Here is a 138,411-nt window from a genome sequence, read left to right on the forward strand (position 1 = left end):
GAACTGTAGGGAAAGGTGAGGTCTGGTGGAGACTCCCCTTTTGCTCAGGAAGGATGAGGAGCCTGGGTATGCGGAGGCTGCACATTCACATACCAAAACAGAGCTTTTCACTCTGTGCAATCAAGGCACTTAAGTTGCTTTCCGAAGCAGCAGCATCCGCCTGCGTGTGGAGGGGAGTCAGGGCTATGGAGGAGAATTTCTCTCACTAACACTGAGACCCCCACACAGGGAGTCAGGCCTGAACTGTTGGGCAAAATCCTTTCGCGTGAGGGGACTGCCGGGATGTCTTGCAGTTGCCCCTCTGCCCCCGGAAGAAGGAGCCCCAGCCACTCTTGATAGCCTCGGACCTGGCCAGCTGTCTGGCACTTTCCCCCGGCGCCATGTTGGGAGCAGGCTGGCAGGCGAGACTACATTTCCCAGCATGCTCGCGCGAGCCGCGCCATCTTGCCTGGCTGGGCGCCGGGGCCTCCTTGAGAAGCAAGAGGGACGGAAGCGGTGGTTCGGCCTATGGCTCTTTTCCCAGCCTTTGCCGGCGCCGCCGAGCCCGGGGAGACGCCCGCTAGCGGTAGCGAGGGCTCCAGGAGAGGTAACGTCCTGCTGAGGGGTGGCCTAGTGCCTCGGCAGCCTCCCTCCCTGTAGTGAGACCTCAGCTCCGCGGCCAGCACCGGCCCCTCTGCTCACAGCCCCTCCGCTTAGAAACTCCGCCGGGCCTCCTGCTCCCCGTGCAGACTCCGCCTTCCCAGCACCCTCCTTTCCCGCACGGCTCCCTCCCGAGGGGTGGCCTCGCTTCTGCTGCCTCCTGCGTGGAGGCGCGTGCCGGGCCCGGCCCTCTCAGGAGAAGGAGGCATCCGATGCACGCAGGTCTCTGCTGCCCACGTGTGGAGATGCAAGTCATGGCCGGCGGTGAAAGTGAACCCGATTTATGCCCTGCCTTTGGTGCCCGGGAGCGCAGTTACTGAGCTGTAATACGCGGGTTTGTGGCCACGGCACTGCTGCGTGAGAGAAGGCGATCAGTCCTCTGACACGCCTCCCCCTTCCTTGTGGCTACGCCGGGGTGCAAGGCCATGTCATTGAATACCATGAACTTTGCTAGTTTTCAAGTCCTCCTCTCCTGGTGGCATACCATATTTTCCAGCGTATAAGACGACTTTTTATGCTAAAAAACATCCCCAAAAAATCGGGGGTCGTCTTATACGCCGGGTATACAGGCAGTCCCCGACTTCCAGGTACTAACGGGGCTTTTCTCGCCCTGGAGGACACGGACTGCGGGACCTCGCGGTCCCGCCGCTGGTGTACTCTGGGGCGAGAAAAGCTGCTCCGCGTCTCCCTGGTCTGCAGACCAGGAAGACGCGGAGCAAAGCCGCAGAGGGGCTCCGGCAGCGGAGCAGCCCAGGCGCTCATGGGCTGCCCTGCTGCCGGCTTTTCCGAGGCTTTGCAAAGCCGCGGGGGGGGGGGGGCTCGGGCAGCGAGGCTGCCCAGGCGCGCCTGGGCTGCCCCGCTGCCGGCATCCTCGGAGGCTTTGCTCCCGGTGTCCCTGGTCTGCTGGAGATGGTCCCCAGCAGACCAGAGGCACCGGGCGGCGGCGGGGTGCCGTGCTTCTGAGGCTTTGCTCTGGCAAAGCCTCAGAGGCGTGGGACCCCGCCACGGCTGCAGCTTTTCTCCCAGTGCCCCGGTCTGCTGGGGACCGTCTCCAGCAGACCAGGGACACCGGGAGCAAAGCTGGGGAGGCGCTGGGGTGCTGCTGGTTGGCCTCTTAAGGGGGGGGGTAGTCTTATAAGGCGAGTATAAGATGAAAACCTATTTTTTAACTAGAAAATTAGGGGGTCGTCTTATACGCCCAGTCGCCTTATACGCCGGAAAATACGGTATGTGTTCCCTTGTATTCTTTGTGCAGGTTCTGTTAGCTATGGACAGAGTTGGTCTTTGTGCCTTTTACCCAAGTCCACGATAGGGATGTACAATCCCAGTTGAAAAGTTAACAGATTAAACATTCCCTTTAACTGTCTCAGAGGAGTAGCCCTGGTAGTTTGTAATTAAAAAAAAAAAAGCAGTGAGTGGTCCTGTAGCACCTTAGAGTCTAACATTTTATTTATATAGCTATATAGTTTCATGAGACTCATCTGAAGAAGTGGGTTGTGCCCATGCAAATTCATTATACTAATATATACAAATAAAATGTTAGTCTCTTAAAATGCTACAAGATAACTTTTTTTTTTTAATTCTGTTGAACTGGTTAACTGGGATTTTGTGGGTGAGGGACAGGGACTGCTTGGGTTGGACCAGTCTGAAGTGCCCCCTGCCTGTGGTTTAGCAGGCCTAGTAAAACAGTTGCCCCTCAACATCCCTAGTCCACAACACAAATAGGGTTTCTATAAATAAACTATGATTTATGTGTGATAAGGTAATATGATTGCAGAGAACTTAAAATAGTGATCACCTACAAGTTTTTCAGCTCTCCACTTCCCTGGTTAACTATATTTGGTGTATATTTTAGCTATGTAAGCAACAAGTTGACTATCCGATAAGCAGTCCCCTGTTGATCCTGTGCTCCCCGCAGTGCTTCTGCCTTTGAAATGTAGCAAAACCTGGCAGGGCTCTTTCTACATTTCAAAGGTGGGGGTGCCCTTATTGACTAATTGAATAGTTTATTAATCTAAATTTAACATCCTTAGTATATATCCTCTGAGAGAGACTCCATCAGGCACTAAAGGGTTTTCTCTGTTGGGTGCTGAAATCATAGGTTATCATAAATGGTTTACTTATGCTTTATTTTCTGTGATTTATTGTTAATGGTGTACAATTTTTCATACTTTTTTTTGTCTACACTCCTGTGGTTCTCAGTGTTTTTCTTTCTAAGGCCCACCCAACATGCTATAAAAGCTCCAGGACCCACTTCTGCCACAACTGCTTTTTTTGCTTATCCAGTAGATTAAAAGCTAAGGTGCACGAAGGGATAGTAAGCAGGGTAATTGTTGGGGCACTATGAATCTAAGTTGCTCAGGAGTCAGCCCTTGTTGTTTGGGCTCCCATTTCTGCCCTGGGGTTCCAGCAACTTCAGCCTGCATTTTTTTTATTTTGGTGGACCCCCCAGAAACCTGCTTACTGCTCCCAATTGGGCCTTAGACCCTTGACTAATAGCCATTGTTGTACATCAAGGCTGCACTCCAACCTTTGGTATAGCCTTCATAATGAAGGGACTTTTTAGCCATGTTGGGTAAAGAAACGTGGTTGGCATGGATGGTACTGAATTAAGTCCCAATGCTGCAAATTACATTGGGTGGGAAGATTAGGTTGGGTATTTGTTGGTGCAGGTCTCTGCCCAAACATTGTAAATTGCAAGATTTTGACCGTAACCAAAATTTACTGTGTACGGATCTCATGACCCCACTACAATCCTTCATCTTGGTAGAGTTGAAGATGTATGGAACAAGAGGTTGAAACTAAAGTTTAGATTTGGGTTCTGGATTTAGCGCTATTTCTAGATGGTGATTTGGTCCATAAGTAATTTTTTAAAGAAATCTTTCATTTTAGACCTATTGATACTGCAAGAGGAAATCATTCAATTATATTGCATTTTCTGCTATATTTTGTTCTGGTTTTAACTTCTCTAATTCTGAAATTGAGTACAAATATTTTAAGTATATTTCAACCTAAGAGGCTCTGTACTAATTCACTTTTTGTGCCTGAGCTTGGAGAAGTAGAGATAGGAAGTCAGTTAGCAAATTAACACATCATTACTTGTCTAGAATTTGTGGAAATATCTTGTATAAATTATCAATTTCCACTAATTAACAGATTGAATATATCTGTCTATATAGAAAACATTTTTTCCTATGGGATGGCAGAATTACTAATCATGTCCCTCTGCATTGCCCCACCTCCCAGCCTCTGCAGAGTCAGAAGGGAAAGCGGTGGCCATGGCTCGGGGTTTGCCCCCAACCCCTCCTTGGGGGGCACCCTGGGCTCCCTGCAGGCCCCCGGCTCTCCTGCAGGATGGACAGAGGGCTGCAGTGGCAGCTGCCTCTGGTTCCACTTCTACCCCTGGTCTGGGGCCCAGCAGGGAACCGCTGCCTGACTTGGACCGCTGCCTGCCTGGCGCTCCAGTGTCTGTTCCCTCCTCCTCCTGAAAGATTACATGCTAGATTCAGCATGGGGAACTGGCTTAAAAGCCACCTGCCTACTCTGCTTAAAAGCTGGCTCCCAGTACTCAGCAGCTCCTGCCTGGACCTTTCCCTTCTTTCCTGCTCCTGCCTCTGATACAGAGGCACTGGCAAGGAGATGGGAGCAAAACTGCATGTAATCATTTGGACGTTTACACTAACACATCCCTAGTTCACATTTTAAATATTTTAGATCAGAAGTATTTGGAAGGTTTGTTAATGTCTCACAGTGATAGTGCTACCTTGTTTTATTTTTTCCCTAATTTTTGGACAAGCATCTTGTGATTTTAGTGTGTGTGTGTGTGTGTGTGTGTGTGTGTGTGTGTGTGTGTGTGTGGACAAGCATCTTGTGATTTTAGTGTGTGTGTGTGTGTGTGTGTGTGTGTGTGTAATATAAAAATAAATTTCTGCAGGACAACAGAGTGATGTCATCACGTCACTCTACGTCCTGCCTCCACCCTCAGCCACATGGCTTCCTTTTCCCCCGCTCCTTAGTACTCTGGGAAGGCAGAAACTGTGTGGCCTCCTCCCTTCCTGGTACTCTGGGAAGGCAGGAGTTGTGAGATGTCTGGCCTCCCCCTTTCCTGGTGCTCGGGCACTTGGTTCAAGTTCTGGGCTGGAGGAGACGCGCGTGAAGTGGCCGCTGCTGGCTGCACACTGGCACCTGCAGCCCACTCCTCAGCCTGAGTGGCCTGGCTGGCTCTAGCTGTACCTTGGTTTGGGGGATAGGAATGGCAGGCAACTATTGTTCCCATGTGATGTGTGGAGTGGAAGTGGAGGGAGACAGCAGAAGCAGTCTGGGCCCTGGCTCAGCAGCAGGTGTTCCATGGGACAGGGCAGACAGGAGAAGGGGCTGCCTGAACACAGGAGCAGTTTTAGCAACACCGGTTGCAGGACCCAAAGGGAAACCCAGGTAGGTTGTTTCTTTGCTGGTTGGGATGGGTGGTGTGGTAAGGGGGCTGGGAGATGGGCAGTGTGGGGGTGTGGAGGGGAAGGGGTTAGGGAAGGATAGGGGTGTAGGAATGGAAGAAAGAGATGGGGGTAGGGATGGAAGGAGGGGGAATGGGTAGTGTGGGTGGGGAGTGGGAGGGGTTAGGGAGGATGATGGATGTAGGAATGGAGGCAACAGAATGGGGGTGTAGGAATAGAGGATAGGGAGGTGGGGTAGGGATGGAAAGAGGGGGTGGGCTGTGGGCCATCGAGCTCCGGGATAAGGACTAGCAACCCAGATTACCCCACCAGGCTTTCTTCCCACGTGATCTAAATCTGGTTCTCAGTAGGGCATGGGTACGTAAAGCTGGAGGCTCCCGCATGGTTTCATGTGTCTCCATTGTGTCCTGTACACACTGAGCATGTCCCAGCCCTGCGGCGGAAGCTCACTTGCCAGCTTGAAGGGCACATCTGGAGCGCTTCTGCCTTGCAAAGATGGGCAGTAATCACATGCGGAGAGTGGGGAATTCTCTCCCTACCTGGCCACTCGCACGTAACCCAGTCCTTGCCCATTGCTAGTGAACCAGGTGCCTCAGGAGCACCTGGAACAAAGGAGATTCATTTTGAATTGGGCCCCGTTTCCTGGTTTTTGTTTATTTTTCGTTTATACATGAGGCTCATAAACCTGAAGAGCACATCCCTTCCTGACTGGTCACTACTCCATAGCCCCATACTAAATTCCAGGAGAGGCGCCGAACTCTGCACATGAACAAACTGTATTCCTATTATTCTTATTCCTATTCCTATTATAGTCGCAGACTACAACATAAAGTAAAATAAATTGCAAAGTAAAACAAATTTGATGATATTAGTGGAAATTTGTGTGTTGTTGTGTGCTGTCCTTTTTTGGTTTCTATCCTCTGCTGCCTTTTTTTAGTACTCCATGTACTGGAATCAAGATTGATTTAGGCAATAATGTACATAGTTCAAGGAACAGTGTTTGTAATTAACTAATTCAGAGGTAAAGAGACCATAATCTGGAGGTATCCCGGAAAAGCTCTGCCGCGTCCAAGGAACAAGTCTGCTTTAGCAGATGCTATTTTCATCATCCCTGTAAACCTTGTTCTACGAGGAAGAAGGGATGTTCCGAAAGAGGGTTTTTTCTGACATTTGGCCCCGTGTAGACTGACTAAATGTCAGAAAAGCCTCTTTTGGAAGAAAAGCAGAAAAAGATGCACAAATTGCGGTTTGCAATTTGTGTATCTTTTTCTGACTTTTCTTTGTAGTGTAGACTTTTCTTTGTAGTGAAGTTACAAGGAGCAGCAGGCCCTAAAAATTAGATCTTGTATAACAGAGTGGAGAACGGAGGAATATTATCCCTAGCCTCTGTTTGCCAGAAGGTGTGAATAGGTGATAGGGGATGGATTACTTAATGATTTACCTGTTCCATTCATTCCCTCATGGGCACCTCACATTGATCACTGTTGGAAGAAAGGACACTGGGCTAGATGGATCTTTGGTCTGACCAAATATGCCTGTTCTTATGATTAGTAATGCAAAAACATTTCCCCCTTATTTAGAGTAGGAGTACGAAAGGTTAACTGGTAAGCATTACCCTAAATGGGTAATGCTTACCGATTCCAGTTAGCTGGTAACTGGTGGGTGCTGCACCAGCGCCGCAGGGGGTCCACCGTGGACAGTTGCTGCTCTTATCTGGAGCATCCTCTGTCATCTGCTCTTGTTTGGAGCAGCCTCTGTCCGTGGGGAGCCCAGGTGCCCTCAAGGCATGGGTTGTGCTGGCATCTGGGGCAGTCTCTGTCCACAGGGAGCCTGGGCATTCCTTAAGCAGGGGATGTGCCAGTGTCCAGAGCAGCCTCTGTCTGCAGGGAGCCTGGGCTCACCGTGGACAGGAGGTGCTGTGGTGGGGACTGGGAACCTAGAAGCTGGCGGCAGTTCTGGGGCTGGGTGGGGGACTGCTCCAGCTGGGCTGATTAGTCAGTTAATTTTACATCCCTAATTTAGGGCACTTTTACCATTCTATATCTCAAATGGTCTTAGCCAACAAACACTTAGCAACCTATTTTGAAAGGATCTGATTTTATATTTATTCTAGTCAGACACACAGATTTCCTTCACTTTAGTGGTAGAAGATACCTTATTTGTTTAAGAAGAATTTCTGAGGCACAGTTATTTAATAGATTGGGAATTAGAACACCTGGGTTCTGAACATTGTACCAACAGTCTGTGTGACTTTGGATAAATCAGCGTCACTTTGCCATTTGTAAAATTGAACTGCTTTAAGGCAAATGATCAGAACACTTTCTGCTATTAGTGCAAAGTATCTGTCAATATTTAAAATTAAAATCGAACATGAAACATGAAAGTATTTAATGTGAAATAATTGCTTTTTATATAGACTTATGAAAAGTATTTCAGCCAAAATAAATTATTCAATGATGAGTTATTACCTATTTTATTATGTAGCTAAGCAATAATTTATTAATAAGGGAAGCTGTGTGGTTATACAGACTGTCTTCAATTTTCAGGTACATTGTCAGGCACATAATCAAAAATATAAATGTGTACAATAGACCCTCTGTGATAGGTGTAATGGTTTTAAAGTGGGGATGTGAACGAGTAACTGATTACCTGGTAAACATCACCCTTACTGAGTGATGCTTACTGGGTTCCAGTTAACCGGTACCTGGGAGCAGCTCTGTGCTGGGATTAGCAGTGAGCGGCCTGCTGCCAGCCTTCCTGCTTTGCTGGGAGAAGGAGTGTTGGGACTCATCAGTGGCAGCCCCCACTGGGTTGGGAATTGCTGGAATCCCGGCTTAATCAGTTAATTGGTTTAAACCTAGCATTTAACCAGTAAACTAATAAACTAGGATTTTACATCCCTATTTTAAAGAGATCTTACTGATTGATTTCCAATCTTGTGCTGTTGCCAAATATCTGAGCAGTTACAATCATTGCCAGTCAGTCAGTTTTCTCTTTCATTATGTTCAGTGGGTAATGTGTAAATCCAGTTTCTTTTTTGGCTTATGTCAGGAGCTTTACAGATTCTACTGTGTGTGTAAACAGATAAATAATGTATAGGTCATATACACAAAGGACCATCTTTTTCTAAATGAAGAAGCTTTCTCATTGGTTGCCAGAACCATTCAAACATGTTGATTTATAACTAAATAGATTCTTAACGCTAAGTTTGGTGCATTTTTTGCTGCCTAGGAAGGTATGCTTTAAATATATGTATTTATTTAAGCAGTTATATAAAGCTTAGTATTTTCAAGTTCTTATTGCTTTTACATTTTTAATGTGTTAGAAAATGGTTAATGAGATATTGCTTATTGACTAGATAATTAACTTTTTGCGCATGATTAAGGATTGTCACAGAAGGCACATAATCTGTGGCTTTCAGAGACCTCCCTGACATTTTCCAGTTCAGCCCTGGTGGTGCTGTAGGGACCTGGAGTTCGAGCTGATGGGGATAGTGTGGGGACCTAAAGCTCCTCCCCTTCCTGCAGGAGGGCTTGGACTTTCTAATCCCTGTATGACTTGGTCCTTCACTTGTCCTCGGTCAGCCTCTCTCCTCATTATTTGTAGTAAAAGTCACAGACAGGCCCTTGGCTTCCATGAATTTTTGTTTATTGCCTGCAACTTCTTTGTGACTTTACTAAAATAACTGACAAAATCTTAATCATGATATGTTTCAGTGTTAGGATGGTTACTGGAATTTAATTACACACACCCAATAGCATATAAAATGAATTTTTATTACCAAACATTTTAAAGAGAAGTTTGTGTCCAATGCATGTTTAACATTTACAACTAAATGATATATTAGCAGGGATAACTCAGTGTAAGCCAAATTTTCCCATGGGAAAATTTTCATGTGTGCCTGTGTGAAAGTGATTGGAATTTAAATTCCTAGTCTTGCCTAAAGTCTAAAAATGAGATTGTTCCCCAAATTATTTAGGCTGGCACGTGCCATATTCATAAAAGTTGATCTCAAAAGCTAGATATTTTCCCTCTCTCTATATAGAGCAGCGTCATTTAACTCAGTTTTTGATAGGGATTCATGGATTTAGCATACAGGCAGTCCCCGGGTTACGTACAAGATAGGGACTTAGGTTTGTTCTTAAGTTGAATCTGTATGTAAGTCGGAACTGGCTCCAGATTCAGACACTGCTGAAACTGACCGCCAGTTCTGACTTACATACAGAATCAACTTAAGAACCCCAGGCGTCCCCAAGTCAGCTGCTGCTGAAACTGATCAGCAGCTGATTCCAGGAAGCCCGGGGCAGAGCAACTCTGCCTGGGGCTTCCTGTAGTCAGCGCTGGTCAGTTTCAGCAGAAGCTGACTTGGGGACGCCTGGGGCAGAGCAGCTGGGGTGCTGCTGGGTTGCTCCAGTAGCGCCGCTCCTGGGTGCTACTGGACCAACCTAGCAGCACCCCATCTGCTCTGCCCCAGGCGTCCTCATTCAGCCGCTGCTGAAACTGACCAGCAGCGGCTGAATCAGGACCTGGGGCAGAGCAGCTGGGGTGCTGCCGGGTTGGTCCAGTAGTGCCCAGAGCGGGCGCTGCAGGACCAATCGGCAGCGCCCCAGCTGCTCTGCCCCAGAGTCCAAAACAAAAGCCTGGTCTGCTGGGGGGGGGGGGGGAAGCACACTAGCTGCCCCCCCCCTCCCCAGCAGACCAGGGACACGGGGAGCAGAGCCTCTGAGGCTTTGCTCTGGCAAAGCCTCAGAGGCGAGGGACCCCCCCGCGGCTGCGGCTTCAGTCCGGGAGCCTGTGGTCTGCTGGGGACGGTCCCCAGCAGACCACAGGCTCACGGACTGAAGCCGCAGCCGCGGGGGGGTCCCGCGCCCATGGGGAACCGCCGCTGCTGCCGCTTCAATCTGGGTGCCTGTGGTCTGCTGGGGACCGTCCCCAGCAGACCACAGGCTCCCGGACTGAAGCCGCAGCCGCGGGGGGGTCCCGCGCCTCTGAGGCTTTGCCAGAGCAAAGCCTCAGAGGCGCGGGGAACCGCCGCTGCTGCCGCTTCAATCTGGGTGCCTGTGGTCTGCTGGGGACCGTCCCCAGCAGACCACAGGCTCCCGGACTGAAGCTGCAGCCGCGGGGGGGTCCCGCGCCTCTGAGGCTTTGCTCTTTGCTCTGGACGGTCCCCAGCAGACCACAGGCACCCAGATTGAAGCGGCAGCAGCGGCGGTTCCCCGCGCCTCTGAGGCTTTGCTCTAGCAAAGCCTCAGAAGCGCGGGAACCCGCCCGGTGCCCCTGGTCTGCTGGAGACGGTCTCCAGCAGACCAGGGGCACCGGAGCAGCTTACGAATGGGGCTTTCTCGCCCCGACTTCCGGGGCGAGAAAGCCCCGTTCGTAAGTGCGGATCCGACGTAAGTGTGGATCCGCGTAAGTCGGGGACTGCCTGTATTAAACTTTTATTAAAATGTTTCAATAGATTATAATAACATGATTTACAGGATATTTTGTACTAGAAGATTGTCCTGGCATTCCTCGTGTTTTTAACTCAATTTTTATTTTTTGGAAAATAAAATGAAAATGTATATGCTTCATTTAAATCATTGCTCTGGGGTGGGCTCAGGGAGAGAGGACTACCCGCAGCTTCTCCATGACTGGGTTAGAGGTGTATGTCCCTTGGCTGGTGTGGGTCCAGGTTTGTCTTCCTCCTCCATTCCCCAGCCAGAGTGAAGAATGCAGCAAACTGAGAACTTTCCCCTGGCTCCCTGATGAAGGGGAACAGCCAGCAATGTTCCCATATGAATTGAGGGGGGAGGAGCTTCCACCTTGCACCCTCCAAAAGGGTGCCGGGGGGATTGGAGGCTCAGTCTAGAGTAGTCCCGGATTGGATTGGGGGTGTGTGTGTCCTCAGCAAGTCCCTTTTACCTGCCTTGTGATTCTGTCTCTCTTCTGTATAGTTTTATGAGAGCGAGTCCCATTTTCTTGGCACAACCAAACCCTTACCTTGCTCTATGTTATGATAAGAGGAAGCGCTAAACAGAATTTGGTGGTCCTAGCTCTTACCATTTAGAAGGAGTTCTTGAACAGACAGACTGACAGATGAACATACATATATATATATATATATATAAAAATAATAGATTAAATTCAAATTTCATTTTCAACAGGTTTATTATAAAAGAAAATTTATCGAAATCAAAGAAATCTGATTTTTAATAACAATCTAATTTTGTTCTTTTTAAATAATTAATTTTTATCCATTCTGAGTCCCACACGTTGGATATAGGAATAATAGTATGTAAGTATTTAGTGGAGAGGGAATTTAGGCTTTGGGTCTAATCCTGAATGTGAACCTGGACAAATAACAAACTTGCCGAGTGTCCCTGTCTGTAAAATGGGTTTAAAATATTTTTAACATAGACAGTATTCTGATGCATAATTAATTTATGTACATGAAGTCCTTTGACCTATTATAGTGAAGGAAATAAAAGCAAAGTGGTTTTTTTAATTTTTTTTTTTACTTGTACAATCTAGCTGTTTGTCAGAATTTTTAAAATAAAAATAATTTCTGTATAGGAATAATGGTTGAGAGTTTTGGATTGAAATATCTAAGGCAGGGGTGGGGAACTTAAGGCCCAGGGGCTGCATGCGCCTCCTCCTCTCCTCCTCTCCCCCCCCCCCCCCTCCTGCTGCTACACCATGGGGATGGAGCACACAAACTATACTAGGCTGGGCCCCCCTAGACTCTGGTGTGTGAGGGAAGTGTGGGGAGTGTCTTTCTCCTTCTCAGTCACATCAGTGAGGGTTTGTGTGGTGGTCGTTTCGGTGGGGTTTTTTTTGCTTCTCGGGTGGGTGGGTGGGGAGTCAGCAGCCCCTGACTCCAAAAAGGTTCCCCACCCTGATCTAGGAAAAGTTGTGTCTGAATAATACAGGCATTAATGCATTATAATAAACATTGTTAACATCAGTAGTGAGGATGTTAGCGTATAGTTATTTAAATTATTAACCGATAAACTGAGGCTTGTTGGTTAATCCAAATGACTAAATGCACCCCCTCGCCCTTGCTGTTTCTGTATCAGAGGCAGCAAGGGCGGGCGGAGGCAGTAGCTGCTGCCCGTGAAGAGCAGCTTTTTTTAGTCACCTGCCCACAAGAACCAGATCCCATGGAATTGCCTGCGCCCCCTTGCTATCTCCCACAGAGGCGGGATGGGGAATTGGGTTCACAGAGCCATCCTCTCCCTGGCACTGCTGCCTCTCGAGCAGAGGCAGCAGCATGGGTGGGTCAGGGGGAGGGCCGCAGAGTAGCCTCTATCTGCAGCAGGCCCAGGCTCGCCATGGACGGAGGCTGTTCTGTGGGATGCTGGCCCCAATCTCTATCTGCTGAGAGCTCGGGCTCGCTGTGGACAGAGGCTGCTGCCGCGGAGCCAGTTTCTAAACTGGCTCCCGTCATGGACCTGCTTCTGCTTGCCACCCTGTGCTGCTGCTTTTGATACAGAGACAGCAGCATGAGGTGGCAGGGGGTTCCCTGGGAGTTGAGCCGGGAGCACATTGGTTGCCAGCCTCTCCCTTGGGGACCATTGAATAATCGTGTAACTGCTAAGATTTTGTGCAGTTACACGATTATTGACTTAACCAATATCTAACATCCTTAATTGAGAGTGATGAATTCCTTTTGATGTCCCGTGGCGTATTTTTATTTTAGTAACTACGTGTCTGTTGTTTGGGGTATTAAAACGTACAATCACGTTGGTTTTGACATTCACCATATAGGGAATTCTAAAGTATGTGAAACTCTTTTCTTTTCAGTTTAGATTTTTAAATATTCTTTTGTAGCATTTTACTTAAAACTTAGGTTGGTGTCATGGGAGGTTTCCAGTTCCTAAAAATATTTTACACTGTACTAAAACCCCATGCTCTACTAAGTGAAAATTTGATGGATTGTTTTCTGCTATCCTTCCCTCTTATAAATTTGTTTTGTGACATTTGCTGTGAATTAGGCTGTCTGCTGACTGGTTGAATCTGCATCATTAAAGAGCACAGCAGACTAATTTTTGTAACTCTCACATTGTTTTCTACCTGCAGAATTGAACTGGCTTAGCAATCCGAGCTTCTGCACAGAAGATGCACTAAAACTGCACCAGCATTCTACAAAGACTGTAGATCTTACTGCTGAGAGATCAGAACTTACAAGGTATCAGGTTCTTTGCAACTTTTTAAATAGCGTTTTTTCTAATGTCCTCCTTTTTTTTTTTAATTGTTGTTGCAAGTGTTACCAAACTCAGGAACTTCCAGAGCTTTTCATTGCATAGTTTACTGTTTATATCCCCAATAGAAATTATTCCAGTGAAAGATGCCTCTCATCCACCTTGTTGCTCAGTTCACTGGTTAAAAAGTCAGAATTATCATTTGTAAATATTGTATATGAATAATTACTGCATTTCCTTTCAGTTAAAACAATGACTTTAAAAATGACTTTTCCTTGAGTTTTTTCTCTCTGTTGCATTCATATCATTACTAATTTTGATGATAGGAGGGAGCTGAGTGATCATGATTTTGTGTTAGCCTTTAAATATTATAAGAGATCCTGGAAGGAATACTAAGGCTTAAGTATCTTTGATTTTTTTCCCCCCACCTTTACGAAAATCAGTTCAAGTTGCCACTTTCCCTACCGTAGCGCAATATAGAACATTGTCTGTTATAAGGTATACAGAACTGTGAATTAATAAAATACTCTGTGTGTGGAGTTTTAGAGTTGCAGTGCAATGCAATAGCTCACTTAAATGGCTAATTAAAGCTCATTTTGATTAAAAAATTTGATCCAATTTTATAGAATAAAGAGTTAAAATTAAACATTTTGCTCAAGACGTGGGCAAAAGTTAGATGCATTCTGCAGTAGTTCATGGAGTGCCTGGGTGAGGTTATGTAGCCTGCCATCTGCAGGAGGTCAGACTAGATCAGTGGTCCCCAACCTTTTTGTGGTCAATAGCACATTCATGTTTTCAGAAGAATGTGGCGGGCGCCAACAATTTTTCAAGGCTTATTTTGTATTTGTACATTAAATTATATGAAAAACATCATATTTAATATTACATAATATATGAATCCATAATATAAAAAAGGTAATTTTACATGTAAAAGGTATTAATTAAATTATTCGGCCCCCTCTGGAGAAAAAAATAGAAAAAGGTGTCAAATGCGCAAATTGGAGGCTATTTTCATATTAAATGTAAATTGGGTAAATTTGATAGAAACTTAATTTAGTTGGATAATTTTTATTTTAATTATATTGTAATTCATTTTTAAACAAAATTCTGCATTATAAAAAGGGGGGCATGTCCAAATGGTGGTGGGGGGGGGAAAGCACCTCCTCCCCCCCCAAAAATCATGGCACCTTTAAATCTCACACTCCCTATGTCCCACCATCTGCTTCCATGTCTCTTCCCCTTCCTCCATCAGCTACCCTGGTGCCTGCTGCCCCCCAACCTCTCACCCTCCTCTGCTGTCCTGACCCCTGCCCTTCTCACTGCCCTCCTGAGACCTGTCCCCCTCCACCAGCTCTTCTCTCCCCCCTGTGCCCACTAGTCCAGTAGCTCTACTCTGAACATGTGAGTTACCCCCTCTCATAACACCTCCCTCTACACACCTGTCCTGTCTCTCTCCTCTGGTCTGGTCCCTCCCCTGCAGGTGTCTGCTTCACCCCCAGAATTTCCTGGCACCTGCACCTTCCCTTACCCCTGCATGCTCCTGGTGCCTCTCCCTTCCCTCACTGCCCCTGCCTCCTTTGCCCTCTTTTTTCCTGATGCCCACCCCTTCACCACCCTCATGCCCCTGTGCCCTCACAGATGTCTTGCTCCATCCCGGCCTTCCTCATGCCCACCCCTTCTTTCAAGCCTTCTCCCAACACCTCCCTCTCACCCCTCTAGCCCCCAATGCCCTAACCGTCTCCTCTCCCAGCATCACCCTGTTCCCCCTCTCACTGACGCCTCCCCTCCTGCCCTTTTCCTCAGTCTCCACTTGGCCCCCTGGCATTTGTCTCTCCTCCACGCTGTCCCTTGGTGCCTTCCTCTTTCTTCTCCTTACCTGCCCCCCTCCCCTCAGCACAAGCCCCTTCCTCTCCCACCCCTTCCCCCTATTTTTCCCGTGCCCCTACCTTCTGACTTCCAGTTTGAGTCTGTGATTGGGCCCGGCCCCAGATACTTCTGTGACCCCAGACCACATACCAGGCCTGGAGCTGGGCAGTGTGGTTTTAAAATTTAATGTCCCGGGCTGTGACATCACGGCATGCTAGGCATCTCCCCTCTCAGCTGTTGTGCGGGCGTTTGAACACGCTGCGCATGCGTTCCCTTGGATGTATTGCAAACCTGGCGTCTCCCCCTCTCAGCTGTTGCATGGAGGGAGTGCATGCCACCACGCAACAGCAGAGAGGGTAGATGCCCGGTTCGCAAGACTTCCGAGGGAGCTCATGTGCGGCGTATTCGCTCCCTCGGATGTCTTGCGAACCAGTGTCTCCCCTCTCAGCTGTTGCACGGTGGCATGCGCTCCCTCTGATAGTTGGCACGGGCACACATAAATGCCCCGGCGGGTGCCATGGCGCCCGTGGGCACCATGTTGGGGATCCCTAAATGATCATGATGGTCCCTTCTGACCTTAATGTCTTTGAAGCAGCAAAGTTCTGAACTTTAGCAATGTTTAATTTGGGGCAAGGTTCTCTGGTGTGTTGGCTGCTCTTTGTAATGACAAAATGTGTTCATTACAGAAATCGATGCTGAACCTATCTTTGTTCACCAACTTATGTGTGAATTGGGTATTAAAATATAATGTTTGCAGCTAAAATTGCCAAAACTTTGTGTATTTGTCATTTTTTTCTGTCTTTATCGACTTATAATGTGATAAAGCAAAACAAATTCTTAAAATAACCTTGCAGATAAGGTTATGTAAATAGCATATTTTAAATAGAATGTAATGTTCATTAAATCATCAGTGAAAATATACAGAGGAATTATTTTATTAATTTGATTACTTATTTTTTGGTATATTTCTAGGACTTTCCCCCAATAATTGGCAGTAGGCCTTCATAGATTTTTTTTAAAAAACATGTTTGTTTTTCTGAAAAGTAATTTTTAGATAATTTTTAAAAAGTGGAGTTTGAGAAATTTTTTTGCACCCCATCAAAAAAAAAAACAACCCCAAAAAACCGTATATGAAGAAGAGTACAAAAACAGAAGGGACCATTATGATGATCTAATTTGACTTCCTGTATAAAACAGGCCAAAGCTGAACCAAAATAATTCCTATGGCGTATCTTTTAGGAAAATATCTAATCTAGTTTTAAAAATTGTCAGCGATGGAAAATCGTCATTCCCTGTAACATGGGGGAATGAGGAAAAATCTTATGAACTTTCTCACCGGTGAGATTTCTCTAAAATTGATTTAACTATGTAAGTAATTATTTCTTAGCAGGAGTCCTTCAAGAGCAGAGCTTTCAGGAGGAAGTGATACCGATGAAGGTCTAAAAAAATCAATTAAGAAAAGTAAATGGAAAAAGAAAAAGCATCACCACCACAAGAAAAGAAAAAAGAAAACTAGAGATGAATCAAGTAACAGTGAGTCAGACTTGGATACTGAGTGTGTGAAGGGTAAACCTCGAGGAAGTAACACAAACCCTGAAAGAGAAGTAGCAGCATTAAAGTATGTACATTTTACTAACATGCATAGATATAAATGTAATCCCATTCTAGTATGTGTTGTTTGAACTGGTTAGTTGAGAGTACTTTCACCAGTGGATCAATTCTGACTCTTGTTCTCTTGTTTAGATTAGATTAAATTTCCATTTTAACTGTTTTTGAAGAGAACAAAGAACACATACATATTTTTATTGTTGCATCTGAAAAATGATGAGGAATGTTTTATGAAGTATTTTTCTCCAGAGCTGAACAGAATAGCAGAGCAGTGAAAATATGGTACTTTTAAAATCTTTGTTCCCTGTGAATTATTTTAAATCTTTGTTTCTTTGTTAATCCTTGAGTAACTTATTGTGCTTTGTGAGGAATTGTACATGCTTAGACACTGAAGAAAATTGAAGTTGTTGAATAATGAAGCAAAAATGTGTTTTTCCTAAGGGGGAGTGTTCCATTATACTGTGGTTTCATAATTTCCCCTCTCAGAAGTGGGCAATCATTAAAAGATATATATTGATGTTTATATTAATTTAATATTTTTAGTTTTATTTATGACTGTTAGCCATTTATTAGTGTTTTTGTTATATGCTAATCAAGTTTTAAATGAAAATTGATGTTCCATTAGATCACTGGTTCTCAACCAGGGGTACACGTGCATCTGGGGGTACACAGAAGTCTTCCAGGGAGAACATCAGCACATCTAGATGTTTGTCTAGTTTTACACCAGGATACACTAAAATCACTAGCAAAGTCATAGAATCATAGAATATTACAGTTGTAAGAGATCTCAGGAAGTCATCTAGTCTAACCCCCCACTCAAAGCAGAACTGATTAATGACCTGTGAAGCTGTGCTGCCATGCAGCTCAAAGGGAACACTGGGCCTTCCCAGTGCTGAATAGAGGGAAATAATTACTTCCTTCTTATCTGCTGGCAATGCTCCTACTAATGCAGACCGATACTAATGCAGTCCATTAGCTTTTTTGGCAACAGCGGCACATTGTTGATTCCTATCCAGTTTCTTATCTACTATAATCCCCAGGTTTTTTTTCTGAAGAGCTGCCGCTTATCCAGTCAGTCCCCAGCCTGTAACAGTGCATGGGATGCATTTGTCCTAAGTGAAGGACTCTGTACTTCTCCTTGTTGAACCTCATCAGATGTCTTTTAGCTTAATCCTCCAATTTATCTAAATCACTCTGGACCCTAGTCTTACCATTCAGTATGTCTAGTTTTCACCCCAGTTTAGTGTCATCCATGCGTTTGCTGAGAGTGCAATCCGTCCTATCATTCAGATCATGAATGTTGAACAAAAACAGCCCCAGGCCTGACTCCTGGGGCACCATATTCCCCATATCCACAGAGCCAATTAGCTCATCATATAAGGCAATTAGATTGGTGAGGCATGACTTACCCTTGGCGAATCCATGTTGACTGTTTCTGATCGCCTTCCTCTTCTCCGAGTGTTTCAAAATGTATTCCATGAGGACCTGCTCCATGATTTTCTAGTTAGTAGAAACTAAAATTTCATACAGACAATGATTTGTTTATATTGCTCTATATTCTGTGCGCTGAAATGTAAGTACAATATTTATATTTCAATTGATTAATTTAGAATTATATGAGAAAGTAATAGTGTGCTGTGACATTTTTATGTCTAATTTTGTAGGCAAATAGTTTTTAAGTGAGTTGAAACTTGATATGCAAGATAGATCAGACTCCTCAAAGGGATACAGTAATTTGGAAAGGTTGAGTGCTTTCTTTACTGTATCACTTGTTTCAGAGACACTGACATAATGACTAATGTATGTGGCAAGAAAAACTTTTTTAAAGTGAGCTTGTGGTTTGAATAGGAAAAAGATGTGGTGGTTTGAATAGGAAAAAGACTTGCCTGGCACATTGCCATAGTCAAAAAGTGGGCCTTTCATTTTACACTGACCACACTCATTGGTTTTTGATCACCTAAATGTAATTCAGGTGCCCAAATAAAAAGATTGATGTCATAGATAGTAGGTAAAGCTGCTGCTTGGGGAGGCAATCTTCCCAGTTCTGTGGCTCTGCCCATACTCCACCCCAGCTTTGCTCAAGCCATCCTCCCACTCTGCTCCCCCTCGCTGTCTCCCTCTTCTCTACTTCCTGCTCACCCCTTCCAGCCAAATCCCTGAATCCAAATATAGCACATACAGTAAAACTCCATTAGTCCGGAATCCAATGCTCCAGGACTCCTGATGGTCCGGCACCATCAGGAACCCGGAAGTGCTGGGGCAGCTCAACAGGCTTCCCCCATTCAGCTGCTGCTGAAACTGACCAGCAGCTGAATCGGGGAAGCCGGGAGCAGAGCAGCTGGGGTGCTGCCGGCTTGTCCCGTAGCGCCGCCCCTCGGCGCTGCGGGACCAACCTGGCAGCACCCCAGCTGCTCTGCCCCAGAGATCCCCGATTCAGCTGCTGTTGAAACAGAACAGCGGCTGACCCCTGGGGCAGAGCAGCTGGGGTCCTGCCGGGTTGGTCCCGCAGCGCCGTCCTTTGGCGCTGCGGGACCAACCCGGCAGCACTCCAGCTGCTCTGCCCCAGGCGTCCCCAAGAGCATCTGGGGTGCTGCCGGGTTGGTCCCGCAGCCCCGAGGGGCAGCACTACAGGACCAACCGGGCAGTACCCCAGCTGCTCTGTCCCAGGTGTCCCCAAGAGCAGCTGGGGCGCTGCTGGGTTGGTGCCATAGCGCCGCTCCTCAGCGCTGCGGGACCAACCTGGCAGCACCCCAGCTGCTCTATTGCAGGCATCCCTGATTCAGCTGCTGCTGAAACTGACCAGCAGCGGCTGAATCAGGGACGCCTGGGGCAGAGCCGGACTATCGTAAGGGGGGGCTATGAGGGGCCTGGGGTGGCATCCTCTCCCACCCCACTCCAGACCCCTCATATCCCCCCCCTTCTGATATTTGATAATCCGGCACCCCCTGGGTCCTAAAGGTGCCGGATTATCGGAAGTTTACTGTATTTGGAAAAAAACACTCTTATAAAATTTCTTCCTAAAGAAATGGAACATGTTTTTCACAGCATCTAATTAAAAGCATCAAATTTGGGAATTAAAAAATGTCAGTCACAGGTGTTTTGGTATACCCTGAGGTTTGTTAGAGGTTTATTTGCAAAAACTTTGTGATAAGGGCAAGTCAGGTGTCCCACTGAATACAGCATTAAATATTCTGAAATACATAATGCAGTTTTTAGTGTTTTACATTTTTTTAATCAGTATTTCTAAGTTGATTTTATATTTTAAATGTACTTTCAAGTCTTCATAAAGTAATCATTTCAGATTACTACATATTTAACACACTGAAATAAAGGCAGAGTGGTTTAGTGTGCTCGTGACAAAGTTCATTGCTTTTAGTAAAAGGGAATAGTAATTTGTTGTGTGTGATCTCCATAATAACAGATATGTGTATGAAATTTTACCATATGTTTGTTAAAAATATGTTTCCAAAGATTTTAGTCTTAACAAACATTTTACGAAAAGTTTGAGAGTGGCAGGTGTGTGAGTCTGTCTACAGAAATTACAAGGAGTCCTGTGGCACCTTAGAGCAGGGAGGGGGAGCTCTGAGCCCATGACCCACCAGCAAGATGGTTGCAGATCACACTTTGAGAACCACTGTTGTAGAGTATCTGTATTGTTCACATAAGTTGATCTCGTAGTTTCCTTCTGAGAATATTTAAAACACTCTAATTATAAAGTCCGTGTTAAAGTTCATGTTTAAAACTCTCACTCATGGTAACTTGGGACCATGTGTAGAATTATTCCTGTTAGCATTCTTATCTGAAATGTAAACTGAGAAACCCTCTTGAGTTGTCATGATGTTGAAAACCTTTTCAGGACTCTGAGGCTTCTTTTTTAAGATTCATATTTGTAAAACAGATGTGAAATCAGAATTCACCGTATCTGGCAGATTTCAGAAAAGCAACTTGTATAACTAATTCATAAAACCTTTATATTTTACTGAATTGCATTGATATTGTTACAGCAAATCAGAACAAAATATTAACAGATTGTCCCCTTTTTACTTTACTTTTTCTTATAGAGGAATTTATAGTTAAAAACAATATTTTTTTTTCTTGTAGGCTTTAGACTTCATCAGAAGCCCATTTATTAAATCCTGTTGAGTACTTTCTGTGCACCTGAAAGTTCATTTTGGAAATGCAGTCAATGATTTTTCTCTTGAAAGTTTACTTTACTGGTGGCTGCAATGCTTAATTCCTTCTTACACTTTCACATCTCTTTCACCAGTGTGTGCCTTTTTTTTTGTTAAATGGTACATGGCCTTTTGAATGTATATAATTTATTATGGGATCTAGAAATTTTAAGTTTCATAGTTTTGTAAATGTTTTAATGTTTAACTCAGCTGTACAGAAAATGCTGCTTCCCCTTTTCTTCAGTCTAGAAGATATAACATCAAATGTTGCCACCAATCGCTTTGTTTGGCTTGAGGATATTCAGGCTTTGACAGCAGAAACCTTCAGAACAGACAAGAAACCAGACCCTGCAAACTGGGAATACAAGTCACTATATCGTGGCGACATAGCAAGGTACAATGCGCTGTTTTGTTTTGATAATTAAAATGTATCAAGACATGTTAGTGGTGAGATATTAAAAGTTTGACACTAAAAATATTTATTTATAATATAATATGTAAAACTACTCTAAAATGTCCTTAGCCTCTGTTTGCCAGAAGCAGGTAATGGGCAACAGGTGATGGATTATTTGATTACCTGTTCTGTTCATTCCCTTCGAAGCACCTAGCTTTGGCTACTGTTGGAAGACAGGATACTATATTGTTCTGTATTGAAACTCAGCTTTAGGGTATGTGGAAATGGGTTTTTGCATCACAAAAGTTGTCCTGGAATAATCAGAGTAAGTGATGTCATGTTTGCTCATGATAGTCTTAATATTATAATGCACAATCACACCTCAGTGCACATGTAGAACTGCCATTAAAGGTTGGCAGTGTAATCTAACAGTGCATGGAGACTGGAAGGCAGGAATCGTGGGTTCTCTTCTAGCTTCTCTCTGACCTGTTATGATTTTGGTTAAGTCTTAACATCTCTGTCCTGATCTGTAAAATGGGGATAATACTTAGGGCATGTGCACTACAAGCTTTTGCCAATGCAAGTCACATCATCATAAAGGCACTACATTTATTATATTTTTTATGCACGTGCATAATTGATTCCATGCATTAGTGCCCTTACGTACCAGGAGTGATTGTTTCAGTGTAGAATACAGTACACCACGAGTACGTATCCCAATGTGCAATTTGCCATTGCCCAGTGCACTTTTTTGGGAGGTGCTGTCAATGCTTGATGGGACAGAAATGAGTAGTGCACAGTGATTGGGACTGCTGATTTAAGTTCCTATCATGTCATTTTCTCTACCCTATAATGGTTTCCATCCTATAATTTTCACTGCTATTTTGAAAGCTGTGTGAACTAGCATGAGACTGTTCAACTCTATCTGTGACAGAAGTATAGAGCCTTGCTCAGTTCTGCATGCTTGTCGTGAGTGTTGTAACTATAGGACTCGTGATCCTTTAGTATTTGCAGAGCTACAGGAAGGGCTACGAGGAGCATGATGATTTTCTGGAGAACAGATTGAAAGTATCTGTTCTAAATTATTTGTGGTGATCATAGAGCAGCTGCATACAATAGCACACCACTTTTGTGCCTGAGAAATGGAGCACTTACTAGACTGAGGAATGCATCATGTAGGCTCAGGGTGCTGAGTAGTGGCTGCAGACTTTTTGGATGCACAAGGCCACATTCCTGAGTCTGTGTGCCAAGTTCACTTGGGATATCTCTCCTCCTTTCTTAGAGTTCCTTTTCCTCTTTGTAAGTCATCTCCATCTAAGATTCAGGAGACAAAGTCTGTGGACTTGAACCCCAAAGTGTTTCTTTCTCAAGATGTAGATTTTTCACCCATACCCTTTTTCCTCCTAAAGAATGGTCATTTAACTAGTCAGTGGCCTATTTGATCTCGTTGACACCTGGCTGAGGTGTTGGCTAGCCTTTTGTCTCTGGATAAATGGTTTGTGAATGTTCTCCAGGTTTGGAATGTCTTCATAACATTGTACAATAGTATCTTATTTTACATGCAGTGTCACTACACACATTTTACCAGAACAATAATGAATAACGAATTACGAGTTTTCAGACGATACCTCACAAGGCGTACTTTGTACAAAATTTATCCTCTTTTGAAAGGGGTGAACAGAGGTTAAGACTGGCACAGGTGCTTCTACTCTAAATGATTCCTGGGCAGTTGAGTTAACAATTGTTACCAGACTGATCAGTATCTGGCATTATGGGACAGCGACTGGAGGATAGTAAGGGTCATAGGTATTAGGGACATTAGATAATGGGTAATAGAATAGTTGACTATTCTGTAGTCCCCAGGGGCAGGGCTGGCAGCCAGTGTGCTCTGGCCCCACTCACAGGAAGCCCCCTGCCACTCCACATTGCTTCTTCTGTATCGGGGCAGCAGCGTGGAGTGCCAGGCGGGAGTCAGTCTGCGAGGGGGCTATTTAAAAAAAACAGTTTCCCTTGTGGACTGGCTGCCTGCTACCCTGCGCTGCTGCTTCTCTATCTGAGGCAGCTGCCTCTGTATCAGAGGTCATACCCCCGCATCCATGGGCTATTGCCAGGGATCAGCCTCTGTCCACAGCAAGACAAGGGCTGCTCCCGGAATGTTAAAGCGTTGCTCTGAGCTGTAGCACCAGTGCTGTGAGAGAGCTCTCCCAGTGCTGTAAAAAACTCACCCTAATGAGGGGAGTAGCCAACAACACTGGGAGTGCATGGCTATCTACACTGATACAGCACTATCTACACTGATACATTACAGCACAGAAACTTACTGCACTCGGGCCTGAGTGAGAGAGTTTTAGTGCAGTAAAGTGGCAGTATAGACATAGCCTTACTTTCTGACATTCTTTAGGCCAGTGGTCCCCAACGTGGTGCCCACGGACGCCATGGTGCCTGCTGGGGCATTTATGTGTACCTGCGGAAACATTTGTGCTGGCCCCACCCACAGCACGCAGCACATGCGTGGTGCTGGCCCCGGGCGCATGGCGCATGGGCGGCCTCTGCCCCGGGCGCGCGGCACATGCGCGGTGCCAGCCCTGGGCTCAGGGCCTGTGGGCGGCCCCCACCCCCAGAAGCATGGTGCATGCATTGCCCCACCCCCGGAAGCGCGGCGCGTGAGCGGCCCTGCCCTTGGGCGCCCGGCAGCCACGAAAGGTTGGGGACCACTGAAGTTTAGGCAGTATAATACTTTTTTCCAATATCTTTTTCTTTTTTTTTTAATTGGCTTTATGCTAGCTACATACAACTCCTTGAGATCAGGAAGTCATCTTACAACACATTCCTGTTTCCTGCCATCTCAGGGAGTAGAGTTATAGCACCTCCATAATTTTTATTATAGGACTCATTCTTGGCATTGCAGATCACTGGAAGACATTGTCACTATAGTGACAAGGTTTTTGTAATGTTTTAAAAGATAATGCTGTTATGTAAGGATCCTTGGAATGCCCTGATGTTACTAAATTGGAAGAATGCATGACCTAAGTTTTTAAAATAAAAACAAATACAATCTTTATTGCATTTAACATCATTTAAAATAGTTTGGTGTCTCAGTATTCTGAGGCAAGTCTTTTTATGTAGAAACTGAGGTACAGGAAAAGTCACGCAGCAAGTGAGTGGAAGAGTCAAAAATAAAAATCAGTGCTTGAATCTTAGTCAAGTGTATGACACCTTAGAAACACTCCTTCGTAATGTTAAAAATCTAACGTTTGGTACTTTGTATGCTAAACTATAGAAACATGTGCATAATTTGTTATACAACTCTGCTGTCAAAAGTATTTAAAACTCCACATGTGTACACCCTTTTCCTGGCACATATCTTGTATACCTTGTATTACCTTTCTGTAGGTATTTGTCATGTTTTCATGTACCTCTGATTTCTGTGATCTTGTCCATCCAAATTCCTTGGATGGAATTTGGTTTATCCCTGCTTGTGAAATTGTTTAATAAATTATAAAAAAAATGGAAGAGACCTAGGGTATGTCTACACTACCACCCTGGTTCGAACTAGGGTGGTTAATGTAGGCAACCGGAGTTGCAAATGAAGCCCGGGATTTGAATTTCCTGGGCTTCGTTTGCATATTGCCGAGCACCGCCATTTTTAAATGTCCGCTAGTTCGGACTCCGTGCCCGCAGCTAGATTAGGCTTCCTATTCCGAGCTACCGGTACACCTCGTTCCTTCTAACTAACCGAAGGAAAAGGAAAGTTTATCTTTCACTGAGTACTACAAATCTTGCTTAGAAAGTATTAGTTAAGTGGCAGTTTTATCTGTACTTCAGTTGTCTCTCATATAATAGAAGTTCTGGTGGGGAAAAAAATTGAACTGGAATAAGAGGTAAAAAGTAGTAATAAGCACTTTGTACCTTTTTAAAGCTTTGTACAAATATCTAATTCAGTTAGGAAATACTGAAAAGCAAGCTTCTAACATACTAAAGTTATAAATACATACTTATGTATATTTTAATGGGCACATTATTTTAAAAAATGTATTGTATTTTTCCTTTAAGATACAAGAGGAAGGGTGACTCCTGCCTTGGTATTGACCTAAAGAAACAACGTATAACTTGGGAAGGTCCCATGGTAGAAAAGAAACAGTCCCACAAGCGACCTGAACGCTACTTCACAAAAAACAGTGTGCAGTTACTGCGTGCAGGTGGAATTCCAGTTTACAGTAAAAGCCAAACTTATTCATCTGACCCAAGCACCTTTATATTAGTTTCACAAGTGGACAGCGATGCTCCTCCTGCAACAACCAGGGTGAATCCTCTGGGGATTTATGATCCATTGACTACTCTGTGGTTGCAAGGAAAAGGTCCCCCAGAGTATGAGACTTCAAAGCAACAGGCATCCCAAGAAACCAGTGAAAATGTTAACTCTTTTCTAATGGCAAAAGTGGAAGACTATAATAAGAGGGTCAGAGAAAACCCAAGAGATGTCCACACTTGGATGGAATTTGTTTCTTTTCAGGTACGCATTCTTGTACTTCTGGTTGCAGTACTTTGATATATTAATTTTACTTGTATCTGAGTAATAATTTTCTGCTTAACATCTTGTTTCTGACTTAAATTATATATACAATGTGTTTATGTTGTAATACATGAAATGTTATGTGATTTTTATTTATTTTTTTTAAACTTGCTCTAATGGAGAGAGATGCAATTATTCATTGTCACTTAAGCCAGCCTTCTCCTTAGTATGCCTACAGAGCTTGAGACCAGAAGTTCCCCGTAAACTGTGTGGCTGCACAGCCTCACAGCTATCTTTTAAGCTCCACATAGGTGTTCAGGGAACATAGTACAGGCAGATCACCTGGGGCATTAGCACTTCTCACACAACCTGAACTCAGCCGTGGCCTACATCTGCCATGGGTGTGGAACAGGGTCCCCTCCCTCGGCCCGAACCTGGCCTGGCCCCTTGCCTGCTACAGCCAGGAGACGGGTGACCTGGTCTCAACCCAGCCTGTCTTTCCCCCCAGCACAGGTGCTGCTGTATGGAGAGTCAGCTGGGGAGAGTCCTTTTCCCCACCATAGCCCCACGGTAGCATGCACCTGAAATCTCTCCTATGGCCCCACTCCAGAGCCTGCAAACCCAGGGGGAGCTCTTTGTCCATCATCCCCAGCTCCACCTCAGAGCCTTCATCCCCAGCTGGAGCCCTCACTCCCCTATACTCTCTCCCATGTGCTAAACCCCTTGGCCTCACCTCAATCATATGAATTTTGTTATGTGCGCTGACATGGAGGTGATGTGTAATACATCACCTCCATATTGGCGCAAATAACAAAATTTACTCTGCACATGCATGGGAAAATTAGAGGGAACCTTGCCTTGAGGGCTAAGATCTTTCTGCATTTATAATTTTGAATTGATTTCCTTTCCTTTTAAGGATGAACTAATGAGAGGACCCAGCCTTTATGCCTTCAAGGAGGGAGAGCAGGAAATAAGGAGAAAATCATTCAAGCTAATACTAGAAAAGAAACTGTCAATTTTAGAGAGAGCTATTGAAAGCAACCCAAATGAGGTTGATCTGAAGCTTGCCAAGCTGAACCTTTGTACAGAATTCTGGGAACCATCAACTTTGATCAAAGAATGGCAGAAACTGGTTTTTTTGCATCCCAATAATCCAGTTTTATGGCAGAAATATCTCTTATTTTGTCAAAGTCAGTTCAGTACCTTTTCAGTTTCAAAAGTCAATAGTTTATATGGAAAATGTTTGAGCACTTTGGCAGCTATAGAGGACGGCAGTATGGTATCACATCCTGTACTACCTGGCACAGAAGAAGCTATGTTAGGTAAGAAAATTATCTTTTCATATCTCATTTTATGGCCATTAAGATTTTTACACAGGCTGAATACATTTCTTTTGCAAAGCGCCTACTGAAAATATCTGGCAGTTTGCTTCTTTATGTAATAGTAAAAGCAAATATTCAAGCCTAGTATGGATACAGCAGATGCTTCCCTTCCTCAAGAGGGTTGGTGATATCAAATCTATTAAAGCCCTGATGCTCTGAAGAGTTTAAAGTACAAATTTCAAAGCAAGGAAATTGTAGGCAACAGCAAATAGGTGTGGTGTTTACTTTCACAAAGTAAATTCTTTGGTTTATGCATTAAATAGCAATTATATCATTTATTGGAGATGACACTTCAGAAATACTCCTAATTATTGGAAAAAGGTACGAGGATAATGGAAAGTCTGCATATTTTATCCTGAGAATTTGAGTTCAACACACAATATGTGATTAAAATAATAAATGATAGTCATGTGGCTGACGCACAGAACTGTTGGCAGGAGTTCAGTTCTCAGCTTTGACCCAGGCTTCCTTTGGAGCGATCTCATTCTTTCAGCTTCCTCATCTGTAGAAAGGAGGATGTAATACTTCCCTACCTCCAGAAGTGAAAGTAGATGTGCTGAAGATTTATATGCCCTTCGTATTTCAGCTGCCATTCCAGTAGACGATGACATGTTCTGCTTGATAGTGATCCAAAGCAGAGAGGACCGACACATGTTCATTTTAATCATCTGAGTCAGATGCCACCAGCAGAAGGTTGATTTTCTTTTTTGATAGTTCAGGTTCTATAGTTTCTGCTTCAGTGTGTTCTGCTTTCAAAGTCTTAAAAGAACATTTTTTGAAAGCATTTTAGATTCTTAAACCTTGGATCAAGTGTTACTTAGAACACATTGGTACCTTTGCATTTTGTCAAATCTGCTGTGAAAGTGTTCTTAAAAACTCTACTATAACATTAAATATATAGTAGAACGCAGGTAAAAATGAACAGGTGACATAGACTTATCTCTCAAGGAGTTAAATCACAAATTTAATTAATGTATTATTGTTTTAATGGGTATCATCAGCTTGGAAACACATTCTCTGGAATAGTGGCCAAAGCATGAAGGGGCATATGAATATTTAGCATATCTGGCACGTAAATACCTTGCAATGCCAACTGCAAAAGTGCAGTGTGAACATCTGTTCTCACTTTCAGGTGGTACTGTATGTAGGAAGCAGCATTGGTATCTCTCATAAATGTAAACAAACTTGTTTGTCTTAGCAATTGGCTGAACAAAAAGTAAGACTGAGTGGACTTACAGGCTCTAAAGTTTTACATTGTTTTGGTTTGACTACAGTTATGTAATAAAAAACCTCCTACATTTGTAAGTTATATTTTTATGATAGAAATTACGCTACTGTGCTTGTATGATGTGAGTTGAAAAATACTATTTTTTTACAAATTTTTCCACTGTAAAATGATAATCAAAATATTAATATAAAGTGAGTACACTATGTATTCTGTGTTGTAATGGAAACGAATATAGTTGAAAATATAGGGAAACATCCATGATTATTTAATCAAATTTAATTGGTATTCTGTTGTTCAACAGTGTGATAATCACAATTATTTTTAATCAGTTGTGAGTTAACTGCGATTAATCAACAGCCCTAATTTATGATCATATTGTCTGACCTATATAACATATGTAACATATTCTTACCTAGTAATTTCTGCATCTAACCTCTAATATTTGGTTGAGTTATTTATAGTACACCTCTTAGAAAGATACCCTGTCTTTATTTAAGGGCTTAAGGTGCAATATTACCAATTAGTTTAGAGTGCACCTTTATTGCTTGTTCATTTAAACTGGCCTGCACAAAACACTGAGGAATATATTATGGGAACAAATCTGGAATTGGCAGAGAGATGTTGGCCACTTCTTACATCTCCAATTTTTGACATTTTTAACCACATGTTAACAGCCATCATAATGAGGGAAGTTTCACTGGGTATATGTATCCTTATTAATCCTTATTTCTTAATCTGAAAATTCTTTTTCTGATCAAATACCTTTAACCTATTTTCAGTGTTTTGACATTTCCTTTGGAGAAAAAAGTTTGGAAATACGTTGTGTTAAAATTAGATCTTGGGTTAAATTTGACCTGGCAGCATCTCTTTATTTATTAGGAAATTGGCAAATTATCAGTCATGATAAATGCACCGATTTTTTTTTTTTTTAAAAGAAACCAACTGTTTTTTTCTTTCTTGATGACATTTCTCTGGTTGAAAAGAAAATATACTCAATTTCACTTTTGTTTCTGATCATTTTCACATTCTGGTTCTCATGCACTACCATGATGTTATTATGGTCAAGTTGCAAACATGCTACGGGAATGGTTTTGACATCAAAATTAAAATACTACTGGTAACATTTCTGTGAGTTTCAGGTTTTGAGAGTGCTTCTTGTAACCAAATCTATATCTTTGGTTAAATTTGATCTGATAGTGTCTCTTTACTTATTAGGAAAATTGGCTAATTATCAGTCATGATAAATGCACCAAGTTTTTTACAGATGACATTATACTATTATGAAGATAATGGAAAGTAGAGATGTGTGCCAGTCTCCTTTCTTCAGCCTTTGACAAGTAGGAGTATGTGAATGGATTAAATACAGGTGAATTGTGCCATCTAGTGTTTAATCTAATGTATTGCTTAACTTCATGTAAATGAAGCTTCAGAGAGGTAACTGAGTTAGACTGTAACAGGAAAAACTTAAAAAACAACAAATAGTCTAGTAGCACCTTAAAGACTAACAAAACACTTAGATGATATCATGAGCTTTCATGGGCAAAACCCACTTCTTCAGATGACAGGAGTATTAGAAGTCCAGATCCAAGAATAAATAAGGGAAGAGGAGAGGGGGGAGAAGGGAGGGGTGGAAAAAGAGTGGAGGAAAAGAGAAACATTGAGTAGATAATTCAAATAGTTACAAGAAGCTAATAAGAACAATTAGCACCTCCATTGTTAGGTTGGTTGGTTAAGTCATTAGGATGTGGAAGATAGTGTGCGTGCCAGCAGATATCCCAGTTCATACCATTTGTATAAGAACTTCATTTGCAGGTTTAATTAAGTTTCAACCCTTCTCTGTGTATTTGGCTTGTGGAATTGTCCTAAAACAAAACGGTGTCTTGGAGATCCATTAATGGCAGATTAAAGCGTTCTCCAACAGGTTTTTGTGTATTGCCTTTTTGAATATCTGATTTTGTGTCCATTAATTCCTTCCCATAGAGACTGTCCAGTTTGGCCAATATACATTGTTTTGGGGTATTGCTGACATTTGATGGCATAGATCACATTAGTGGATATGCAGTTAAATGAGCTTCTGATTTAGTGGCTGATGTGATTGGGTCCAGTGATGAAATGGCTGGTGTAGATGTATGGGCAGAGTTGGCACCGGGGCTGATTGCAGGGGTCGGTTCCTGGATGATTATGATGGAAGTTAATTGCATGGTTACTTTAAAGAATTTGTTTGAGGTTAGGGGGTTGTCTGTAGGTGAGAATTGGCCTTTCCCTTAAGGCCTCTGAGAGTGAGTGGTCATTTTCCAGGATATGTTGTAGATTGTTGATAATGTGTTAGAGGGGTTTAAGTTGTGGACTGTAGGTGGTGACAAGTGGAATTCTGTTGTTTTCTCTTTTGGGCCTGTCTTGAAGTAGTTCATGTCTGGGTACTCTTCTTACTCTGTCGCTCTGTTTTTTCACTTCTCTGGGTGGGTATTTCAGTTTTAAAAATGCTCTATATAGATCTTGTGGGTGTTTGTCTCTGTCTGTGGGATTGGAGCAAATTGTGGGATTGGAGCAAATTGATCTCAGGGCTTGGCTGTGTACAATAGATTGAGAAATGTGTCCAGGATGGAAGCTAGAGACATGAAGGTAAGTGTAGCAGTTGATAGACAGGTTTCCAGTATAGGGTGATGGAAATTTATCATTTAATTGTACTATAGTGTCAAGGAAGTGGATTTCTCATGTGGACTGATCCAGATTCAGGTTGATGGTGGTGAAAGTTGTTGAAATCCCTGTGAATTTCTTCAAGGGTCTCTTTCCCGTGGGTCCATATGTTGATGATGTCATCAATGTAGCACAAGTAGAGTAACGGTGTTGGGGTGTTTATTTTGTAAATAAACCGGTATTGTAAAACATAAAGGCTTGTGTTTAAAACATAAAATACTCCAAACTTATGTCATTATAACTGTGTTGCTCAGTTAAACTTATGTCAGTATAGCTGAGTGATGAAGTTACACTGACCTAACTCCCAGCATAGGCAGCACTGAATTGACAGAAGGGCTTCTCCCACCTATGTATAGCTATCACCTCTTTGGGAGGTGGCATACCTGTGCTGACAGGAGAGGGTTTTCTGTCAAAGTAGGTAGCATCTTCACTAAGCTGCACTACTACAGCTGCACTAGTGCAGCTGTGCCAGGGCACCAACGAAATTGTAAACAAGCCCTAATTTTGATTTTCTAAAAATTTTCATTTATTTACAATATTAATGGTGGCTATATTTGTATTTCTGCAGCACCTTCCATCTAAAGAACTTTACAAAGATTTATGAAGTGAGCTTCAACTCTCACTGAGGAGGAAGTAAGAGTTAACTCCATTTTATAAATTGGGGCCAGAGGCACAGAATGTTTACGTCCCTTGCTGATAATTATTCAAGGAAATCTGCAGAAGAACCTGAAATTAGAATCTCTTCACTCCTAGTTCATAATTTAAGCCTTGTCAGTTAACCCCTGGCATCAAGGCTCTGGACTGTGACATTCAAGTGGTGGGGCTGACAGACTGTCTTTGCAGACACTGCCTTGCCCTAACTCATCCTAAGCATTACGCCTCTCACCAAAGTAGAGTTAAGTCATTGTAGTGAGTGACTTATAATGGTGCTCCCATCAATGTAGTGAAGATACAGTTTCCCTTCCTAAGTCTGTAATGTAGTCCAGGCCTTAGCCACAAGACTAATCTTTTCTTAATCTACTTTTCTAGGCTACTTTTACATTTATTTTTATTTACCAATTTGCAAAGAAGAGTGCCTCTTAGTTTGATAGTACATCAGTTTATCTGTGTTATGAAAAGAAATCTGAGACCAGCAACATATTCTTATTTATTATTTGTCCTGTAGAAGTATCAGCAGATCTCAAACATGGATGAGGGACCTGTTATCTTTGTTACTGTACTAACACATAACAAAATGGGACCTGCCTTGAATTTATAATTTTAAGTATAAGTTGAGTCAGCTGGTGGATACAAGATAGATATGGGGAGCACAAGGAAATTTGTCTCCATTGTATTTTTAGATCAGGATATTTGAGCATAACTAAATCCATAAATCTTGGATATGCTAGTAACACTTTGGGTTTTTTGGAAGGTTGTTATTTTGTTCCAGCATAATGAGTCTCCACAGCACTGGGTAGAGGAGGAGATAATGCTTTATAGTTATGTTGCAATCTAGTATTCAAGAACTAACTCTTACTTTGAAGAATTATGATTTTTGTCCCCTTTGCTTTCCAGCTATCTTTCTTCAGCAGTGCCATTTTCTTAGACAGACGGGCCATTCTGAGAAAGCTGTGTCTTTGTTCCAAGCCCTGGTTGATTTCACCTTCTTTAAACCTGACAATGTAAAAGATCTGCCAACAAGAGGACAGGTAGCTATTTCTATTTAGAGCGGTTTTTCAGTCTGTCTCATTGCATGACCTGTTTATATAGGAACTTCAGAAGCAGCGACGCGGGATGGTAGTGGGGCTTCCCAGCCAGTGGGACTGGGAGTGCACTGGCTGTCAGCTCCAGCCCTGACTATTCAAATATCTGCTATCTAGCATCCCTACTGACTAACATCTGCGTTTTTACATCAAAAGCTGAGAACAAGACATTTCCAGCACACTTAATTAGCCTCATTAGCACCGATCCTATAATTGACAGGTACTTTTTTCCCCCTCTTATATAATATTTTGGTTTCTGTTACTTCCATTCCAGCTCTTCTGATGAATTAGGATTTGCCCACTAATGCTCATACTATTATGTGTTTTTATTAGTCTCTAAGGCAGTGGTCTCCAATCATTTTACACCCAAGATCACTTTTTAAATGACAGAACAAGATCTACTGCCCCGCCTTTTCCTTGAAGCCCCACCTTTTCCTTGAAGCCCCACCTTTTCCTTGAAGCCCCGCCATCTCTATTCTCTTCCTCTCCATCACTTGCTATCCCCAGCCCTTATACTGCTGCTTTTTTCCCCCAGTTCTTCTGTCTAGACTTGACTAAATGTCAGAAAAAAACCCTTCTTTTGGAAGCCGCCTTATTCCTCGTGGAAAGAGAAATATAGGGGTGACCGAAAGATCATGTTTGCTCTTCCACTAAAAGAAGCAGAAGAACAAATGCATCCCTGGACGCAGAAGTGTTTTTCTGGGATATCTCTGGAATCCTGAAAAACTCCTGCAGTCTAGCCATAACCTCGCTTGGTTGAGACAGGATGTGTAGGCTCTGGGGTGAGAATGAGGGATTTGGGTGTGGGAAGGGGTGAGAGGTGCAAGCTCTGGGAGGAAATCTGGATGCAGGAGAAGGTGGATAAGGGGACGCTGGCTCGGGGAGGAGGCTCCAGGTTGGGCAGTGTTGGGGTCAGATGTAGGGTTAGGGTACTAAGCAAGCCACAGACTTCTGGATGTGAGGGTTCAGGAGTTTGGGTTGGGGTATGTGCAGCGCTCAGGGCAGGGGGTCCCAGTGTATGATAGGCTCAGATGTAGGGTCTGGAAGAAAGGGGAGTGCAGGAGTGTTATGATGCTGCGGCCAGATGGGGGCTTGGACCCAATTTAGGGTTTGTTGGTCAGGCTTCATTTTTAAATAAAATACTATGTCAAACCAAAAGTTTCTGCATTGTCTTTATTTTTGAGAAGGGCAGGGAACCTGTTGAGAGTCAGGGGTCACTGACTCAAGAAAAGTCAGTTGGGGCCACACAAGTGAGATGCAAAAAAACCCTCCTCCAACCCCTCCCTCCAAGCTTCACTAATGTGGCCCCAACTGTGTGGGTGGAAACAGGGGACATAGAACTGGAGAAGGGTGCTAGTGGGTGTTTTGACAGGGGACAGAGTGCCAGTGGGGACAGTGTTCTGTGGCTCGGGACAGGGGAATGGGGACAGAGTTCTGAGAGTGGGGCTAGAGTTCTGTGGCTGGGGAGAGGGAAGTGGGGAGTGGGAACGGGCCAGGGGCCAGGGTGCCAGTGGAGGCAGTGTCCCCTGCATCTGCCTCCTCCCAGGATTCCTCCCCCCTTCCCCACCGGAAGCCGGCACATGCCTCCTCCAGGCCTGACTCCCTCCACCTGCCCCCCCCCCCCCCCCTCCCGCAGAGCAGGGAAACCCCACACGTGCCTGCCCCAGGGAGGAAGCGCATGCGCGCGCACACACACCGGCGCGTAGGAAAACCCCACACATGCCTGCCCTGGTGCCTACACCCCCCCACCCCACCCCCCGCGGTGCAGGAAAACCCCGTGCGTGCCTGCCCCAGGGCCGAAACACTCCCTCCACCCCCCACCATGGCGCAGGGAAACCCCGTGCACGCCTGCCCCAGGGCCGGCTCACCCCTCCTGCGCCGGTGCCGGGAAGTAGCCATGCTCCTCCTCCAGGGTCGACGACCCCTCCCGCAGCACGCCCAACAGAGTAGCCAGTGCACTTCCAGAATCCCCGGAAGTGGCGCTAAGCTGCAGGACTTCTGTCCTCCCACAGGAAGCCGGCACTACCTCCATTTTCATTGGAGGTAGGTAGTGGGGCCTGTCGACCTGTTGGTGACCACAGTTTTAAGGTCCCACAAGATTACTCGTTATTCTTCTTCGAGTGATTTCTCATGTCCATTCAACATAGGTGCATCCTGCATCTGCATGTGCAATGAGTTAATGGGAGCCTGGCCACTGGAGTTGATTAGGGCTCACTCCACTAGGGCTCTAGATCCTAGCAAGCTTACCTTGTGCATGTTCCAATCCAGGATACCTGTAGGGTGGCAACATAGTCATCGATATATATGTTCACTTCTCATTATGTCATCACACAGCAGGCTAGGGGAGATGCAGGGCTGTATTGCAGTCTGCATTTACATAGCTCTTACCCACCTCTGCAGATACTGCTTACAGTCACCTATGTTGAATGGATCTGAGCAATCACTTGAAGAAGAAAAGACAGTTACCTGTTCTATAACTGGTGTTCTTCAAGATGTGTTGCTCATGTCCATTCAGTTTCCCAATCTCGTCTCCTCTGTTGGAGTTTCAGCAAGAAGGAACTGAGGAGGGAGGGGTTAAGGGGCACTCTATATAACGTAGTGTGTGTGTGCGCCACTCCAGGGGGCACTGGGGACTACGGCCCCTATGAGTACTGTTTAGGGGAAAAATTCCAGCACTGATGCATATGGCAAGCCCGCACACCTATGTTGAATGGAAATGAGCAACACATCTCAAAGAACACCAGTTACACAACAGGTAACTTGTCTTTTTTAAAGTTACAGACTAACACGGTTATCCTACTGAGACTCTTAATTAAATCATTCATCGGTTTCTGGGCTATGTAGTTAAGAAAAGAGACATCTATTGAGTTGTGAAATCATAAACTTATTTTTTTATTCATAAAATCTTCCCAGTTACACATTCCTGTGTGTAAAATACAAAAATACCCAATGAAGCTGTAAAACAAAACAAACTAACAACTTACATACAACACTGCATACTGAAAGCCTGGGAAAGGATAGACTCAATTCTAAAGTTTTGTCTTTATTTAAATTTTCCACACTTTGCTAATATCAATTAGCTCATAATGTGTTAGCACCTGGGGAGCTCTGATTTAGGTAGGCTGCTTCTACTATTTTAAGCACTGCCCTCTAATATTTCCAGCTAACATAGTTATTAAAACATCAACAGCTTATTTACACATGAGTTTATATCTTTACTAATACATGTAGAACTTTACTGTGTTAGCAATGGTGGGAATTTTTTGTAAAATGTTTCCTAATGTACATTAAGGTCTAACTGGCCATTTTAATACCTTACTTCAGTTTCTTCATCTTACTATGCCATATATTGTAGAACATATTAATCTACTATATATATTTCTGCTATAAGTTTAGCTACATGATGTTCTAGTGCCCGTAACTATTTCTGTACTTATTGATTTAGTACCACAGTAAGAACTTTGAGATGTGACTCAGAATTATTTCCGATTAGAAGCACTATTTCAGATGAGTTTTCAGCATCCCATTCAACAATGTACTGAAATAGCTCAATGGTCCATTTAATATTTATTTCTAGAGCTGTTGTTACCGCACAAAGGTCTCACAAGTGTTCTCATGGCTGGAGGTGAATGAGTAGCTACTGTCCTGCTTCCACTATTGATGTGATTTTTAGAAGCCTCATTGCCTGTGTTGTGTGCAGCAGCCAGCCTGCTTATCTGTGTTAAAAGTTTAGCTTCAAAACTTTTTGAACTTACCTTGATGTCTGTGTTCCTTTCATGTGTGTCCTGTCCTGATTTAGTTATTCCTTTTTTATTAGTGATATCTTGACAGAATGGACTGCTAAGTCATTTTAAAATGAGACTAAAATGTTGAAAATATGTAGTATATTTCTTGTTCTCAACGATAGGTGGAGTTCTTTGAACCATTTTGGGACAGTGGAGAGCCTCGGTTTGGAGAAAAAGGAGCAAAAGGCTGGAAATCATGGATGCATCAACAAGAAAAGGGAGGCTGGATTGTTATCAATAAACCTGGTAAGCCTGTGCCCTTTCATACATTTGTTTTTGACAGTTTTTATTTATTTTATATCAGAATAATCTAAAACTAGAAACTCCTAGTTCATATTCCATTTCCAGCCTTCATAGAATTCTTGCATCCTAATCTACTGTCCATGATCTACCAGTTACTGGAGACCCATACCAGTTACTACACTCAAAATTATCTTGGTGCACCTATGAATTCCAGCAGCTTGCTCTTCAGTCTTGAACTGTGTATCAGATAAAGATTTTGTCAGTTATTTTTAGTAAAAATCATGGACAAGTCCCAGGCAATGAACAAAAATTAATGGGAGCAGTGACCTGTGTGAGATTTTTTTACTACAAATGATGTGGAGGAAGGATTGTGGAAGGAGACAGAAAGGAATGACAGCTGGAGCCCTGGCTGAAGTCCTGAGACAGAGGCACACAGCAGCTGTCCTAGCTCTGGCCAAAAATGCAGGTAAAGGGTGCAGAACTGCAGCTCCCATACTGATGGTAGCAGCAGGGCACAAAGCCCTGCTCACAGCTGCATTGGTGGGGACACAGTTTCAGCTCCTGCTCCAGGTGCAAGGGAAAGCACAGCCCTGGCTGTGGGTTAGAGGTGCATGGCTGTGGCCAAAGTTGCCAGTTGGAGGTGCACAGCCCTAGTTCCATCTCCACTGTTGCTAGCCGAAGCAAAGTTACAGAGATCTGGTAAAGTCACAGAATCGATAACTTCCGTGACCTCTGGCTGAATCATAATATTGCCACCACCATTCAACTAAGTGCTGTGGTGACCATAAATCCCAAATTACCCATCTTGTGTGTTCTATAGGGAGGTGCATTTGTTATGTTACTTGTGGAATAATGGGTTCCATGACTGCATCATCTTCTGCTCTACTCTGTGCTGATCAGGCCCAGTTGGAGTATTGTGTCAAGTTCTGGGCACCACAATTCAAGAAAGATGTGGAGAAACTGGAGAAGGTCCAGAGAAGAGTAACAAGAATGATTAAAGGTCTAGAGAACATGACCTGTGAAGGAAGACTGAAAGAATTGGGCTTGTTTAGTTTGGAAAGGAAAAGACCGAGAGGGGACATGATAGCAATTTTCAGGTATCTAAAAGGGTGTTATAAGGAGCAGGGAGAAAAATTGTTCTCTTTGGCCTCTGAGGATAGAACAAGAATCAATGGGCTTAAACTGCAGCAAGGGAGGATTAGGCTGGACATTAGGAAAAACTTCCTACCTGTCAGGGTGGTTAAACACTGGAATAAATTGCCTAGGGAGGTTGTGAAATCTTCATTTCTTGAGATATTTAAGAGGTTAGACATCTATCAGGGATGGTCTAGACAATACTGGGTCCTGCTGTGAGAGCAGGTGACTAGACTCCATGACCTCTTGAGGTCTCTTCCAGTTCTAGTGTTCTATGAGTCTATGGTTCTATTATCTTTCCTTGAAAACTGTCTCAACCCCACTTTTCCAGCCCATTGTTCAAGGGGAATATGGATTCAGTTGACACCCACTTTAGCATGGGATAAAAGATACTATCTTTTATGAGTCCTTTTGAATATATGTGAATGAAATTTTCTTCTGGAGCAGAATGGTCGCAGCATTACATTCCTAGTGCTGCTTACTGGTTAAACTTTACAGTTCTATAGGCTTTCCTCTGCCTCGTGAGGTGACATTGTGTATGATGCTACTTCTGGGCAGAGGCAGCCTCCAAAGTCAAATGTCTCTGACAGAGCAGCATAGTAGAGACTTGTCTCCCTCTCCAGGTGGGGCAGAAAGAATGGAGCATTTTGCAATGGGATATGTGTACATGCAGTCCCCGAGTTACGCAGATCCTCCGGGACGAGAAAAGCTGCTGGCCTCCTCCCCCCCCCCCCAGCAGACCAGGGAGACGCGGAGCAAAGCCGCAGAGGACACGGGCTAGTGCGCCCCCTCCTCCCCCAGCAGACCAGGCTTTTCTCGCGGACGCCTGTGGTAGAGCAGCTGGGGCGCTGCCGGTTGGTCCCGCAGTGCCGTTCCTCGGCACTACTGGACCAACCCGGCAGCACCCCAACTGCTCTGCCCCAGGCGTCCTGATTCTGCCGCTGCTGGTCAGTTTCAGCAGTGGCTGAATCAGGACGCCTGGAGAAGAGCAGCTGGGGTGCTGCTGGGTTGGTCCAGTAGCGTCCCCAAGTCAGTTCTTAATCTTGTGCCCATTCCACTGTGTTTATATTTTAATGTATTTTCCATATTCAGTTTTTGGATGGGTGACTCAAAATTTTGGTATGTGGGATCTGTTTCTTTATTTTGTAGATGAAGATGAGGAAGATGTAGATGAAGATCCAGAAATAAAGGATAAAACTCTACCCAAATGGCAAATTTGGCTTGACGTTGAATGTTCCCGTGAAACAAGGCATTGGATGCCTTGGCGACCTGACAAAACTAAAAAACAGAGTGAAGAAGATTGTGAAGACCCAGAGAGACAGGTCATTGTGATGTATAAGATGATGATGTGTGTGGTGCGGGGGACGATGATTTATTTACGTTTATCTTAATCTGTCAAGAACTCCGTGTATAACTGTGTTAAACAAAAAATACTTTGGAAGAGCTCTGATATCTTTAGGGTGATTGTTCTGAACATTTTTTTCACTTGGGTGGGACTGAAAATTCACCAGGGATTTCTTGCTGAGATCCATGCAAATCTCACCTCCCCCAACCCCATTGGTAGGCTTGTTTTTCTAGGGAGTGAGGAGGCTGATGAGGCTCATGGAGATCAAATATGTTGTAGGGAGGGAATTTCCTGCTATAGGAAGTGAAAGGCTAGTGGCTAGAGCCCTGCTAATCTACAGATATCCACAGACAGTTTTTGCAGATAGTGAAGCAGATGCAGACACAACTCCTGCAGGGCTCAATTCACCAGCAGTGCCTGGCCTGCAGCATATGTCTAAGGCAGCCCGGAGGGCACGGCACATTCAAAACTGAGAGCCAACAACCAGTGGTGGAGCTGGACAGCAGGGTAGCAGGTTGAGGAGTCACATCCAGTGGCTTTGGCCCTTCGGCCAGTGCTAGCATCCCAACCGTGGCCTTGCCTGTCAGAGCCCTGGGGACAGTGTTCCCTTAAGCTTTGATTTTTTTAAATGTGTCCCCCTATGGGTGCACCACAATACTCCCTTTCCCCCTCTACTGTGGTGATCTCTCTATGGTTCTGTGGTAGAGAAGGAAGTAAGGTGGATTTGTTTCTGCAGTGCTAGATAGTCTCAAGTCACAGTGAGCACATGTGTGGGCTCAATAGACTCTATAAAAAATAGCTGATTAGAAGCACAGAGGTGCACGTATACTGGCAGTGGAGCACCATAGGAATATACATCTCAAAAAATCATTATTACTTCACAAGTTAAGTAACTTTCTCTTCTGACAAGGAGCTGAAGTGCCTAGACTCTCACAGTCACAAAAGCTTTTCTTCAGCTGCTCAACTTGGTGTTGCCGTGAATGGATCCCTCCACTCAAAGATTCCGGGGTGACACACCTGTGACAAGAATTAATACAGCAAGATGCAGCTAGCTCAGTAGTCTTACCACATTCTCTACAAGAATTCCATAAAACCAAACAAACCAACCTGAAAAAGACCCAGATTTCCAAAGAAAGGACCAACCTGTGTGGTAACATTGCACTTGGTAACTGCTTCTAAACTCAAGTATCAGAGGGGTAGCCGTGTTAGTCTGAATCTGCAGAAGCGATGAGGAGTCCTGTGGCACCTTATAGACTAACTGAAGTGTAGGAGCATAAGTTTTCGTGGGCAAAGACCCACTTGTCAGATGCATCTGACGAAGTGGGTCTTTGCCCACGAAAGCTTATGCTCCTACACTTCAGTTAGTCTATAAGGTGCCACAGGACTCCTCATCGCTTCTGCTTCTAAACTGTTTGTTTGCTGGTCAAGGGTGACAAATCTCCTTCCCAGATTATATTCTGCACCAACTCATCCTCTATTATCCCTAGGTTAGGGGTTCTTAAACTTCATTGCATCTTGACTTCCTTCTGGAACAAAAATTACTACATGACCCCAGGAAGGGAGACCAAAACCTAAGCTCACCCAAGCCCCGTTTTTCCATCTGGGGCAGAGGAGGCAAAGCCTGAGTTGCACCAGTCTAGGCAGGGACTGCAAGGAAGTGGATCAAAGTCCAAGGAGTTCAGCCCCAAGAATGGGGCTGTAATATGAGCTCCACTGCTCTGTGGCGAAGCCCTGCGGCTTCATTTTCTGAGCCCCACCATATGGAGTTGACTTCAGTCCTGGGCCCCAGCAAGTCTAAGTCATCCCTGATGACCTTATTAAAACTGGATCATGACCTACTTTGGGATCCTAATGTTCATAACAGTTGGCAGTTCTCTCTAGGCGCTGTGCACCTCTGGTAGGGCAGGGGTCAAAGGGTTTGCACATTCCCACACCCCCAAGCCAATCAGGGTCTGTGGGTGGAGGAGCACGCCAAGTCTCCTGGCCCTGCCCCTTACAGGGCAGCCTGCAACCATTTCCAAAATTTGTGAAGTAGCCACCCTTCAATAATTATTGCCCACCCCTGCCTTAGAACAAACTCATCAATGATCTGTAGTGAATTCACCTCCTCAGCATCCTCCTCCTCAGTTGGGAGACTGTTCTGGAATCTTCTGATATAGAGTACCTATAGGGACAATAATAGGAAGGAGATATTACTTACCTCATGCAGTAAGTGGAATGCTTTGAGATGTCTTATCCGAATGGGTGCTCCACTACCAGCACGCCTTCCCATTTGTTTTGAACTTTGAGGTTGAAAAGGAACTGGAGCGATGGTGGGTCCACCCCTTCTTGTACTCTTATACAGGAGCTTGAAAAAGTATATAAGGTAAGTGTGGTCCTATTGTTTGATAAAAAAATCTCTTGTCAAGAGTAAAGAAGCACATATAAATTCTCATTATTCTCAAATGGAGGACTCAAAGGGTGTGTCTAGAATACAGGGTTTTGTCAACAAAAGTGGACTTTTGTCGACAAAACTATACCTGCGTCTACACTACTACCGAGTTCTGTCAACATAATGTCGACAGAACTCAGCAGTTTTGTTGACGGCGGTAAACGTCATTCTACGAGGAATAACACCTTTTGTCGACAGAGTTCTGTCGACAGAAGGCATTATTGCATCTACTCTGTCCTTTGTGTCTACACTCTCATGTTGACAATGCTTCTGTTGACAAAAGCCTGTAGTCTAGATATACCCATAGGGACAAAACACCTTGAAGAATTCAAGTTACTGTACAAGGTAAGTAATTTTTCTGTCTCTTTTCTCTTTTCCTGACCTTCCTAACTGCTGTAAGAAGTGGGGAGGGTCTGTTACTCTCCCTCTCCCATAGCATCTTTACTATTCTTCCAGGTCTGTATTTTCATTCTTTGTGACTAGCTGAGTGTCTGCCCTTTTACCATACATTGCTTTTACAAAAAGCATGAAACTGATGTGATTTGAGTTTTACTACTGTCCAAAGGGTTCTGAATAGATGGTGAACTTGTCCATTTTCTTGTTAATGCCATTCTGCTGTTTCAGGATGTGTAAATATGCAGAAACAAAGCATTAAGCAATAGTGGCAGGAGACCCTCTGCCTGCCTAGGGAAAAAGGCATAATAGCTCCATGAATGCAGGAAGGAGTTTGTTCACTAGCAGCAATCATTATTCATTTTTCTTTAAAGGCTACAGCAGGCACCTCCCTCAGCATTTACCTCCAGGTAGGGATGCCAGGTGTCCGGTTCCTTGAAAAATGTCTGGCATTTTATGTTTTTCTCGGAAAGAAGACTGGCGGGGACATTTCCCCCCTGCCGCATCAGGCGGGGGAATTTAAAGGTGCAGCATTCTTTCTCCCCTCGCCACCCCAAATAAGTTCACCCCCCTCCCCAATCCCAAATTTGGTCTCTTTCCCCCCCCCCCCCCCCCCCGGCCATGTTCGGATTTTTTGTAAAGGCATTTTGCAACCCTACCTCCACGTCTAACAACACACCATGTGCATATGCTGTGGCGTAGTGGGGGTGCTGTCTACTCTGTGACCCGGGGTCCCCCTGCGCTGTGATGTGGGATTCTCACTGACTCTCCCAAATGTGTATTAACCCAGACACCCAGGCTCAGCCTCCCAGGGAGAGAGACAAAGGGAGGAGGGCAGAGACCAACACCTGGCTGGGGGGCAGGGCTGGAAGAAAGTTTTAGTTTCTGTCTGGTATCATGGAGGAAGCAGCCTAAGCAAGGGGCTGGGATTTAGGGGCCCAGTCTCCCCCATCTCAAGGGGGGCTAAGCCATCTTAGGCCTGCCCTGTAACCAGATTACATCTATGCTATGCAGTATCCTGGAGAAGCAATAAACTCCCTATATTCTACTGGCTGGTGGAGCTGGTTTGTGCCATTACGGGGGTGCAGGAATCGGGGGAACCCCAACGCGTCGTCACATATGCTGAGTTGTATAGAGCTGCTATCATTGCTAGTCAGCCCCTGTTCAGAAGGAAAGTTGGCTATAGCACTGTGGTTGCCTTTGGAAGTCTATGGGGGAGGGGGAAAGGGGCTCAGTTGTTTGTGGTATCTATTTCTCTCCCCCCTCCATACACATACCTCACCCTTAGTTCCTCACACATCCTAACTCATTGCCTGCCTTTGCATTTCTACAGAGGAACAGACACATTGAGTTAATGTCTTATCAGTTGTGTTTCAAGGACGTTCAAGTGTGGGATTGATTCTGTTGTATTGCATATCTACTCTAGGCTTTTTTGTCTGACTTTTCCTTCTCTGTAAAATGGAAGTGTTAGGAGATTTTGGCTAGGTCTACACTAGATCTAGCAGTCATCTTAAGGTATGGAACTCCAGCTGTTGTAGAATATGGAGCTGGAGGCGGCTTACCTTAAGCTGAGTTTGGTGGCATCTCCACAGTGGGAGGCTGATGGGAGCACCAGAGGCTGAAGCTTCCTTTATCTTCCCTTACTCCTCGCAAAAAGAGGAGTATCGGATGCTGGTGGAGCACTTTCTGAGTTCAATTTAGCGAGTCTTAACTAGACTCGCTAAATTGAACTTGAAAGAGTATTGCGAGTGACACAAGAAGTAATTATTCTGCTCTACTCTGTGCTGATTAGATCTTAATTGGAGTATTGTGTCTGGTTGTGGGCGCCACGTTTCAGGAAAGATGTGGAGAAATTGGTGTGGGTGGAGAGAAGAGCAACAGAACAATAAAAGGTCTAGAAAATATAATCTGAGGGAAAACTGAAAGAATTGGGTTTGTTTAGTTTGGAAAAAAGAATGACAGAGAGGGGACATGAATGATAGCACTTTTCAAGTACCTATAGAAGTGTTACAAGAAGGAAGGAGAAAAATTGTTCTTCTTGACATCTGCTGATAGGACAGGAAAGTTTAGGTTGGATATTAGGAAAATCTTCCTAACTGTCAGGGTGTTTAAACACTGAAATAAATTGCTTAAGGAAGTTGTAAAATCTCCAACACTGGAGATATTTAAGAGCAGGTTAGATAGACATCTGGCAGGGATGATCTAGATGGTCCTGCAGTGAGGGCAGGAGACTGGACGTGACCTCTCAAGGTCTCTTACAGTTCTAGAATTCTGATTCTTCTTTTGAAAATCTTGATTTAACTTAGATAAATTATAGACTTATTTAGTTGAAGTATACGTTTTGTTGAAGTATAAATTAACTATTTTATTCCTTTTTTTAGGTATTATTTGATGATCTTGGGCCATCTTTAATCAGACTTTCTAGTCCAGATCTTCAGTTTCAGCTGCTATATTCATTTCTACAATTTTTGGGAGTCCCATGTGAGCGTAATCTCTTTCCTTCAAATCTCTATATCGCTATGGATGAGAATAGCATCTTTGATGCTGGGCATTCTGAAGGGCCACTGACTTCTTTTGACTCACTGCTTTCTGGAGTCAATAGTATTGGCCATATGGATACAATGATCAGAGAGAGACAGCGCATAGGACACTGTAAGGAAGGAGAGGAGTTCCTACAGAATGTCTTTCATTTCATACTGCCAATGTTTTCAGGAAAGGAAAAGTCAAACCTGTCTGTCTGTTGGCTACAATATGAAATCTCAAAGGTAATTAAGTGTTTGTTCATTGTCTCTCAATGTGGCGCATAGTTATATTGTGTACATTTTTATGCCATTAAAATAAGCAACATTAAGATAAAATGATGGTTGAGGACTCAAATGTTGAGAAAAGCGAGAGTTAAGGTGGTGTACTCAGTTTTAACTTTGTTCACTTATGCATATGTATCAGAGTAGTTTCTAATTACACAAAGTTTTATTTTTTGAAAAATAGTATAATTTTTCTACAGTCTTAGATGCATGTTACATTGTGTGCTACTGTTAGGGAGGCAAGAGTTCCTATAAAATCTGATGTACCAAGGCAGTTTGTCTAATGCTTAGTTGTGTCCCTGAGTGATATGGTACTTGAGTACAGGCAGTCCCCGAGTTACGCAGATTCAACTTACGTCGGATCCGCACTTATGATCGGGGCTTTCTCGCCCCGGAGCTCGCAGGCAGCGGGACCGCCCAGAGTGCAGCGGTCCCGCCACCTCGACCTCCGGGGCGAGAAAAGCTGCTCCGGGTGTCCCTGGTCTGCTGGGGACCGTCTCCAGCAGACCAGGGACACCTGGAGCAAAGCCGCAGCGGCGGCGGGGTCCCGTGCCTCTGAAGCTTTGCCAGAGTAAAGCCTCAGAGGCGCGGCACGCTGCCGCTTTGCTCCCGGTGCCTCTGGTCTGCTGGGGACTGTCTCCAGCAGACCAGGGACACGGGGAGCAAACCCGCAGCGGCGGCGGAGTCCCGCGCCTCTGAGGCTTTGCCAGAGCAAAGCCTCAGAGGCGCGGCACCCCGCCGCCGCTGCGGCTTTGCTCCCCGTGTCCCTGGTCTGCTGGGGGGGGGGGGGGCGGCCGCAGCTAGTGCGCCCCCCCCTCCCCCAGCAGACCAGGCTTTTGTTGTGGACCCTGGGGTAGAGCAGTTGGGGTGCTGCCGGGTTGGTCCTGCAGGGACCTACCTGGCAGCCCAGCTGTTCTGTCCCAGGCTTGAGATTCAGCCGCTGTTGAAACTGATCAGTGGCTGATTCCAGGAAGCTGGGGGCAGAGCAATTCTGCCTCCAGCTTCCTGTAGTAAGCCCCTGGTCAGTTTCAGCAGCAGCGGCTGAATCTGGAGCCAGTTCCGACTTGCATACAAATTCAACTTAAGAACAAACGTGTAGTCCCTATCTTGTACGTAACCCGGGGACTGCCTGGACTTCACAAGGAACCTTGCTTTCACCTTACATTCTTGGAAAAAATGGTATAGATCATTTTTAAAAAATGTAATCACGTAATTCAGTTTTAATTAGACTAGCCATCTTTGTGTCTGACTGTATAGAGCAATTTTTCTCAATCATTTGGTGACCCCTTTATTCAAAGTAAAAAAAAATTTACAGCCTCCATTACATTATTGTCATAATAAAAAATGTCAGTAAGATGATGAACATATGTAAATTGAGTATAGTTTTGAGAGGTTGACAAAGAATACTAGGGCAGAGGAAAGTGAGTTTCTTTTCTTTAAATTGTAATACATTCTTAGAACGTTTGGAAAGTCTCCCCAAATTGCCTGTCATAAAACTCTAGCATGGATGGAATGCCCTTGAAGGCAGCTTGGTAGGGAGTGATAGTCACCTGCAGTAAACAGATTTGATGCTTGGCAAAAGATTGGGTCTTTTTAGGCCTATTCAGAGGTTTGTAGCCTTTGGTGTAGTTTCACCAGTGGAGGCACTAGTGCAGACTCCTAGTTGTAGGATAAGATGCTTTGGTGCATCTTATCCCAGTTTTAAACTATAATAAAGCATATTGGTAAGTCATGAGTTTATACTCATTCTCTAAGCCTACCACAGAGGCTTGCAACAGTGCAACTAAATCAGTGTAGTTACATTAGTGGCTAAAAATCCTAGTGTGGAGAAGGTCTCAGTTTTTCTTTATCTATTCCATACAACCATTCCCTCCAGTCAAAGTGACACACGATATGAGGTGGCAGGTAACCAAGGATGGGAAGGGAAGCATCTTTATTTCTTTGGGACAAGAGTGAAGTTAAGGTGGCTAAGGACATTTTTCACCCTGTCCTTCCACTGATTGGGAAATGCAATTGACTCAGTAATCTTTAATGGGCTATTAGTGTGAAGAATACAGAAATAGACAGAATAATGAACCCAAACACAACTGGATGATTTTGTGTGTTTATTCTGTCCAACATATGCAGGTTGTTCAGTGTCTCCAAGTGAAAAACAAGAAGAAACTGAAGTCACAGGGGAAGAAGAGCAAAAAACTAGCCAAGAATCTCCTTAAGGAATCTGAAAACCGAAACAGCCTTTCCCTCTGGAAACTGTATGCTTACTTGGAGTGGTTACTTGGCAACACAGAAGATTCTAGAAAAGTGTTTGATACAGCTCTTTGTTTGGCGGGAACTGACGGGATGAGAAGTACCCAACTCTGTAATCTGAGCTTGTTTTATGCTTCACTGGAAGTGGAGCTGTTAGAGAGTCTGGAGGAAACTGTTATGTCACGTGCTGTACATATATTGACCAAAGTGACTGAAAGTGGACCATATGTGCCTTATACTGGGCAGGTGTTATCTGTGAATATCTTGAAAGCTCGGAAAGCATATGAGCATGCATTGAAAGATTATTTAAATGAAAGCCCTGTCACTAACTGGGATCAGGCCAGTGGTTCTAGCCAAATGGTTAGTTTAGTTGGTTGTTATGCGCTTTTCCAGTATTTGACTGTTGGGATTGATGCTGCTGTATTCATATATAGAAATATTTCTGAAAAGCTTAAAGATTTTGCTTCACAGAAGTTTGAAAGTATTGGAGAAAATCTTGGCGTTCAGAATTTTCCCACTGCCCTTGAAGCTGTCACACTCATGCACACAAATTTACTCAGGTACCATATGAAAGTTAGCATTTATCCTTTAAATCCACTGCGAGAGGCACTAATGGAAGCTTTGAAGCTGTATCCTAGCAACCAGTCTCTTTGGAGATCATATATCCAGATCCAAAGCAAGTCTCACAACGCTAGCAAAGCACGAAGATTTTTTGATAGCGTCGCAAGGTCTACCAAGTTCCTAGAGCCATGGCTGTTTGCAATCCAAGCCGAGATGATGAGAAAGAAGCTTGTTGAGAGTGTCCAAAGGTAATAGAACTCCAGGCAATAAAAATATTGTCCACTTCACTCTTCATCTATAACTATTAAATCACTTTACCAAGAAGGATGTGTAGGATGTGAATGGTTAACCGGATAACCAGTATGAACTTAAGCAGTTCCCTGCCCACTGCAGGCAGGTGGCTGCTCCAGCCCCACAGGTCCCACCACATGCAGGGACTGCTCCCTGTCCATGGAAGGTCTGCCCCCACCTTAGGCAGGGGCTGTGCCTGTGGGCTGGAGTGCCCTCCACCCACCCATCTGGCTCCCCTTTTAATCAGTTAACCAGTTAAACATAATGTTTAACTGGTTAACCAATTAAACAGGTTACATCCCTACTTTACAAATGAGGAAACTGAAGTTTGGAGTGGGTATTTGTTCAAGATCTCAGTGAATCAGTGGCAGAATCATGAATGGAATGTAAATATCCTGAGATTTGTCCCATATTCTTTCTGCTAGATCACATTGCCTTCAAACGTTTCTCAAACCACACTAGTGACAATCTTGTTCTTGAGCTGTCAGTCTAATAGTCATAAATTGTAACATTTTATGATAAAATGTAAAGGCAGCATGTTGCTATTTAAAACTTGCTGTTTATGGTAGTCTGGACACTGTATTTTGACAGTCACTGGAAGTCTATTTACATTTTCAGATGACTAATTATCGTAAATACCAGATTCATCTTTGTTCAGTGGTGGACATTTGAGAATAGCCTATGCCTTTTTTTCCTTCAGATATTAAAAGATGGAAGCAAGTCTCAGGTCTTTGATAGTATGCGAAGAATTGCCTAGTAGACTAGATGAAATGGTTTAATTAACAAAAAGCTCACAATGCTCATTTTTCATCATCTACGTGATTAAGTGCATTAATCTCTATCACTGCCTCTTAGATGGAAATGAAGGAGACCTAATCCTGTAATGGAGAAGAAATCAAAATATTATGAGCTTTCAAAAATGTGCTATACATGTTTGCCTTTTGTGATGCTATTTTTCCCTGCAACATTTTATTCTTTCCTGGAAGAAGCCAAATGCCTTTTTGTAGATGGCATTATCCATTTCTATAAATTCCAATTGACTATAACAAGAGAAAGTGACAACTGGTGAATTAATTATGCACAAAATATGTTTAATGCCCCACTAATAAGGGATAAAGAGGTATTCAGTAAATTCAATTTCTGCTCTTTTTTTTTAGCCTCTACAAACTTTATTTTCTCTTTCAGGTGTATTTTAAATAAAGATGTATTTTGGGAAATTTCTAGAGAATAAAGAAGGAGCTTGCACAATCGAAGACAATTCACTTTTTAAAATAGGTTATAGTTTATGTGGTAATTGCACCACCCACCCCAGCCTTGTTGAATGCAAACCTATGCTTCATTTTTCAATTTGGCCTTTTAATTCACTCCCAGACTCCATTGTGGGAGCTTGACCCTACAGTCAGAGGTGAAATTAAGGCAGCACAACCTGGTATACTGCTCTGATAAGATCCAGCTAGGGCACTCCACTGCTGGAGCAGAGGCAGCTGCACTCCCAGCCAGTCTGCTGGGGCTCTCCTGTAGTCTGCCACACTAAGTAGCCAGGCAGGTACAAGGGGCTGGCTGAGGGTGTCTCCCCCAACCTTCTCTGGGACTGCCCCAGCCCTGATCACTATCAGTGTGCCTTTTAGGGAGGATGGGAAGGGGGGGGCTAAAGGCCTCCCATTCCTGCAGACGCTGCATGTTGCTTGCTGTTCCTCTTCCATCACTGTGAGCAAGCGATAGGAAAGTACACGGCATGGGAAGGATGCTGAGGAATGAGTGACCTACACTGTGTGCTTTCCTCTCCCTTCCTGAGAGAGACAGAAAGGAAAGAGCAAGCAACAAGCGGAGTCAGTAGAAATCAAGGGGAAAGGGGAATGAAGCCACTCCACCCTCCCTAAAGAGTGCCCTTGCTTCCCCTCATACTGCCTCCCACTTCCCTGATTCCTGAATTCCCCACACCAACCATTTGCCCGAAACCCCTCTTCACAAACCCCAGCCAGTTTCTTCACCGCCCTCAGTCTACTGCCCTAAGCTGCTCCTCACATCGCCAACTGGCTTCTGCAACCCCTACATTCCCACCCACCTGCTCTGAGCCCCCTGCACTCCATCCCACACTTAAATTTCTTATAGGTACTGTCATAATGCATCCCCCTTGCCCTGAGTCCCCCTGGGGGACAATACAACAGCATCTGTAAGAAATATGTTACTTTCACCCCTGCCTACAGATAATTGAGGCTAACTACAATGTTGCTTCTTAAATGATATTTGAAATAAATGATGTTTTTGTGCTGTTTTCAGCATTGTGTTAATTACAACTATTTTTCCCATGAATATTCATAACTATTGTTATTCATTCTTCAGTATGTTTCTCAGTGCAGAACAGAATGTGTAGAACATAGACAATTTAAACGTTGCATAATCTTCAGAGCATATGTTAATTTTTAAGTGTTACCATTTTTGTTGCTAAAAGACAGTCTGTATGCTAGAATAAAATAAAATGTCTGAAGTATAACAATAATATGTCATGCTGGGTGAAGACTAGAATTTATAGTTGCCCTTAAATTACATTGAATTAGGATATTATAACCTAGGGTATGTCTACACTACCACCCTAGTTCGAACTAGGGTGGTAATGTAGGCAACCGGAGTTGCAAATGAAGCCCGGGATTTGAATTTCCCGGGCTTCATTTGCATAAAGCCGGGCGCCGCCATTTTTAAATGTCCGCTAGTGCGGACTCTGTGCCGCGCGGCTACACGCGGCACGGACTAGGTAGTTTGGACTAGGTTTCCTAGTCCGAACTACCGTTACTCCACGAGGAAGCCTAGTCCGAACTACCTAGTCCGTGCAGCGTGTAGCTGCGTGGCACAGAGTCCGCACTAGCGCGGACATTTAAAAATGGCGGCGCCCGGCTTTATGCAAATGAAGCCCGGGAAATTCAAATCCCAGGCTTCATTTGCAACTCCGGTTGCCTACATTACCACCCTAGTTCGAACTAGGGTGGTAGTGCAGACATACCCCTAGATATTATGATTCTTCTGAACTTTGAGTTGAGAGATATTTACCATGCTATGCCAGACAATACCTGATTTTTAAAATGAATTTTATATATTAAAAACTATCAGCTGGACCAGCATATTTTCCAAATCAGTTTCATCTGATAGAAGTTAATGTTGACAGAGAAAGTAGAATGAAGTTCCTAATATATGTGTGCAATTTTCTGTGGAATGGAAAAAGTAAAATTTCTTTTGCCTTTTCTGTAAGGACATAATCGTTTACCTCATTTATATCTTGTTTGCTTTTCTGTTTCAGAGTAGATGTTGGAGAAATATATTCAACAATTCCTGAAACCGGATTAACGAATCGGATCAAAGCTTTATTTGAACATGCAATTCAGAGTGAAAATGGTGCCCATTGTCCGTTGCTGTGGAGAATGTATTTGAATTTTCTGGTGAGATTAGAACAATGATTGGGCTTAATTTTATTATATTTACCATGTTTGGAATTTTTGACTTAACACTGGGCACAGTATGGTAAGGCTAGGTTAAAAAATGCTTACATTTATCATCTTGAAGTTTGGTGCACATGTTGATCGTATCAGTTCCTACAGCAGGGACTATTTGAAGAAATGCAGTTCAGGTTCTCTTATCTTTTTTTTTTCTCTCTGAGGTCCCCCCAATATACTATTAAAAAAATCCCTGGCCCAACTGTGTCAAATCTGTTCCTCTGCATATATAAGATGGATCCTGTTGCACAGTGGTCACCAACCAATAGCTCAGGATCTACTGGTAGATCCTGGAGCCTCTGACAGGTGATCCTGACTGGTTTGGCTGGCAGGCTATCAAGTGCAGGCACTTCAGTTGTCCCTCCCACCACTTTCATTGCTTACCTGCCCTCTGCCTTGGAGCTGTCCCTCAGGAGCTTCTGCTTGCTCTGCCGGGGGGAGGGAGGGGGAAGGATGGCAAAGGATGGGGTACTGATGTTAGGGTGTCCCCTTCCCACCACCCTTTTATCCCATCTACACAGTGTGAACAGGGGCCAGACCTCAGAGAAGGTGCAGGGAAGGAGGTGGGGCAAGAGTATTTGGGTCTGAGGTAGATCCTGGATTGACTTAAATTCAGAAAGTGACCTTGTGCTTTAAAAGATTGGAAGACCACTGCTATAGCAAATGAGGCAGTTGCTCAGTTTTTATGTGCAGAAAAAACATTTTCTGCAACTTCAGTGTTCTTCAACGTCAGCCCCAGGCAGTGGAACTTTGGGCTTTAGCTCCAGGTGGCGGAGCTTGGGGCTCTGGCCCCAGTGTGGCCTTTGGTCTTGGTAGACCCCTGAAACCTGTTTGCTTTCACTGAGTTGAGAATCGCTGATATAAATTATGATGGGTTGGTGAAGAGTTGTGATATCTTTGTAGCAAATAAGAGCAACACAGTATTTTACCATTAGCTTATGGCATTGATCATAATGCGGTAGTAATTTTTCAGATGTTCAGGAATAGACTTTCCCTTTTATGAGGAGCTTGTAGTATAAAAATAGACAGGTAGACAGAAGTTAAGGAACAGGGAAGAACAAACAGGGAAATTATAGAAGTCAAGTCAATTTATTATAGATGGCTGAGCTGATAAGAATCTTTAATGTCTTAAAGATTAAGCTATAGGTGCTTTACTAACTATGCAATAATTATTGTTATGTCTCTAGGAGAGTTTACATTTTTATTGGTAAAGTCAAAATGGAAATGTCTGCTGAAGTGGCCATAGTGGGCCGGTCACTTCTTTAAAAAAGTTTCATCCTCTTTTTTATTTTGAAAGTGATCTGATTGTTGAGCCCTTCTCATATAATTTCTCTAAATGTTGCATTGCCTAACTTTTTGGATCAAGCTTTCCAGAAAAGGAAGATAAAAGGGGACTTCTTTATTTTATGCTTAACCCACAGTTTTCCACAGTATTCAGTGAGGCCTAAGCCTTAGTAAAAGCTGGCACCTTGTCACATCCCCAATGACTAAACAAGAGTTGGATCATGTATGTCTGAATAAGATGCTACCTATGATGAAATGTGATCCTTACATTTTCATGTGTGGAAGATTTATTGGTGTCAGATGAAAATAACACTCAATAATTCTTCCTATCATTGATGGCCACCAAAAGCTTCTTGAAGGGTAAAACCAATGATTTAGTAATGTTCAGCTCTGTGGACATTATCACTTAATACTAAATGTTATGTCTGTCCATTATCACCAGAAAGTTCTGTAGAGCTTGCCAGATCTTGTGATATGTTTAGGCAATCCCATTTATCCTTTAAGAAAGGATTAGAGGCAGAATGATCTTGAGTGGTTTGCAGAACAACACAAGTTGTAAATGTTAGTGTGTTGAGTTATGACAACTAAATTAAGTATCAGAGGGGTAACCATGTTAGTCTATATCTACGAAAACAATAAGGAGTCCTGTGGCACGTTAAAGCCTATCAGATTTATATGGGCATAATAAATTCTCATGAGTTAAAACCTCTTCATCAGCTTATGCCCAAATAAAGGCTAAGAGATTTAAGGTGCTATAGCAACACACTTATTTTAACAAAGAGTTGTATCTAGCATTTGTAAATCTCACCACATGGTATAACAGTTGAGTGACTCAAAAGAACCCAGTTGGTATCTACAAATAATATTTCGTCTATGTGAAGTAGAAATCCTACATTTCAGCATGAAACTTGTTGACCATAATAGCATAATTAATGTAGTGAGATCAAGTGAAAATGATAAATCATTTACAGTTGAAGAATCTGATGCTAGTTGAAGACCACAAGAAACGTTGTCATTTGTTGGTGTAGGAAGGCATTGTTTAGATCTAGGTTTGCCATCGCATTCCTTTTATTTTCAAACGTGGCCAATTCAAAAATTATTCCCTTCACAAGAAATTATTAAAATCTTTACATACACATGATTGAATGAGACTAGCCAACCAATGCATTCAGAATTGTAGCCATTTATTCTTTTGTTTTAAATCTCTGTGCTGATGATGTGTTCTGTACTTACCTCATCGCATATCCAAGCTGGCATTTCTAGGAGGAGGATTTAAATTTCTTTAGCTAGATGCCATCACAGATTCTGATGAGCATTCCCTTCTTGGCCATTCACCAGGTTGCAGTGAGGGAATTCAGCTGCTAGATCGTGTGTGTTTTAAGCCTTCATAGTTTGAACAGAACCCAGGCATAGTGAACCGGGGATAGTCTTACAGCCTCTCAGCATGCTCTCTGGGTATAGATCTTCTGTCATCCCCATTGAGATCACACAGCCCACTGTTGGAACCAGTGCTTAGCTCCTAATCATCCCTTGTAGTTTGAAAATACCCTCTCCCAGAATGTCACTCAAAAGTGTGAGCCTTCTAGTTTACCTCTTCGGGGGACCTTATGGTATGTGTAACAGTTAAATTTTCAGATGCTGCAGAGAATTCTAAAGTACTCTTTATTAAAGCACAAAAAATACAGAGTATTTGGGGGGAAAAAAAACCAGCCTGGGCACAATTCTTCTCACTTTAGTTCGCCTTTCCTTTGGGAGTTCTTGGGGATCATCTTTGTTTGGATAGGCAGGGCTTTCCCTAGCTCATGAGGTTCCTGTAGCAGCTTCTGATATCTTGTGTTGGGGGTGGTTGTTGTAATTGTATTTACATAGACATTCGAATGAAGCAAATTATTATAAGTGTTAACCATTTAATAACTGAGGGAAGGGCACTCTTCATGTCCAGGAGGAAACCAGGCAGGCTTTCCCAGTGGATACAACCTGCAAGTACATTGTACATCATCTTGGCTGCAGTGACAGTGGAAGAAGTCATGAAGGTTCCGCATATAATCACTAGCAGGGCATCTTATCATTATAACTGAAGCAATTGAGCTTTGCCCAAGATGACATGGAGAGTCAAAAATTTGGGGCTGGACTGTTGGGTTTGTTATGAGAGACGCACTGGCTGTGTTTCAAGCTTGTTTTTCCCACTTAGTATGCTGCCTGGAAATGATATTGAGGTTCCTTAAAGGAATTGTGCAAATTGGGTGTCTTGAACTAAGTGACCACTGTAAACAGGGATAAACCCAGATTCTGTAAGGTGACTTGTCAACTGATGTCAGAAGGAACACAATTTATTTGAAACATTGATTTTTTTTTCTTCTCATAGTTTTCTCTCGGAAATAAAGAAAGGAGCAAAGGACTATTTTACAAAGCTCTTCAGAACTGTCCCTGGGCAAAGGTAAATGTGTGTGTTGTGTTTTTATTTATTTATTTATTTATTTAACTTTGTCATCAAGAAATGAAGATTTTTGGAAAAGTTTAGCATGTCATAATACATATCTGGAAAAAGAATGAAAAGTGAGCGAACATTTATGTCAAAAGCTACCAAAGTTTGATTATAAGAGAGAGAGGAATTTGCAGGGAAAACAAATAACACATAAATATAGTGGCTGATTAACTTAACTTGTAAACAGTTTTGTTTATCCTGTAAGTCTAAGCAGTGGTTAGTTCTAGGAAATCATGTGACCATATCACCTGGTACTGAATTCCATTTTAACCTTCCTATTTTTCCATGGAACGGGGGAGGGGTGATGAAAAACAAACGGTTCCTGCCCTAGGGAAAGGTCTGTTTAAGCAGTGGAAGCTATCAGCTCTCTGGGTACGTCTAAACTACATCCTTCTTTCGAAAGAGGGATGTAAATTAGACATATCAAAATTGCAAATGAAGATGGGATTTGAATTTCCCACGCTTCATTTGCATAATTGCGTCACGGCGTTCTTTCGAAAAATGCTATTTTGAAAGTGAAACCCCGGTCTAGACGTGGTTCTTTTGAAAAGAAAAGCCTTTTTCGAAAGATCCTGTAAACCTCATTTTTGATGAGGACAGGAGCTTTCAAAAAAGGCTTTTCTTTTTGAAAGAACCGTGTCGAGACCACGGTTTCACTTTCGAAATAGTGTTTTTGAAAAAACACCGTGACATGATTAGGCAAATGAAGCATGGGAAATTCAAATCCCGGCTTCATTTGCAATTTTGATATGTCTAATTTACATCCATCCATCTTTCGAAAGAGGGATGTAGTCTAGACATAGCCTCTGTCTTTCGCTGACCTGGTCTACTCCAAAAAGCTTCAAAGGCCTGTAGACCGTTTATTTTCTATCAGGCCCAGTGTAAATAATTATCTGGGGTGGGAAGGGAACAACCAGTTTGCATATCTCTTTCATTGATAAAGAGGGTGAAAGTCCTCATGAGCTTTTCCTGTGTAAAACTTTTACTAGGGATGCTAAAAGTTGTTTAATAAGGTAATTGTGTAGCCACTATAATCTTAGTAGTTACTCGGTTACAAACACTGTGGGCTCTGCAGCATAACGCTTAAGTAATCTTCAGGCTGCAGAACCCGCAGCAAAGCCTCCCCAGGAGCAAGGCTGCTTCACTACTGCATCAAAGCTGCCTCCCCAGGATCGGGGCAGAGTTTAACCAATAACATTAACCAATAAACATTAGCTTATTGGTTAATTGGTTAAAATCAAACATCCCTAATTTTTAAAACAGAGAGGTTGTTTTATTTGAGGGGTTTTGGTCCATTTTGGGGGTTGGTTTCCTGAGTGTTGTGCTATAGAATTGCATCCTCCAGAGCTGAAGTGGTCATATCTGCATTGCTCTACAGGGAGGTGGTTACCCCAACTCTGTGCCTTGTCTGGCTAGATAACAGGATCTGGTCCAATAGGACAGGGTGCTTAGAAGCCCTAGAGAGCAAGAAGGCAGATGTGAGTAGCATGATCATATGAGGGAACAATCCCAATGGGATTTATGGGATTGTAACATTGATGAGTGATTTTTATTAGGTACAAAAAGTTGGATTTAAGTGAAAACAGTCCGATCAGAATAAGTTACTAAATGAAAATGAACAGAAAACACATAGCTAATTCTAAGCCACTAAGAAACTTGTTATATGCAAATTCTTACCCCAAACAGCTGTTCTTATTTCAGGTATATAAGCTTCAAATCAGAGTGGATCTTTTACTCTGACTTGGATCTACTACAGCCTTCTTCAAAGTTCTTTTGTATCATCTTAGGATGTGCCAGATAGTATTCAAGCCAGCTTAAGACAAAAGCTGATTGGTTCCCATTGTTTAAATAGACTTTCCTACAGGGCGGGAATCCTTTGTTTTGCATCTCCCATTCCCATTTATATTGCCGGGTCCAAGATGTGTTCTAGTACCAGGTGGCATGATCACATGTCTTTCTAGGACCAGCCACTGTCTGGGCTTACAGGACAAACAATCACAGGTTATTGAGTTGATCAGTGAGTCATTAAGCTTCTGGGGCACCAGTAATGGCCTTCTTTGGCACGTTTAGAACAATAAACAAATCCACACTTCATATTTCTAACTTCTCATACAAAAATGATACATGCATAAAAATAGGATATACAGATCCAGTAGATTGTAATTATAAAATTGGTATGTTATGTGACTTGTTTTGCATAAAGCATCTTTAAGTTGCATATTTATATTCATAAATCAATTTTCACACAACATGGAGAGGCCCATCGCAGTGGCCAGCGCAGTTTTCAGTTTTGTAAGTTGAGGAATTATATTGTATAAAGCATGGAAATGATAATACCCCTTCTTATGACCCAGGAGAAATGGTGTTTTGAGTACCGTGTTTGATTCTGAGCACTTCAGTAGCAGAGATATGTAGAAGACAAATTAGAAGGAATTCAGAGAATTTGCAGAAAATAAATTGGTAGCACTTAATGACTCCCATTGAAATTAAAAGGAGCTTCACATACTTGAGCACCTTTCAAGCCCTACATTTGGTTGCTGACTCAGAAAACTGTAGTTTGAGATAGAAGAGACTAAGTTATTTATAGTACAGGATTGCAACCCCCATCTTGATTCTTTCTTATGTGTATGCTGAAATGTCAGTTGCATTTGCTAGTTGTATATAATCTAGTCCCTCTTTCTTTAACAGAATGGTGGAATAGTAAACATTTGTTTGTTTTTTAAACTGTATTCATAGGTGCTGTATATGGATGCAATAGAATATTTTCCAGATCAGCTGCAAGAGATCCTAGATCTAATGACTGAAAAAGAATTGAGAATAAGAGTACCTATAGAAGAACTGGAACTGCTACTGGAAGATTAAAAGAAGATGGTGCAAGAACAAAAACCAAAACAATACACAAAGATAAGATAAGGGGGGAAGAAAGAAAGTTGATATTCAAAAGACCAACTATAATGGTCTGTCTTCAACAATTATCTTTTATTAGAACTTCAATGGACCATGCACGTATTTTTCTTACTAAGAATAATTTGTTAAAAACGTAGCTATTAATATTCCACACAGCTAGCTGTAAATGTGTAAATTTGTTCCACATCTTGTAGTGGGGTGCTTTTATACATGTAAATACATCTATTTTTCTGGAAAATACAGCAGAATCCACAAAATTATACCTACCAATAATTAATTTGCCATTGAGCCACACCTGCAACTCGTATGCTCCTATTTAATACAGCCATTCCCTTTAATTCAGTGGAATGTCAAGGAAGCACAGGAAGTACACCTCTGTCAAATGTATGCTTTACAATCTTCTGTTGTCAACAGGCTAAATATGTCCTGCTTGGTGTGGATGTGTATCTAAATATCCACATATTTCAGTTCTAGTGTCTTGCTGTCTATACAAAACAAGAAGATTAGTAAAACTCTTGAGGAAAATATCCAGTCAGACAATTAGCTCAATTGATAAACTATTGTTAAAAGTCAAAACCTTTTTTGGCAAGATATAGGGTTGACTTTGCATATGTATATGATGTGACAATTCTAATGTAAATATTTATAAAAATACTTATTTTAATTTAGTTGGTTCTTGAATTTTTTATTTTTTTTTAAATGTTAATTTTGGTGAGGAAAATGTTTACACCTTTATTCTAATATCTCTTTTCTAGCAGCAAATTTTTTTTGTTTTAAATATGCAAACTATTATAATTAACTTCCCTTTTCCTCAGCATACATTGGGGAATTGTCATGAGACAAATTCCTACCTACTATCTCTAGGTATCATGAGGTATTCTGAGATGCTCTTTCCTAATGTGGTTTCTCGGGTTATTAGCTTATTTATAGCAGTGTTTTACAGGCTACTCACTACTGCTATAAAATAGAATATGGCTCCTGTCCAGTCCAGTGCTCATCAGCTGATGAGATCTGTTAGAATTTCAACACAGGCTCTTAAGACCATTTTAGATTGCATTGTAACTCATTTATCCATCTTTGTGAACTTATTTTGAAAATAGAGGATGTGCTAATGTTTAACCATGTTCTTAAATTTTATAAAAATTCTGTGGCAGCTTTTACTGAAGATCCTACATTGCATTACTAAGTACATTTAGCCACATATTGTTGCTCTGGTTAACTGTAAGTCTGACCACATTTTGTTTCAAAAATAATGAATTCATTGATCTTTTTCTTTAAAAAAAAATCCATTACTTCTAAAACCCCAGTTTCATGTAAATATGAGAGATCTATTTATTAGTTCCCATAATAGAAGAACTAGAGGACACCAAATGAAATTAATGGGTAGCAGGTTTAAAACTAATAAAGAAAGCTCTTCTTCACACAGCGTGTAGTCAACCTGTGGAACTCCTTGCCAGAGGAGGCTGTGAAGGCTAGGACTATAACAGAGTTTAAAGAGAAGCTAGATAATTTCATGGAGGTTAGGTCCATAAAAGGCTATTAGTTGGGGATAGAATTGGTGTCCCATGCCTCTGTTTGTCAGAGGCTGGAGAGGGATTGCAGGAGACAAATCGCTTGATCGTTGTCTTCGGTCTACCCTCTCTGGGGCACCTGGTGCTGGCTACTGTCGGCAGACAGGATACTGGGCTAGATGGACATTTGATCTGACCGTATGGCTGTTCTTATGTTCTTATGGCGGGAATACTCAAATAGAGTTGATCACTTATTACTGGATGGTGGATGAAGAAAGAGAGGTCAGACTTTAATTTCTGTTTCTTTGGTTGTTTTCTGTTTAATTTTCTGTTTACTTTCTACATGCATCTGACGAAGTGGGTCTTAGCCCACGAAAGCTTATGCTCCAACACTTCGGTTAGTCTATAAGGTGCCACAGGACTCCTCGCCGCTTTTGCAGATTCAGACTAACACGGCTACCCCTCTGATACTTGTTTCTTTGGTGTGATATATCAGTGGTTCTCAAACTTTTTTTGTTCACGATTCAGTTGAAGAAATGGTATATGCCTGTGACTCACAGTAATGAACTTTTGACTAGAGTGCAGGCTCCAGGATGGGGCCGTGGAGGATGAAGACTTTGGGATGCAGGAGGGGATTCTAGGTTTGGCAGAGGAGTTCAGTATGTGGGAGGGGACTGGGCTGGTGCGTGGGGGTGGGGCTGAGGATGGGGTATTTTGGTTGCAGAAGGAATTTCTGGGCTTGGGCGGGTTGCTCAGGGCTGAGACAGGATTGTTGGGGCACAGGCTTACATCCAGCAGCTCCTGGTCAGTGATCAATGGGATGGTAAGGTAGGCTTCTTGCTGTTGTACCTTGGTATCATACTTCAGTACCGTTAGTGGTCTGAACTGTCAGTATCAGTGTCATCTGGTCAGTTTTGTCCTGGCGTGCTCCTGACAGGGCCTCTACTCTGGTGGTGGTGATAAACTTTTGGCTGTGTGCGTAACAATTGGTGCTCCCTTTATCTAAAGTGTTGGACCCCGTGCACTTGGGTCAACACAGAAGATCTCTGAGAGGCAAGATTTGAAATCAATCAAGCAGGTTTATTGTCAAATGCAAAGCTCTAACAGTTGGTAACAGAGATCCTACAGTGTTACTCCACTGTGCATTATGGCCCACGTTGACAAGGTTCCAACTCTAGGCAGGCCTATTGCCGTATAACAGATATTAACAGCGGTCAATCAGAGTACTCCTTTTTAAAGCCACTGTGTATTCTGTAAGTTTAGACGATGACACCTGCTGTTCAGGCGCCTAGTGCGGGACCCCCCCCCCCAGGTTAGCCGGAGAGCACCCTTTGCGGTGTCCTTTTATAGACGGGTACAAACAACTTACATCACTTCTTTACATACCAGGTTGCTACCCTCTGTTGCCTAGTTACCACCCCTCATCTTATGCAAGGGAGGCTTACCTTCTATTCGTCATCCTGTCAGTTCCGATCTGGTCCTGAACCTAGGTTGGTATGTGCACAACTCCTAGGGAGTCCTTGTACCAGGACATTCCTTAAGATGTTCTGTTACTCCCTTTTGGCTTACAGTCTCTACTTGGAGTATCCCTGTGCCTTCTCATGCCTGTGTTACTGAACCAAAGTCTTGCTCACTAGATTTCAGGCCTGTTGCTGTTTTCATGTTACAGGCCTCTATTCAGCCTGCTGACTCCCATGTTACTGACCCTAAACTTACTACACTTGCCTGTCCTGGTACAGTGGACCATCAGCAGACATGGAGCAGTGGTAAAAGTTGTCCTGACAGGAGAGGGACCCCAGCTGGGAAAAGCAGGAGCATGGTGAGGAAACTTTTGTCCCACGTCCATGGCTAAAGAATGAGAGCAGCAGTAATGGCAGCAGGCTGGACTCCCTCATGCAGGTACTGACCCCATCCCTGTAGGGAAGGAATTTGGCAGGGAGTGGGTGGCCTGGGCAGGCAGCCTTCTTTCTTTACAGCCTCACAGCTGTTGCACCTGGTTCCTCTTTGGTTTCTCTCTTTTCTGGAATAGAGGTGCCAGGTGCAGGCAGCAGGTTAGATTCTTGTGCATTCTTCTTTGAGTGCTTGCTCATTTCCATTCCAGTTAGGTGTGCATGCACTGTGTGCATTGATTCTGGAGCTTTTTGTCTTAGCGTATCCCTCAGGCCACCCAGGGAGCCACTTGGAATGGTGCCAGTATATCAGTGCATATATACCCCTACTGGCCCTTCCACTCCCTCAGTGCCTTCTTACCACCCCTAACAAGTAGCTGGAGTGCTTGACAACACAGTAAGTCTTTCCCTTAGCTTGTAAATACAGTTTGAGTCATTCTAGTTTAGTTAAGTAGTGGGAGTAGTTTGAAGTTGACTGTCATTAGGGGAGTTTCCCCTTTTTCTCTCTCCACTCCTGGGGAGGGGATGCCTGAACTGTGTGGTTTTATATTGTGTGTGAATTGCTGTAAGCCCATGCCCTGTGGGGATCTGCGTGACTCCTGTCCAAAGTGCTTAGGAGAGGGCCATCACTCCGTCAGCTGTCAGATCTGCAAGAGCTTCAAACTGAGAACAAAGCGGGAACATGATTCCCTCCTGAAGCTCATATTAATGGAATCTTCTCTTCAGCCAGTGGCACCAGAGGCAGCACCAGGCATGCACAGCACATGGGTCTCTGTGAGAGAGCCTTCCTTGGCACTGAGGCATATGGCACTGGCAAAGCCTTTCACATCAAGGCAAAGGTCGCAGTCTCCAGCACTGAGCGGAAAAAGACATAGGAGAAGGTCCCCTACGAAGCATGTCATAAAAGTGCACCATGGAGATGGGCATGCGACCACGACCACATGCCAAGAAGCTTCCGTGCCACACTAGCACTGGGTGAGCCTGACGCACAGAAAAAGTCCAGCACCGGATGGAGAGATCGAAGAGGACTGGCAGCCATTGACTCCAGAGACGTTTGATGTGGCCCACAAGCTCATAGAGCTCACATCCTCATCAGTTACTGTGACCAGTCCTTGTGATGAACACCTGGCACCTCCCTCAGCACCAGAACCAGCTCAAGCACCAGGCAGTGCACCAGTGGGTGGCGGCACCAACACAAGCACCGATCCCAGTGCCTATTCCGGCACTGATACCAGTGGTGACTCTGGCACAACAGCCTCCCGTACCGACGTTTGCACTGGTGCTGCAACCATGACTGGTACCAATCCAGGTGGGGATCCAGGCACTGACCCCTTCTTCGGCACCATCCCTTACGGTACCACGGGTCCTGGTGGTGTCGGTGGCACCGGTGTCAACCACCTCTATGGCACTGCCCTACTCCTCAGTGTCCCCCGTGCAGGCCCATACCAACAACTGATGGCACCACTGGCGCCCTGATAGCAACAACAGCACCAACCCATAGAGGGAAGCTGGCAGACATAGGTTGTCTCATCATTCTCCAGCACCATCATTGGCACCACCATGGTTGGCATTGGACTATTCATCGGAGTCAGTTGTAGACTCTGTTCGTTTCAGTGTCTCCTCTTACAGATCCAGGTTGCAGCACTTGTTCCTGATCCCAGCACTGATATTTTGGCTGCCTCAATGGCAAACGCAACTCTTTATTTTTGTAGTAGAAAGGATGGGGTCTCCCTGTGTCAGCCCTCATGAGTGCTTGCCCTCATGGATCACCACCTATGTCAGGGCTGTTAAGACTTTGCAGGACGAACAGCATCTCCGCTTACGGCCCACTCCATGATGGTGCAGGCCTCATCGACAGCAAGATGTGCAGGGTAGCTTTGTAGTCCTCCATTAATGCTTTTACAACCCATTAAGCCATTGCCCAGCAGGCCAGGAATGATGCAGCTGTTGGTAAGGCTTTGTTGCAATCCATTGCAGTTAGGTTCCAACTCCATCTCCTGTGGTAATTCTAGGGAGTCACCTAACTGGACATGAGCAAGCACTCGAAGTAGAAAAAACGGTTACTTATCTTGTAACTGTTGTTCTCCGAGATGTGTTGCTCATGTCCCACCTATCTCCCAAATCCCACCTGTTTCCCCTTTGTCAGAAGACTCCAGCAAGAATGAACTGAGAGGGTGGAGGGCCAGCCCAGGTATATATGCACTGAAAAAATGGTGCCACACCAGGCGGCTCCCTGGCTGGCCTGACGGATACTGCTAAGAGAAAAAGCTCTGGAATCTGTGAACGCAGCACGCACACACCTAACTGGAATGGACATGAGCAACACATTTCTAAGAACAAGTTATGAAGTAAGTAACCTTTCTTTGTTTTGGGGTTGTTTTTTGTTGTTGTTTGTTTTTCTTAACCAGGCTATGATACAGCTCTCTGATAGGGTTGCCAGATGGTTGAAACAAAAATACCGAATACCCGCCCCTCCCCCCCAAAAAAACAGGAAAAAAAATCTGTTGGGGGGGGGGAGTGAGTGGGGACAAAAGTTGTCGAGGAAAAATCTGAATTTCAAATGTGTTAAGCTCTAGTCAGTGCCCCATCCTGTCACCTGCCCATCATGTCTATGTACCTTCAACATTCCCCATTTCTATCTTCTGTCTTCCTGTACCTATGGTGACCCTTTGTATTGGTGTTCTGTGGCACCTGCCTATTCACCTAACAGGTACCACAAATGGAACTAATGGTAGAAAAAATAAGATCCTCTTGACAACTGCTTCTCTGTTCTGATTCTTTAATTGCTTAATGATGCAGTGGATACCTTTCTATATCTCAGCAGCCTTTGAACCAGTTGGTAACATTCTATGCAGAGGTTGCTAGTGTGTATGATCCATGACATGGCAGGGGCACCACCATCTTGGAATACTGTGGCACACAATGGGTTGGGTATAAGAGGTGGATTACTAGAGCTAGAAAGGTTTGCTATAGCAAAAGCACAGGGCCTTAAATGACTTCATAGATCTAATGCTGTGGTTCTCAACTGGTGATCCATGGTAATTTTTTTTCGGTGGTCCACAGTAACATTGTCCAAAGTCACACGGCGTGGGCAGGCACCAAAAATCTGTTAGTAAGAAATACATTTCAAACCAAAATGTTCGTTGTCTGCTCTTTTTTATCATGTCTCAAAAAGGAGGTGGTCCACGAAAATGTTTTGATTGGCCTGGTGGTCTGTGGACTGAAACGAGTTGAGAACCACTGGTCTAATGCAAATACTAAAGAGAAGTGTATTTGTGGGATTTTCCCCTCATCTTTCTCCTTTGTTTCTAAACTTGCCCAACTTCCCACCTTCCTATGCCAGGAGTTTCAGCTGTATTTTTTCTAGCCTTGCCCTATGTTGTTAGTAATCTGGGTGGCTTGTGGCCTGCAATGAGCATCAAGTGTAATTATTTGAGCTTTGAAGGAATGCATGGGGGCTGTGCAGAAATTTCAGTGGCACGTGTGCTAGTGATGCAGAAATAGAAAGGACAGCATGTTCTTAACATAGGTTTGTGGCAAAATAATGAAAATACTGTCCTCTCAATAGGAGCCTATATGAGCTGGTTTTCTGCTTCACAGTAAAGACCTCTCAGGTTTTGAACATAACTGTAAATGCCATACATTTCAGGCTTTCCTTCTCTCACACTGGTCTTTCTCCAGTTACATCTCGTTGCTCCCCTTGTCTCCTCCTTTTGGTCTTTGCACCTCTTTCAATGCCATCTCCTATTAGGTGTCCCTTGTTAGAGAAAAGAGATGGGACCTGATTATAATTAATGTAAATGGGATTTTTTTATTGGGGTGCAGAACACTGACCTCGTGATTCCTAGCTCCTGGACGAACTAAATACAACGCGAGCTGTGTAGCATGATGGGGTTTCCCTAAATCCTGATTAAGGATGTAAAAATGTATAAAAATAGTAACCGTGTAACTGATTCTATCGGTTATACATTTAAATGTATTATCTGGGCATGCAGGGGTAAGGAGGGAAGGGTGCTGGAGGCCTCCTGGCTGTCGGCCCCCAGGGTGCTCCCAGCTCCCACAGGGACTCCCTAGCAGAGTTTAACCCTTAACAGGAATCGATAAAGTATCAGTTTATTAACTACTTAACCGGTTAACCTGTTATATCCCTAATCCAGGTCTATACTAGACTGGAAGGTTGGTGTAAGGTACACAACTACATAAATAATGTAGCTGGAGTCGATGTATCTTAAGCCAAGCTTGGCGCTGTATTCACAGTGAGGGGTCGACAGCAGCTTTTGCTTTCCTTACTCTTTGCAAATGCGAGAAGTAGGGGCACACTGCCAGCATTCAGTTTAGTGTGTCTTTACTAGACCCACTAAAACAAATGCTAGAAGATTGATCTCCAGCACAGCAAGTGGAGACGTGGCCTAAATTTAATCCTCCGCGCCCCCTCCCCCCCCCCCCCCACCTCTGATGGATCATGTAAAACATGACTTGTAACTAAATGGTTCTGCTGAATGCAAGTACAAAATCTCTCTAAAAATCAGCAAAAATAGTACAAAGGAGCCTTGATATTGCTACCATGGCCTGTTATGTAGAATGGAATGTATGTGTTTATCTGTTACTTTGAAACACATTTCTGAGTTCACCTTTTGTTTGTGTTCACAGAACAGTTACATCTCCTCTGGGTACAATACGGGAATCCCAGTAAGCTTCTGTTGTTCCTTTTTATTCTCTCCAAATTCAGCCAACTAGCACTTTATTGCCTTACGTAAGTGTGCCCTTTGCTCAGACAATTGCACTATACCTTTTTAAACCCTTATTTATTTGTAACAAATGGTTACAATTGGGATTAATCTGACAGATGTATGTAGCAGAGCAAAAAAAATTTTAATAGGCTAGTATTTCAGCATTTTTAACCAGAGCTATGAGTGTCCTTGTTAGAGATGAATGAATGATTCACAATGAATAAATTAGCTAACAAATTTAGCTTCTTTTTCTGGTTGGAGAACATCTTCAGGAAGGAGCTGAGTATATACAGATAGATTACCTTTGAATATCAACTATATTTTATATATGTTTGGCAGATTTGCTGATGCAAGATTTTTACTTCTGTAGACTGAAACTGTTCTTTGTAAATATTCAGTGTTGATCTGTGGGGATTATGTTTGATAAGCCTTTTGGTAATTCTGTTCTCATTGGGTTACTGAACAAGCACTTCTGGCATGAATGTCTGGGTATGTGACTCCAAAGCTAAAAATGTAAGAACTGTCATATTGGGCCTGACCATGGCCAGTATACCATTTCTGACATTGGCCTGTAGCAGAGCGTCAGGGGGAGTGTATGAACAGGGCACTTATGGAATGAACCAACATTGTCCTCCACTCCCCAGCCCCTAGTAGTCAAAGGTTTAGGACTGTACTGAGCATGGGGTTGTGTCTCCCTGGCCATCTGTGCTAATAGCCATTGATATCTTCCATGGAGTTACCCTTTTATTTTTTTAACCCCCTTAAACACTTTTGGCTACCACCACAACCCATGCCAATGAGTTCCACATGTTGACTGTGTGTTGTGTGAAGTACTTCATCTTGTTTGTATTCCATCTGATACCTGTTAATTTAATAAGTATCTCCTGGTTTGTATATTGTGAAAAAAGGTAACTTCTCTGTTAGGGATGTTAAGGACTAGTCGACTATAGTCTGTCAATTAGTTGATATCATACAGGCAGCAAAGGGGAGGCATAGGGTACTTCAAAGCAGTGATGTTTCAAAGGGGCAGCCACTGCACAGCTGATCTACAGCTCAGCTATGCAACACTGCCCTTTTAAAATGCTGAACCCCAGCTGACCTTGGGTTCCAAGTGGCATTTCCCCAGAACCTGGGTCGGTTAGGGAGTCCCAGCTGATCCCAGGTTCTGTTGAAATGCTGCTTGGAACCCGAGGTCAGCTGGGAACTCCCCAGCTGTCCCTGGGCTCCGCAGGCATGCAGCATAGCGTGGATCTCCTGCTGGGAACTCTTGTACATTTCAAAGCAGGCACCTGCATGTAGGCTGGAATCAGCGGATTTCCCACTGGTCCTGGGCTGTATGCAGAGTTCCACATTCTTCCTTTGAAATGTACAAGAGCCCCAGTGGAGGAATGCAAAAGTGTCTATCGACTAGTCGAGTAGTCCATGGAAATTCCATTGACTACTCAACTAGTCAGTTAACCTCAATTTAACATACTTATCCTCCGTTTACTTTTTCCACACCATTCAGGATTTTTGTAGACTTTGATTATACTTTTCCATTGACAGCCCTAACCTTTTTAGTCCCTCCTATAGAAGCTGTTACCTACCCTTTATAACTGTTGTTGGCCTTCTCTGAATCTTTTCCAGGTACATTAGATCCTTTTTGAGATCGGGCAATCAAAGCTGCATGAAGTTTTCAAGATGAGTGTCCCATGGATTTATGTAGTGGTATTGTATCTTGTCTTATCCTTTTCCTAGTAGTTCCTAATGTACCCTTTTGTGGCTGCTGCTGTGCATTGCGTGGAAGTTTTCAGAGAATGATCTATATTTGGTAGCAGCTTATTTGGAACCCATTATTTTGTGTGTACAGTTGGGATTATTTTTTCCAATGTGCATTACTTTAGTACTTTGAATTTCATCTACCATTTTGTTGCCCACTTACCCCGTTTTGGTGAGATCCCTTTGCAGCTCCTTTCAGTCTGCTTTAGACTTAATTATGTGAAGTAATTCTGTGATTGTCTGCAAACTTTGCCTCTTTGTTAATTTTATTTCCATGTTATTGAGTATTTTGAACAGCACTAGTCCCTGTACAGATCCTTGGGAACAAATGGTCAGTTTTCACAATAGAGAGAGAACAGCAGTTTCTTATTTAATCAGTTACCAGTCCATGAGAGGACCTATGATTTTGTCATGAACAAGTCACAGGCAATAAGTAAAATTGACAAATTGGCATCTGGCCCTGATAAAATGGGGAGAAACAGGAAGATTCAGCATTCTGCCCCCACTGTGTACAGCAGCTGGGAACTACAGCCAGCATCCTGGGAGATGGGCTTAGATGTTCCCTGACCTCAGGTATTCTGGGCCAGATTGACTATGCTCTAGGACACAGGCAGTCTGTGGGCTGGGACTGTGAGACCCCTGATCTAGTCCAATTAGGATGATAAACTAGATTTAAGATTATTATACACAGTACAGGTGGTTTATTCAGGCTGTATATTGTCAGAGGTACTATATAACTGACTAGCTCCAATACTCTGAATTAGATTTGAGTCTTTATATTATGGTTGCTCATAGTAATTAGTGAGTTATATAATGACTGCATGGTAGCTCCTGAGTGACTGCACAAGCCCACAGCTTCCAGGGAACACTGCAAGCCACCAATCTGTAACAGAACAAGTTAAGACACTGAATTAAAAAAATCATTCTGAAACCCGTGTTTTATTTGGAAATAAGTATTTTAGACTTGTAACTAAATACACTCCATTCATCATGCTCGAAGGGAATAACACATTTATGCTGTACTGCTGAGGCCTGTGAAACTTCTGTTGCCATCTCTCATTTTGAAAGTGAGAAGTCCCCAATTTAAAGATAAAGCCCCTCTGGGGTGCCTTCTTGTTTTTTATAGAGAACATTCTCTTTTGATTTTTTGAAGTCTTCATTCGTTACTTTCATTCTGCGTTCCCGCAAAGCCATCAAACCAGCTTCTGTACAAATTGCCTGCCAAAGAGAAAAGTTGATATTGCTAATTCAAACCACATACATTACTAAAGCTTTCAAATATAATTTTCTAGGTGCCAGTGTAAACTGAACACTGGCAAAACCTGCTAATTACGTATATTATTAAGTTGTGAAACTAATAACTCTAGAAATCAATTTCTCTCTACAGCTGTACTGAGTAGTTTTTGTTTCTGATCCAAGCAGTACTTGCATGCTAATAGGAAATCAACTTTTACAATATAACACTAATAGGAAATCAACTTTTACAATATAACACTTTTCCAAAGAACTAGCTACATTTAGCACAATCCCTAACTCTGATCTACAACAAAACAGAAGGCTACATCTACACTGGCAGCTTCTTGCACAAGTAAATTTACAGTACAGTGTTGGAAAACAGGGCTTCTTCCAGAAGTTATTCATCGCCCCATGAGGAATAAGCCCTCTTGTGCAAGAGGGCAGTGTAGACAGGCAACATGAATTTCTTGTGCAAGAAACCCCTATGGCTAAAATGACCATCAGAGCTTTCTTGCACATCCATGCTGGAACAGTTTTAACAGGAAAAAAGACTGAGGACACCCCACATCAGAATATCCTTTGGGTTAAAAGTTATGAGTGACAATCCCCCAGCTAGCTGTTGTGGAGCTTGCTTAAGGCAACCCAATTGAGTAGGCTAGCTCTGAGCATGCCCAATGGTACTGTCCCACAGTAAAGTTTGGTGGAGAAATGCCTATTTTCCAATGACTACTGCATCATGCTGGGTTTGTGTCTGCAGCCTCATTCCCAAGTACATAGGGTGCAGCAGCAAAGAAGGGACTGATTCAGGCATTTAGAAGACGGTCATTTTTGTGAGTCTAGCCCAGACTTAATTTTTTTCAGACAGCAATACCGATGGTCTCTCTCATGCAGCAATACTCACTGAGGCCTGACAGCTGCATGTGGTTCTTTATTGTGTCTCCTGCAGCTCTTTGTAGTATATATTAAAACACTGGTTTTAATTAAGATGCTTTTATTATGTTAACCAATTATAGTTCTTAAAATCATACTGCATCAATCATTTGAGAGAGAATATACAAGTAAATGAAACAGTTCATAGTGCTGTGGCTCTTTTGGGTGATGTTGATTGTCTCCTGCAGCACTGAGGTCTGAGTATTGTTATTCTAATTAATGATAAAAGGAGATAAAACAGTAAAAGCTTTGAAAGACTGTCTCTTATAAAAACAAGAAATCTGAGGGCACCTTAAAGACTAAAACACATCAACGAGCTCATCTGAAGAAGTGGGTTTTTTCCCACAAACTCATGATACTAAGTATTTTTGTTAGTCTCTAAGGTGCCACAGGACTACTTATTTTTAAGGTTACAGACTAACAGCTATCCCTCTGAGAATGACTCTTATAGTCATAGAGAAGGGGCTGCTTATTTGGATCACAGTGTAATGTTAATTCACTCCAGATATTACACCTTTATCATAACTGATGTTTAAAAACTTAATCAGCACTGGTGCACCTTACCTTAATATCTGCACCAGACAGATCATCTTTAGCCATAATGAGCTCATCTAACGTTACGTCATCTGCCAAAGTCATCCTGCTTGTGTGGATCTGAAAGATACGCTTCTTGGTCTTTTCATCTGGTAGTGGGAACTCAATTTTCCTATCAATACGCCCTGTGGGAAGGAAAGGCAGTTAAGAGATTCTGGATTGAATCAGTGAAGTTTGAAGTGCTCTGTCTCCTGAACAAGTACAGAATAAGCTGTTGCTATTTCCCCTATACACTGCCATATTCTCAAAGAAACTGAGGTCAGAGGATAGGTGAGAATATGAACATGGTGTGACAGTTCAATGTTTATGCAGTGTTGCATGCAAGACAAAGTGGACAATTACTGCCCCAGAATGTTTAAATGAGAGAGAACTAGCACTGGCCTGATACGTTCCTATATTTAAGAATTGACAAACTAGTCCATTATCTTGTCTCAAGCCATCTTAAAAGGAAAAATGTAAGAAGCTCACAGTAGTCCTACGTGGGGTAGCTTCCTTAGAGCTTCAAGTATTTGGAAAGTAAGAAGTGGTAGTGGGTTTTTTACAATAGCAGATCTGTGCCCATCTCATCTTTTGTGGCCACTCAGTTTTACATCAGATTTTTTATAATATTTTTCAAGGAAAGAAATAAGAATTGTACCATATAGATCTTCAAAACAAACAAACCAAAACATAACCATCCAGCCCAAACTTCTCCATCTTCTATTATTAAATTCCAACCAAACAGGATAGTTCCTGCATCATATCCTGAGGGTTGCCACATTCAGGCTGACAAAAGGAAGGAAAGCAAGTTAATAAGTAAAAAACTTGCCAGAGAGAACATCCTAACACCCGCTCTTTTCCTGTCTATAACAGGCACCTGGTTAACATAAGTGAAGCTTAATACTTTGAAATGCTTAGACTTATTTTTCAAATTGCTGAATTCCTTTGTATATAAGTATTTTAGTAACCTTAAAATTTACTGGCTTTATCAAAAACAAGCACTTCATGTTGTATTTCCATTACATTAAATGCTTAGTTTTATATTTATTATAAAGCAGCATGCACCAAGGCAGACAGAATGGTAGGTGCCAGGATTTTTGTCTTTGAGCATATATCAGCCCAGAAATTGTGGAACTGGTATTCTATTTTTCAATAATTGTACCAAAAATATGCTTCTGAACTAAAAGGAAGGATAACGATTAGGAAAGACATTCATACCAAAGACATCCTACATGATGGTGGGCTAGATTTACAAAGGAATTTAGGTGTGGTGAGGTTAAGCATCATCACACCTACCTTTTCAGCACCTAGAAAATCACATGGATTCTCAAAGTCTGAGACAGGTGCCTTAGAATAGGATTCACAAAAGCCAGCATGCTAGGCTGCTCCTCTGCAATGGGTAATGCCAGGACAAGTGGTATATCCTCATCCTACCCCTCTCAGAGTTCAGCACCTAAGTCTGGAGCACAAATAGGCACCTCCCACTGCTTAAGATTCTCAGTGTAAATCTTCTCTTAGCAGCTGGGGCTTAAGCCATTTTGCAAGGAGCTGGGGATGCCAGGACCCCTGCTCATAACTTTTAGCCCAGTGGTCAGGGCACTCTGCTACATCTTAGGTGACTCCTTTGATTCCCCTCCCATTTTTGTCTAAGGGAAAGAAGGGATTCAAACAGGGATTTGCCACCTCTCAGGTGAGTCCCCAACCACTGGATCATGAGTTAATCTGATGTAGGGCTCCCTCATTTTCACCTACTGAAGCTGTTGCAATGTGGATTCTTGCTTTGTTGCAGCCTGCAAAGCTTGGGGCTTTCCCCCACACCCCACTTTAGTGCCCTCCCTATGTGGCTGGAGTGCTAGCACCAGCTCCCTGCTGCTAGGAGAAGGAGTCTTGAGCTTTGCTGCCTGTGTCAAGGCAAGCTGCTAGCTCCCGCTCTGCCTGGTGAGGGGAGGAAGTGACTCTGCACTAGGAAAAGCAATGCAGGGAAGCTCTGTCCCTGCACTGCCTTACTGGCTTCATTCCATTGGCTGGGAATCATGGCCAATGAGAGTGGTGATGGGGCAGTACATGCCAGCACAGAATGGCACAGAGCCAGCTGTGTAACTCCCTTAGAGCTGCCCAACGTAGGCGGCCCCAATCACTTGCCCTTTCCCACACACCCTTTTCCATCCAGATTCTACACCCCCAAAGCCCATTCCTGCACACATCCATCTGCCCAAATCCTGCAGCCCCACCTCGATCCCCAGCATCCCCCTCCCACACACTGAACTCCATCTTAGAGAGCCCGAGAAAATCTACTAGCCCCAGGGCCCCACAAGAGACAATCCAGCCCTGAGTGGAAGCTCTGAGACTTGGTGCCCTTCCTCCCCCAAAGGAATGGAGTGTAAAGGGAACCCTGGTGTCCGGAGTTGCATGAATGAGGCGTCGTCGGGGTTTGTTTGGTTTTTTTGCTGCTTATCAGTTGTGAGGTGGGTTTTTCTTCTCTTACTTGTGGTCTCCAACCCAGCAAAGGTTCCCCATCCTTGCTAAACAATCATTATGCTTGTTCTCGCCCTAGCCCAGTGACTCATCATTTATGCCTGGCTGAACAGCCTCAACAGGTGACAGATCCTTCTTTGACTTCCTACAATGATCTATCTAAACTGGACCAAATTGTGGAAAACCCTCCTCTTTTAGGAGAGTCCTTCTTCCTCATGGAAGAGCAGACGCATTCCCTAGACACAGTGGAGTTTTTCTGGGATACCTCCCATAGTCTAGACATAGCCACTTAAGAGGAGTGAACTGAACTAAGGGATATCCCATGAGTACCCTACCCCCTGAACTAAAAAGACAGAGGGAGGTGTCCTCCCCTCCAGCACTTCCAAGTATGAGAGGGGAGCTCACCTATAGGGGCCTGACCTCGAATGCAGGCTGAAAGCCACTCGCTACCTTGGGCCCCACAGGCAAGTTAGAAGAAGATAGGTGTTCCTCAGCCTGTTTCAAACATTGATCTGGGGTGTTTGCAACTGGATGTTTAGAGGAAGGCTGCTGCATTGCACATGAGTATAGGCAGAAATGCAGGGAACTTTTACTATGAAAAGTTAAGTGCTTATAGTGTTCTGGGGCAACTTAGCAGGGTTTCTGTTAATCCCAGTGGGATTTAATTTGGGGATTTAGGCCCCTGCAGGGGTGAATAGGCACCTAAGTTCTTTTGTGACTCTAGCCCTTATTCATTATGTCTCAGCTCCCCATCTGAAAAAAGGAATATCACTTCCCTACTACAGGTGGGTGTTTTCAAGAGGACTGTTTTCAGGAGAACTGGTGCTTTTGTACTGCTAAATCAAGATTCCTTCTAAGACATAAAATGATTATAAAGTGTATGAAAGCTTTCTATAAAAGGCAGAAATCAAATTCAGTACCTAGCACAAAGTTTTTTGGAGGAAATGCGACATCATAAAAAGTCTCTTACCTGGTCTGATTAAGGCTGGATCCAATGTTTCTATTCTGTTTGTGGCCATGATAACTTTCACATCCCCACGGGAGTCAAACCCATCCAATTGGTTCAGCAACTCCAGCATTGTACGCTGTATCTCTCTTTCACCGCCAGAATTTGAGTCATATCTTTGAGGAAGGCCAAGAGAAAGAAATGTAACCAAACCAATAAGTATGAAAGTGGAAATGCATACATCCCAAAATGTGTAAATATATTCTCCTATTTCTAACACTTGGATTTTTAGGGTGATAATGGGCTGCTTTAAGGACACCTTAAGCTGTGAAGTATGTCAGTCCCAATTAAACCTTGCTGCATCTTTAAAACAGTACATCCCAGATGCAAGTTGACATTAGTTCAGTGTGACATAACGGCTCACTCACGTGGATCAATTTTATTGATTTCTACAGTGAAGAGTATTACAATAAAAAATTATATAAAAGTTCTGGAAAGTTACTGTGCACTGATTTTTACCATAATGCTCCCACGCAGTTAGTTATTTTAAATTTATCAAAATTTAAAAAGCAGATTTATAGAGCCCAGTATGGATACAAAATTTATATCCGCATCCACAAAAATGAACAGTGGATATCTGCAGATGCGGATACCAGTGGATATAAAGGAAATATCTACAGATTTTCAGGGCTCTACAGATTTATATAAATAAAGACAACAGAAAAATACATTTAAGTAATAAAATGTAGTACTCCGCTAATGCTGGAGCCACAATGAACTTATTTGTTACTCAAGCCAGCTTTTCCTGGTTAAAAGTGATTCATCATTACTATAGTTGGCCTGTTAGGCGCTGCTCCAGCAACAGCTAATTTTTGGCATATTTTTTACATACACACACAAAAAAAATGTAGAGTTTTGTAGAAATTCAAATTTTACTGTCAAAAATGTAAATTTTATATTAAAAATAATGTAATATTAAAATGTCAGTGTTGAATTTGTCCTTTCATCACTAACTCACACAAAAAGAAATGTTTCAGATAACTTCTGTATTGTTCTTGGCAAAATTACTGTATTCAGCATTGGAAACTTGAATTCAATACACTACCTCTTTGTACCAATGGCGTCTATTTCATCAATAAAGACGATTGATGGAGCATGCTCCTCAGCTACACGGAACAATTCACGCACAAGCTTTGGTCCGTCACCTAGGTACTTCTGAATAAGCTCAGAGCCAACAACTCTCAGAAAGGTTGCTGAGGTCTGGTTTGCCACTGCTTTGGCTAGTAACGTTTTACCTATTATCAATTGTAAAGAAACACTGCAGTGAGTTTGCAGTAATAGTTATTAACATTAAGAAAAAATGCTCATGAAATACAGAACAGGGCTGAGGTACCAAGTATAATTACATTAAAATTATAACTCAACAACTAAGATTACAACGCTGAGTGCCACAGTGCTTAACTTTTAGGTGCCTAGAAAAATCACAGAAACAACACTGCGATCCACAATGACTGAGTTAGGCACACAGATTTCCTAAGCAATCAGTAAACAGGACTATGTAGTACTTTAAAGACTAACAAGATGGTTTATTAGGTGATGAGCTTTCGTGGGCCAGACCCACTTCCTCAGATCAAATAGTGGAAGAAAATTGTCACGACCATATATACCAAAGGATACAATCAAAAAAATGAACACATATGAAAAGGACAAATCGAATTTCAGAACAGAGGCAGGATTGGGGGGGGGGTGTAAATGTCTGTGAGCTAATGATATTAGAGGTGATAATTGGGGAAACTATCTTTGTAATGGGTAAGATAATTAGCATCTTTGTTGAGACCTAGGTGTAAAGTGCCAAATTTAAGCATGAATGACAGTTCAGAGGATTCTCTTTCAAGTCTGGTGTTAAAATGTCTTTGAAGCAGGATGCAGGTAGTTAAGTCCTCGAGACAATGCTCTTTCTGGTTGAAATGGCAAGAAACTTTTTTCTTTGTGATCCTGTCTAATATCTGTTTTATGTGCATCGATTCTTTGATTTGTTTTTTTCATATGTGTTCATTTTTTTAATTGTATCCTTTGGTGTATATATGGTCATGCCAATTTTCTTCCACTATTTGATCCGAGGAAGTGGGTCTGGCCCACGAAAGCTCATCACCTAATAAACCATCTTGTTAGTCTTTAAAGTGCTACGTAGTCCTGTTTTTTGTTTTAGCTAGACCAGACTAACAAGGCTACATTTCTATTACTATTCTAAGCAATCAATGTGAGGGTTAGGTGCCTTAAAACATTATCTAAAGAAGCCAACATGCTAGGCAGCTCCATGCTAGGGGAGGATCCTGAAGGCAGGCATCTACCTCTGTTTAGTGAGCCATGAAAGATGACCTGCCATGTTGAGTCAAACAGCTAAAACATTTCTTGCGGGACATGACTGGTGCAGGGCTACCATACCCTCAGCCTCACACATCCCAAGTGAGTGTCTTAACTACTGCACTGCATAGTCAGTTTCTCTCTCTTTCTGGCCCAATGCCTATTTATTTATCCACAGAGGAACAGTCACTGGGCCAGGGACAGAGTGAGAATTACTTTAAGTCCAGTAGTCTAGGGATCCACATGGGAGATGTGAGATGTAGGGCTAGTCATTTATCCACAACAGTATAGCTTCAACTACAGAAACCCCACATCAGAATATCCCATAGCTCAGAAAACAGAGCATTTTTCTGTGAGATGGGAGACCCTGTTCAAATCCTCTCTCCAGCAGATGGGGGAATTAAACCTATCTTTGACACCCCCCAGTGAGGGCTCTAACCATTGGACTAATGTTTAAGGCAGGCACCTCCTCCTTCTCTAGGAAGGCTCTGAACAGGGCCCAACTGAGGTGGTGGCCTCTGAAAAATGCCTACTAAAATGGGCTGGCTACACATGGGACTTAGGTGGATGAACACCAATCACTCTAGAGCTAATGCGGGAGATTACTGTTATGTAGGATACCTGTCCCAGGTGGGCCATACAGAATTACTCCTTTGGGTGGCTTTATACCCATCTCTTCGTAATATTCAGGATGGGTGAGAGGAAGTTCCACAGATTCCTATATCGTAAAAACAAGTATTAAAGCATTTTACAAATACTAATTAATCCACACAACAGTCACTTGAAGTAATTGATTATTACTGCCCCCATTTTAGAAATGAAAACACTTAAGGCTGAAAGAGTGCCCAACCACATGCCAGATGACAAGTCAACATCAGAGCTTAATTCAGGAATTCTTGATTCTTAACCCAGTGTGCAGAGCGCTAGAGGATTACTGAACAAGAGAAATCTGGTTTCCTCAATGTTTAATTACCAAATATTAAGATCAACATTTTCAAAAGTCACTAGTACAAGTGACTCAAGTTGGGCACCCAAAATACAAGTGCCTATTGCAGAGGGCACAGATTCAGCACTTTCTAAAAATCAGGTCTCTTTAAAGCAAGGTAAAATAGAGGATACCCAAAATCATTATCACTTTTGAAAATCTTGATAATTGTAAAAAATTGCTAAAGCTAAGAATTTTAAATGTACAAAATCCCAGCACTCTCAATGCTATCTTGGGTTTCACAGCAACTGTGGCAGTTAAGGCACAAGTTTTTGACTATCATATAATATATCTTCCTGATAATAGGTGCCGAAAGAGCTCTGCTTTTTAGTTAGACTTGTGAATACCTTAATTTCTTGAATCTGGTTGTCAAGGCCACCAATGTCAGCATAAGTCTCCTGAGGGGCTTTCTCCACTTTCATTACGGTAACTAAAGGATCTGTGTCATCCATCAGGACTCCTATAACAGCATGAACCTAGTGCAAATAGTATTCCAATATCAAATATTAGTAAAATATAATTGATTAAAATGATTTCAGTAAATTTCATGCTATTTTACTAAAGATAAAACAAAAAGCTACACATGAATCCACAAATAAGTGCGCTATATGTTCACACAATGACATGGAACACAAAATACCTATCCTCAGACCTCACATTATTATACTTGTGTAACAGATACCAAAAACAATGGGGTACTGGAACATGCGCAACACTCCAACTTCATATGATGAGACCACTTACCTTATGATTAAGCAAAACAGAGCAACCTGGTTCTAGGAGATCTTTGTCCACAAAAGACAGAATACTGACATAGTGCTCAGATCCCACTGATGTAGACACTATAGCGTGATTGTCATCAATGATCTCCTCCAGGGTACCTACAGACATTGGGGTTCCTCTCAGATCGTCCACCTTTGATCTCTCTTCCTGCAAGAAACAAGCAATAATAAAGTACTAAACCCAGAAACAAAAAATTAGCTTCTGCAAAACACGTATTATACTGCTTTAAACATATACACTAAAGCAAGAACAACTACCTGTGAGTGAAAAACATGATTTTTTTTTTTACAACTATTTGAAGAAAAAAGTTTTTTCTGCCCTATGTGATGTGGTATGAATCCCATGGTCCTTTCCCAAAGCAAAGAAGGATAGGAGCTCTCTTTTTGGGGGGCAGCCAAGAAGCTAAATCACTTGTTTAATCTCATTTTACTTTATGCTTCTGTCACTTACCCTATAAGAATGTATATGTATTTAGCGCATTCCTTCCCTCCTTTGCTGGCTGACCACCTTAGGAGTTCTACCTTCAGAGACTCACTAAGCAAAACCATATGCCTCACCTGTAATAAACTGTACCCATATTCAACTCACTAGCCCAATCCCTAATACTCCCAAAAGTAAAGTCCTCTATCCTCTGTTCTTCAACTAGGAGGAGCTCAGTAAGGAGACTACACATTCTATGCTTTATTAAATGTAAATTAAATAAATATTAAATATTTAGCCTGTCTAAAGTTCAGTGTCTATTTCCAAGTCTTGTGCATCTACTAATTTATATTGCTTACTATTTTACTTGTGAAGATCTAGGTTAGTAATATCTCAGCTTTAATAACAGTGTAATAATTGCCTCTAGACTTACCTCTTGCTTTTCTTCCAAAGGTTTCATCTGTTCCTGATTTCTGATAAATTCTTCCTCCATAAGGAGGTAGTCTTTTATTCGCTCTAATTTCAACAATTTGAGTCTGCACTGTGTGTGAGGTGTCACTGTAATGAAGAAAGTAGAATCACTGTATATATGACTTTCATTTAAATATGGTTTACATTATTCAATAGTTGGCTGCTAGTAATTGTTGGCCAAATTGCTATCAACAGGCCAGTCTGAATCATTACCCCTGGGCCTGTAAACTAAGAAATCCACCAATAAAATTTTTCAAATTACTAGTTATTTAAGTGAAAGTTTCTAACCAGATTTTCTTTCAAATGTCATAATTACCTTCCACCACAACAGTCTCTGCAGCTTGGCATGTGTTTGAAGTACTTTTTAGGGAATGCTATAGACCACAAGCATCTCTCACACACACTCACACTCACACACCAAATTGTTTTAGCAGGCTATCCAGAAGCCAGGCTCATGCTGGGTTCAGGACCTCCCCCCACTGTGGCTCTGCATTTAAAGCGTATTAGGAGCCAGGTAGCCAGGCTCAGTTCCAGCTCCAGGACTGGGAGCTCAGACCCACCCTAGACGGGGCAGTTGCCACCCCGCACTGCTGCCTCTTTATCAGAGGCAGCAGCACTGGATGACAGGCACCCGGTCCGCAAGGGGAGCTGGTTTTTAAACCGGCTCCCCTCACAGACCAGCTCCCTCCTGGCAGTCCATGTTACTACCTCTGATACAGTGGCTTCTGGCCCCACCTGTGGGGGACTATAGAATAGTCGACTAACCGATAAGAATTCATGAGGTTACTCAACTATTCAATTAACCGATATTTAACTTCCCTACTACTTTTCTATAAATCTACCTAACCACTATACAGGGTCTTCAATGGCACATCAACAGATGAGTCAATACTCCCAGAATCTAACAGGCTAGGCAAGGGGCTGTATGTATAGTTGGGTTATTTTCTCCAAAGTGCATTACTTTACACTTATCCACATTAAATTTCATTTGCCATTTTGTTGCCCAGTCACTCAGTTTGGTGAGATCTTTTTGAAGTTCTTCACAGTCTGCTTCTGTCTTGACTATCCTAAACAGTTTGGTATCATCCACAAACTTTACCACCTCACTGCTTACCCCTTTCTCCAGATCATTTATGAATAAGTTGAACAGGATTGGTCCCAGGACTGACCCTTGGGGGACATCACTAGTTACCCCTCTCCATTCTGAAAATTTACCATTTATTCCTACCCTTTGTTTCCTGTCTTTTAACCAGTTCTCAATTCACAAAAGGACCTTCCCTCTTATCCCATGGCAATGTAATTTACACAGGAGCCTTTGGGACCGTGTCAAAGGCTTTCTGAAAATCTAAGCATACTGTATCTACTGGATCCCCCTTGTCTGCATGTTTGTTAACCCCTTCAACGAATTCTAATAGATTAGTAAGACAGGATTTCCCTTTACAGGAACCATGTTGACTTTTGTCCAACAAATTATGTTCTTCTACGCTCACATAAAACAAAGCAAATCTAAATGCAAAAAAATAGATGTTAAGGACTATGAGTAAGCACCTTCCCCACAACGCTGCAAAATTTAATACTGTATCTCTTATGAGTTCATCTGTTCAGATCCTCTGTAAGGGTATGTCTACACTACAAAGTTAATTCGAAACAGCAGCAGTTATTTTGAATTAACTTTAATAGTGTCTACACAGCCAAACCACTATTTCAAAATAAATTGGAAATAGTGGAGCCCTTATTTCGAATTTGGTAAACCTCATTCTACGAGGAGTAACACCAAATTCAAAATAGCTATTTCGAATTAAGTGCTGTGTAGACACTTAATTTGAAATAGGGGGCCTCCAGCCCTTCCCAGAGAGCCCTGGTGGCCACTCTGGACACAACCAGGAAAACTTACTCTCCTCCCCCCAGCCCCGGAGCCATTAAAGGGGTGGACCCTGGCCACAATTCCTGTGCCAGCTTCAAGCCTGCCAGCCCAGAGTCAGCAGTGGCCACCAGGGCCCCTGACCCAGTGACCCCAAAACATGAGCCAGCAAGCCACTGGCAGCCAGCCCTCCATCACTCCCCAGGAGCAGTCTGCCAGCTCCCAGGAGCCTGACAGGGGCTGGAGAAGGCAGGCATCTTCCTGGTCCACGGTGGAGACCATGGACTTTAATCAGCTTTGGGGCGGGGGGGGGGGGGATACTCCCAACATCCATGATCTCTGCACTAGATGGAGGAATGCAGCCGTCTATGGCAGGATAGCTGCCAGGCTGGCCACCAAAGGCCACATGCGAACCCAGGAGCGGGTTAGCATGTAAGCCAAATTGGTCCAGTGAGACCCCAACCCTGAGCTTCCCCTCCCCCTTCTTCCCCTTGCTTCCCCCTTCCAGCTCCCTCCTCCCATGTTTCCCCCTCTCCTTTTCCCCTCTCCCACCTCCTTTTCCCAGTCTCTCAAGAGGTTCATCCCACCTCCCGTTTTGTTCAATAAACCCAGTTTCTGTTTTTGAATAGACGTGTCTTTTATTTGACATCAGGAAGGGGGGCTAGGGAGGGCTTAGTAGAAGGACGTGAGGGAGGAATGGGGCACGAGCCCCTGGTGGGGAGGACTGGGGAGGCTCCGAGGGCTCCTTGGGGTGGACACTCTCCCTCAAGGCCACCTGGATCCTGACAGACCCCTGATGGACCCCCCCCAGATGGCAGCCTGCAGCAAGCGCAGCTGGGCTGATGGCAACGACCCCACGAGATGCACCGGCGTGCCCAGGGGCAGCTCTAGCTCCATGTGGCCAAGTGCTGTGATGTCCTAAGTTTGGGCACTCAGGGTACTGCAAGATAGGGATGCTTTGCTGTCACTCATCAAGGTAGACAAGCAAGCGGGGAACCCTGAGAACTGTCTGTCCGGGGTGGGGGTAGGGTCCCTTTAAGCACGGAGCTCAGTTAGCCTCAGGCAGCAGCCCCACACACTAAGTCCTAACCTGATGCCCTGTCGGCACTGGTTCCGGCCAGCCTTAACTTTGGTTCAGGGTCCACTCAGTGTGGATGTGCTATTTCGAAATAGTTTTTGTGTATAGATGTGTTATTTCCAATTAGCTTAATTCAAATTAAAAAAAAAATTCAAATTAAGTTAATTCAAATTAGTGTAGGGCTACGTCTACACTGGCCCCTTTTCCGGAAGGGGCATGTTAATTTCAGCTATCGTAATAGGGAAATCCGCGGGGGATTTAAATATCCCCCGCGGCATTTAAATAAAAATGTCCGCCGCTTTTTTCCGGCTTTTCTAAAAGCCGGAAAAAAGCGGCGGACATTTTTATTTAAATGCCGCGGGGGATATTTAAATCCCCCGCGGATTTCCCTATTACGATAGCTGAAATTAACATGCCCCTTCCGGAAAAGGGGCCAGTGTAGACGTAGCCTAGTAGTGTAGACATACCCTAACAGTTAAATACCAGCTATACAACAGTCCATTTGTCTGCTATGTATGTGTGTCACTGTCCTACTACTAGACAGAATCTGAAATCCAAACATATGTGCACATTTTACAGAGTAAATCCTTCTGGTCTTATACAAGACCAGATTGCCGCTAATTCAGATGAATACAAGACTTATTTTTGTTGCCAAAGTCTTTTCTGTCTGGTAAACCACTTCCCAGCTCCTAAGTGCATGAGATTGCCAGTCACTGACTGCAGCGTTAGGTAAAAAGTATTTCATATTATTCACAGGGTCTTCCCCACTTCTCATTTTAGACATTTTGTTTTGAGTGCAAACCCCTTCCAGGGTATGCCTCTAATAGGGGCCCACCCCAGATTGACAGAGTTGCAGGAACCTGCACTTGACCAAACCAGGGAACCTGTGGGAGGTGAGTGCTGACCCTGTTATAGCCCTAATCAGCAGCCCTCAGAAAAAATATTAAGAATTAACGGAGATAATTTTTAATAACCTTAACCAAACAACAGTCAAACTGTTTCTAATAAAATCTTTACAGTGTTACCTTTGGTTTACAATTTAGTCATTTGAGTTTTAGGCCTAATCCTGCAGTAAATTATGCACTATGCACTCTACACCCTGATGGAGCTTGTGGCAGGATCGGAACCCTAGATTAGAAATGTAAAAGCTCCACAGGCCCCAATAAAGCAGCCCCTGTTTGTGGTGGGCCCGCTGGCTGTCCCTTCTTTCCTTGCAGGTTACATGCTGGCTCACCTGGTGCAAGCCTGGTGGGGGCTGCCAAACCTACTTTCAGGGAGCCTTTGCTGTGGGCTCTGCAGTATAAAGCTTTTTTAAGCATTATACTGCAGAGTCCACAGCACATGTAGTCATGATTTTTAGTCTCTACACAGTTACACTTTTTAATACATTTTTACATCTCTACCCTACATCCCACAATATTATAAGAGCCTTGTGAGATTGTGTTTATTTCTCCTACACTTACCCAGTGGGAGTTTGCTGGCTGCATCTGGTCCCTTTGTTTTCTTCTTCTTTTTCCCCACTCTAGTTGGAACTGGGGGTTCATATTTCTTCTTCTTATCCTTTTAAGCAAAAAAAGACAAGCACCCTCCCAAATCAGAGCTGCTATTACAAGAACAAGCCACAGAAATCCACCACAGTGCCAAACTTAAAAAGAACTAAATCTGACAGTTGAATGACAATGCAAAAAAGGAGAAGGGGGGGGGGGTGGGAGGGAAGGGAAGAGGCATGCCCTTTCACCTTCCCTTATGATGTATAACATAGAGGGAGGCTTTAAATAGCATTTTTCCTGCTTACTTCTGATGAAGGACTTTGCTAATTTTTTGGAGAACTAGAAATCTGATGTCATGGGAGGTTAAACTGTAAATCTTCTAGGTCCCTACAAGTGAGGCTTAAGAGAGAGAGAGAGGAGGTGAACTCTCAAGCCTCATCTACATTAGAGACTCCACCACTGCTCTCCATACTGGTATGATAGTGTAAATTGTAGCCTGGGAAAGCATTCACACTAGCCATCCAATTTCATATAGCGCACTGCTCCTACAGTCAGAATAGATCACTCTGCTTTGTTGCATCAGCACAGCACTGCAGAGACTTATCTCAGTGTTATTTTATGTCATAAAGGAGCAGTCAGTCTTATACTTTGTTTACAGTTTAATCTACATCCAAATTTATTAAACTCAGCTGTCAATTTGTATGCTTATACATTTGCCTGCATAAACAGAATTCTAGCTCACAGGAACTATTTTCTCTTCCTAAGACACAAGAAAAAGAGCAACATTAGCTGGATTTTTAAAAATGAATATGCACCCATGAGCCCCAACATATGCACATAATTGCTGATTCCAAAATCTGCAGGCAGATACCTGATTTGCAAAGTCAATTTCTTTTTGATCTAAGGATGTTAAGGACTAGTCGACTATCCGATAAGCAAATGCTTACTGGACAGTCCAGTCGACTAGTCGATCCCCCGCCCCTTGCTGCTTCTATCAGACAGAGGCAGAAAAAAGGGTGGCATTTCTAAGGCATGTTCAAGGCATTTCTAAGTGGCAGTGCCGCACGGAGTCCCAAGCTGACACTGGCTCCGCGGGGCACTGGGCTCCATGTGTCGCTGCCGGTTTGAAATGCCCAAGCTGCTGAATGGGGGCCTAGGAGATTTAAGCAAAGGACAAATGTTAGGGGTTTTTTGTACAAGGAACAAAACATTAGTTTTAAAACCCACTAATGAACACATTGGAAGTAATCATGCAGTTCACCCTATGAAAAGAGGACAATTACATTTTTTATTAACATAAGAACAGCCGTACTGGGTCAGACCAAAGGTCCATCTAGCCCAGTATCCTGTCTGCCAACAATGGCAAGCACCAGGTGCCCCAGAGAGGGTGGACCGAAGACAATGATCAAGCGATTTGTCTCCTGCCATCCCTCTCCAGCCTCTGACAGACAGAGGCCAAGGACACCATTTTATCCCCTGGCTAATAGCCTTTTATGGGCCTAACCTCCATGAAATTATCTAGCTTCTCTTTAAACTCAATTATAGTTCTAGCCTTCACAGCCTCCTCTGGCAAGGAGTTCCACAGGTTGACTACACGCTATGTGAAGAAGAACTTTCTTTTATTAGTTTTAAACCTAGTATTACTTACCTTGTCATCCTTCTTGCCACCCCCAGGACCATGTCCACCACTCTGACTTTGACCCTAAAGGAATACAAAGATAACACCCAAATGAATGCAAGCACACTATTTGTAACAAGAACTCTACAAATCTTGAAAGATTTAGACTCTTGCCAAAAGAATATGTATTAGATACCTCTAAACAAACTGCTGGTAAATCCTAGAATAAATCAATCTTCTCAAGCAGGAGAGTTAATGAAGTAAATTGAAGATTGGACTGACCAAAGGGTAACGAAGATTACTTCAACAGCTATGTTTGGAACTCATACAGCATTCTGCTATCTTTGTGCATAGTGAACTAAGTATGCCAGGAATATGACAGTCCCCTATTTCTAAGGCCTGTAAACCACTGACTTGTCAATAATACAACTAATCACATAAAACTAGTGTACTAAAGATGTGTACTTTTGTAAAACTCAGCATAAATCACCAGTTTCCACAAAAGCACAAGGAGGGGGTGAGGGGGGGGATTACTCAAGCCTCAATGCTGAAGTGGGGAATCCAGCACCCATTGCTCATAGTGACTGGAAGCTTCCTGGGTCTGGTGCTGTCCACAGCATCAGGGAGCTGCCAGGGTTGCCCCCTGACAGCTCCAAATCACCATCCCATGACTGGAAAACATCACAGAGATCTCTGAAAGTCACAGAATTTATGACATTATCTTACCCTTCACAGACACAAAATATTTATTAAACAAACTATGTTAAGTCCACAGGTTTTTACAGGACACTTCATGTTTTTAGTGAGTCAGACTATAAAATGGGTTAGCTTTTGCTTATAATTTAAGGCAACAAAACTATAAAGCTATGTATTTTTAATTGTACATTGTATGCTTAATACACTGTTGTCAGCTCTTGGGGTTTTAGGTGATTTTCTTAAAGCACCAGCTACTAGAGTCATATGACTCAACTAGAGTCATCTCAGCTGCCATTTACAAAAAAATAGGTTTCAAGACCTCACGATCGTGAACAAAAATCTGAAAATGTGACTCAAGTGTTGACTTTAGGCTCCAACACTATGAAGCATATACAAAACTGCAATAAATTTAATTTAAAATTCTTGAGCTTTTTAAAGCACTTGTGATTTTTGAACACTTTGCCTTGGCAATACCCTCCACACCAGTGGTCCCCAACATGGTGTCTGTGAGCACCATGGCTCCTACTGGGGCATTTATGTGCGCCTTCCTAGTGACCAGGGCCGACCTGAGCCATTCTTGCGCCCCGGGCACCCAGCGCATGTGTGGCGCCCACCCCGGGTGCGTGGCACATGTGCGGCGCCACCCCCAAGCGCCTGGCAGCCCCAAAAGGTTGGAGAACACTGCTCCACAGCGTCATTCAATATGTCATAAGCAGATCTCAAAGTGCCGTGTCAGAATTAGCTATTTTTAGTATTTAAACAGATTAATAAACGAACTGGGGGGTGTGCAAAAGGTGACATGACCTAGCACCAGCTGAGTTTGTTTTTTTCTCCATTTTGCTAAATGCCAGGCCGGCAGACAGGCGAATAAGAAGGGGAATCTTTTCCGTCTCCTTATGGGGTCGCGGATACCTTAGGCAGGCAGCTTGTGGCCTTGCGATGGCAGGTTTGCCATTCCCACCCGCTCGGATTTCTCCCGCGCCTTCTAGCCGCGCAGGTCCGGCTGGTCTGCGGGCAGGTCGGGGGTCTGCCCCCGGCCCCTTGGGAAGGCCCTTGCCGGGACAGCACTGTACAGGGGAGAAGTGAGTCTGCCCCCGAGATGGGTAAAGAGCCCCCCTGCGCCCTCCTCGCTCCCCCCTCCCGGCCAGGCCCCGCCCCGCTCCAGCCCCTCGCTCCTGGCCAGGAGGGACGAAGCGGCCCTAGCGGGGGATGGGCGATGACTCCGCATAATCCGGGCCGGCAGGGAGGGGAGCCAGGCCCCGCAGGCAGCGCCGCTCTCCAGACTCCCCCGCGTCCCTCGGTCTCCTGTCGGCAGCCCCGGGTTAGGGCTGGCGGAGAAACAGGGCGCAGCGCTCACTCACCATCCTGCGCCCACCAACCGAAGCGTCGCGGTGTACGGGAGCCGAGAGGGGACAGACAAGCCACCGGAGGCGGGGCCGCTACGGAGCCATGGAAGGGCCAAACGCGACAGCGGACAGAGCGAGAGGGCGGGGCCTGAGCGTGAGGAGGAAGGCAGGGGATGGGAACAGGAAGCCTGCGCCCAAAGCTGCGGACGAAGGGCGAGTTGGAGCGGTGCGAGCGGCCGGCCACGTGACGCGAGGCACGCTCTTAATGACGCGAGGCGGTGGCGGCCGTAGCAGAGCAGCTCGTGCTGCGCGTCGCCTGGGTGTTTCCTGAAGGGCCGCTCCTGGCCGCGCGCGGTCCCTTGGCCGCATTCGCCACTGCCCGGCAGCCGGCCAGCGCTCGGGATTGCGTCCGCGGGGTTAAATCCCTGGCCGTGCTCCCTGCTCCTGGATCGTTCTTGCCACAGCAGTGCACAGGTGAAGCTGTAGAGGGCTCTGTGTAACTAAAGTTCGCTATGATGCCAAAGAGCAGGAACCAAGTTCAGGCTTGGTGCAAGCAGGCACCAGAACTCTAGACCCCGGTGGAGCTGTGCTTGCTTACACCAGGGGGCTGTGTCTACACTGGGCCACTTATTCCGGAAAATCAGCCGCTTTTCTGGAATAAGCTGCGAACTGTCTACACTGGCCCTTGAATTTCCGGAAAAGCAACAATGCTCTACTGTACAAAATCAGCCGCTATTCCGGAAAAACTATTCTGCTCCCGCTCGGGCATAAGTCCTTATTCCGGAATACTGTTCCGGAAAAGGGCCAGTGTAGACAGCCCAGTAGTCTTTTCCGGAAAAAAGCCCCAATCGCGAAAATGACGATCGGAGCTCTTTTCCGGAAAAGCGCGTCTACATTGGCCACAGACGCTTTTCCGGAAAAAGGGCTTTTCCGGAAAAGCAGCCTGCCAATGTAGACGCTCCTTTTCCGGAAAAACTGAAAACGGAATAGTATTCCGTTTTAAGCAGTTCCGGAAATTCATGCCAATGTAGACACAGCCAAACAGAAGCTTATGTTAGGATCCTTGATGATATTGCAAAGTCATCTAACTTTAATGTGGAGACTGCAATTGTGAAAGTAGTCCAAAACCCCTCTGAAAGAAATGTGAGCCGTGAACAATCATGTGAGCAGCGTACAATCAGTCCACAGTGGAAAAAGTGAATAAGGAAAAGCTGTTCCCATAATATAAGAACTACGGGTCACCAAATAAAATTAATAGGTAGCAGATTTAAAACAAACAAAAGGAAGTTTTTCTTCGCAGCATACAGTCATCTTGTGGAACGCCTTGCCAGAGGATGCTGTGAAGACTAGGACTATAACAGGGTTCAAAAAGAGCTAGATAAGTTCATGGAGGTTAGGTCCATCAATGGCTATTAGCAAGGATATGTAGGAATAGTGTCCTTAGCCTGTTTGTCTGGGAATGGATGACAGGAGAGGGATCATGTAATGATTACCTGTTGAGTTCACTTCTTCTGCGGCATCTGGCATTAGGGTTGCCAGATGGTCTCCCAAAAAATACTGGTCACCCGGTATTTTTTTGGTCGAGCAAAAATAAAAAAAAAAGGAACGCGGGATAAGCGGAAATCACAACCCCGCCTCCCAGCTGGGATGGGGCCGTGAACACCGCTGGGAGCTTGTGATTGCACTGAAGCCTGGCAGGGGCGGGGCTGCCCATGTCAGGCTTCCCTCCAGTGTTCATCCGGAAAAATCAGAGAATACTGGACAATGCACGTGTCCGGTATTGTTTTTTTTACCGGGCTGAGGGCTCAAATACCAGACTGTCTGGTAGGATACCGGACACCTGGCAACCCTATCCGTCATTGGCTGCTGTCGGTAGAGAGGATACTGGACTAGATGGACCTTTGGTCTGATCCTGTATGGCCGTTCTTATGTTCTTATGTACAAGGAGGCAGCCTTGAATTGGAAGAAGCTAGTCAGCTGATTGGAGGAAGATGATAAAAACATTTTTAACCCTTATCATGCAGAGCAAGCGAAATGCAGGACAATGTAGCACTTTAAAGACTAACAAGATGGTTTATTAGATGATGAGCTTTCGTGGGCCAGACCCACTTCCTCAGATCAAATAGTGGAAGAAAGTAGTCACAACCATATATACCAAAGGATACAATTTAAAAAAATGAACAAATATGAAAAGGACAAATCACATTGCAGAACAGGAGGGGGATGCAGGGGGGGGGGGGGGAGGAAGGAAGGTAAGTGTCTGTGAATTGATGATATTAGAGGTAGGGAGAGTGGGATGTTTGTGAGTTAATGGTATTAGAGGTGATAATTGGGGAAACTATCTTGGTAATGGGTGAGATAGTTCAAATGTTTGTTAAGTCCTTGTTGGAAAGTGTCGAATTTTAACATGAATGACAGTTCAGAGGATTCCCTTTCAAGTGCAGATGTAAAAGGTCTTTGTAGCAGAATGCAGGTGGTTAAGTCATTGAGAGAGTGTCCTTTCTGGTTAAAATGGCAAGAAACTGTTTTCTCTTTGTGATCTTGTCTGATATCTGTTTTGTGGGCAGTAATCCTTTGGCGAAGTGTCTGAGATGTTCTGCACTTGAAAGGGAATCCTCTGAACTGTCATTCATGTTAAAATTCGACACTTTCCAACAAGGACTTAACAAACATTTGAACTATCTCACCCATTACCAAGATAGTTTCCCCAATTATCACCTCTAATACCATTAACTCACAAACATCCCACTCTCCCTACCTCTAATATCATCAATTCACAGACACTTACCTTCCTTCCTTCCCCCCCTCCCCCCGCATCCCCTTCCTGTTCTGCAATGTGATTTGTCCTTTTCATATTTGTTCATTTTTTTAAATTGTATCCTTTGGTATATATGGTTGTGACTACTTTCTTCCACTATTTGATCTGAGGAAGTGGGTCTGGCCCACGAAAGCTCATCATCTAATAAACCATCTTGTTAGTCTTTAAAGTGCTACATTGTCCTGCATTTTGCTTCAACTACCCCAGACTAACACGGCTACATTTCTATCACTATTCTACATGCAGAGCAAGTGTTTTGAAGAATCATCTACTGAGGGACCATGATTGGGCTTTTTCACTGAGCACTATCTGTACCAATAAAATGTACTAGAGCACTGTTATTGCTGGTTGTTTTCCACCTGTGTCTTGAGATGGAGACCTATCCATTTTTATCATTACCAACAATACAACTAGTAGCACCTCAGGAGTAAAACAGTTTCCCCCCCAATGACTAATTAAGATATTCATGCTGTAACATTCTTTTCATTTGTGTTTCCAAAATAAATGATGGCGTCAGACCTTTGTTTTTAATTTGTTTGCACAGAGGGTAACCAGAAAAGCTTCTAAACAAGGGAAGAGCAAACACATGAATCAAAGAAACTTGGGCACTTGATTTCAGCTCTCTCTAATCTATTTCCAATAAAGAAATATAACCTTTAAAAGTTTAACATTTTATGGGAGCTATAAATGGAATGTATTTAAGCTGCCAGGTAAAAAGAGACACTCCGGTGACCTTTCAGTTGCAGCCTCTTACTGTGAGCTGAGCTGTGAGGACTTGTACATGCAGGAGGAGGAAGTCTGGAAATTATCCTTGTAACTGCAATTAGAAAATTAAGATGACTCATAAATGCTGGTATTCAGGGTGCTGCTGCATCCCCTGTCTTGAAGTGGTTTTAATTATGTAAAAGTTTACAGTTTGATTCAATGGTTCTCAGTGCCCCCACTATACAAATTGTTTCAACATTCCTTTAAGGCAGTGGTTCTCAAACTTTTTGGCCCAAGGACCACCTGCCTCTATGCAAACCTTTCTGTGGACCACCAGTTGCTAATGGAAACTCACTGTTAATTATATAATTATGCCTGAGCCATTTTGCTAGTGCTGCTGCTGGGGAGAACAGTTTAATTTAAATTATTTAACAGATTAAGCATTTTAACTTTCTCATGTTAGTTTATCAAACTTCATTGTAAATACAATAAAATATTAATTTATGTCCAACACAAAAGGTTTCAACATTTTCTTTATTTCTGGCTGGGGGGGGGGGGGGAGGAGGGAACCTATTTTGTGTCGGGGGCTACTGACCCACAGAAAAATCATTTGGGGACCACATAAGTGAGATGCAAAAAAACTCCTCCAAAACCTCCCAACCCTCACTGATGTGGCCCCCATCTGAGACACCTCACGCCTCTGGGGCAAAGGGTAGGGGTAGGGAGGACTGAAGTTTATGGCCCCTCTTAGGCTTTGGGGTGGGGACAAAAATGAGGGGTTCTGTGTGTGGGAGAGGGCTGCCAGTGAGTGCAGGATAGGATGCAGGATCTGGGAGGGAGCTGGGGTACAGAACAGGGAGAGGTTGTGAGGTCTGGGTGGGAGGTAGGGTGCAAAAGCAGGCTGGAAATAGGGTGTCTGGCAGGGGGAGGAGCAGGAGCAAGGGAGGGTACAGTGTGTGGCCAGGAGGGATGGTGGGAAATAGCAACAGTGGATGCAGGAGCAGGCGGGGGGTAGGGTATCAGGCCAGAAGGGAGGGTGCAGGAATGGACTGGGGATAGATGGCTGGCTAGGGGGGAGGGTACAGGAGCAAGGGAGGGTGCAGGAGCAGGCTGGGGATAGGGTGTCTGGCCAGGAAGTGTATGGCCAGAGGCAGGGAATGCCTGGGGATAAAACTGGGGTCAGAGTGGCTGAGGGGGTTCAGGGAGATGGGGGGGCAGCATGCCCCTGGGAGTAGGGCTGGGGCTCAGGGGCTCGGAGGGGTTCAAGAAATGGGGGGATCAAGAAGGCTGGGCACAGGTGAATGGGTTACCCAGGGGTGTCCAACCCTGCTGGGGACAGGGTCCCATTGGAGTCTGGTCTATGGTGCCGTGAAGGGGCGGGCACTGAGGTAGCTCAGCCGCTCCCCCCCCCCCACACACAGATTGAATCTCTGTGGGTGCAAAGCCCTGAAGGGCCCTGAGCCCCCACCTATGTCCTGCAGGCTCTTCAGCCCCAGTGCCACCTCCTCCCACTGCTGCCAAATGCGGTACAGCCTAATCTGCTGCCAGGGAAGGGGGAGAGCACCTGCCACTAGTGCATCACGAGCACTCGCCCTGCCCGACCAGGCCCCGTGCAGCCCAACCTGCAGCCTGCTCTGTGGGTGCAACTGAGGGACGCACCACTCTTACCATGGTGGCCGTGAGCTCGGCAGCACCTATGTGAGGTGGACCCCCAGCAGCGAGCAGGACTTTCCCAGGGAAGGGGGCAGGGCAGTGCTCCTCCACATGTAGCTCCATGGCCTGCACGGGGGGCGGGGAGGGAAAGAGGGTGAGTTTGCTTACTCACTAGTGATCTGCAGACTGCTGTAAGGTCTAGGTCTTTTTGGTAGTGTTGGTATTTGTTAATCCCCTTTTTTATCAGCTACTTAATTTAAAATACATGCTTTCAATTGGCGCATGAGGTTCTGTACTTCTGATTTGAGAACTATTTAACAAATACAATCAGTTTAGTTACCTTTCTAAGACGCCAAATATTTGTTTTTAGCACATATACAGAGCTCTCCATTTTCAAAACACCGCTGTGAAGCAGGGTATGGAATGATATGTATTTCTGCAAAAGCAGAAAATAACGTATAAAGAAATGAAAAGCAAGGTTGTGTCAATTCTTGCACTGATACAGAAAGAGAAGGAAAATGGAAACTTAATCAGACATAATCCTAGTGTCTGGGAGTGCAAATATTACTTACGTCCAGCCCTCCTCCTGGTATTACATTCCCATAGATAAAGTGACAAAATTGTTCAGAGCAGGGACTTACTTTTACTTTTGCTCCCGGGAAAGTTCTGGGCTAAATAATTAAAAATTCTGTGTACAATACTTCATTTTTCTGCAAAAGTCTGCATATTTTATTTGTCATAATAACACAATACAATCATGCTAATTTCAATTATTTTGCTAATTTGTTTCAAATAACATATCGAGTGTGTCTGTAACAATACAAACAACAAAGATTCAGAGATTTTTTTTTTTTTTTACAAATAGATGCCTTACTGGGCATATTCTTATAGAACTTTAAGTAACAATTTATTTAAATGACTGTACAGAAATGTATTCCTCTAGGAACATACTACATGGTTGTATGGGATCTAAAACAAAGGAACAGCAACAAAAATGAATAAAGGTCTAGAAAACATGACCTCTGAGGCAAGACTGAAAGAATTAGGTTTGTTTAGTCTGAAAAAGAGAAGACTTGGGCCACATCTATACATACCAGTGGATCAGCATTCTAGATTGAGGTCAGTCTTCTGGCGTTTGATTTAGCACATTTAGTATAGACCCGTAAATTGAATGCTGAGGGCAGCTCCGGCCAGTGCCTGTACTCCTTGCAGTCATTAGGAGTAAGGGATTTGCATTTGCTCCTGTTGGCCTTCCGTTGTGTGGACACCACCAACCTCAGCTTAAGGTAAGTCAACTCCAGCTACATAGTCTAGATAGCGGGAGTTGCGTACTTTAAGCCAACCTTCCTGGTAGACCTGGCCTGAGAGGGGGCATAATAACAACTTTCAAGTACCTAAAAAGTTGTTACAAGGAGGAGGGAGAAAAATTATTCTTCTTAACTTCTGAAGATAGACAAGAAACAATGGACTTAAATTGCAGTAAGGAAGGTTTAGGCTGGACATCAGGAAAAACTTCCTTATTGTCAGGGTGGTTAAGCACAGGAGTAAATTGCCTAGGGAGTTGATTGGAGATTTTTAAGAGGAGGTTAGACAAACATCTGTCAGGGATGGTCTAGGTGGGGCATGGTCCTGCCATGAGTCTAGTGTTTGGATTGGTGACATCTCAAGGTTCCTTCCAGTTCTATGATTCTATGAGTCCCAATCTTAGCTGGAACCCATACATGCTAATGTAATATACCTATTACATATTTGAGAGAGTTTGTGCGTCTGTCTGTTTGTGTGTCTGTCTCTCTGTGAGTGTTTGTTCAAGAACTCCTCCTAAATGGTAAGCATTCAGACCACCAAATTTGCTGTGAAGCTTCCCCGTGTCATAAATGAAGGTAAGGATTTGGTTATGCCAGGAAAATATGATGGGCCTGGAATGTGATTGTTTCTTATAAAACACTAAGCAAAGGGTCTGCTAGCAAGCACAGTTATACTGCAGAATGACCACAAGGGGGGAGAGTGCACTGGTAAGACAGTGGCCAGACGAGGGAGGGGCTCTGAATGTTGCCTGTTACCGCTCACAAGTAAGGTTCCCATTAAGGATGTGAAATCCCAGGCTGCTCTGGCCAGGCTGGGTAGAACTCACTGTGGGTAGGGGCTGCTCCAGTTGGGCCCACCATGACATACTATGGGTGGGAGGTCACTCCGGCTGGGCTGGGCCTGCTGCAATGTGGGCAGAGTATTGTGGTGGTGTCGGGCAGGGAGCTGCTGCAGCCCAGCCAGGCCACAGGTTAACCAGTAAGCATCACTAGGTGCTGGACTGGGTATGGTTGATTTCCCCCCTCTCATTCTGGCACCTATGCTCCACAGCTGCAGACCAATCCACTCCCTCCCCACCAGTCCCTCGGCTCCAGTGCCAGACAGCAGGGGGGATCCTGGATGTGCAGTGTAGCCCCTGCTGGCCCTGGGGAACTGCTGGAAACCAAGCAGCACTACCCCACACTACCCCAGGAGGCCCTGGGGAGCTGCCGTTGGATGGGCAGTGCTGTCCCTGCAGTCCTGGGTGGCCCCAGGGAAGCAGCCCAGGACCACTGGACAGTCCCACCCCTCACAGTCCCCTGCCCTGAACCCTCACTCCTTGCCCTGAATTCTGTACCCCTCACTTCTGGCCCTGAGCCTCTGAACACCTTCACTCCCTCCCTGACTCCTGTACCCTCACCCCCTGCCCTGAGCACCCATATCTCCAAGCCCCTTTCCTGATTGCTAAACCCTGCCCCAGCTCCTTGCCCTAAAGGCCCCAAGCAATGCTGGGTACATCTTCTAGTAATAATATGTAATTATTACACCATTACCCTACACATCACCCAGCAAACCTTTCCAGGGTGGAACAGCAGCCATGGTCCCTGGAAGAAGCAAGCTTGATCCTGCTCTCTCTGTGGGTGCAGAGCAAGAGTGAAATCAAATTGAGGGCCAGTATGTCTTCCTGAGAGATAGTGTCTCCAGGAGCCCAGGACAGTGCACTTCTGAAGCACCCTAGCTATGCGTTTTGTGATACTACCAACAATACAGGAAAAAGGACAAGGAGGATGATTTGGGTATCTCTCGGCTAATTAACTTGACTTCAGTCCCAGGCAAAATCATGGGAAGGCCGATAAGAGCTTCAACTGCTAAATAATTAAAGCAAAAGAATATAATTCATGCCAGTCAACATGGTTTTATAGAAAATAGATCTTGTCAAACAAATCTGATTTTGTTCTTTGATGAGATTACAAAATCGGTTGATGAAGGTAACTATCTAGATGGAATAACATACTTAGACTTTTATAAAGGATTTGTCTTACTACTGCACAACATTCTGATTAAAAATAACATTATACAATACCAATAAAGAACATGTTAAATAGATTAAGAACTGGCTATCATATCTCAAAAAGTAGTTTATTAGATATTATCATTACGTGTTTCTAATGCGTTTCTGCAGCAACTGGTATTAGTCTTGACTCTATTCAACATTTTCATCAAAGTTCTGGAAGTTAATATAAAATCAATGCTCTAAAACTTGCTGATGACACAAAGACTGGTGGAGTACTGGGTAATGACAGTGATCTGGATTGCTTAGTAAGATGAGCCTACAGTGTAGTACAGCCAAATTTAAGTTAACGTCTAAGAATAAGGGATGCAGGTCATAGTTATAAAATATGGAACAATGCTCAAAAGCAGGGACTATGAAAATGATTAAGCAATCAAGCTGGATGAGCAACTGAACATAAACACCCAGGGTATGTCTACACTACCCCACCAGTTCGAACTAGCGGGGTAATGTAGGCATACCGCACTTGCAAATGAAGCCAGGGATTTGAATTTCCCGGGCTTCATTTGCATAAACTGGGCACCGCCATTTTTAAATCCCAGCTCGTTCGAACCCCGTGCCGCGCGGCTACACGCGGCATGAACTAGGTAGTTAGGACTAGGCTTCCTAGTCTGAACTACCGTTACTCCTCATTCCACGAGGAGTAACGGTAGTTCGGACTAGGAAGCCTAGTCCGAACTACCTAGTTCGTGCCGCATGTAGCCATGCGGCACGGGGTTCGAACGAGCAGGGATTTAAAAATGGCGGCACCCAGTTTATGCAAATGAAGCCCGGGAAATTCAAATCCCGGGCTTCATTTGCAAGTGCGGTATGCCTACATTACCCTCCTAGTTGGAACTAGGAGGGTAGTATAGACATACCCCCAGAGAGTTAAGGGCTTATGCAATCCCTGGAAGTATAAACAGGGGAGTAGTGAATAGGAGTAAAGGAGGTGGTTTTACCTCTATATACTGAATTGGTGAGGCCAATACTGGAATCCTGTGTACAGTTCTGATGTCAACATATTTAAAAGGATGTTGAAAAACTGAAGAAGGTGCGGAAAAGAGTGATACAATGAGTCAAAGGCTGGAAAAAATACCCTGTAGTGAGGAATTGAGAGACCTTAATCTATTTACTTTATCAAAAATAATATTTGAGGGGAATTCAGTATGTAAATACCTTCATGGGAAGAAAATACCAAGTACTTAAGGGCTATTTAATCCTGCAAAGTATAACAAGAAAAGTATAACAAGAAACACTGTATGGAAGCTGAAATCAGACAAATTAAAATTAGAAAACCAGGCACACATTTTAAACAATGAGAGTGATTACCCATTGGAACAAACTACCAAGGTAAGTGTTGGATTCTTCATCTCTCAGTGTCTTCCAGTGAAGACTGGGATACCTTTCTGGTATTAGCCAAACACAAGTTACTGGGTTCAATACAGGGATAAGTGGGTGCAATGCAATGGCCTGTGATATACACAAGGTCTGACTAGATGATTCAGTGGTCCCTTCTGACCTTACACTCTATCTATAGAGCCCTGCAAATCCACAGACATCTGCTTTATATCCGCAGGTATCCACTTCTGTGGATGCGGGTGTGGATATATGTGGCTCAGTTTTGCAGATTCGTAGGGCTCTGTCTGTCTGTCTAATCTATCTTTCTAGTTTATCTTATACAGCTGTCCATCACCATAGTAACCGAGCACTGTTTACATAATAGCAAAGTCCTTAGTGTACTTCATGGAGTTTCTGGCACTTCTCTCTTTCTAGGAGGTGGAGGGAGGGTTAAAACACCACATGGAGTAGGGATTTTTTTTTTGCTTTTATTTTTTAGTAGGTAGATTAGTATTGGTTTTGAAACAGAAGAGTATATTCATATTGTAAGGATCACTTTTGGTGGAAAGGCTCTCTCAAAGATGGGTTTGCAACTCTTCCTAAAAGATGGCAGATTGTGTATGTTCTTTAGCACACTGATTCTAAATTCCTTGAGTGTGTTGCTATGTTCCCAATGCAAAAATCACAGCGTTTATAATATTTTCCCTCATTTCAGAGAAGCCAACAGAATGTGGAATATATGTTACTATTTGATTTCATGTTGCCTTGTCTGTTATTTCAGATTTTCTTTTGAATTGACATTTTTGTGTGCGTAAGAAGTTATGTTTATGAAATATTAATATGCCTCTGGCTCAGCTGTGCAGAGGAGCATTGGGTTTTTATCATTTACTTTACTTGGTTCTATTAGTTTTCCTGGGTTTCTTTTTTTGTATCCTGGATTCCATCTTGCTTTTCTTTGCTCTTCTGTTATTTTTACTGTAAAGTTCAGAAGCATCCTTCCTCCCTTTTCTTTTTTATTTTCTTCTAATCCTTGCATTAGTTTCATTTTCTCTTAGGCCATGTCTACACTAGGAAATTATTTTGAAATAATTAAATTTGAAATAATAACTCTAAAAATAACTATTTAAAAATAAGCTTATTCCCCAAGGATAGCAGAAGTACGGATTTTGAAATAACCAGTCTGTGTGGAGGCTCTACTTATTATTTCAAAATAAAGGGAGTTATTTCAAAATAACTCCCTAGTGTAGACCTAGGCTTAGAGTGTCCACTATTGTTCATTCTGAGATTCCCTAAAAGCCTTCTTTCCACTCAGGGCAAGCCAGACCTACATTTAGGGCTCTTGGAATAAAATAAGGCAAAACCTTCATGATATTAATGAGATTCAACATGTAGCATTTAATCTTCCATGGTAAAGTTATTATTTGTTTTAACTTGATAGCATGCACCTTATATTACACGCTCCCACCCAAACACACACAATTCTCACCTAATTTCATCCTTGCCAGAGCTGATGTGGATCCAAATATGTTTACAATTATAACTGGGGCTGATTGCAATGTTTATTGTTAAAGTGCCTGTCATTCCCCATTATAAGGCTCTTTTTTCAGTTGCTTATAACTTTGTCAAAGTTTAGCTGAGAAAACTGCAATCAAAACAGTTTAGCCATTTTTGAGAACATTACATAGGGAAAATATATTGTTTTTCCCATTTAAAAAAACTCTTAGTAGACCTTTCTTTGAAATGGGCTACCACCCTTGTGCTTTGGAACACACACTCAAATTTGGCAGGGATCTGGCTTTTGCTGTCCCTGTAAAATCTGTCCAAATTGGCCAAATGATAAACGTTTGGAGAGGAAAAAAAATCACAGTTTGCACATGCTCAGTAGAAACTTGCTGGTGCTTCACTACTAAGAATTCCAAAGATTCTGTCCATGCTGGGCATGTTCCAGCTCATGGCTGTAGAGGTTAAACAGGACTTTGCCTCTGAATGAAGCTGTGGGCAGCTTTGGGCGAGGCTGAGCACTACAACTGAAAGCAAAGAGACTGGCATTCCCACTTGCAGTGTCCCCACCACTCTCACCTGACCCAGATAATCAGAAGGAAGAAACTGCCTGACTCAGAGTGAAGAAAAGAGCATGACTGGGAGTGTATGTATATGTGTGTGTTGGTGGGTGAGCTGAGAGAGGTATCACCCTACAAAACTGACAGGTTATTTCCATAAAGAAGGTGGGAACCAGAACATGGCAAATGAAAAACTAGGAAGGAAGCGTGGGTGAAGGTTTTAAATCAGGGTTCCAGAAGGTGCCCACTGCTCTGTAAAGGTTCCAGGAGCCAGTGGACCCTATACAAAGGAATTCTACCCAGACTTGTGAAGTGACAAGAGAATGGAAATTCAGCACACAAAATGGACAAATTTTAAGGATGAACGAGGGCTGTGAAGTGAATGAGACTCTTGTCTATTCGCTCCCTGTCTCATTTGATGCAAAAACTTCAGAGGGGAAGCTGAGTTAGTCTGTAATGGGAAAAACTTAAACAACAACAAATAGTCTAGCAGCGTCTTAAAGACTAACAAAACATGTAGATGGTATCATGAGCTTTCGTGGTACAACCCACTTCTTAGGATAAATAGAGCATTAAAAGTCCAGATCCAAGAATAAATAAGGGAAGGGGGGAAGGAAGGGAGAGAAAAAAGTGAATTTGAGTGTTCAAGTTACAAGAAGCTGATAAGAAAAATTTGCACCTTGTCTAAGTGCCCTCTGTTTAGTTGGTTAAGTCATTAGGATACGGAAGGTAGTGTGCTAGCCAGCCAATGTCTTATTCATACCTCTATGATAGGAATCAAACTTGTAAATGAAGTTAAGTTCCAATGCTTCCCTGTGTATTTGGCTTGTGGAATTGGCCTGAAACAACATGATGGCTTTGAGATTCATTAATGAGTGCCCATACAGGTTAAAGTGTTCTCCAACAGGTTTTTGTGTGTTGCATTTTCAGATATCTGCTTTGTGTCCATTAATTCTTTCCCGCAGAGACTGTCCAGTTTGGCCAATATACATGGCAGAGGCGCATTGCTGGCATTTGATGACATAGATCACATTAGTGGATGTGCAGTTAAATGAGCCCCTGATGTAGTAGCTTATATGATTGGGTCCAGTGATGGAATTGCTTGTGTAGATGTGTGGGCAGAGTTGGCATTGGGGTTGATTGCAGAAGTGGGTTCCTGGGTGCTTATAATGGAGGTGTGCTGCATGGTTACTGGAAAGAATTTGTTTGAGGTTAGGGTGTTGTCTGTAGGTGAGGATTGGCCTTTCCCCCAAGGCCTGTGAGAGTGAGGGGTCATTTTCCAGGATAAGTAATTTGATGCAGTAGTTGGAAAGTATGTAGTTTATGAGGTGGAGAATTGTTGTTCCCGAGACACACAGGCTGGCCCCCCAACAGCAGGAAACAAAAAGGGTAATTGCCCTGGGGCCCAGTGATTCAAAAGGGCCCAGGGCTCCAGGCCCTTTAAATTGCCACTGGAGCTCCACATGGCACGGTTTGGGCAACACTGAGGGTTGGCTGGCGGAAGCACGGCATGGTCTAGGTGGCACTGAGGAGGGCTGGCTGCCCCATGTCCTACCTTTTCCAGGTGGCCCAGAGTCAAGCCTCCCTATCCTCACATTGCCCAGGGCCCAGCAAAGTCTGTCCCCATCCCTGCACATAGGTGGGGTTTGGCTGTGTAGACACTAGTAAAGTTATTTCGAAATAACAGCCATTATTGCTGTGTAGACATACCCTAAGGGAACATAAGTCATGCCTTTCCGTCCACTAGACATGCTTCCTATACCATCTGCCAGGAATAAGGTAGCATAAAATGAGGTAGTATATGCCTCTACTCAGAGGAGATCCTTTAGGAAATAGATTCACCAAGTTGAATACGGTGGCTTTGTGCCAGTAGGTTGGTGAGTAGTAGCCAGGTCACAATGCAGGACTAGGGCTACTAAACTGCAGCTTTAATTTCATACATATTTATTTATGTATTTAATGTTACTCTCACCTGTAATCCCCATTTCTGCACTAGAACCATTTACCTGCTGAAAGTCAAGCATATACGTAAGTGGACATAAATGGACTTAAATTGCAGCAACGGAGGTTTGGGTTGGACCGTAGGAAAAACTTTCTGACTATCAGGGTGGTTGAGCACTACAGTGGATTGCCTGGGGAGGTTGTGGAGTTTCCATCACTGGAGATGTCCGGGAGCAGGTTGGATAGACATCTATCAGGGATGATCTAGATGGTGCTTGGTCCTGCTGTGCGGGCAGAGGACTGGACATGATAACCTCTCAAGGTCCCTTCCAGTTCTTATATTCTATGATTCTATAACTTTTAATCCACACCCATTGCCTAGCACATGCTAAAATAGATTAGAAATTCTTGAGAGTCGGATTCCTTCAAGAATGTGTTCTATGTGTGGTTGGGAAGAAAGGGAGTGAGGTTCATTCATTTCATAGTCTTACATTTGAAGTCCTCCATTCATACAAGTTGTGGAGGCATTAAATATACTCTCACACATCCCTGTGATAGGCTTTCCATTCTGTAATTATATGTCTTGATTCCCAACCACCTAAAGACAATATGCACATTATGGGATACTAAAACACACTTGACTAACACTCCAGTCCTATTTTATTACTGCAGTTGCTACCCCTTTAGACCCAAACAGCTAGCTAAAATTGTGCAATCTTGCAAGTTGTTCCATTGGGGAGGTGAAATTGATGCAGGAGTCCTCTGATGCTATTCTGTTTATTTATGAGAATGTACAAAGTTCTGCTTTCCTAAACACAGGATGAGTCAAACAAGCCAGAGACAGTTTTCCTGCTCACAGCACCACATCTCTTTCAGCCAGCATGCCCCCAAAGCTCTCTCCCTAGGCTCCTCTCCAGGGTCATTGTACAATGCTTGTCCTCAGAGTAAGCTGGAGCTTCCTACTCCTTCTGCTTCTGTGAAGGGTGGTTCTCCTGTTTTCTCTTTTTTTCTGCTTCTCTCCCCCATTCTCCTCTACCCAAAACAGTACTCAGCAAAGCCCTCCACCAACATTGTTCTACCTCTTTGGTGGACTTGCATTTTAAATACTGTAGGCTAGAGCTAAAAAAGGATTTAGGTGCCTCACTGTCACTTTAGGTGCCTAAGTAAAAAATTTAGATATTCAGAACCCCTGCTTAGTTGCCCCGTAATCTTAGAATCATAGAGCTGGAAGAGAACTCAGGAGTTCATAAAGTCCAGCCCCCTGCCCAAAGCAGGTCCAATCTCAACTAAATCAACCCAGCCAGGGCTTTGTCAAGTTGAGACTTAAAATCCTCTAAGGATGGAGATTCTACCACTTCCCTAGGTAATCCATTCCAGTGTTTCACCACACTCCTCGTGAAATAGGTTTTCCTAATATCGAACTTAGACCTCTCCCACTGTAACTTGAGACCATTGCTCCTTGTTCTGCCATCTGTCACTACTGTGAACAGCGTTTCTCCAGTGTCTTTGGAACCTCCCTTCAGGAAGTTGAAGGCTGCTATCAAATACCCACTCACTCTTCTCTTCTGCAGACTAAAACCCAAATCCTTCAGTCTCTCCTCATAGGTCATGCGCTCCAACCCCCTAATCATTTTGGTCACCCTCTACTGAACCCTCTCCAATGCATCCACATCCTTTCTATAGTGCGGGGCCCAGAACTGGACACAATACTCCAGATGTGGCCTCACCATAGCCGAATAAAGGGGAATAATCACTTGTCTGGATTTGCTGGCAATGCTCCTCTTAATGCACCCTAATATGCCATTAGCCCTCTTGGCTACAAGGGCACACTACTGACTCATATCCAGCTTCTCATCCAATGTAATCCCCAGGTCCTTTTCTGAAGAACTGCTACTTAGCTAGTCAGTCCCCAGCCTGTAGCAATGTTTGGGATTCTTCCATCCCAAGTGCAGGACTCTACACTTGTCCTTGTTGAACCTCATCAGATTTCTTGTGGCCCAATTCTCTAATCTGGTCATTCTGGACCCTATCCCTGCTCTCCAGCATATCTACCTCTCCCCCTAGCTTAGTGTCATCTGCGCACTTGCTGAGGGTGCAATTCATCCCCTCATCCAGGTCATTAATAAAGATGTTGAACAAAACCAGTCCTAGAACAGATAATTGGGGCACTCCACTAGAAACCGACTGCCAACCTGACATTGAGCCATTGATCACTACCTGTCCCTATCGAACCTAGTTTAAAGCCCTCCTCACTAGGTTAGCCAGTCTGTGTCTAAATACGGTCTTCCCCCTCCTCGAAAGGTGAACGCCATTTCTGCCTAGAAGTCCTTCCTGGAATAGCATCCTGTGGTCGAGGAAGCCAAAGCCATCCTGGTGACACCATCCTCGCAGCCAGGCATTCACCTCCAGGATGCACCCGTCTCTGCCTGGGCCCCTACCTTCGACAGGAAGGATCAAAGAGAATACCACCTGTGCTCCAAACTCCTTCACCCGTACTCCCAGAGCCCTGTAGTCACTCTTGATCTGCTCAGTGTCAAACCTCGCAGTATCATTTGTGCCCACATGCATGAGTAGCAGGGGGTAGTAGTCAGAGGGCCGGATAATCCTTGACAATGCCTCCGTAATATCTTGGATACGGGCACCCGGCAGACAGCATACCTCCCGAGATGAAATGCCAGGGCAACAGATGGGCGTCTCTGGGCCCCTCAGAAGAGAGTCTCTGACCACCACTACCCTACGTTTACTATTTGTAGTGGTGGCAGCAGACCTCTCAGCCTTGTGGGTACGAGGCTTCTCCTCCTCTGGTGATTCCTTATCTCCTGTATAAAGAAGAGCATAAAGGTTTCCTAGTACCATGGCAGGAGGGTTCGGAGTAGGGGTGGAGCAGTACCTGCTGCCAGAAGTAACCAGCTGCCAATGTCCACCCTGAGCTGTCTCCTCCACCACCAGTGGTGTGTCCACAGTCCTGTGTACTGGGACAGCTACCTCAGCTGTCGCCTCATGAACACGGTACAGGAATTGCTCGTGGATGTGGGTACTCCTCAACCTAGCCACCTTCTCCTGTAGCTCTGCCACCTGCTGCCTGAGAGATTCTACCAGCAGGCACCTTTTGCATTGGATAATCTCCCCATCCTGGATATCAGTAAGTGGGAATTGCAAGCCACAGTCCCTGCAAAACCACACCAGGACCTGGGTAGAGGCATCCATGCTCAGGTGCTCTGTCTGGCTACAGGCACAGGTGGAGGAGACAGAAGCAGTGCTGGCACAGGTGTGGCAGATCTTCCTGACCATAGTAGGCCTCCCTCTTGTCAATTCCCTCTTAAAGTACCCTGTCTTCCGCCCCCTGTCTGCTGTCGCTCTGCCTCTGGCTTTTAAAGTTTGCTTGCCTAGGCCAGGCCTGCCCCCTCGTGAGTCACACAGGGAAGGCTGACCAGATGCAATCAAGAGAGCAATTAAGGCAGTGGTCCCCAACGCGGAGCCTGCCATGGCGCCCGCCGAGGCATGTATGTGCGCCCGCCGAAATATCTGGGCTGGCCCTGCCCCCAGCACGTGGCACATGTGTTGTGCTGGCCCCGGGCGTGTGGCGCATGGGCGGCCCCGCCCCCCGGGTGCGCAGCGCATATGTTGCCCCACCCCCGGAAGCGCAGCGTGTGAGCTGCCCCGCCCCCGGATGCCCGGCGCGTAAGCAGCCCCGCCCCCAGGCACCCGGCAGCCATGAAAGGTTGGGGACCACTGAATTAAGGGAACAAAAGGTCAGGCATTCAGTCCCAACTGCTACAGCAGCTGAAACTGAAGCTGCAGTCACCTGAAATCAGAATCGGAATTCAACAAACAAAATTCAAACAGTCGAGCAAACTCACTCACACCAAAAGTGAGTACTCTCACTCGGTAGCCTGTTCAGTAGCAGGATCTCTTGCGGTCCCTCTTAAACTCTCCTGTCTGCAGCCCCCTGTCTGCTTTCGCAGTCACTGGAGCAGGGATTTTAACTTGAACCTCCCAACTTCTAGATGAGTGCTTTAACCACTGAGCTGGAGTCATTTGCACACTTCTTTTACCCAGCGACCTACTTATACAGAGTGGAACAGCATCAACAGGAAAGAGAAAGAGAAAATCCCACCCCCTAATTAAAAGGCTGGAGACATGAGTCCAAATCTAGCAGTAGGGGATTAGAACCTGGGTCTTTTAGAGAGCAGAATAGTGTGCAAACCTCTGGGCTGAAGGAGAGGAAAGCTATTATCTCCTCCTATGCCTTGCTTCAGGAAAGCGTTCCTCTGTGACTTGTGAGCCAACACAGGCTTTTCCTGCCAATCTGGACATAGATGCCTAACTCCATTTGAAGGTCTGAGCTTAGGCCCCACTCCTCTTCTTGACATTTCCCATTGGCTAGCTAAGGTGGCTGCCTGCTCAGTATGCTGGCTTTTGGGGATTGCGTTTTTAGGCACCTAACTCTCGGCATGAATCATAAAAAGGGTCTGGGTGCCTAACTTGGAGCTATGGATTCCATTAGGTGACTGGGTGTCTAAAGTGAGGTGTTACAGCACTAAGCCTCATTCCTTATGGTGGCCCAGGCTCTAGGAGTTTTATATACTCAAATACAGCAATGTGCAGAGTAGATTTTTATTTACATAGGTACTTAGAAAAGTGACAGACTTCTTAACTGTGCAAATTTTATTAATATTCATTGCTATGCATGGTTAGCTACATCAAACCCAGTCTGGGGAGCCGAAGTATTTACTGTAAAAATCTCTGTGAAGATAGGGTTACATTTTTTGAATCCTCACAGGGAAGAGATACTTTATTATGCAAATAAATACTTAAACTTGGTGCATTGTGAATACTCAGAGGACAACTAAGCTGGCAATGAAAAACCATTAATCAGGCTGTCTTCATTAAACCTAGGGCATCTCCATAACCTGTCAGACACAGTAACAAATAGTACTAATGCTGCACACATTTCTTTGATGGTATTGCCTATACATTGTGGGCTAAACTCTGCCCTCCAATCCATTTGTGTGATGCCACAGTAGTCAATCAAGTCACATAAGTGCGAGTGAAGATAGAATATGGCTCACTACTTTTTAATTGTGTGAGTGCACTTTTATGGAGTGGTCTAAAAGAGCTGTCATTTAGTTATTTTTCTTCTTGATAACTTGTTGCGTCATGTCTACACTTGTTATGTAGATGTACTCGGTTCTGAAGTACAGTCAAACTTTTTTTAAGTTTGCCAAGATTTTATTTTAAATAATTTCCACATTCAAACTTCTGCCATATTATCTTTGGCTGCAGATACTAGACTAATTTCATCTTGGTGTAGACAAGTACAACAACTGATTTTAATGTCATAGTACTTGCTTACACTTGGGACAAATTAATCTAAGTGTTTTTTCCTTTCCTTAGCAACATACAAAATCTGGAGATACATCAAGAAAGGTGAATAATAGTTTGAAACAGACTTCCCCAAGCAAAAATAACTTGCTTTCAATTAAACACACTTGAGGTTAGCTGGTAAAATCCTTACAAAATATAAAAACAATGAGAAGTTTAGTGGCACCGTAGAAACTATCTACACAGCAGCGTTATTTCAGAATAACTGACAGTATTCCGTAATAACAAAGTCCGCATCTACACTACAAACATTTATTTCGACATAATGGTGAAATAATGTCGAGCTGGAGGACTTCTTACTCTGACTCCTGCAGCCCTCATTGTACAAAGATGAAGGGAAGTCAGAGGAAGAGTGCTCTTTCTTGGGTTTCCTGCTGTGTAGAAAGCACCAAAAGCTGAAATAAGCTATATCGACTTAAGTTATGCAATTGACGTACGCAGCTCAAGTTGTATAGCTTATCTCAGCTTTAGCCCTGATGTGTACATGTGCCCTAACAGATTTATTAGGGTATAAACTTTCGCGAGCAAACCCCACTTCATGAGATGAATTGGAGTGGAAGTAACAAATGAAGGGGTATTTATAAGAAAGAAGTTACTTATGTTAATGAGACTAATCAAGTCAGGGTGGATGTGGCCCATTCACAGCAATTGATGTGGGGATGTGAATATTAAGAGAAGGGAAATTGCTTTTGTAGTGTGTTAGCCAGGTAAGATCCTTATTCAATCCTATATTGATAATATTGAATTTACCAATAAACTCCAGTTCAGCTGCCTCCCTTTGTAATTGGGTTTTGAAAAGCTTTTGTAGAAGGATGGCTACATTCAAATCCATTACTGAATGTTCAGGGAGGTTAAAATGTTCCCTTACAGGTTTATGTGTGTTTCCATTCCTGAGGTCTGAATTGTGTCCATTTTCCTTTGGCGTAGACAGTCTTGTATGGCCAAAATACATGGCAGACGGAATTACTGTCACTTTATGGCCTATACCACGTTAGTAAATGTGCAGGTGGATGTGCCCCTGATTGTGTGGCTTATGTGGTTAGGTCCTGTGATGATGTCCATTGTAAATATATGTGGACAAAGTTGGCAACAAGGTTTGTTGCAGGGATAAGTTCCTGGGTGTTTCTGTGGCATGTTGTGTGGCTGCAGGTGAGTATTTGCTTCAGGTGGAATAATATAGCCACTGAAAAAAAAGGTATTTTGTATTTCCCTCTCTTTGGGAGTTTAGCCCAAAGCACAATTAAATATATTATTGGAAACATAGCTAAAGACAGCATCTACTGGATACTAGGCAGATTCATTTGAAAAATAAAACACTATGTAAATGGCAGAGGTCACAGTTTATCTTAAATGTATCATTTCGAGAAAAAAGAATGTGTGTTATTTGTGTGTTCTTGTAGATACACGTTCCGACTATGTCTAGACTATAGGCTTCTTTCGGAAGAAGCTTTTCTGGAAGAGATCTTCGGAAAAAACTTCTTCTGAAAGAGAGTGTCCACACTGCCAAAGCGCATAGAAAAAGTGATCTGCTTTTCAAAAGACAGCGTCCACACTGAATGGACACTATCTTGCATTTAAGCTGTGATTACTATGGCCAGAGTGGCCACTGGGCACCTGTGCTTTTTCGTCTCTCCTCTTCTTTTGAAAGAACTCCCTCTTCCCCGTCCATACATGCCTTTTAGAGCTCTTTCAGAAAAAGGCTTCTTCCTCATAGAAAGAGGTTTAGCACTGTCAGAAAAATCCCTCTGTTCTTTTGATTTGTTTTCAAAAGAATGCAATTGCAGTGTGGACGTAAGTGAAGTTTTTTTCGGAAAAACAACTGTTTTTCTGAAAAAACTCTGTAGTGTAGACATAGCCTCAGAGATATAGGTCAATGAATAAAATGAAATCAACATATCAGTAGGAGGAAGATTCAGATTATTCATAAGGAAATGGAAACAGAGTATTTCTTGGGCGGAAATAGGTATCTTTTACAGTGTTCAAAGTTGGAGTGATGAAATGCAGGAGCAGGTTCATTCTCATGTGCATGCCAGATTGGGTAAATACTTTCTGTCCACCTAAAGATTCAACTAGATCAAAGTGATCTTTATTTTCACTTCTTATTATAGGCACAGAACTGTTATTATATGCTCTTCTACCTCTCTGGTAGCTGCATTTCAGTGGTGGGGCCTTGTAATAAATTCTTATAGGCTTCAAATTGTCAGAAGAAATCACTATTTTGATTGGCTACATTTTTGGATTCCTGACTTTTGATACTTTCTGCATCATACTTTCTGTATGTGCTTATTCTTCTGACCAACAACTGACCACCAGTATTGTTGTGTGTGCTCAACATCACTGAAATCAGAACGCAGGGGGTATCTACAGTTGGACACCTAGAAACTAAAGCACTCAAAACAAGTGTAAGGTTTTTTTTTAAAATTTTGGCCATTAGTTTACAAAAGTATTTATAATCCTTCAGTATGAAAAATGGAATAGGAAAGTAAGATATAGTTCATAATTATATGCTTCATGTCCCAAATATGTGATCATATGGGGCCTTCTTAGAATATTGTGGAACAAATTATTATATTAAACAGAATAATTATAATACTATTTTGCATCTCTTAGGGGCTTTTATCTGAAGTTTTCAAAGCACCATACACTGACTAAATAAATCTTATAGTACTCCCATTGTATAGGTAAAGAAGTTTATGTAGGTCAGAATATTCAACCACTGAAGTGGTAATTTCAAGGAAGAGTAATTCTCATTTATACTACTGAAAGAGATCAGAATCAACCCCAGTGGTTTCAGTAGGAATTGAACCCATGTACGTAAGGGCAAAATTAAGTTCTAAGTGGTCCAGTGGAGTCAAACCATAGTACAATAAAATTCCAATAGTTTGGCATCCAGTTGTCCAGCACTCCTGATAGTCCGGCATCAACTGGAACCCGGAACTGCTCAGGTCAGCCACTCTCACGGCCGGGCCGCTGTGAGCTGCATGCACGCTCACGGCCCATGCTGTTCCACTCACGGTCCCCAATGCACACAGCGTCCAGCCTGCACGTGCTAGCAGCTGGCTGCTGAGCACAGGCAGCTTCTTCAGGACCCGGACATAAGGTTGGGGGAGAAAGGGAATTGGGTGACAGCAGGGAGGGGAGGTGTTTGGTTCTGGAGAAGGGAACGAAGGGGAGGGGAATTGGGTTGCGCACGGCATCCCGGCCAGCTCATTGAAAAGCTGGCCACTCAGCGTATGTGCCCCAGCGCCTGGAGGGAGATGCGCAGCTGTACCGGCAGCTCCGGGACCCAAGTATAAGATGGGAAGGGGGATTGGGTTGGGAGTATGCCCCCTTAGTACCTCCTGGTACTCAAGCATATCCGATAATCCGGCACCACCTAGGACCCAAAGGTGCCAGCTTATCGGAAGTGTACTGTAAAACCAGTCTGAGATCATAGTCAAATCCACACTCCATCTAAGGGGGAACTAACCACACCCCATCTAAGGGGGAACTTACCACAGAACTCTCCTTTTTTTAAACTCTGCATGATATATTGGGTTATGTGTTTCTTTAAGAGGATGCTCTGTAGATCCTCAGCCGTGGGCAAAGAACTATGTTGCTATGGAAACAAGCAAGTCGATCTTTTCATAAGTTGCTTTAGAGCTATAGTAACTGCTAGATCCCTATTATGTAGGGGGTTTGAGGCTGCATTATATCTAATACATACACCACCTTCAGGTGACTGACTGACCCTCAGGAAGTTTTATGCTCCTGACCTGTGGCATCTCATTAAATCTAGGTGGTGAGGCGGAACAGGATTAATGAATTGACAAGACTAAGTGGGAATGCCAGGTTCCTCACTTTTTCCCTTAACAGTTACTAATGGCAGGCAGCTAAATCCAGAGATGTTGAAGCACCTGAATCTTCCCTGATATCAGTGAGAAAGTTGCCAATGCTCAGCAGTCCTCAGAGCTTGGCACACAGTGCTTCATTTGGAAGAGGGTCCCTGGTTTTGGCTTTAACAAACCGAACAGCTTCATTTTCTAAAGAAACGTGCCAATAAATTTAAGTTAGCTCCTGAGATCTGAATCAAGCTGACAAAAAAGACTCAAAAATAACTCAAGAGAAGAGAGAGAGACTGAATGTATCTTCTTCCTTCCCCTCTAGAGAGCAGCAATTCTAAAGACTCATAGAGATGCACTGGAAAAATGTTATTGATTATTGTTCCTCCCAGGTCAGGAGTATGCAATTTTTACAGAAACCACAGTTTTCCAAGAGTGTGTGCTCTATCCTCCATTTAATTATAAGCTGCTACTGGTTTCTATGTTTTCCCCCATGAGAAGCCAGAGTTGTTATCATTAATTATTTATCAAGTGCTGTGAGCGTACATGCTTTACAAAACTCCAAAATGAGATTTGCCCTGCTGAAGAGAACTTACATATTAATAAACAGACAGAACACATACACACACACACACACACACACACACACACTTTAAATTATGGGATGATGCACAAAGGACATTGGGCAAGGAAAAATATCTTGGAGCAGTGCCGAATTAAAGCATAAACTAACTAGCTACCATTTAGGGCTTCACAATGAGGGCACATCTACACTGCAGGTCAAAAGTCAAATTAAAAGACACAATTTCAGCTATGTCAATTGCATAGCTGAAGTCGAAATAGTTTAATTCTGTTTTGGCGCGGTCTACACAACAGGAAGTCGAAGGAAGAACACTCTTCCTTCGACTTTTCTTACTCCTCCTGAAATGAAGGTTACAGGGGTCAGAGTAAGAATTCTCCAGCTTAACATTATTTTGAAATGGTTTGCTCTGTAGATGCGCAGTTAAATAATGTTAGTTATCCCAAAATAATGCTGCTGTGTACACATACCCTAAAACCGAAAAACTGACTTCATTTCAAATTTTATCAAAATAGGTCGATTCTCTCTAAATATAGATATTTTCATTCAAATATGACAAAAATATACACATCTGGCTACACAAATATTCTTATCCTATCTTTACCTTTCTCTAATTTTCATTATTGATAGGAAGGAGGCCTGGGCTGAGAAAAAGATAATAATTGCACTGATAAAATTAGTGTTTATTATCAGTCTCCCAAGACAGTGTTTTGTTCGCCAGCTGCTACTGGTAACATTCTGACTGTGCCTTTATAACTTATTTAAATCAATAATTAATCTCACTGCCAATAAAATCAGGAAAAAGTCAGAGATGGCAGCCAAATAAAGCAATCCTGCCATGTTCATACAGGTTGTACCTCCCTGACTGATCCCAAACAAGGGGACTCGCTGAACAAGGGGAAGTCCCTCCCAACGTGGCCTGTGCTGCCCCTGGCTAGGACTCCAGCCAAGCCCCACTGCTACCTGCCTGGCCCTGGCTCCCCAGGCTGGAGCTCCAGGGCTGCTAGGACTCTGTGGCTGCTGGGACTGAGGCTCCACAGTTGCTAGGACTCTGCAGCCACTGCTGTCCCCCCTCTACCGCCTGGCAGCAGGGGCCAGAACTCCCTGCTGCACCCCCCTCCCTCAACATGGGGCTCCTGGCTAAGTCACACCCCTCCTCCCCCGCTCCTGCCCTGTGGCCTGACCTTATATCTGGACTCTGTGGTGCAGAAACATCCCTGATCCTGTTGGACAATGGATGTTACCATATTACATAGTCCTGGTTAAGGGAGGTACAACCTGCACTCATATGGGACTTGAGCTAGGAGTGACACTATGTATGGCACACACACACACACCCTTAGCTGGTAACAGCTGGAAGGCCACCATCTTTTGTTTACAGTCCAGTGCACTCAGTCATATAGTGCCTTCACTCCTGTTTTCCTTCTTTATCCGAGGTGTTAGTGTGTTTCTGCTTCATGTGCTATCCATGCTTCACATGATTGAGTTTGCAAGTCTTATGGCCTTAGGTCAAGTGGAGTATATATCCTCTCTTGTTTTCTTGTAAGAACATACTGTTTTCATGTTTATATATTCAATGTCCATTCTCTGAAAATACACTCATTTTGTTATAGCATGAGGCTACTAATATTTTACATACTTTAGGGCCTCAGAATGTCAAAACTTGGCCCTGCCTGGGAAGGATTCACTAGAAGAAAGTGACTTTAAGGAGGAGATTTAAGAAGAAGGAGTGCATGGGTCTATTCCTGCCTAATCAGATGGGTCTGTAGAAGGCCTGGAACGCAGTGGAACCAATGAAGTCAGTGGAATGAGAGGCTGACCCTACCATACTGAACAAAATGACTTAAGTGCAAACACATGGGGAGGCTGATAAGTCAACCAGGGGAGGGTAAATAAGGAGCATAGTAAAAATAGAGCAGCATGGGAGTCTCTGAAGCAGACTCAATCAGCAAATAGAAAAATCTCATCTTCTCTAATATGCCTTGACTTGCTGGCTTGACAATCTTTCCTGTGTAATTAGGCTGAAGATGTGTTGCTTTTAATTCCTCCTTGCTGAAGTACTAGGGTTTTGCGTTAAACTGTTGGCTGTAATATAATTACTCCTGTGTGACATTATAATCTAATTCTGCATAAGCATATTGCCATGTTCACATCTGCTACTGAATAAACGTGGCTTCAGTTTCATAGTGCATGGCCTGTTTAATCAGCCTCTAATTGCAGTGCTATCTGACAGTATAGTTGACATACCTGTATAATTATGTTTACTGTTAATAATGCAAATTGAATCTGTTAAATTAGTCAAATCAGTCATCATCTAGTCACTCATAATAATTTGTATGGCAGTTTTTTCAGCTATTTAGAGAGTGCTGTGCTTTGTGTCTCCCATATGTATACCGTTCGCTTTCACTAAGTTAAAAATGAAGGATACAAGTCCTATTGTAAATATCTCCAGTGTAGGAAGTTGTGGAATCTCCAAAACTGGAGATAGTTAAGAGATGTCTATCCAGCCTGATATGAGGGATGATCTAGATTGTACTAGGTCCTGCCATGAGGGCAGGATACTGGACTTGATAACCTCTTGAGGTCCCTTCCAATTATGGTATTCTGTGATTCTGAGATTCTTAGATTCTATGAAAGTGGCAGCACTTAGTGTTACGTTCTCAATATCCACAGAGAGAAGTTTGGGGGGAATGTAACACTACTTTATTTCTTAGAATTCAGAACACTAACACATGATGACCAACAACAGAGAGATGAAAATAAGAGGCTATTTGTGGCAAAGAGGCTGGCTCAGTGCACACAGCCCAATGAGGATACTGATCACACAGCTTTCCTCTGAACCCACTTTCCTACAAACAGGACGAGGAAACCCATACAATTTAAAGCATGATCTTGTCATTTTAACAGTTTTCAATGCACCACATAAACTAAGGATACAGCTTGTGGCAGATGTAAAATCTTCCAATCCAAATATGGGTTCAGAAGACCCTGAATGCAGTGGAACGAATTTGGGGATGGGGAGGGTATGTAGAGAGTACCCCTGTATGCCCATGGAGATTGCTTCTTAGGCTGTGTCTAGACTACATGCCTCTGTCGGCAGAGGCATGTAGATTAGACACATAGGCAAAGGCAAATGAAGCAGCGATTTAAATGATCGCGGCTTCATTTACATTTACATGGCTGCCGCGCTGAGCCGACAAACAGCTGATCAGCTGTTTGTCGGCTCGCGCGCTAGTCTGGACGCTCCCCTGCCGACATCAAAGCCCTTTGTCGGCAGCCCCGTTATTCCTCGATCCCTTTCCGCCATGCTCCTTCCTAGACAGTCGCTTCCCATCTTGTATGTATGGAACTGATTGTTCCTTCCTAAGTGGAGCACTTTGCATTTCTCTTTATTAAACCTCATCCTGTTTACCTCTGACCATTTCTCTAACTTGCTAAGGTCATTTTGAATTATGTCCCTATCCTCCAAAGAAGTTGCAACCCCACCCAGTTTGGAATCATCTGCAAACTTAATGCAAACTAGAAAACTTTCAGCTGAAATGGGATGTTAAACACAATCTGTTGGTCTGGTTGTGAATGCCAGACTTAATTAAGTTGCCTTTGATAAATCTTTAACTTCTGGAGGGTTGGCTCCAAATTAGCGTTGGAGCCAAAACAAAAAAGTAAAATTAATTTGATGACTCAGCCTAACAATCCTCTCCCATCAAGGATCCTGCGGCACAACATCAGGCAGTCAGACACCACCACAGTCTGGAGTTAGGTAGTTGGACCAGGATCCTGCAGTGTAATGTGGGACTGAGCAGGACCTCGCTGTGTGGGGGTGGACAACCAACTGGCAAACTCTGCTGTGGAGAGACAGGCAGCCAGACTGGGACCCTGTGATGCACAGCCAAGCAGTCAGGACCCCTGCATCAGGCCAGAAGTTGAGCACTGGGTGCCGGCCAGGAGCCCAGACCTTAGATGTAGAGCCCCACCAAAAACCTGGCACCCCAAAGCCCCCTGGTTTTCAGTGCCCCCTCCCCCTCCCTACACAAACTGACCCAGAGACTCACCCTCCAACCACCTGCCTCCATGTAGCACTCCTGCAGACTACCAGATGAGGCCGCCCCTTCCGCCATCTTCCCTCCTTGTCAGAACAAAGTGGCAAATTTTGAAATTTTTTAGCACACAGCTGAGCCACAGCTATGTGCTAATTGGGCTGCATGTGGCCTGCAGGCCATAGGTTGAGAACCACTCTCCTAGAAGAAATGATATAGGAGGAAAGATTAACAGAGTTCAACATATATAGGGTGTGTGTGTATTTGTGTGGTAAATATTTGAAGGCATTGTATTACAATGAGTAGAATTTGGGGTTAAAACTATAAATTCTGGGATGACGTTTAAGAAGAAAAATATAAGCAAGATATTAGAAAACATATCCTGACAGTGAGAATTATCAGGCCGAGGAACAGTCTTCTAAAGCAACAGGTTGAAATCCCTTACTTAGTATTCTTTAAAGTACACTGTATAAAACATATTACAAGGAAAAATCTTGCATTGGCAGAGAGATGGATTTAATAACATCTGACATGTTTATAGGTGGAGTGGGGGCACTTTTCTGATTTTATGGTTACCACTAAAAATTCACCAAATGGTTGGAAGAGAAATGCACTACTATTATCGTTTTAAAAGAATTCCAGGGCTGAGCTTGCCAGCAGATATATTTGTATGTGTCTAGTCCTTCCCTCCTTGAACAGATATGTCTTTGCATTCCATGGTGTCTCTCACTTAGCCATATATCTAGTATAGCCTTAGATTGGCCTGTATTTTGTAATTATTGCTTGCTTATTATTCTGTTGTGCTTTTACTGGTTAAAAACATTAGGTTTGGATGTTACACATCAATATAGCAAGCAATAAAACCTGAGCCAAAAAGGACGCAGCTGCACAGAGAAATAAGTGAGAGACAATTAGAAAATGTAGGACATTCTAGTGCTGTCCTAGATACATGGCAGAGTAGGACTAAACAATGACTAAGGAGATTTGATGAAGTGCAAACACCAATGAGGAAGGGAAGCATTTTGCTTGGAAGAACAAACAATAATGGGATGGAATCAAGAGAAGGAGCTTAGCTAAGTGGTGTGTCTAATTGAGTATATATGTGGTATTGAGGGGAGGAACAGGATAACAGTTCACAAATATTCAAAAGGGATAAACACTAAGGTGGGAGAAAGATTATTTTGACTGATACAAGGAAGTATAATTATGAATAATCTGTTGAAGGCAAGGAAAGGAACACAGTTTTAATGTTCAGGAAAAAAATCTAGAATGTGTGAAATATAAGAATGTGAGGTTTTCCCACAACTCTGGAAATATTTAAAATTACAATGAGCAAAGTAATAAAACATAAACTGTAAAGTACAGTCCTACATTGGCAGTGGGGTAGGATAGATTATCCAATAGGTATTTTCCATCTCTGTCTTTCAGGGGAGTGTGTGATGTTTACACAATAGTACGTATAGATTGCTTTCAGCTCCAATACTTGCTTCTGCAAAATACCTACTTTGCTGGCATTTCTTTATTCTGAAGAATTCTTGAGATTGTGAATTTAGTAGGGCCCTATCTACTATATATTTTAGAGTGTCTGTCAGTCTGTTCAAGAACTCTTAAGTGGAAAGAGCTAGGACCACCAACATTGATATGCAGCCTCCTCTTCTCAAAACTGAAAGCAAGGTCAGGGTTTGGTTGTGCCAGGATAATGGAATGTGTGTGGAGTCCAATTGTTTCTCATCAAATGGAAAGGGAAAGGTCTGATAGCAGTGTCAGTTATATTCCAAAATGACTGTGGGGTGGGGGGGAAGCAGCAAGCATGCCAGCTCTGGGGAGCAGCCACCAGCTGAGCAGCATGGCCTCCTTCTGTCCTAGTCTGCCCTGGGGAGCAGCTGCTGGCCACGCAGCACAGCACCAACCACTCCTGGGTACCCCCCCACCCAACCCCAGACCCCAACTCCTGCACTCTCCACACCCCCATTCCCCTGCCCTCAGTCACTCTTCAAGGACCCAAGCAATGTCGGGTCAATGTGCTAGTCTACTGTACGTTTGAGAGAGTTGGTCTGTCTCTCTCTCCATCTGTCTGTCTATTCAAGAACTTCTCCTAAATGGTAAGAGCTAGGTCTACAGTTTCTTCTTATTGTAACTTAAAGCAAAGTAAGGGTTTGATTGTGCCAGGAAAATGGGATGTGCCTGGAATGGGATTGTTTCTCAAACCCATACGAAAGGAGACAGAATCACCAAGCAGGTGAAAGGGCTACCCCACTTTCATCTAGAACTGTCCTAGCCCCAAACCAAGCCTCCCACCCCCCAGGCACTTTTTATGGAGGGGGACTGAACCCACCTCCCCCCCGCTCCTGATGCATACAGAGACATTGCTGGCTGTTTCCCTTTATCAGGGGGTGAGGGGAAAGTGAACATTTTCCTGTATTCCTCACTCTGGCTAGGAGGCAGAGGCAGAAGATGAACCTGGACCTCCTCCAGCTGGGGGACATGCACCTCTCTCCTGGCTGTGCCCACTGGAGCTACAGCGGCACTAGAGAGGCGTTTCTGACCTAGTCCCAAGCTGCTGCCATAAGAGAGGGCTGGGGTAGTCCTCTCTCCTCAGCTGAACCCCTCATTCCCAGCCCCACCACAAAGCAATGATGTAAATGAAGGAAAACAAAAATTAATTGAGTTAAGGACCCAAGCAATGGCTGGTAAATCTTCTAGTATGTAATATTTGAAAGTAGAATTACCAACAATGTATTTTATAGAGATGAAAGAGAACATTGTTGTTATACAGAAATGGGAGTTCTCTTAGCTCAAGAGAATGCAGGGATGCTGCACAGTTCATGATGCATAACGGCAGAGTTTTCCCACCTTGATGCATTTTATGGCATTCTGATATCTGCGGGTGTCTGATCTGCAACATCAGAACACAGCTATTTCTGGATAACTGTAAATCACATGAATCTCTGTATAGTGACTGAAAGTGCTAATTATCCAGTTTTGCCCAGACATTTTATAACCACTGTACAGTTATTTCTTAAGAAATGTCCTGTGAATACATAAATCTCTCTACTTTGGTTGTCTTTTATGATCTCTCTACTCTGAATACAAATGTTGCCTTGGATTCTTACCTGAAGCAGAAATACTTTAAGAAGAAATAATAAAAAGCAAAGAACACAGGGGTATCAGACCAATAACATGGAAATTATTTAATAAAAAGAAATCTAACTCTTTTCTCTTCTCCCGCCATCTCCACACAAGCCAGAAAGGTCTCATTCCCAGTATCATTGTGATACAGGCAGTTATGCTTAGACTGGGCAGAATTTGATTCTTATTATAATTTTGAAAATATGTGTGTTTATTTTTAAGCATTTTTTATTTCGATCAATTTAAATTTTCATATTTGTGGGAAAATATGGGAGTATCAGGCTATGATCATTTAATAACGGAAAACATTGAAAGTCAAAGTTAAACTTGTGTTGTCATGTTTATTAATTTTTATCAGCATCACACATCCAAATATACATTGTAAATATCCTTAAATGAAACTCTAAGCTCTCAAGCAGCATTTTGTTTTGTCTATCTATAAATTTAGATTAGCACGGTTTTTTTTTTTTGGTTTGGTTTATGAGTGTATGTTGAAATCAACAATTTCTGACACTTGCCATAAAAATTGACTATTTCAGGGCCTAGTTACATGATCTGTACACTTTAAAAGATACACATCCTGATCCCAATCAAAAAAATTCTGCTGACATTCCAGGAAGAAGAGCTTTGCTGACTTGCACAGTAAATGGGAGGATGGGATGGAGGATTGGGTCAAGAGGGACCTAGCGAGTTTCAGCAACATGCCAGCTTACTTTGTGTGTTCTAGCTCATTCTTCTCTTTTGTGTAAATTGTGAAGTTAATTAACAGTGTCAGTGTACTAATAATGACTAGAGGGTTTGTCCCATTGCCTGGATAACAGCCACACTATTGGCTCAATAAAGTTCAAGGCCTTTGGCCTCTCAGCCCAGATTATAGTAATTACTTTAAAATTGGAAACATCTTCAGGTTAACATTGTGATACTTAAAGGACACTATCATCATCCTATTGCCAAGCAAGGCTATTTGGAATATAGCAACGAGCCATCTCCAATTGTTCCTGACTTCCACCAACATTTTACCATTTCCACTCTGTGTTCAGAGTGGGATATGGTATAGAAGTGACCCCGGGGAACATTCTCCTCTGCTAGGGTTATGAATGAGAGGTAGCATCCATATGCATTATTCTGGTTCTCTCTGCAAGTGTTGACCGTATGATATCACTATTTCCCTTTATATCTACACCAGTACTCTGTTCTGACATCATCCCTTTGCTGAGCAGTAGCTGATGAACAAAGCCTGGCCAATCAGCTTCCCAGCAGAGGAGAACTGTGTGTAGTATAAATATAAATTGTTCTCTTTATACACATACACTGGCTTTAAAACAAAGGGGATCCAACAGAATGCGGGGCAGTCTCTTTTTTTAAGAATTTCAGTTAAATACCAGTGTCCAAATCCCATAGAGTAACTCTGCTTCAAGAATAGTGATAGAAATGTAGCCGTGTTAGTCTGGGGTAGCTGAAGCAAAATGCAGGACAATGTAGCACTTTAAAGACTAACAAGATGGTTTATTAGATGATGAGCTTTCATGGGCCAGACCCACTTCCTCAGATCAAATAGTGGAAGAAAATAGTCACAACCATATATACCAAAGAATAAAATTAAAAAAAATGAACACATATGAAAAGGACAAATCACATTTCAGAACAGGAGGGGGATGCGGGGGAGGGGGGGGAAGGAAGGAAGGTAAGTGTCTGTGAATTGATGATATTAGAGGTGGGGAGAGTGGGATGTCTGTGAGTTAATGGTATTAGAGATGATAATTGGGGAAGCTATCTTGGTAATGGGTATGATAGTTTGAGCATTTGTTCATTCCTTCCCGGAGAGTGTCGAATTTTAACATGAATGACAGTTCAGAGGATTCCCTTTCAAGTGCAGATGTAAAAGGTCTTTGTAGCAGAATGCAGGTGGTTAAGTCATTGAGAGAGTGTCCTTTCTGGTTAAAATGGCAAGAAACTGTTTTTTCTTTGTGATCTTGTCTGATAACTGTTTTGTGGACATTAATCCTTTGGCGAAGTGTCTGAGATGTTTGTCCAATGTACATAGCAGACGGACACTTTCGGCACATGATAGCATAAATTATATTTCTGGATGCGCAGGAATATGTGTTCTTGATCTTATAACTCACTTGGTTAGGTCCAATAATACTTCAAGAATTACTCTAATCGGAGACTAAAGACAGAGAGCAAACTCTTCTACTGCTCAATCAACTCCCTCTTTATGAACAGAACAATATAACAAAAATAGAGCAGAACAACTTGCCTACCCAGGACTGAACATTTTGCATACATGATGAAAATGACCTGTGAAAACTATGCAGAAGTGCTCCCTGGTGATACCATCATAGCACTACTTGATCATCCCAGAGACCCAGGAACTTTGAGCAATGGAGCTCAAAGATGGTTCAGCTCTTTCCTCTCTGATTCAAAGGGTCACTGTCAACAGAGTCTTCAACTGTGGAGTTCACAAGCCTACATTCACTCCCACATATGACTCAACATTTACATCAATCTACTGATGGAAACAGTAAGACATTCTGCTCTTAAATACCATTGCTATGTATATAACAAGCATTTCACAGCAGCCATCATATCTAAATTATACCCAGTGAGACAAGTACTTGGACAAAGAACAGCTAAGAAATCAAATTTGGACAACAAGGAAGAAATGCTGATGGGAAAAGGTAAACATGGTGAAGGACAAACCAAAACTCTGAAAAGAAAAGATCTGTTTGCCCCATTAGGCCTGGTCTAGTGTAGGCCTGGTCTACAATAGACCAGGCAGGTCAGTTAAAGATAAGCAACTCCAGCTGGAGTTGGCTTACATTAAGCTGAACCGTGCTTGCATCCACACAGTGGGAGGTTACAAGGCGCACACGCTCCCATTGGCTTTCCATGCTCCTCACAGAACGAGGAGTACCAGATGCCACCAGGAGCTGCCCGAAGCGTTCAATTTATTGGTCTACATTAAACATGCTAAATCAAATGCTAGAAGATCAGCCCCCAGAGGATCTATCACCTCGCTAGTATAGCCATGCTCCTACAGAGACAAGGTGGGTAAGGTAATATCTCTTACTGGACTAACTTCTGTTGGTAAGAGAGACAAGCTTTCAACCTATACAGAGCTGTTCTTCAGGTCTGAGAAAGTTATTCAGAGTGTCACAGCTAAATACAAGATCAAACAAAACAGCTAGTTTAGCATAAGCAGTTACCACATGTTCTAAGGGACCATTCTCAAAGAGGAAGGGGTTATTAGGTTACGGACTGCTGTACTAAGCCACGAATCCTATGACTGTATTAATAACCTTATTTTTTGTGTCTAGCAAAGTTATGAATTCAAGCTCCCAGGGTCATCGTTTGAAAGTGTTGTGCAAGTTTCCTTTGAGGATGAGAATGGCTAAGTTGTATATAGAGTGATCACTTTGTGAAAAGTGTTCACTCCAGATGTCTTTGTATTTTATGATCTTACTGTGGGAGTTCATTTGAAAGGGTAGTGATTGTCTGGTTTCATTCACATAGTTTTTATTGGGGCATTTTGTGCATTGAATGAGGTACACCACACATTGCGATAGGCATGTGTAGGATCTTGAAAGGTGTGTTGTGGGGGTGTTGATCATAGTAGCAGTGGGGATATTTCTGCAGGTTTTGTATCTACTTTTCTGGTCTGGTGCCTCTTTGAGTTGGTAGATCCAGGTCTGTGGGCACTTGCTTCTGATTATGAGTGTAGAGAGGTTGGGTTTTATTTAAAGGCCAGAAGAGGGAGGTCAGGAAAGATTTATTTGATGATGTGGTCTCCATTGAGTATGGGATGTAGTTGTTTGATAATACCCCATATGGGTTCCAGTGTGAGGTGGTGGGTAAAAACTAGCAGTTTGCAGTTGGTGGGGGGTTTATTTCTGTGTTTTAGTGGGTTTTCTCAGGATATTTGGATGGTCCATTTCATGATGTGATCTACTTCTCTGATGGAGTGTCCTCATTTGGAGAAGGTGATTTTGAGTGTGTTAAAGTGTGTTCCAGGGCATTCTCCTCAGGAGCATATTTTGTGGTAGCTAAGTGACCGGCTGTAGATAATGTAGTGTGGTTCAGGTGTATGTTCATTATCAGAATATTTCAGAGCGTAGAGATCCTCTAGGACTCCTCTCTAGAGCTGGAGACCCAAATAACAACTGCTAAAAATGCCTTTTTAAAAATATATGGAAGTTAAAGAGGCTAATGTCAAACATGGCCTTGTAAGGCACTGAATCAACCTCACTAACAAAACATAATGATTACCCCATGGTAACTGGAAGTGTCTGATTTGTTTTTGCCATCGGGATTCGTATACGTACCACCATTAGCTGAATGAGTTTGTACAGTGAATGACAGTATTGGCAAATTACATTTTTTGCCATTTTCTCCCCAATTCTTGATTGAACAATCTGCTAGAGTTGTTTTACATCATTGAAGTCAAATAAGAAGTAGGTGTCTCTAAAGCAGTCTAGTCTAGTCTAACACAAGCAAATGCATATTTCATAGATCCCTCTGCCAGTTAAGAACTGTTTGGACATGTAATTACAGATATGACTAAGAATATTAGATCAAAGGCCCACAAATAATCAGGATACCCATATTTCAATCTCCAATACAAATGAGATTAACAATTGCGTAGTCTGCTCGTGGAAACTTAGAAGATTTCATATTCAACATTAGCATTATTACACTTGTCAGATAAAAGCGCTATACAGATTTGCAGAATTGCCTCTCTGATGAAGCTGCAATTTCATTGGTTTTCTGCCGCTGTGTAGGCCACTCTTTGATGCATTCCCATTGATTTATTCTCAGATGTGTGTGGTGTGGGTTGATAGGAACATTTATCAAGGAAATAATCTAGCCATGATGGATGAAACAATGACAGAGCAGAATTATTGCTGAGTATTTAGGTAGGTAACTGTGTGCCCCATTTTGGCAGAACAGTCCCTTTTCTAAACATTGTCCCAGATGTTTTGGCAAACCCAGACATTTTCCCCATTTGCTCTTGCTTTAGGTGAGCATAGAGCAATGTTTGGGCTGTGAACCCAGCTCCATATGATGAGGCTCGAGCTGTCAGTCCCACACAAGTGGGGTTCAGGTGAGCAACAATGCCAGGAGGCTCAGGCCAGTTGCCTGGTGTTGTTTTCAGTTTAGAGAAAAATATGGTCAGTACTTTGCCTTGAAGTGTCTCAGAGAGTCAGACAATTCATTCTGTTCATGTATTGAGAAGGCGTTGTTCTGAGGTGTAGCTGCTCCAACGTCATCATCTGGATCCCATGGATACCCTGTCATTATGGCTCTGTAAATACAGCTGGAATGTGAGGTTAAGCACTGTGCAAGCACAGGGACTTAGCCCATGCAAGTATAGCATCTGAACCGTGCAAAGGAACCATTTTCATTGCAGAACAATTCTAGTATTTGTAGGTACTGTGAAACCACACAACTAGGAGGCCTAAATGCCTGCAGCTTTGCAGAGCCACAAACCCCTCCCTATTCCGCAGATGACTGGTTCATAATTTGCAAGAGTAGCCTCCCTGATTTTTCATCCACCTCCTCTGAATTTTTCTAAGAGCAAGGATATCATATTAGCCCTCTATCAATAACTGTCTCCCCAGCCAGTTGTGCATATATGTGTAAGCAGGGTTCGAACGAGCTCTTCCCTGGCATCTAAGGGAAGATGAGCAAGGGAAAAGATTTCAGGAGCAGACCGTGTTTGCAGACACACCTACTCCGCCTAACTGTGTAACAGATGGAGCTGCTTTGCCAAAATGATCGACTTTGGCTGATGTTGGGTTACAAATCACTAGTAATTGGAAGGGGGGGTAATTAAATGTTATCCTTAATTGTATGAGTAAGGGGCAGCAGAACTGTGCTTAGCATGCCCTGATTGAGGAGGTTCAACCTAACCCGAACCTCATTTGCTAAGCAGAGGCAGGATACTAAATCCCAGGGAGGGAGGGAAGGAAGGAAGGAAGGAAGGAAGAAAGAAAGAGTAGAAGGGAGAGTATTCTTGTTATGGCTGCTGCCTAAAGCATCGTAACCACAATTTGACCTGTTCTCCCATGAGCTAAATAGATTCAATTGATTGATCTCATTTTCCAGGTGGTGATTCCTAGAACTGATATCACAGCCGAGCAGGTCTAGGGGCTAAATCTTAGACCTTGTGTGGGGACAGTGAAAGAAAAGAGATTGCACTGGCTGTGATGTTCTCTGCTATCTATTGAAACTGCTGAGACCTGAAATCACTGAGTGGCAGAACCACAAAACGTGGTGTCATGGGAGCAGCAAACAGCATGGGCAGAGAAGTAGCAACTAGTGGTGTCTAAGACAGTGGCCAGAAAAGGTAGAGAGGCAGTAGCTGCCGAGAGCGATGGTGGCTATGGGCCAGTTGCTGATTTGGCCACCGCCCCCGGTGAAAGATGACCCCCTTGAATTCACCCTGACCTCTGCATCTTTGCTGACCAAGGACTGCCAACTGTGAGATAGGTGCAGCAAAGGGAGAGGGAGTGATGTGTTACAGGGGCATTTATTCACTGCACTTTCCTGCTGAAAGGCTGGAAATTGAGGCAAAGGACACTGCCCATGTCATTAATGGGCTCAAGTTAGCTTGTGTTCACATGCTTTTGAAGCTGGTTATGGACTTTTCCCAAACTAATGTTTTGTTCCTTTTCCCTTTTAATAAAAATTCTCTTTTGTTATCATAAACTATAAAGGCGATAGTTGCACTGCTGTAGCACTTGTACTGGAGACGCTTTAAGCTGTTGGGAGATGCAGTAGCAGTGTCAGTAGGAGAAGCTCTCCTGCTGACTTAACACTGTCTACCCTGGCACTTAGGTCAATATAACTTACATAGATAAGAGGGGTGGCTTATTCACACCCCTGAGTGTTGCAAGTTATACTGAAGTAATCTGTAGTGTAGACAAGGTCTCCGTGCTGGCGACTGGGAAAATATTGCCTCTTGGATGAGCCCAGGGGAGGTTTTACGTTTTTGCAGATTACTGAGTAGAGGTTCAAGCTGGTTTTGTTTTATATTTAAAAACAACAAATAGTCTAGTAGCACCGTAAAGACTAACAAAACATGTAGATGGTATACTGAGCTTTTGTGGACACAGACCACTTCTTCAGATGATAGGAGTGTTGGATCTGGACTTCCAACACTCCTGTAATCTGAAGAAGTGGGTGTGTCTAGACCCCGTCGACGGAGGCATGTAGATTAGCCAGATCGGCAGAGGGAAATGAAGCCGCGATTAAAATAATCGCGGCTGCATTTAAATTTAAATGGCTGCCCCGCTCTGCCGATCAGCTGTTTGTCGGCAGATCGGGGCAGTCTGGACGCGCCGTGCCGACAAAGAAGCCTTTCTTGATCGGCACAGGTATGCCTCGTGAAACCAGGTTTACCTGTGTCGATCAAGAAAGGCTTCTTTGTCGGCGCGTCGCGTCCAGACTGCCCCGATCTGCCGACAAACAGCTGATCGGCAGAGCGGGGCAGCCATTTAAATTTAAATGAAGCCGCGATTATTTTAATCGCGGCTTCATTTCCCTCTGCCGATCTGGCTAATCTACATGCCTCCGTCGACGGAGGCATGTAGTTTAGACGTACCCTTAAATATTGAACCTGGCTCTTGTGGCTGCAGACACCACCTGGAAGAAGGGTTCCATGTTCAATATTGCTACTGTCGAGCACTCAGAAGTCATGAATCACACCTCAAAAATCATGAGATAGGCTTAAAAATAATTTCATCTGGTTCTTATGCCTTCACAGGGTATCTGGGTTATGTTTTCAAGCTTTTAGCTGAACCCATGAAGGCTAGAGATGTACTTTTAAAAATAAACGATTATGAAAGCTAAGAGTCTCATCTAATCACCATAGCTGGGCTTTAAGAAAAATATCAAATATTGCAAGACTCATAATACAATCATCAGAACTGGGTGACACCATTTAAGTAGAATATTTACTGATCACAAGCCACTTCAGGTGAGGAGCAGAGACCTTGAAAGGAAGGCTAGAGTATCAAGAAGTGGCATTAGTGTGCAGGAAGCAACAATAGCTGCAATAAAGAAGTTGGGAAGTGAGGATTTAGAACAGCATTCTGCTTCACTGCTGGCTGATTTCAGCAGGGAATTTCAGCTGGTTGATCAAAACTGAGCCTGAGAAGGAGATTTTTCCACTGCAGCCAAAATCAAAGAAGAACCTGCCACTTTGGAGGGGTTGCTTAGTGGTAACCTGCAAAGAGAACAAAGATGGGACCATGCACATTTCTGTATCTTTCACTTCTATAAAGGAGGATTGAAAGGGGATGTGCACCCCTTCCCCATCCCTCTAATGAAAAGGAATTCTGTGCGGGGAGGGCCAGACTCTTAAAAAAATAGCCCTTAGAAAAATCAAGAATGTTAGTGAATTATTATTGCTACCACTGATCTTTATAGAAAAATGTTCTTTAAAGCACATACTAGCTTATTTCCTGAACCCCTCTTCACCTGGGTTTCTAATTTCTCAGCTCATTACCAGTTTTTGCTGCAAGTCAGCAACTCTTTTTTTTTATCTGATGAGGAGGCAGCCTTTGGGCTAACACCTCCTTAGTGCCAGACACTTGGTGTAAATTGCTTTAGGGATTCATCTGGTACTTTTTGTTAAAAAATGTTAAAATGTGCTGGGACTGTGTTTCTATCCTGAGGACACTACAGCTGGGATGGCAGAGGAGATGCCTCCCAGGAACCGACACCCAGACTGTTGGATGTTTGCTAGCAAGGGTACCAGATACAGTACAAGTGATTTGCTTCTTGCCTCACACCACAGCGTCACCCTTTCAGCACACCTGTCTTGATGAGGTTTAGCAAGTATTAGCACCACTGAGAGCTCTGCTGGAAGACTCAATAGATGGGCCAAAGGCTGACTGGGCTGGGAGACACTGAGTTCATTTAACACCAAAAGCAGTGGACCCACCTGGTTAGCAAGTGATACGCTGCTGGGACCTATTCTGGGAGAACTTGCACAGTGACTGTGTCTGTTCTGGAAATGAATGGAGAATTTCCCAACTCTACAGCAGCTTTCATTTAATCTCACCCTCCACCTCCACACCCTGTTTTTTGTTTTACTGATGCACTGGCCTCCATTCCATTGCAGTCCCTCTTCTCACTGCCTGAGAGGGAGGCCAATATTGCATTTTTAAAGAGGTCCTTTTAGGTGCTTTGCCTCCTTCCACAGGTCAAATAAGATAGTATCTTTCATGAGCAAGGTTACATCAATTATTTTTATGCACTACATTGCAGACGCTATTTTTTATAAAGGAAATCCTTGTAATTAACTGGGGTTTCATACTAGAAAACTCTTGGTCATGTTATTGTGTGCTCACTACAGTTTTAACTTATTTCTGGACCCGACCACACATGACATGACACAATGAGGCCCTTTTATGCCAACAAGCAACTTTACTCTAATTTCTGGACAACTCATCTTTATTGTGGAGAAAAAACAATGTTGTGAAAAGAAACAGCTTAATCCAATCAACCTCTGCATACAGGTATTGCACTTGAGTTTTTGGTTCACTGCACATCTTCCAAACTCTTGAAGAGAACTTCCAAGGGAGAAGCATAAGAGAACAAGCAGCACCTGGAGCATATTCAATGGCTTAGTTCTGTGCAAAAAGTAATAGAAATAGAGAGGAGCCAAGGTTTGCCAATGGTCATCTTCCACTTGCCATTACAGGAAGTGGATTGTTCACCAGCAAATTGCTTAAAACTGGGTTAGGTGCAGCTGCACCTTAGTTTCCTTTGCTCCCTGAAGAGACTGACCTCTGACCAAACCAAGCTTCATGTCTCCTATGGTAACAAAGCCTAAAACCAACCACATGAACAACTGCTCCAACAAGTTCAAAACCATTAACCTCATTGTATATAGTTCCCCAATCTTCCTCCACCCAACTAGCGACTTAGCCAGCCCCCTGATTCCTGACTCTCCTTTCTACCTGTCTTTTGGGTTCTTCCCTAGCCTTTTCACAGGTTTGTCCAGCCACACTTACAATGAGGAAAGGAAGGTTACTTAAAGGCTGGCCTTTTTTCAGCATGTCTCACCATCAGGCCTAGAGTCCCCTCACTCCCAACAGACCAGCAACATCATCCTGCAAGCTGTCTCATCTTAATGAATTAACTCAGTTTTGAGTTCTGGATGATCTCCACTCCTGCAATCTTGTAGTGACATTTCTTACCAACCCTAAATCTGGCCGTAGGTTCAAATCTGGGCACGTCAGCAAGAATTGGCATAATTAATTAGAGAATGAACCCCTTTGTCCTAGCTGAGGATCTGGTCCAGTATCTGAGCCCGGTTTCACCCTACACTACCACTGGGATCCACTGTCCTTTGTTTTTTCTCACATTAAGAAAGGTGGATTTTTCTATTATCTCTAGGGGGCAACAAATTCTAAAGGTGTTTTCTGTGTGGTTCCTTGTTGCTTTTTGGTTCAAATACAACCAGCTTTATTTTGGTGTGTATCTTCCTGAATTAAGTGTAAGTAAATGTTACATGTGACCATATGGAACTACAGAGATATGTCCAGAAACTCCCTCCCATTAAATGGGTGAATAGTGTTCTTCGTGTCCCAAGAGTCACTGTCTCTGGAATTCAGGATCCTCTTTGAGACTCTTAATGTGAAGAAGAAATGAGAGTCAGAATCTGCCCAAGACATTGAATGGAACCTGTGTTGGTTCTTTAAAAATGAAAAGTTAAAATAAATTTAAATGTCAGAGACAGACAGAGGCCCAATATTATGCTTAGCACTGCATTATTGCTATTGATTTATCTAATACATTTGAAATATATATAATGGTCTTCAGGAAGAAACCACGGAACCAAATACATGTGAGAGTTTCTCATGTTTGTTATTTGTTACAAAGGACAATCCACCCAAAAACTAATCCTCCCCTCCCAAAAATCCCCACCACCGTGCTCCTCTGAGTCAGATGAGTGGGCTCAGAATGTTGCTTTTTAAATGTACAACCTGTCTATATGGAATTGATTTCTGGAAGGACAAAAATGATAAATGGATAAGCACCGAATCCCAGAGCCTCCCACACTGCCAGCAAACCACAAAGGAAGACGCTGCATAGGCAGCTTAAGTTGTGATTAACTGAGCGAGAGCTGTGCTGAAAGGCATGTGCGACAGCGGGAGATGCATTTACCACAAGGTGCACCATTAGTGTATATGTATATATATATATATATATATAGAGAGAGAGAGAGAGAGAGACCATATGATGGAGAATTCAATAAGTTTTGCAGCACAATAAAGGTGATGTTCATGTTCCCATTCTCTCAGTTATCCTTCACACTTAAGACTGGAAATGATCTAGAACAGGGATGGGCAACCACAAATAGGCTACGTCTACACTGGCCCCTAATTCCGGAGAAGTCATGCAAAGCAGGTAAGTCAGAATAGGGAAATCCGCGGGGGATTTAAATATCCCTCGCGGATTTAAATAAACATGTCCGCCACTTTTTTTCCGGCTTGGGGAAAAGCCAGAAAAAAGCATCTAGACTGGCGCGATCCTCTGGAATAAAGCCCTTTTTCAGAGGATCTCTTATAAGACATCCTCCGGAAAAGGGCTTTATTCCGGAGGATCGCGCCAGTCTAGACGCTTTTTTCCGGCTTTTCCCCAAACCAGAAAAAAAGCGGCGGACATATTTATTTAAATCCGCGGGGGATATTTAAATCCCCTGCGGATTTCCCTATTCTGACTTACCTGCTTTGCATGACTTTTCCGGAATTAGGGGCCAGTGTAGACATAGCCATAGTGTGTGGGCCACAAGAGTGGCCTTCCTTCACCTCAGTGGACCACAGCAGGCCAAAACCCACTGGGATTACACCCGAAGCCCTGTGTCCCTCCTGTCTACCCTGTTCCCCCACACACCTCTCATGCACTGAGGCACCTGAGTCCTACCCTTACCTGCTTCTCCTCTTCCCTCCTAGCACTTTCAGAGCACATGAATTGCCTTATTCGGGCTCTGTCCCTGTTCCTCCCCCTTTTTCCCAGAGATGAAACACTGCAAACAGCTGATTCGCGACATTCCAGTTCTGAGAGGTAGGGCGAAGAGCAGTGATGGGGTGCAATTCAGGTGATTTTCATGTTCTGAATGTGCTGGGAGGGAGACATAGGAAGTGTGGGGTTCTGGTGCCCCAGTGCATGAGGCATGTGGGGAGGGGGGCATCCAGGGAGCTCATGTGGCCCACAAGCTGCAGGTTGCCCAACACTGGTTTAGAGCACAAAGATAATGACCTAATGTCTATAACTGGAGAGTGATTTGCTATCAACAAGCAAGAATGGGCTGTTTTCTTCTCACTAAGATGACTGATGCAACCATTATAATACAATGATCTATATTTTTGTTTGTGACTCTAACTACATGCACTGACGGTGAGATGTGAACCCAAAATCTGCAATGCTAGAAGCATGAGCCTCTGATGCCTGAGATAAAGGACTGGGGCCAGATACCCAAAAGCACTGAACTCAATGGGGTTTAGGTGCCTAAACCCACATCAGTAAAGGTGTTTAAGTTCTCTCTGTGAAGCAGTAGCAGCCTCATACGCCTTTTGTGTGGACCAGCCACTACAAGGATATATAGACTCACATTTTCCTAGCATGAATTATGAGCTCATGCTTCTATTTCATGTCAGCATGGCTTTGTGCCTTTGCAAGTTTCCCTAAATGCTAGCTTTTACACACAGGAGACAATGACTATATCACAGAGAGGCATATGTTCAGCACTGGACAATCATGTGTTGCTTACTGCTCATTATACCAGCTGGAGTGTCTATACTGATTTTAATGGGAATACAATCAAACCTTTAATTAGTTTTGTGTAGTATTAGACCATTTCTGCAACAAGATGGTCTTTTACATTCACAAATCAAGAGGCAGGATTTGCCCTTAAATATAAGTCTTACAATGGTGCACCAGACTTTCTTTCTCCACCTCTATTTCACCTACCATCTCCAAGCACCAGCTCTCCAGCACATACAGAATTCTGCTGCTTGCTTTCACCATAAGGAGTGCTTGGGATTAATATGGGGTTTAGAGTTCAGGGGTTATTGTTTTACTAACCCTAGACTGTGCTATTACCTTGCACTGCTAAAACACCTTTCACTTAGGATCCTAAAGCATTTTACAAACCTTTAATTATTTATCACAATGTGCTTGTGAGGTATGTGAGTATTTTAGAGATAGGGGCCACAGAAAGAATGGGACATCTGTCCAGTGACCAATAACCCATAGAATCATAGACTCACAGAACACTAGAACTGGAAGGGACCTCAAGAAGTCATCAAGTCCAGTCCCTTGCCCTCGCAACAGGACCAAACACTGTCTAGGTCATCCCTGACAGATATCTGCCTAATCTGCCTTTAAATATCTCCACAACCTCACTAGGACAATTTATTCCAGTGTTTAAGCACCCTGACAGTAAAGAAGTTTTTCCCAATGTCCAACCTCAACCTCCCTTGCTGTAGTTTAAGCCCGTTGTTCCTTGTCCTTTCATCAGAGGCCAAGGAGAACAATTTTTCTCCTTCCTCCTTGTGACACCCTTTTAGATACCTGAAAACTGCTATCATGTCCCTTCACAGTCTTCTCCTTTCCAAACGAAACAAGCCCAATTCTTTCAGTCTTCCCTCATAGCTCATGTTCTCTAGACCTTTAATCATTCTTGTTGCTCTTCTCTGGACTTTCTCCAATTGCTCCCCATCTTTCTTGAAATGTGGTGCCCAGAACTGGACACAATACTCTAAGGCTACGTCTACACTATGGCTTTTTCCAGAAAAGGCAATGCAAATGAAGCACAGATTAGCATTTTCTTGTGCTTCATTTGAATAATATCTTCTGATCCCTTTTTGCGCAAGAGATTTTTGTGCAAAAGCAAGCAGTGTGGATGCTTCCTTTTTGCGCAAAAACCCCCTTTTTGTGCAAGATCCTTATTCCTCTTGGGGAAGGCATAAGGATCTTGTGCAAAAAGGGGGTTTTGCACAAAAAGGAAACGTACACACTGCTTGTTTTTGCGCAAAAGCCTCTTGCTCAAAAACGGATCAGAAGAGATTATGCAAATGAAGCGTGAAAAAATGCTAATCCGTGCTTCATTTGCATTGCCTTTTCCGGAAAAAGCCATAGTGTAGACATAGCCTAATTGAGGCCTAATCAGCAGAGAGTAGAGTGGAAGAATGACTTCTTGTGACTTGCTTGTTAACGCATCCCAGAATCATGTTTGCTTTTTTTGCAACAGCGTCACACTGTTGACTCCTATTCAGCTTGTGGTCCACTATGACCCCTAGATCCCTTTCTGCAGTTCTCCTTCCTAGACAATCACTTCCCATTCTGTATGTGTGAAATGGATCGTTCCTTCCTAAGTGGAATACTTTGCATTTTTTCTTATTAAACTAAGTAACCTTTCCCAATACCTGGAACTCCTTTTTGTGTTCTCTGCAGTAACTGCCCCTATTTATCAAGGTGTTATGGTAATTGTTTGAAATTTACATGAAAAAATGAGCGATGGCTGAGTGCAAATAGAACTGTGCTATTCTCTGTGATTGGTCCTACTTATAATCGGGTTATTTAGAAACAATTGCCTACGCTCTATTTATTATGTCAGAGCACTAAGTGCTTCCTTCTGTGCAGTGCTTGAAAGCCAGTTATGTTTTGTCAAGTTTTCCAGAGTTTGTGTGTCTCTTTTTTTAAGTGTCAGGGGAAATTTTATGTATTGCTGAATAACTTCAGTGAGGGGGATGAAAACTGTGGCTGTAATATAATCATCAACTAATGGGTCTCTCCATGAGCATGGTACAGACAATGGAGGCTTTTAGAGGGAGGACTTACCTGAACAGAGGCAATAGCACATTCTAAGATAACTGAAAAGAACCTTCATGGCAATCTGATGCCATTAGATTTAATGGAGCTGAATCTGTGGCTTATGCGGAACCCAAATTGTGTTACAGGGGCGGGAAGCAAGGTGAGAGGCATATATTTTATACTGCGGCAGCCTCACGGGAAGAACAAGGCTATCGCTGAGAGGCTAATCAAAGCACCGTTGGTTATTCTGTGTATTGTGAAACTGAACAGGGAATTGTTATTCACATAAAATCACTAAGGGGAAGCTTAAACAAAGGAACAATAACTGGCTGTCCCATTAGCACAGCTCTGTGCAGTAACAGACAGGTGCTGCCCTTATCTGCTTTAATGATTCTTTCTCCTTTATCAGTTTTCTTGCTTCCGGACACATGCTGCTGTTGCATAAAATATCAAAGCACATCAAGTCTGGAGTTGATGGTAAATTAACCCTCCCAGTAAGATAGCTTCTTAGATGAGGATTTAAAAACAAAGCCAGCTAATCAATTGTCATTTGAACTTCCAGCTCAGAAAGGTGAATTTGATTCTTACACACACACACACACACACACACACACACACACACACACACACACACACACACACACACACACAATTTTTGAGCCATAATTTTGAATTTTGCTTGCCTGGCACACACACATACATGGAGGGGACAGGAAGGACCAATGGTCCAGTAGTATCTAGTCACTCTGCAACAGCAGGAGATTTATGATGTGGGTCACCACATACGTGGCTCTAACAGACCATCTTGCTCAATACTAAAAGATGAAACTCCACCAAGGTCACAGCCACTATGGACCAGGAGGGAATTCTTTCCTGGATTCACATTTGGCAATGAGATTTAACAATCATTAAGTCACTAATAATTTGTGTGTCTTGAGATAATGGTGCTGCACTATAAAGACTCATTTTCTCATAGATTTTGGTATAATGGATCCTGGTGTAGCTCTGGGGGAAAATAATTTCTATTGTTTACCTCTTGAGGAGAAATGAAACCATTCTGTTGTTAAACATGCTGCAACTCAGGTTTGCCTTCTGTGTCCCAAGGGCAATGTACTAGCCTGGAGACAGACACCCTCTCTCCTCTGATCCTCCTCCCACCTTGATTTGGTTGCATAAATGCAGGCACAGTGTTGCTAGAGAGAGTGGAACTCATCCCTATACTTATGAAAACTACCTCAGGTGCTTTAATGTTTAAGCAGAGCTGTCAGATACTTGGCATGTAAGGTCTCATCAAAATTACGGACATGATACATCTCCCAGGATTAGTCCAATTAGCAATTATTTCTTCTTTTACTGTTATCTGCCAGTGGTTGTGACAATACAGGAAAGGAACTATCCCATGCTTAATGTATCTTTCCAGCTCAAGTGGCCATGGATCAGATTTCCTGAAAGGGAACTGCTGCCACATTTTATATATTAGGGCCCTACTGAATTCATGGGCATGATATTTTGTGTGCTTTTATCCTGTTCTACACAGATTTCACAAAGGGAGACCGTATTTTCTCAGATTGGAGGTCATGCCCAAAAGGCAATTGCAGGGGGTTGTCACAAGTTTATTTTAGGTAGAGCATGGTATTGCTTTACTTTTGTGTTGCCTTTAGAGCTCACTGGCCAGAAAGCAGCAACTGCTGACTGAGTGCCCAGCTCTGAAGCAGCATCCCACCAGCAGCAGTGCAGATCATGCCACCTTTACTTCTGCGCTACTGCCCTCAAAGCTAGGTAACTGGAGTGCGGTGACAGAAAGCTGCTGACAGAGAGCCCAGCTCTGCAAGCAGCTATACCATGCCATCCTTAGTTCTTTGCTGCTGCTGGCAGCAGCTCTGACTTCTGAGCAGGGTTCCCCGCCAGCAATTGCTACTATTCAGTGGTCCTGCTCTGCCAGCAGCAGCACAGATTTAAGGCTAGTATAATCATAACCTTTACAATGCATCCCCCCTACAATAACCTTGTGACACTTCCTTACAACCTTCTTTTGGGTCAGGATCCCCACAATTAAAAGACCATGAAATTTCAGATTTCAATAGCTAAAGTAATGAAATTTACTATTTTTAAAATCCCACAACTGTGAAATTGACCAAAATGAACCATGAATTTGGAAGGAGATTATGCATTATGGATTTTCTCTGCCATATAGACTGAATTAATCAATGCTGGAGTAATAATAGACAGTGATGCAATTGCCAGTCAGATTTTTTTCTCTCACTCAATTATAGTTACGGATTTCATTTTAGTTTCTCACAATTCATCTTTATTCCTCATGGACTGTTTTATATTAATTAATTTGCTCCACAATTTGAAATTAATTGGATGAATCATTCTATTCCTCAGTTTATTAATGCACAACCTATTAAAAATTTATGCCTATTTCTAGTCAAATTACACACTGAGGATAGTACCAAAACAATTTAATAAGAGTAGATTTAATAAGGATAGATTCTCCCTCACTGGCAATTTTAAAATCACGATTAGATGTTTTTCTAAGAGATGTGTTCAGGGAAACTTTTTGAGGATATTTCTCTGGCCTGTGTTATGCAGGAGGTCAGATTAGATAATTGCAATGGCTTCTTCTGGGCTTGGAATCTATGAACCTATTTTTTGTATAATTAATTCTTATGATATCAGATTAATGTGGATTGGCTCTGGGTCATATGATTTGTACACCTACCTTTTCAGACTCATGCATTTCAATAATGCGCAGGACATTATGCCGGTGCTCCAACAACTGCACTGGCTTCCAGTATGTTTCTGGACACAATTCAAGGTACTGGTTATGACCTATAAAGCTCTAAACAGGTTGCGACTGGGGTATCTGAAGGACCATCTTCTCCCATATGAACCTGCTTGGGGACTGAGGTCAGCCGTGGAGGCTCTGCTCTGTGTTCCATCACTTATGGGATAAGGTTGACATCTACGCAGAGCAGGGCCTTCTCAGCCTTTACCCCTCGGCTATGGAATTCTCTCCTCCAGAACATTTGCCTGGCACCTTTGCTGGCATTGCTTTGGCACCAGGATACAGCCACCCTTTTTACCGTGTTTTTATTAGATGCTTGAGTGTATCCCTCCTCTCAAGGTGTCTTAGCAGGTTTTATGCCCCGCTGGGGTCTTGTATTTTACTTTATGTGTGTGTGTGTGTGTGTGTGTGTGTGTATATACACACACACACACACACAAAGTATATATATATACACACATACACACACACATACATACACACACACATATTCTGTTTTAAAAATGTTGTAAGACACTTCGAATTTTTTAAATAGGCGTGATAAACATATTTTAAAATAAATAAGTAAATATACCATGTTATAAATATACTATGTTGTGCTTCAGTGTACAGTATGTGCAATACGGATGAGATACTGGACCTGGACCTGCTCACTAAAATTTCAAAATGTATGTGCCAGGTGGGTGATTATGGTGACATTATAACCAACTTTTTTCACTGCTAGTTTTTAAGGGTCTTGACCCTGATTCACGATAGCACTGAAGTACATGCTTAACCTTCCTTGGAGTCAATAGGACCCAAACACATCCTTGTTTGCTATGCTGAACTGAGGTCAAAATCCTGAGAAGCACCGAGCACCTAAATCTCCCTTTGATATCAGTCAAGTCACAGAGGCATCAACAAATAAATGCTCATTGCTTCCCAAGATTTGACCCCTACTCAATAATTCCAATATTGCACGAATATAGGGCTGGGGTTTTTGGGGGTTTTTTGCATTTAATCTTTCTGGGTGTCTTTCTGTACAGAAAAATGTTGATTTCCTTTCTGCTTTTTGTTTTGAGAAAGATGGGAGCCCACAAATAATTGCTCTCTGGGCACTTTTAAATTGCACCTGTTCATTTGAATAAGAAGTAGCAAGGCAATGCAACAGATGACAATCTTAGTGCAAGCAATCTCAGCTGGGGACAGGCAAAATAATGCTGCTCCAAATCTATGGCACTAAGTGAGGTTATTCATGCAGGCAGTATACTGTAGTGTCTTTCTTCTTGGATGTGGAACTTGCCAAGCCAATTTGTAGCAGCCCCATTGGCAAAAGGCAAAGCACTCAGACCACTGTCAAATCTGGCCAGAAGGCAGTCAGTGGCAATGAAAATAATATAGCTAATTAATATAGCTAATTCCATAACATATTACCTGGCTGGCACATGAGGCTCTTACTACATCTTTCAGAAAGATACAAATAAAGAATAATAATTTGCATCTATATTAAGAACTTTTCATCTGTGAATCACAGAATGCTAAGAAACAAAAATAGCTCTTAAATAGGGAAGCATCATTAGTCTCATCTTACAGATAGGGAAACTTAGGGCCAGAGAAGTGAGTACACCAAGATCACATAGAGAATTAATGGTAAACAAGTCCCAACTCCCATCATCCAGATTTGACAAACTCATTAACTTGTCCTTCTACCTAAAGAGAACGTAGGTAAAAGTATTATGGTTTCTTCCTAGTGAACAGTTTAGTTTTGACTTTTTCTTTGCTGGGGACCTATATTAGGGTTCAGTTCTAAAGCACTGTCAGTTGGTGCATTGTTACTAGATCTTTGGCAGAGGAACAATGGCTTCATGAAGTTCTCTGAATCTGAGCTAAGTGTAAGACAAAATCTGGAACCCAGGTAACTGTCCTGTTAAGAAAAAGTTACCTGCCCTTTCCTCTTTCACATAAGAGCGATATGACTAATTTTGATTTCAAAGCCAGACAGCCTGCTGCTATACCTATTTAAAGATTGAATCTTTTACATAGAAGACATGTTCCAATCACTTTAAAAGTAACTAGAAAGTAAATGGCCAAACCTTACGGTTCTTGGTTTGACCCTTCCTCTTTACTTATTTGAGTTCCAAGACATAAATCCCAGGTCCCATGACTCCCTTCTGGCTGGACCACACGAGAATCCCTCTGGACACTAGATTTCTATAGACAAGCACTAGAGATGGGTCCCAAGATACAAAGTTCAGATCTAGCTTTGGATCCAAATCTTCTGAATGTAAGGGAATGGGAGGTACATGGGGGTATTATTTGCCATTCCAACTCAGTGCCATTATGTAAATTGGAACTGAGTTTCCAAGCTCAGGTCCAGATATTCCAAACTTGGAAGGGATGAGGGAAGACGTGACTCTCAGGTTCTGGTTAAAGCCCATCTCTAAATAGGACAGTCATCTAAAATAGGTCAACAGGACCCAAGGCTATTTATGCTGAATTAACTAAAACTGAAGTAACTGTGATCATAATCTAAGACTGATACATCTATGTCAGGGGTGGGGAACCTCAGGCCCAG

The 138,411-nt window shown here is 43.3% G+C and overlaps 2 protein-coding genes across 5 annotated transcripts; one reads left to right on the plus strand and one right to left on the minus strand.

Moving 5' to 3' along the window:
- Positions 1-276: 276 nt before the first annotated feature.
- On the plus strand, positions 277-68,939 carry NRDE2 (NRDE-2, necessary for RNA interference, domain containing). Of its 4 annotated transcripts, XM_089778386.1 has the most exons (16): positions 280-586; positions 13,152-13,260; positions 16,527-16,757; positions 21,164-21,313; positions 25,367-25,826; positions 26,743-27,148; positions 32,688-32,821; positions 36,783-36,906; positions 39,187-39,359; positions 44,588-44,971; positions 47,138-48,066; positions 51,402-51,540; positions 55,244-55,315; positions 58,100-61,680; positions 66,321-66,423; positions 68,027-68,939. In XM_089778386.1, exons 1-14 carry the CDS (start codon positions 508-510, stop codon positions 58,223-58,225), a joined length of 3,516 nt encoding a protein of 1,171 aa, XP_089634512.1. In that variant the 5' UTR covers positions 280-507; the 3' UTR covers positions 58,226-61,680; positions 66,321-66,423; positions 68,027-68,939. The 4 variants fall into 4 exon arrangements, with proteins under 4 accessions (XP_089634513.1, XP_089634512.1, XP_006122408.3 ...); XM_006122346.5 differs by having other exon boundaries at positions 66,321-68,939; XM_006122347.5 differs by having other exon boundaries at positions 282-586; positions 16,530-16,757; positions 66,321-68,939.
- A 139-nt stretch (positions 68,940-69,078) lies between these two features.
- On the minus strand, positions 69,079-87,600 carry PSMC1 (proteasome 26S subunit, ATPase 1). Its single transcript, XM_075926726.2, has 11 exons — positions 87,446-87,600; positions 85,419-85,472; positions 83,744-83,840; positions 79,304-79,428; positions 78,412-78,597; positions 78,015-78,143; positions 77,304-77,400; positions 75,424-75,613; positions 74,343-74,494; positions 70,889-71,043; positions 69,079-69,376 (listed from the first exon to the last, which is right to left on the minus strand). Exons 1-11 carry the CDS (start codon positions 87,446-87,448, stop codon positions 69,242-69,244), a joined length of 1,323 nt encoding a protein of 440 aa, XP_075782841.1. The 5' UTR covers positions 87,449-87,600; the 3' UTR covers positions 69,079-69,241.
- Positions 87,601-138,411: the final 50,811 nt, after the last annotated feature.

The sequence above is a fragment of the Pelodiscus sinensis genome, chromosome 5 (assembly GCF_052426305.1).
Source record: "Pelodiscus sinensis isolate ZL-2025 chromosome 5, ASM5242630v1, whole genome shotgun sequence".
NCBI lineage: Eukaryota > Metazoa > Chordata > Testudines > Trionychidae > Pelodiscus > Pelodiscus sinensis.

Excerpts from the sequence above, each read along its gene's own strand:
- NRDE2 (XM_006122346.5), top strand. The coding sequence starts at position 508 with ATGGCTCTTTTCCCAGCCTTTGCCGGCGCCGCCGAGCCCGGGGAGACG. Across the intron at positions 32,822-36,782 it reads ATCTGCCAACAAGAGGACAG|GTGGAGTTCTTTGAACCATT; the intron begins GTAGCTATTTCT and ends TCTCAACGATAG. Across the intron at positions 51,541-55,243 it reads GAATGTATTTGAATTTTCTG|TTTTCTCTCGGAAATAAAGA; the intron begins GTGAGATTAGAA and ends TTCTTCTCATAG.
- PSMC1 (XM_075926726.2), bottom strand. Across the intron at positions 77,401-78,014 it reads ACCAGATTCAAGAAATTAAG|GAATCTGTGGAACTTCCTCT; the intron begins GTATTCACAAGT and ends TTTACGATATAG. Across the intron at positions 74,495-75,423 it reads GACGCCATTGGTACAAAGAG|ATATGACTCAAATTCTGGCG; the intron begins GTAGTGTATTGA and ends CCTTCCTCAAAG.